The 144,179-nt window shown below is 43.2% G+C and overlaps 2 protein-coding genes and 1 pseudogene across 2 annotated transcripts; all 3 read left to right on the top strand.

Moving 5' to 3' along the window:
* The first annotated feature begins 36,590 nt into the window (after positions 1-36,590).
* Positions 36,591-138,179, top strand: LOC147456573 (putative protein phosphatase 2C 5). Its single transcript, XM_086515008.1, has 8 exons — positions 36,591-37,486; positions 90,251-90,422; positions 90,500-90,653; positions 90,759-90,822; positions 136,758-136,865; positions 136,954-137,079; positions 137,188-137,429; positions 137,513-138,179. Exons 1-8 carry the CDS (start codon positions 37,247-37,249, stop codon positions 137,727-137,729), a joined length of 1,323 nt encoding a protein of 440 aa, XP_086371134.1. The 5' UTR covers positions 36,591-37,246; the 3' UTR covers positions 137,730-138,179.
* Positions 51,722-52,469, top strand: LOC147456575 (uncharacterized; annotated as a pseudogene).
* Positions 111,768-112,540, top strand: LOC147456574 (uncharacterized). The gene is made up of 2 exons (XM_086515009.1): positions 111,768-111,812; positions 111,895-112,540. Exons 1-2 carry the CDS (start codon positions 111,768-111,770, stop codon positions 112,336-112,338), a joined length of 489 nt encoding a protein of 162 aa, XP_086371135.1. The 3' UTR covers positions 112,339-112,540.
* Positions 138,180-144,179: the final 6,000 nt, after the last annotated feature.

Genomic DNA, 144,179 nt, shown 5'->3' with positions numbered 1-144,179 from the left:
TAACAGAGAGTCCTCAATGTACCGTGCATGATCAGGCAGTTGTTCTCTGAACTTTATAAAACAATTCTTATACGTTGAATCTATAAGAATTTGTAGATGGTGTCGAAATGCCCTGCCCTGTGCCATGTCGAAATCAACCTCCCCGCCATATTTAACCATGTAGTAGCGTCCATGCGTGTCTGGCACTGGTGCGTCAGTATCCTCGTCCTCTGCGTAAGGAGCGGCACGCTCTGAAAGTGGGGACTCCGTTCCCCTGCCACTACCAAATTATGCAAAACCACAAGATCCGTCGTCGCTTCATCTCTCACGGTGCTCGCTGCCCTAAGACGAGCGTCGACGCGCGCTGCTAGAGGAAGTCCGTCGGTGATGTTCTGGCGAAGCTGGAGTGGAATGGAGTGGCATAGGACCCTGTCATTCCATGGGAGTAGGACCCTGCGATGCAAGGGGAGTAGGACCCTGCGATGGAATAGGAGTAGGATGATAGGAAGGGAGAGTAGAGGGAGGTGCCGTCGGTGCGAGGCTCTATAGGTAAGGAGTCCCTCCCTGACTCCCCCATGGTGTAGTCTACGGAGAAATGTTGTAGGTCGCAAGCTGCTGCGGAGTGTAGCGGCCAAACAAATCCTCCATCGAACGGAGATACTGCTCTCATAAAGAGATAGCCCGCTGTAAGTCAGGATCTACGACCGGTGGAGGAATCTGAGAAGGGTAGGTGTAGGATGGCCATGCCTACAAATAACCAAAAAAACCCCTATGACACTCATGGTTTATGGTTAACTACGTAGAAACATTATTTATTTCTTTGCTTGTTCTCACCGACTCAAGACTTGGGTCCACTGGAGGCGATGTCCACCCTGGGTGGGAGCCCACCTGAGATGTGAACCAACCAAAAGAAGAGCCAGCTGGCTGCTCCTCACCAGTTGGTTTGTCGTCTGACATCTACATTACAAAGAGCAATATAATATTAAGCTTTCCACCCCACTCACTCATCTATAAATACGTACACAAGTATATTAGCACACAAACACGTAGATACATACACATATTAGTAGACCTAAGTAGAGGCTAGTAGTGCCAAAGGTCAACTGCACCTCTTTAGATAGCATCGCAGTCTCAACCGTGGTAAAACCAAAGGTACATTGCAGTAATCCATGCATGAGTGGATCAATGACCGCAACGCCACAATTAAAAGAGGACTATACCCAAGAGGAAGTGTCTAACCTTCGGATGCTATGCTCCCGTACTTAGTGCCTACATACATGCATAAACAGATATATATGTACACACATATATATATTACGGTTGTAAATGTAGCCATCGTTTTGTGTTGGCTGCATCTAAATTCAACGTCTAAGTGATCAATTGATCGTAACATTACAATTCTAATGTAATGCAATAAGTAATTCTATTTCTCTCACTGAGTCTCTCTCTATCCATCCCAGAGTCATGTCTGCGCCTCCATGTAAAGCAAACACTCTCAGAGATGAGAAGCCAAACATGGACGACATCTTCTGCCGAGGCATGGAGGTCTCGGCTAAGGTCATGGTGGCTTTGGACTTGGGCACCACTTTTTCGGGCTTCGCGTACGTCGACAAAAGTGAACCCAGGGACATCCACCATGTCCTAAATTGGCCTCACAAACTAAGGCAGCTGCTTCATCCCGTTATTGCAAAAAATAGATCAGCATGTTTTACAAGTGGAACCCCTTGTCTTCTACCTACACCCTCCAAGCTTGGGGATGGGCTGCCCTTCGTGGGTTGCCCTTCGCTTTCTCTCTCTTTCTCTCCCTCTTTCCCTCTCTTTCATTCTCCCACTTTCCCTCTATCTCTCTCTTTCTCTCCCTCTTTCCCTCTCTCCCTCTCTCCCTCTCTTTCTCTATCTCTCTTTCTTTCTCTCTATCTCTATTCCTCTCTCTCTCTCCCTCTCTATCTACTCCTATCCCTATTTCCCTCTAGCTCTCTCTTTCTCTCCCTCTTTCCCTCTCTCACTCTATCTCTCCCTCTTTCCCTCTCTCTCTCTCTTTCTTTCTCTACCTCTCTTTCTCTCCCTCTTTCCGTCTATCTCTCTCTTTCTTTCTCTCCTTCTCTCCCTCTCTCTATTCCTCTCTTTCTCTCCCACTCTATCTACTCTCTCTCTTTCCCTATCCATATTTCCTTGTATCTCTCTCTTTCTCTCTCTCTCTCTCTCTCTCTCTCTCTCTCTCTCTATCCCTATCCCTATCTCTTTCCCTTTTTCTTTCTCTCTCTCTATCCCTATCCCTATTTCCCTCTTATATCTCTCTCTTTCTCTCCCTCTTTCCCTCTATCTACACTCTCTCTCTTTCTTTTCCTCTATCTACACTCTCTCTCTATCTCTCCCTCTTTCCCTCTATCTACACTCTCTCTCTACCTCTCCCTCTTTCCCTCTCTCTCTCTCTCTCTCTCTCTTTCTTTCTCTCTCTCTCTCTTTCTCTCCCTCTTTCCCTCTATCTCTCTCTCTCTCTCTCTCTCTCTCTCTCTCTCTCTCTCTCTCTTTCCCTCTTTCCCTTTTTCTTTCTTTCTCTCTATCCCTATCCCTATTTCCCTCTATCTCCCTCTATCTCTCTCTCTTTCTTTCTCCCTCTCTTTCTCTATCTCTCCCTATTTCTATCTCCCTATCTCTCTCCCTCTATCCCTATTTCTATCTCTCTCTCTCTTTCTCTCCCTATTTCTATCCCCTATCTCTCTCCCTCTTTCTATCTCTCTCTCTTTCTCTCCCTCTTTCTATCTCTCCCTCTTTCCCTATCTCTCTCTCTCTCTCTCTCTCTCTCTCTCTCTCTCTCTCTCTTTCCCTCTTTCCTATTTTGCTCTCTCTCTCTCTCTCTCCTCTCTCTCTCTCTCTCTCTCTCTCTCTCTCTATATATATATATATATATATATATATATATATATATATATATGTATATATATATATATATATATTTCTCTCTCTATATCTAACATTTATTTCCCTCTTTATCTATTTCTCTCTCTCTATCTAACATTTACCTCTCTTTATCTAACATTTCTCTCCCTCTCTCACTCCCTTTATCTATTTCTCTCTCTCCCTCCCTCCCTCTCTCTCTCTCTCTCTCTCTCTCTCTCTCCCCCTCCTTTTCTTCATTTATCTATTTCTCTCTCTCTCTATTTCATCTAACACTATCCAAACAATCATTTCCAAAACGTGCGTAACAAATCAATCACTTTCAAACGTACGTAGCAAAGCAACCATTTTCAAACGTGCTTAGCAAAGCAACCATTTCAAACAAACTGTGTGAAACAACCATTTTTTAATGAACGAGGTATATTATGATGGATTCGTTATTTTTTTTAATTTGTGTGTGTGTGTGTGTAGTAGTAGAAAACAAACGGGGAAGAGGGAGGATGTGCTTTTGTGTTTACCTCTTCCTTATAGCGCGGTTGAGCTTCCAAAGAAAATGGCGGAATACCCCCTTGCTGAAACTTGGACGAAACCCTCTTCGACGAAACTTGAGAAGCTTGGAGAAGGAGAGAGGTGGGGGGGGGGGGGGGGGGGGGGGGGGGGGGGGGGGGGGGGGGGGGGGGAGGCTTGTTGAAGGAGAGAGAGGGTAGGGAGATGGGGGGTGGGGGAGGGGAGGAGGGGGGAAGCTTGGGAGCGATGGCGGAGAGCAAGAACGCAGGGTATGCTACAAAAACGCGGCATACTCTGTCTTCTTTCCTTTTTTAGGCGCCAGTTATTACCGCGGCTATTACCGCCCATATTACCGTGGCCAGTCATTTCAAACGGATACATGGGAATCCGAGGTTGCGAGGGGGGTACAAACCACCCCCTCTACCCTTAGCTATACATTATTTCATTTTTTAGCCTTTTGAGTTTTTTAATGAAGATTTTTAGTTTTTTATAGATACTTTATTTTGTAGTACTTTTAAATGTTTATTAATTGAATTTTTTAAAATCTCTTTTAGTTTAAAAAAAAATTTAACACTCATTGTCATTTATTCCCTTTGACTTTAACTATATGTAATTTTTCTAATGAAATTAAGTGTTTTTTTAATTATTTATTTTTTAGGACACATAACTAAATAAACAACCTTTCGCGTGTGTAGGGCATCAACTGGGATGATCGCGGTCCTCAAGGAGGCCCAAAGCGAGATTGTTGGCTCAAGGAAAAACTACCTTGTCCTTGCGCTAAGTACAAAAGGGCAATTCCTCGCTTGAGGCGCATTGCTTTGGAGCACGTGGAGAACGAAGGGCTTTGGCATCCTCGAAAAAGCGCTCGGAGAGATGATAGCGCGACTCACCCGTCGCTTGAGGAGGTGCCCCATTGGTCTGTGTTCGGTGGTGGTGCGCCGGTGCGCAAGGCCGAACAGCAGAGGCAAGAGCGACTAGGCGATTTGGGTGCACCGCATGGTGATCCTCCCGTTGGCTCTACGTCGGCAGCTCCTACGACGTCTTCGTCGCACTTTGAGGTAGAGGATGAGTACATGTTTGACATGTGTGATGAGTTACTAGCTCATGAGCGCGACGTTTGCGAGGAGGATTGTCAACTCTGCACTAAACGGGCTGCCGAAACGGAGGATAGATTGATGACGAGTGCCCAAACACCTCTTTACGATGGTGCACGATACTTGGTCTCTGAGCATCGTTGGAAGTACTCAACTTGCAAGCAAAATTCGGTTGGAGTAATGCAAGTGTCGATGCACTACTTCTGTAAGTATGGAATGTGGCTTTTATATACTCTCTCCCTCTCTCTTTATGTTGTCGTCTTCTAGGAATTATACTAATACGAATGTTTGTTGTAGTTTGATGGGCAAAATGTTGCCAGAAGATCACCACATGCCTCCAGATCATCGACGAGCTAGATCGTATGTCACTACACTTGGAATGGAGTATGAGCGCATCCATACGTGTGTCAACGATTGCATGCTATACCGCAATGAGCATGCACATGCTACCTCATGTCCCATGTCCGAGGAGGCACGATACAAGACAGGAGTGAGCGGGGCACACCTACCCCGCAAGGTATTAAGACATTTTCCATTAATTCATCGCATCCAACACATGATTAACACTAGGTTGGTAATGGGACACTTTTATGTCCTGTTAAGTGACCATTTTCCTTGAACTATGTCAAGAGTTTCAAAATGGATTTTGAGGTGCTATCTGTCTAGAAAGTTGTCTCATGAGCTGAAAAAAACTCGACATTTTTTTGGAATATCAATTCCATCTTTAACCTTGTCCTTGCACAACATTTCACAACCTAAACTGTGTGAAAAAATGGGTCTTGTTTTTGGCTTTTTTCAAGTTTTTGCAACTATACCACTCTAGAATTCATGTTTGTGAGGTCTATAATGCTAGAGAACTATCTTTAGTAGTCCTCAACATGTCCTGATGCTTCTAGGGAGAAATAAATGTTAAAGTTGTAAGTTATGACTAAATTACAAAAATTGTCAAATCCTGTTTTTTAGCCAATTTTAGCCCTTCTATGATTTTTTTGGTGGCTTTCATGATATCCAAATGCAGTTTTGATTTTCTATGTCGCACATTGTAACATAAAGCTAATATTCCTTGAGTTTTCGGGCACCTAATACCCTATTTTGCATAGTAGATAACGATGGTTGATTTTTTCAATTATAGAAGAAAACGGAACATTCTAGTATATCAAGTATAGATTTTTCAATATTGTTAGTTTCTTGTGACAACTACATGCATTTTGTAGGTAGTAACCATATCTAGTCATAAGGATCAAGTTTGGCTAGATATCGAATAGTTTCTATGGGATTCTACAACTCATAATGTTGAACCCAGTTTTTTCATGTTTGCTCTATTTAGCACTTCATCTTTGTCCCCAAGATTCCCCTTGGTAAGAGATGTATTCTTTTGACATGCTCCATGGCTCCTTATGAACCTAAAGGACAATAGGGAACTAAGAAAACATGCATATATTATTTGTATTGAGCGTGGCTATAGAAACATTGATGATAGGTTTGCAGAATGGTAAAAATTCAACCTTTTTGTACCTATTTCTTTTGGCAAAACAAAAAATAGTGAGTGAGAAGCAATCATATGTTCTGATCACCAACCCATTGAAGTTAACTAGGGAATTTATATCAAGTCCTACAAAAATCCCTAATCTTATTTTTATGCAACAAAGCATAAGAAATGATTGTTTTGATGAAAATGTACTGGTCCATCCACTTTGGAGGCTTGGTGTGACCAAAAGATGATAAATTTTACAAGTTTCTTATTTTTTCCATGTGTATTAGGCCTTGAACTATAACCTCATGAAAGGATTTTACAAAATGAGTGGATCTACTATGGTTTTGGAGGTTTTTTTTAAAACCTTGAAAGGACACTTTTATGTCCTGTTAGGTTACCAACCTAGTGTTAAAAGCAGGTCTATCGTGGAGCTTCTCGCGTGGCATGCAAACCATCGCTCAAATGATGGAATGATGCATGTCCCTGCCGATTCACCTGCATGGAGGCACATCGAAACTCAATGGCCAGAGTTTGGGTTGGAGCCTTGACACTTTAGGCTTGGGTTAGCAAGTAATGGTGTCAACCCCTTCAGCACTAAGTCTACTTCATGGAGCACTTGGCCTGTGGTGATTGTCAACTACAATATTCCACCATGGGAGACAACCAAGAAGGGCAATATACTTCTTTCCTTGCTTGTGCCAGGGAAGTACAAAGTGTCAAATATTGACATTTACCTCGAGCCCCTCATCGAGGAGTTGGAGGAGTTATGGAGAGGCATTCCCATTGTCTATGTCTCACTTGCAAAGGGGGGGAGAGAGCTCAAGTGAAGGAAATCCTTATGTGGACTATGCACGACTATCCTGGGCTTGGAGAGATTTCTGGTAACCCCCTGTCCTCTATCTCTCTTTCCCTCATTCCCTCTCTCCCTTTAGCTCAGTTTAGTTCACTCATCTCTCTAACCATATGATATGTATGCACAGGGTTGTCCACATCAGGGCACAATGCATGTCCTACTTGCAGACCATCGTTGGTGACGGAGAGGCCAGATTCCTTGTGCAAGGTAATCTATCCAAACAACCATCGTTTCTTACCCCAAGGGCATAACAAGCACAAGGCTCCAACAAATGGGAAGGCTCCTCTAAAGCTCACGATGGCAGATTCGGCAACCATTTGGGAGGAACACCACAACAACAATCCGGCTCCGTGTCCTCCACCAAAAGGTATGTCAAGGTATTCCATCTTTTTAAGGCTTCCATATTGGAAGGACTTAAAGATACAACACCTCTTGGATCCCATGCACATATTCAAGAATGTAGCCCAAACACTATGGGACCACATTATTTGCAAGAAGGACTCTTTGGGTGCGAGGGAGTATTTGAGGCTTTTAAAACGTCTCCCTGCCTCTACCACTCCACGGCGTGCCCCAAATGGAAATATTGTGCTTCCTAAAGCACCATGGATGCTAGCAAAAGAAGAATTAGACAAGGTGAAGGGTACCATCACCTCTATTCGCACACCAACACGATACATGAGGTCGCTAAAGGGAGCTTTCACAAAAGCGAAGAAGGGTGGAAACGTTCAATTGTATGGGTTGAAGTCCCAAGATTGGCACAAGATGATTCAACTAATCTTCATACTCCCTATTCTATCTATAGTTTGTGTGTATGACTATCACTCACTTTCCCTTTCCCTGATTTACATTGTAGTTCATTCTGTCGGTGAGTATGTGTATATGTTGGGACAAGAAAGTCAAGGACGCTATTTTCAAATTAGGAGAGCTAGTAAGGTACACCACAAGACTCCACTCAACTACACCTTTTTTATGTACACAATAATTTCAACTAGCACTTAGTGTATCCTTGTGTGTTTTCTTGCAGATTGGTGAGCTCCAAGGAAATCGAAATATATGTTATCCCTACTACTCAAACACTTGCAACGGAAACTATGTGTGCCATTGAAGATGCATTTCCTCGATCGGTCCTTCTTAGTCAAATTACCTCTTGGTTCACGTGGTGGAGGACATAGCTATATGTGGAGTAGTGCACGCACGATGGATGTTCTTCTTAGAGAGGTTTTTAAAGACTCTCAAAGATTTTGTGCGGCTTTTCTTTGTATGTTTTGAACAGTGGTCAATGGTTAGACATGACCCCACACCGTACGAGCGCGAGTATGCGGACAGAAAGGGCTTAAATGTCCTTATGACATTTAGAGTTTTCACTCCGGCTTGGTTATATTTAACTTTACACTCTTACATTTGTTATATTTTAATAATAAGCTAAAAATTAGATTGTTTTGTCATTATATATTTATACTTACATAAAGTCTTATTGTTTTGTTTTTTTTACACAATTTTATAGATATGCCGGTGGGACGTGATGAGACGTCAGATTAGTCAACGTCAAAGTAGCCGTAGCTCGATAACACTAGTTTTATTTTTTCACATCATGTATTAGGAAATGACGTGTGTACATCAATTTTGTAACTATTGTTCAACAATGTATTTTTCCAATAATAAATGACAATTGTGTTGTAGCTAGTACATTTTGATCAAAGCTTAACAATCACGTGATTTTGCCTATGATGTGTATAATTTTGTCAGTTAATTACTTTGTCAATTCACTTTTGTCGATATACTTTTGTCAGTTTTGCATCTTAATTTTGGAAACTTTATGTTCAAAATGGTTGATGGGGTGGCAAGGTAATGTATGCCCTGCCACAAACAAAAAAAATTATCGGGAGTCGCTATTTTTGGACTTGCAACATCTCTATATGCGTCTCTATATAGCGACACAAATAGAGACGCAAATAACAATGCATATGGAGACGCAAATAGAGATGTTCTCTTTGCGACGTGCATAGCGATATTCTCTTTGCGACGTGCATAGCGACGCTTCTAGTGATGCCAAGGGTAAAAATATCCCCGTGTATTTTTGTCGCTAAGACCGTCACAAGTGTGAAGAACCTCTTGTAGTGAAATCCAAGACTATAAAACCCATGTGATTTTCCTTCAAAAACATCCATACCCATTTCGTTGTCTGTGGATGTGGTACCCCAAAATAAGATGCAAATTTTTGGCACAACCAAACTATAAAAGAGGTGAGAGACCCATTTGTTGTCTATCATAAAAGCCAAGGGAAGGCACCAAGATGCATATTTCTTTGACCAAACCAACTTCCCAAAGCATCACTAAACTACCTCTCAAACAAATTTGCAAACTTTTTAATATTCATATAGTAGATGGCCTCAACATTGTATCCTCCTCTTTGATATCATAGACACCCTCTCTTTTCAAAGAGATATCATGTAAAACTTATACTCTAAATCTCATCATAGGGAATCTCTTTGGACCAAGAAAAAGTTCACGTCCTATAGACAATTTGTAAGAAGAACGTGTTGACACATAGTGGACCACTCCTCAAAGAAACATCTAGAAATCTCCATGGATCACACACAAATAAATGGGTGGGGAAGATCTCTCTCTCTCTCTCTCTCTCTCTCTCTCTCTCTCACGCACACACACACATGCACACATCCACATCCACACAAACCCACATACATGCTCTCACACCCACAAAAACCCACACACGCACACACACCGACTCTCTCTCTCTCTCTCCCCCCCCCCCCCCCCCCCCCCCCCCCCCCCCCCCCACATACCTCACTCGCACACACACACACACACACAAAAATTGTCACCATGATGAAACCAGTACTCACCTCTTCTTGAAAAAAACTTGTTCCTAACCCGGCTTGGATTGCATGGGAGTTTCTTTGGCAAAAATTGCTTGTCAAAATTTGTTTAGAATATTAATCAAGCCGGGAACCTTGATATAGTTTGGTTTTTCTAACTTTAGCTTTAGAGGCATACCTAACCCTTCACTTGGATTTACACCTTAATTTCTTTGGTGGAACTTTTTGCCTTTGTCAGAGTATGTGGTTCACTTGGCCTTAGTAACACACTTGACCCTATCGGTGTATTGTTCTCACTTGACATTAAACTAAATTCTTGGATTTAAAGATTTGTCGGAAACCACCTCATGTTGAACCTCTTAAAGGGTTTTTACCTCCATCGCCTTGTTTGAAATGGATGCATTGTGGGAATTGTCCCTTTCTTGACATGGTGGTAGGAAGTTTTTTCGGGGGCGAGGATGGGCAATAACTGCCCACCCCATAGATATCTGGCTCTTTGATGACATTGGGCTTGGTTTTGCCATCTACATGTGGTGATCTCACCTATTAGTGCAACTTGTGTTGGTGTACATTCTCCTTTCGTGGTATGAGCTATCATCTCTCCTGGGTAAGCCTAGTCCCCCCGGACTCTAAAAACTTTGTAGGACTCTAGTAATCTAATTACTTTTTAAGTTTTTGACATGGATAACAATTTTTAGGCTCTTTGACACTTGTAAAACATATCAAAGGCTAACAAAATCTACTGTTTTGATTTTATGGATGTAGGTGAGCGTTCAATCATTGCTTAAAGATGTTTAGAGTAGCCACGATGAAGACCTAATTCATCTATAAACATACTTCATGTCTTGGTGTATAGGATAATTGGAACGAGTTTTAATTTAGACTATATATGTACAAAAATGCTTTGAATATAGATTTTTAATTAATAAAAATACTTTCATGTTGTCTAGAGCCAACTATGTTTTGAACTGGGTGTTCTTGTGTCTCTAAGAGGTCTATTTAAAAAAGCACACACACACACATACAAACAAATACACTCACGTGCAAGTAAACACACACACATAGGCACACATGCAAGAAAAACTTACACATACTCTCTCTCTCTCTCTCTCTCTCTCTCTCTCTCTCTCTCTCTCTCTCTCTCTATCTATCTATATATATATTGAGAGATACCCCTCCCCAGGGGTCTATGCACAAAATATACAATTTACACTTTTATACAATTTTCAATATACATCAGAGCTGCGGAAGCATTTGCATAGGGGAGGAGTTCTCAGCGCCCGACCAAGCATGGAGTTTAGGCCATGAGCCAGACTGCATCTAGAGGTACCTAGCGACTAGTGCTACCCCTGAATGGGTGTTATGAATGAAAGCGTACTCAAGAAAAAATATAACATTGTGGAGGGTGAAATATATGTGTACACCGCGTTACAGAGAGAGAGAGAGAGAGAGAGAGAGAGAGAGAGAGAGAGAGAGAGAGAGAGAGAGAGAGATTGTAGTGGAGGGTGAAACAGAGTGCATAGAGACATGAGAAGATGACAACAGAGAATCCTTAAATGCTCATCTAAATGGAACAAGCAAACATGTATTAACGCAATGAAAAAATCTAGGTATACCATAACATCAAAAAAAGTTTATGAAAAAACAACTAGCAGAGCACCGGACCCTATGTAGGGAACGACTGGTCCACCCATCCACTTCCGCTCTACTACGGACAGAGAGAATTTCACTTCGTCGGGAGCGAGCCAGAACACCTCCATCCTACCTAAGCCAGACATAGGTGAGGCCGCTTCGCCTCCCTCCATGAACCCGAGCTCTGAAAGGATCCTAAATACCAGCAGGTGGTAGGGTATCAACACCAACCATACCAGTTTAGACACCCCGTCTCTTCGATGCCCAGCACCGGGTGTTTAGGCAAAGCCAAGGCAAGATCCTTGACGCGTTAGCCGTGTAGGTCATTCAACCCCCGACGCACTAAACCGTGTAGATGAGCCTAACAAAAAGAAGAAGACCTAGGCAACACCCCCGATCCAGCAAAGCCTCAGGTCAGCGACTCTTTAGTCTAAGGCTAAGCGATGTAGGTGATCCTAGTTTTGTAACGACACTGCCATGAGAAACATAACACATGAGTCCAATCACAATAGCACTTCCCAGATGCACAAACAATCCTTTTCCAAACAGTTAGATTGTACAGGGTCTCTACCCTTACACACGTCAACCATAAACCATCTTGATCACTTCATGATCCAATCCAAAAACCATAAACCATAAACCATAATCCAATCACATCACACGGGTGAGCTCTCCACCCTACTTGGGTGAGGCACAACCAATCTTGCATAAGCACTTTAGAACATAGCATGGCTGCAAAAATTTCAGCAGCATAAACCAATGCAGAAAAAAAACCATAAGCCACACCTGCTTCCACCATAAAATATCAACCATAATCCATGAGGGAATTTCAGCCCTTAACCATAAATCATAATCACATTGAACCAACTCCCACACTTGGAGTTTGATATATCCCCTGCAAACAATCAATCGAAGTTTACACACATGTGACCCTTAAGATGTGATTCTTTCATGCATAAAAAGAGTCCGACCAGCGACTAATCATGATATAAAAATCCAATTTTGACAACATCCAACCATGCAAAGTTGATGCATCACATCTGCACTTCACCACTCTAGCACATAGAGCTAGTTTTGACCTAAAATCGTAAAAGGCAATCATAACCATGCATATGAGGCATTCACATCAATCCATGAGTTCCCATACATCATATGATAACATTCCAACACCATAAACATGATGCGAAACAACTCTGACCTTTAGGTCAACCATAGACCATAACTTCACACATGTGCAAAAACAACTTACTGACATTTTCGGGAGCATGCAAAACATGCAAATGAAATTATTTGACCGCAAACCAATGCATCAAGTTCAGCCCCATAATATAGACTATCACTCCATCACATCACTTTGACCGTATCGTACTCACACAACAAACGGTAACCCCAAAAGAAAGTCACTGTATTCATATATGTCTATGTGGTTCGGAATGTTTAACTATATACTCCCATGTAAGTTTACGGCCATCTAATAATTGAAATCAACTCACCAAAACAAACCATAAAACATATCAAAATAGCTCGGTTAACTCACAACCTCATATGGTATCCCCCTTTGATAGCACTCCTACGCGCGTAGGTAAAACTGATAATAGAGTGATTAATAACTCGCATTCCCGAAGTGATAACGGAGATCTAAATTCATTTATCATCAAGTTTCATCAAGATTTTCAATTGGTTAAGTGGGTTGCCCATCCAGTGAATCTATATAGTAGTTCTCCAAGGAGTTTGGAGTCAAAACTTTTGGTTGTGTAGAGGGCAGCAATCTGTTTTTTGACCATATCTCTTAGCTCGTGCGTGTTTTTTACATGACACATAAGAGAGAAAATGTTCTAAATGATGTGTTTTATCTATGCTATGAAGGGTTAGAGCTGATTCATGACGGTTTGTGATTTATGACCAAAACAATATTCCTACCGCTTCTAAGACGTGAAACGAAAAGCGCTTCTTTATGCACGTGCGTGACCATAACACATCATGTGCATAAATCAACATGTAAAACATGATGAAACAATCATGAGGCAACCTCGTATGTACTTAGTTAATCCATTCATGCATTCGTATGCGAAAAAACAATCACCGAGAGGGTGATTACGTAGAAAAACAACATAGAGAGAGAGATGATGACTATGGAGTTTATGGTTTCTCACCGTGCTTTAGAATCGGTTCGGGGTTGTCGAAAGGCTTCTTGCTTTTCCGCAAGAGAGCGGTGATGAGAGCTACGTAGAGATATCCGCCATGAAAACTTCCAAAGAACACGTACACCATGAAACGAGAAAGAAGATAATAAGCAAATAGAGAGAGAGTATCCTTCTTCTTCTTCTTCACGAGAGAGAAGAACTTATGGAGATGGTGATGAAGAGATTGCACCACTTCGTATAATAGATAAGTAATTTTGACGTCAAGGCAAGAGAGCTTCCGCGTCTGAGAGTGTATCTATCTTTCTCCAAGTGAAAGAAGAGAGGTCTTTATATAGGCTCTCAAGGCCAAAAGCACTAGTAAGAATAGAGTGAGCAAGGAGAGACAAGTTCGCGCACGTTCGCAGCTTTTAATTATAAAAATAAAAAGAATGTTTTCTTTTTTAGGACACGGATTTCGACGCGCGATTTAGAAACTCTAAAAAGAAGCTTGGCTTCCAAGAAAAGAGTTCTAAACTAAGCTCCTCCTCTCTTTTTTAAAAAGACTCTTTCTTTCCTAGAACCAAGCCTTTTCTTTTTGGTGGTCAACTCTCCCACTTACCATTCAATTTTTACATTAAATTTGACCATCCAAACAGTATCTAACCAACTAATAAAAACCATAGCCAGACTACGCCACACCTTAACATCCCGAAATAATTATGACTTTCCAATGCTGGCAATCAAAATTCGACGAAATAGATTTTGAAAGTTATTTTTTCTTATTTTTAGAAGAGACCCAAAAATTGGGGATCTTACACACACACACACACACACACACATATATATATATATAATTGCTTCTTTAATTATATTTAATGGACCTTCACTAAAAATAACGCTTCTCTTTCTTTCTCTATTTTTTCACAACATGTGTATCTGGTTTTGGACTACTGCATTAGATGAAGGGATTTTATGCTACTTAACCATATCACTCCATTCGACTTTTATGACGCGTTGTACACACAGTAACTATACTACCACTATCTTCGGTGGTGAACTACATTTGGACCTCTCCCACAGTCGCGTAGAGGCCTTGGCTATTTGTGGCTCGTATGTAGGGTGGGCTCCATCACGCTCTAGCTCTGTTCAGCGGGGCATGGAAGGATGACACCATGCGATACTCTCTACTAACATTACAAGAGTGGCTAACACTATTTAAGGTGAGCTCTGAGCTCACTTAGCTTTCATTTAGCATCCCCAGCAAGAAAGTTGTAGCTGAATCTTCTGAGGTATCTATCCTGAATCTTGTGAGGTTGCTATATATAAAGAAGCCTTGTTGTTCTGTTTTAACTTCACCAACTATGTTCTCATTTCAAAAATAGCTTGAGGCCACTAAGCAGACCTGTTTGTTGTTTTCAAGCTACTGGCTTTAGTTTAGCCCTGGTTAATATTCAAACTATTGTGTTCAAGGAAATCTTTATAATGATGAGTTTATTGAGACAACAAATTGACACGATTTTGTTAGGATGATGTCTTGTGTATTCTTGAGCCTTTGCTCACTAACTACTGGCTATCTTTCTGATTGTCGAGCAAGTGGCAGCATGAGCTTTGATTATAAGGTTAAGGATTTGGTAATAACCTCTAAGTTGCATTGACAAAACAAGTAAATATGCAATTCTCTTTGAATAGAGGGTGTGATACATGATATTGGGATCTATCACTATGGGATGGTAGCTTGGTCTCTAGGCCTTCTTCTCTAGCTTGGTCTCTAGGCCTTCTTCTTTGATTTTGGCAACACTAACTTTGGGAATGGGTGACTACAAATTAGATCTCACATTCACCAACATGATTTTAAAATAGCCCCGTTTGAATAAGGAAATGATTACATTTTCCACTGGTAATGTAGGAGCAATCTGATTCAAGTTCTATTTGAATTGTATGAATCAACATCTAGATTCTAGTAAAAGGGATCCTTCTGCTATACACCACCTCTTGTTGCAGATCGGGGCTTACACTGATCTTTGATATGAAATCATATATAGTTGAAAATATTTGGAATTTGTCTATATTGCTTTGGCCAATTTTTCCTACATGAGCTTCTCATTTTGATGATCCTTTGATGGTTGAGAGCCCCTAGAAACCATGTATTATTGGTTCTAATGCCACTGTTGCTAATGGCATGTCTGGACTAATGACTTCAGCTATTACATCTATTAGTGCTGATAAGGTTGCCCTTAACCTCCACAATACAAACTTTATATACATAACATGACATTGCAGTATAGTTTTTTTGGGTTTGACAGCTCTTGTTGCAGACTAACTTTGTTGCCAGACAAATAGTTGGCTTTGCGTACTAGAATGGGGTTCCTCCTCTTTTTCAAACTAAATACTACTGTACCTTGGAATCTTGCGAGACTAAAATAGTTTGCAGGATGTTGTGCTCCCTTGATTTTACTCACTTTGCTGGCTTGTATACAGGAGCTGCTAGTGTGAGGCTACAACCAATATGTTTACTCTCATGATCTGTTAACTCCTTTTGATATTTGAAGGCCTAGCTAATTTTGCATGTTCCTGGTACTGTACATTTGGTTTTTTGTTGGTATTGATCCACTATCTTCTTGTATAACACTGCCTATTACCTTGGATTTGTGACCTATCACCTTAGGTATGGTCTAGAAGATTGAAGTTGTCTACATCACTATGATATTGCTGATTAAGACGACCCATCCTTGGAGTCGTGGCTGCGTATATGGTAGAACACTTTTTACAGATTCTAACTCTCACTTATGATGGGTTTTCTATGGCTTTAATAGGGTTATGGATCTACTTCTTATAACATATCTCTATTGAAGGGCTATTGACCTCTTCACAAGAACTGGCTAACATTCTGACTCTCTTTTGGCTTATTTCTGGATGGCTAAGAGGATCCTTATGTTAATAACACACTGGCTAGTTGGTGGAGCATCCAATATCTTGCCTTTAATAGCTATTGGGAGCTGATGGTTTCTCATAAGCAAGGGTCAACACAATCACAGTTTTGATTTTACTCTTTATTTGATTTGTGGCCTAGCTCAGAGTGGGAGGCTCAGCCATGTGATCTGACTACAGAATCTTGATTCCCTCCTTGGGTCTATGCTTTGTTTGCAAATAACAATCAGTTTGAGATATGCTAGCCTTGTTGGATGTGAACTTCCTTGCTGTTATGTTACCATATACATGTGGTAGTGATGTGTGTGAACACACTAGGGCCGCCAGAGCATTTTTTCCCTCTTTAGGAGGTTTTTTCCCCCGTGCATTGTATATACACCCATCACTCTAGGGCTATCTATCTTTCCATTGCACACTAAGTAACACACTCTCTATTGTATGCCTTGAGCTTCCTTCGTCTTCTCCAAGCTGTGTGTGTTTCTTTGCAACCCTAATTCCAACAATTGGTATCAGAGCAGGTCATGTCCTCTCGGGCTTAGTCGCCAGCTGCTCCAACACACGCCTGCTCACTTTCTCCGATTTCAGTGAGCTTTGGCGAGCGTTCGCAGGTCGACAAAAATTTTGGGCAAGCTCGAAGAGCTTGATCTGCTCAGAATTTTGATTTGGGCTCATTTTAGCCTCCGTTTCCACTACAAGCAGTACTGCACAGGCTATTTCGTCATTTTGTGCAGAATTTTTGTCAATGTCGTTTTCTGCATAACAGGTGCCTTATAGTCTTCTACGGTTTGTGCTATATAGCACAGGTTGTTCCCGCTCCGTTTCTCCTATTTTCGGGCAGTTTTCACATCAGGTGCAACATTTACCATGGCTGACAACAACAACACAGATGTGTTCAAGATGTTTGCTGGTGAGGACAGGTTGGATGGGGACAACTACCCTATGTGGGCTTATATGATGCAACATGTTCTTGTGTCAAAGGGTGTCTGGAACATTGTGCAGGGCATTGATGTATGTCCTGGTTATGAGGATGTAGGCGATGTTGAGGATGTTGCAGGTCTTGCTGCAAGGATTGCAGCTGTTAGAGTTGTTTTGCCTACGGCAGAACAAGCTCGTTGGGATGTTAAGGATGCGCAGGCTCATGCATTGATTGCGTTGTCTCTGAAGCGCACCATTGTTCCTCACATCCGTTCAGCAAAATCTGCAAAACAAGCTTGGGATATTCTAGCAGGTCTTTATGCAAGCCGCAATGAGGCTAAAATTGCTTTGCTGCGTAAAGAGCTGGAGTCAAAGATTATGCATGAGGAAGATGATATGGACACTTTCCTTGCTAGTGTCAAGGATATCAATGAGCAATTTATTTCTGCAGGTGAACTCATTTCAAACAATTCCCTTGTGCAGACTGTTCTTGATGCCTTACCAGATTCTTACCAGACTTTTGCTAGTACTTGGAGACTTATGACCTAAGGAAATCCTAAAGTTGTCAAGTTTGATGCATTATGCACATTGTTGTTGCAAGAGTCACTTTCCAGAAAAAACGGGACTAGATAGCGTGCAGTTAAACAGTCTTTTATTGCTTCTCAAAGAAAGGGTGGTAAGGGCAATGCGGCCACTTCTTATGGTTCTGTTGTGAGTTGCAAAACTTCTGTTCCCAATGCTTCTGTTGGTAACACTTCGTCTGGAAATTCTGGTGATAAGGGCAAAAAGAAAATGCGTTGCCATCATTGTAAATCTAATGATCACTTGATCAAGTCGTGTCCTAAGTTGAAGGCCAAAGAGGCTAAGAAGAAAGAGGGTGGTTCCACTACAAATGCTGGTTCCACTACAAATGTAGCCATTGTTGAGTCTTCTGTAAAAGGAGACTGTAATGCTGATGTTGATGCAGAATGGGCTTTTAGCGCAGAGTGCACTTACAATCCTGCTGTCCATGATGCAAGCTTGTCAGTTGTTGCAGATTCACATGTGTGGTATTTCGACAATGGTGCTACAAAGCACATTACCTCACATCGTGAATTGTTCACCTCTCCCGAGTCTGTCCCTCATGGGAATTAAGTCACTTGTGCCAACAACGCCTCTTATCCAGTTCAGGGAGTTGGAAAGATTGTGCTCACTGCTGCTAATGGCAGTTCCTTCACACTTGTTGATGCGCTTTATGTACCTGGGATCAAGAAGAATCTCTTGTCTGTATCCGCACTTGTTAGACTTGGACTTGTAGTCAAATTTGTGGATGACAAATGTACAATTCATGATCTCAGTTTTGGTGATGAAATTGTTGCATCTGGCCTTTTGTGCCGTGGGCTGTATAAGCTCACTTTGTATGACAAGTGTGGACAAAATTTTGCAAATGTTGTTGCAGATTCAAAGCTATTTCAGATGCAAAATTTTGGCATGCACGTTTTGGTCATCTGAATTTTGCCAGTTTGCTGCGTTTGCAAAAATCTGATATGGTTGCTTCTTTGTCGCCTCTTGAAGCACCTGTCAAACATGTTTGTGAAGGATGTATTTTGGGTAAGATGCAGCGTTCTAAATTTCCAAAGGATGGTTCAGTTCGGGCCACATGCAGGTTGCAGCTTGTGCATAGTGATGTTTAAGGGCCCATGCAAACTCCGTCCTTGGGCAATTACCTGTACTTCGTGACTTTCATTGATGATTACTCCAGGCATGCATGGGTATTTCCGCTTAAAGCGAAGTCCGTAGTTTTTATGTGCTTCAAACAATTTCTGGCTATGGCTGAAAATGTCTCGAAATGTACTATGGGCACCCTCCGTTCCGATCGAGGGGGGGAGTATATGTCTCATGAATTTAATGCATTTCTGGCTAGTCGTGGGATAAAACACCAATGTACAGTGCCTTATACACCTCAGCAAAATGGTGTTGCTAAGAGGAAAAACAGGTCACTGACGGAAATGGCACGATGTATGGTCAAAAGTCAAGCTTTGCCGCATTCTTTTTGGCTTGAGGCCATTATGTGTGCCACTTATGTACTTAACAGGTGTCCTACGAAAGCTTTGCAGTCTATTACTCCATATGAAGCATGGCATGATAGAAAACCTTCTATTGAGCACATGCGTGTTTTTGGCTGTTTGGCATATGCTTTGGTGCCACAAGTGCAGCGCAGAAAATTGGATGATAAGGCTGTCACATGTATTTTTGTTGGTTATAGTGCTGAAAGAAAAGGTTACAGGTTGTAGCATCCGCAAACAAAACGTATTCTGGTTTCACGGGGTGTAGTGTTTGTGGAAGATTCTGTTCAGCCCTTGCTGTCATGTACTAGAGACAGTAATATAAGCTCACAGGACATTTATGACACTTTGTTGCCTCTTTTCAGTGGTGGAAATACGAATGTAAGTTCCAATGAGGCAAATGTACAGCCTATGGGGGTTTCTGAAAATGTTTTAGATCAACCTATTACTAATGCAGATGTACATGATGTACTTGATGAGGAAAGGGCTGAAAATGAGCAAGCTAGAGGTATGCCAAAATGGTTGGTGCACACTTTGCGTGACAGTAAATTGGATGCACCTTTGTCTAGTCGTACTCGTTCAGGCTCTCGCCATGCATCTTATGCATCAGATTGTTATGCTTTGGCTGTGTCTAGCTTACATGATGTTGAGGAGCCTCTGTCTTTTGATGAAGCACAGAATTCAGAAAATTGGATGGCTACCGTGCAATCAGAATATGATGCACTTATAGAAAATGACACATGGACTTTATGTGATTTGCCTCCTGGCAAAAAGGCCATTGGTACGAAGTGGGTTTACAAGTTGAAATGCAAGCCAGATGGTGAGATCGATCGCCAAGGCTCGACTTGTTGCAAAGGGGTATGCACAGCAAAAAGGCATAGATTATGAAGAGACTTTTGCTCCCACTTGTCGTATGACTACTGTGCGTTTTCTATGTGCATTGGCAACTCATTTTGGTTGGGATGTACATCAATCAGACATTGTTACTGCTTTCTTGAATGGTGACATATTTGAGGAAGTTTATGTAACGCAGCCTCGCGGTTTTGTCATAAAAGGACAAGAGGACAAAGTGTGTAGATGTAAGAAGGCTTTGTATGGGTTGAAGCAATCTCCTCGTGCTTGGTATGAGAAAGCTGACACTCATTTGGTCAAACAAGGCTTTCGTAACAGTCCAACAGAAAGCACATTGTATGTAAAGCGTGAGGGTGATGTACTTCTCATTGTGGTTCTTTATGTTGATGATTTGCTGATCACTGGACCAAATGAGAGACATATTGCTGAATTTAAGGCTGATTTGAATGCTACTTTCAAGATGAAAGATTTTGGGCTATTGCATCATTACTTGGGTATACAGTTTAAGCAGTGTGATGGTGGTATTGCCTTGTGTCAAAAAAGTTACATAGAGACATTGCTATGTAAGTTTGGACTTGAGGATTGCAAACCTATTGCCACTCCCATGGAAACAGGTTTGAAGTTAATTCTACATGATGCTAGCGATCCTGCTGATGTCACTCTTTACCAAACTGTTGTTGGCTGCCTCATTTATGTATGCAACACGAGGCCGGATATTCAGTTTGCAGTCTCACAGGTCAGCAGATTTATGCATAGCCTAGTGTCTAAGCATTGGCAGGCTGTCAAGAGGATTTTCCGCTACCTTAGTGGCACTTTACATCTTGGCTTGTTTTATCCCAAGGGGGGATCATTGCCGCCAGACTTACATGCTTTTTCGGACTTAGATTGGATTGGTTGCTTTGACACACGAGTGTCCACAAGTGGTTTTTGTTTCATGCTTGGCAGTTCATGTATATCATGGTTGAGCAAGAAGCAACCTACTGTGGTCACTTCGAGTTGTGAGGCTAAGTACAGGGCAGTCTTCACAGCTACGGTTGAGTGTGTATGGATCAGACGCCTTATGGCTTATTTGGGTGTTGGACAGGACATTGCCAACACTATCTACACTGACAGTCAGAGCGCATTGGCAGTTGCGAGGAGCCCAGTTTTTCATGCTCGCACAAAGCACATTGAGGTGCATTACCACTATGTCAGGGAGAGGCTCTCAGCAGGAGAGATCAACTTGGCTTATGTGCCAACACAGGACAACCTTGCAGATCTTTTCACAAAGGCATTGTCTTGTGAGAAGCTTGAAGCTTTCCGCAAAGCTTTGGGCTTACTCCCCTTTGTGGACTGATCCTGTCCTCAGGGCATGGCACTTCCCTTTACTCATGTGCCAGCTCTCGTTCACCGCATCACTCCAGGGGGGATTTGTTACCATATACATGTGGTAGTGATGTATGTGAACACACGAGGACCGCCGGGGCATTTTTTCCATCTTTAGGAGGTTTTTTTCTCCGTGCATTGTATATACGCCCATCACTCTAGGGCTATCTATCTTTCCATTGCACACTAAGTAACGCACTCTCTATTGTGTTCCTTGAGCTTCCTTCGTCTTCTCCAAGCTGTGTGTGTTTCTCTGCAACCCTAATTCCAACATGTTATACTCTCTGCAGATTAAATATTCACTCTTGTGGGGACATTCTAGCCTATCTTGTTGGTTTTTGTATTGGTGTTGCTAGTTTGATGCTTTAAAAATTATATGGTTGCTTGGGATTGCAACTTTTTTCGGCTACCTTAGTATCTGGTACACACTGCTGACCAATTGAGTGATTGATGGCTTTGATGGTTCTTTTAATCTCTACACTTTGTTTATTGCTAATGCTGATCAACATCTTGTTTGGGGAGCAGCACCTAATGGATTTTGGTTTAGGGTGCTGACAATGGTATGGTTGTTTGGGTAAACTTGTACCAAGATATTTACTATACTTGACTTAGAAAGGTATACACTGGTTACGGAGCCTATCTCGAATTTTTTTGCTAGGACAGGGAGGTTTGGATTGGGAATCTCCAATTGAGTACCCTATTGCTAGCCAGTGTTGGTTACGATATTCTATTCCAAGGCTTTATGCTAGGGAATGCATACTTTTGAAATTTCGTACACTACTTTGCTTATGATTGCTCTTATCTGGCAAACTTCTTCATGGGCTAGTCTCTGACCTGCAGATTGGATCTAGCAAGCTATATCTAAATGTATGTGTTGTACCTTTAACTAAAAGGAATGATTGTTGTGTACAGCAATTACCTTGACTCATGCTTATTGATCTACATGTTGTTTCTTTTTTATGAAGGAAGGTATATTGATATTCTGTGATGAAGCTACGGGCTGTAACATCTAGATGGTTTCCCCTACTTGTCAAGGGTTCCAAAATGAATTGTTTTTAACTGGTTAGGAGCGTGACAGATAAAGAATTGATGATAATTTTGATAACATAAGGATTTTATATCAATTTTTCTGTAGAGATATGCATTGCAAACCATTATTTTTTAGCAGCAATTGTCTTTATTTTCTTCTAGTGCTTAGGTGACATGGATGACAACTAGGGTCATCCCAGTTACCTATAATGTTGTTTGCAATTGTCTTTCTTTTCTTCTAGTGCTTAGGTGACATGGATGACAACTAGGGTCATCCCAGTTACCTATAATGTTGTTTGAAATTGTCTTTCTTTTCTTCTAGTGCTTAGGTGACATGGATGACAACTAGGGTCATCCCAGTTACCTATAATGCTGTTTTTTAAGCATCCACAATAACAAAGCTTGCTCTTGGTTGTTTTGTTATTGTGGATGCAGGTAAGGGTGCTCTCTCCTTGGTTGCTGATTGAAAAGAAGAAGTGCTATACATTTAACTGCCTCACTATACACGACGATCTTACTTAGTTTCGGCCTGTAACTTCGGATGTATTTTTTAGATATTTGTCTAATGAGAGAACATGATGCTTTTATTCTCTTTGACCCTGGTTCTACTCACAATTTTATATCTATAGAGTTGGCCACCAAGCTAGGCATACAAGCCTACGAGATGGGAGATGTCCTACCCGCAGACAGTGCCTTCAAGGGGCAAGAAGCTTCAGTCACTCCCTTAATCGGGAAATTGAGGCTTCATGTCCAAGGCTATGTGGACAAAGAGGACTTCTTTATCTCTCCTCTCAAGCATGAGGATGTAATCCTAGGGGCACCATGGTTTGATCGCCTGGCTGCCAATGTTAAATTTCCTGAAAGGAGAATCTCCTTTAAGTTCAGGGAAAAATACATGTATATAGATGCTAAGGAAATGGGTAACACTATCCGCATTGTACATACACCAGCTTTCAACAAGTCAATAAAGAGCTCTATTTCCGTGTACATGATTTTTGTTAAAGATTCTCAAAATGAACCTAATGCTTTAGCAAAAGAAAATAAAAGAAACCAAAAGGAATTAGAGTTATCCAATTTTCTCAAGGGGTTTCAAGATGTTTTTATTGACGACATCCCTTGTGAGCTACCTCCTAAACGAGGTAATGATGACCATGCAATTGAACTTCTTCCAGGAAGTTCACCGCCTAACAAACCTCCTTATAGAGTTTCTCAAGCTCAACAAGAGGAGATTATGCGGCAAGTGCATGAGTTAGTTGAGAAGGGTATGGTTAGGCCTAGCTCATCTCCATTTTGCTCACCTGTGCTATTAGTGCAAAAGAAAGACGGCACATATTGTATGTGTGTCGACAATGACGTACATGCCAAATCCATGGTGATAACCTGTGACAAGACCAAGCACAAATCGATCAACTAACAATAGCCAAAGCCTGGCTAACTCATACACCAAGTACTGTCAAAATACAACATAAGCTGGCATAAGCTGTCTAAGAGAAGTATCAACAAATATGGCTGTAATGGAAATGGCCTATGAACTTTGAAAATAACGGAATTAGGAAATTAGGTGAAGCACTTTTGAGAGATTACTTTGTGAGCATTGCGGGTGAACTTAATTGATGGTAGCAACATAAACGTGGTACTTAGTTAACTTGGCATGAACAATACTTTTGCAAGAGAGAGAGTTTAGATAACATGACAATAGTTGAGGACCGGATTCATATGGAACCGGTCCCCCCTCCAATAGGCATTTGTATTATAGTTTCTCCCATCAAGAGAGACTTGGTACAATACAATCTTTGTGTTCCTTGTGACCTAGGTGATGCAATGAAGATGGAAAGCTTCATGCATCACAAGCATAACATAAACTTTGTAGAAAGCATTAACTATCCCAAGCCTCAGTCCCAAGGCCTCAAACACCTTCGAAGGTGGAGAGAGCTAGCGGGGAATGAGAATAGGGAAGAGGAAGAAGAAACATTTCATAGGAGAAAGAAATAGCTCCTCACTTATCATCACTCTTCTTGCTAGCATACATAATAGCATAGTAATGAAGATGGAGAAGATGGCAAGCTTAAGCATTAAAGCATGGCTCTTGGCAAGATTTGCATTCCATAGCCAAGATTGTTGGTGTAGGCTCTCACTTCTCACAAGTTTGGAGAAGGAGGTGGAGTTCCTCAACTTTCACCAAGTGAGAATGGATCCACAAAATGAGTGTGTGTGTGTGGTGTATATCCCCCTAGCAACCCCCTTTTATCCCACATAAAATAATCAATTTAATATGAGAAAATCATTTGGGTTGGTTAGATATTAGATTTAATAACATGGCGATCAATGTAACGAAACAAAATGAGCAAAATCGTTCAAATGATGCCAAAAAACCCGCTCTAATCCAAGAGCACTATGTGGTAATCGATGAAACTATCATCAACAATCTCCCTCCTGAAGAGATTACCACATATATGTCAAATGACGTAATCCAGTGAGCAAACAATCTCACAATGCGATGCCAAAACACTATGGCAAAGCAACCACTGAGTGCCAAAAGCAATCAAAACACGATTGCAAACCATGCGCATAAACAAATAAACTCGCAAGAAAAAAATTGGTAGAGTTTGGCAGTATTTGGCTATCTAACCATAATAACCATACATGCCATAAACATGCTCAAAACCATGAGCAAATCATGCACAAAATCCACACTCAAGCATACATGAGCTACCCCAAAGTCTCAACTTTCTAAACTTGGAAAACAATCCTGTAATCCAAAACACAGTGTATCACCCGCACTCTACAAGCGAGGTATATACTAGCATAAACTTGGATACAAACCAACCAAAATATGACACAAACTGATGCTGAAAACAGCTGAAAATCAGCCCACATATGCCATTGCAAGGCGAAGAATATCATCCGCCGAAAGGCGCACATCATGTGCATCCACATGGCAATATAAACGAGCATCAAGCATGTGTACGAAATGAGCATCCGAATCAGCTGAAAATTCAGCTCTCAATCATGCTAAAAATTCTTGCAAATCTCTCTGCAAATCTGTGCACCACACTCCTAGAATCTACTTAATCGCACAAGTCAATGTACATAACCTGTGATGAATCCGACTCTCGAATCCTTAAAGTCCACAAGAATGCATACATCCACAAAGTGTTCTCAACGTATGCGCATAAATTTGAAATCTCAACCCATACTCTCTTCTCACTGAGAGCAAAGCATCGATGCGCAAAACAAGAGAATGACGAAGCTCAATTCGAGCTCACTGAATGTAGCAAATCACCACAATAGGCATACATAATTTCAACTTTTTGAATACCTTGCAGCTGGTCTATCCATATCTCCCAAACCGTTCAGAATTTTGCAGAAACTTCCTTCTGCAAAGTTGTAGACCACACGAAAATAGTTGGGAATTGTGGGAATGGACCTGAAATGTGTTGTTTAAATAGGCCGAAACAAATCTGTAAAAATCTGCAGCTGTGTATCCTCAACGCGCAGGCATTCTGAGTGACATATCTCGAAATTGAGAAAACTTTTTTCGACAAAGTTGAAGAGGAAAAAAAATTGGTCAACAACTGCGGGAATCGACTTGAATAAAGACGTTCTGATAGGTCAAAACAGATCTGCAAAAACGTGCTGCAATTTTTGCTGCTTCTCTGCCTGCTTCCTTGCCGAGCTCCAATGGTGCTCCCAATCCTTGAGCTCTGATACAAGTTAAAGTGGGCGAGCGAGAGCGTGCGTGAGTGTGTATAACAATGGAGAAGAGAGGAGACCTTGTGTTTGCAGGGGCTAAAACTCACTCTGAATATGTGAGCCCCCTTATTCTATTATGTACATAATGAATAAGTATAGTGGGCAGGCACCTGGCCGAACCGGCCACATGGGGCTTTACCCCAACACCAACTACTCTTGGGCATATCATTTTCTTGATGCAGAAAGTGGGACTGGCCGATCCATGCTCGCTTCTCTCAAAGTTCGTTGATGTGGATCACATGTGGGCTAAACAGGCCATAAATTATTATGATTAAACAAACAAATCCAAGTTGCTAAAACTCCCCATGGCTCTAATTTTACAATTTGTACTCAAAGTAGATAAGTAATAATATAACGTGTTTGATAATATTTGGTAATTGTCATTGTCATGCTTGTCACAAGTTTGTCTTCAGACCATTCGCATTTGTTTATATATGCATTGGGAGTGAAGTTCAATGTGATATACAGGAGAAAATTGATGCATTTCTAAATGAAAAGTTGCTTGAGTACCTATTAGCCTCAAACATATATGATAAAAACTATGATGAAGCGCTCAAGGATACCCAAACCCTCTTTGTAAAGTGAGTCATATTTTTTTCACAAGCAATTTCTTATATGGGTTGGAATGAAAAAGGGAAGATCTTCACTCTTTTGAAGATTGTAGAGATTGCTTGAGCCCGCGTGTCCAATGAGGAGTAATCACATGTTGCAATGTTCTATGCATCCTATGGATTGCATTCTCTAATAAATGAAATGATGAAACTACAAGAAGTGTCGATTGCTAGATATCCTTACTGAAGGCAAGAAGCCATCAAGGAGGCCAAAATCCCTGTCATAGACAAGTGGTTCTTTGTATGGCTCCCAAGGCATACCTATTGGTGGCAACTATAGGAGTTCACTTTTGATTTTGCTTCTAAGCTTGAGAGTTCTTCCCTTGCAAAAGTAGGTTGCGAAAAAGTCAAGGATGAGACTCATGTACACTTTGAAGGCCTATCATGCCTGCCATTTTGAGAAAGCCTTTAGCGAGTTGAAAAGCCAACTGCATGCTCCATGAAGTGCTCTCAAAGTGGAGTTAAGTTGCATAATCACTCTTATAAAGAAAAGCAAGCCAGTGGTGACAAACGACTCTCAAAGGGAGAAGCTCAACCATGGACTCTCAAGATCACTACCAAGGCATATTTTACCACCCTGTACCACTTCCTCAGTCTCTCCTCCAAGATCGTGTCCAAAACCTTTGGTACGCCAAAGAGGCAAATCTTGCCCTGAGAGACTATGGATCTGTTGATCTCTTAGGCATTGGAGTAAAAATAGAATAATGCAAAGCTTAACCAAGCTAAAAGGATAAATGTGCCTACTATTAACAATTTCACATGTGGAAAGCAATGCATCTACCCTCTCAACCTATATTTATTTAGGAACATGTAAAAATTTTGTGTGATAAATGAAGTAGATGCTCCCCAAGAATCAAGTTGAGGATCCACAAAACGAGACATCAACTCTCACGAACCTATGAAGTGGTGCAAGCCAACTTATCACAACACAAGGAAAAATGTGAGTCTTCTACTTTGCCCACCAAGGTACAAATCTATCTCAAAGACATATATGGGCTCTACCGTGCACTCACCTTATGAGACAACTTGACAGAGTGAATGGCTCAAACTTTAGCTCAACAACAAAGTTTTTCACTTAATCAATCTCAACACCCCAAGCAATGAAGGCCCCAATCCCATATAAATCTCATTTCTAGATTGAGTGAAACCCTCATCAACATGGCCTCTTGAATTTCAATACAAGTTCACCACCTTTTGCAAGCTTGATTCTTCAAGTATAGCCTTACCTCAAATACTCTATTAGTGTATATCCACTTCTTATATTATCATGTACATATAAGAACCCCATGCATGCAAATCCTTTGCCCATTTATTTTTTTCCCCCTTTGCTCATCCACATATCAAGACTTTGGTTTGGATTCTTCAATAAAAGATTTAGTTCTAAGTTGACACCAAGCCTCTTCGAGCGATGTGATGATCATCATGATCAAGATTTATCAACACATGAAGGAGTACGAGCGGAAGTGAGACGCGAGAGAGAGTGCGAGAAGAAGAGCACGACGATATGGTGAACTCGCTCTACTGTGATGTGTAGAGAATAGCGAGTTCTTATTAGGTTTTTACAAATGAACATGTGTACATACCTGGCGGCCTGCCCACTTACCTAGGCGACCACATTGGGCTTTATACCCCAACAACCTCCCACTTAAAGTCCAATGTGGTACTTTAAGTGTGAGAGAAGCTACTATACAAGCTAATATACAAGAGATGTAGAGAAGTGATGTACTACCCTACACCTAACTGCTTGTGAAAATGCGCAAAGCTCTCTGAGGGAAGTCCTTTTGTAAGTAGATCAGCAGGATTTTCTGTGGTGTGAACTTTGACAAGCTGAAGTTGCTTATCCTCGAGCATTTCCCTGATGAAATGATACTTCACATCCACATGCTTTGTCTTTGAGTGATAAACTGGATTGCGAGCCAATTGTATAGCACTTTGACTATCACAATATAACACAGGCATCTCTTCTTTGATTCCCAAATCTGTTACTAGTCGATTAAGCCAAATTGATTCTTTGCATGCCTCTGATGCTGCAACATATTCAGCCTCTGTAGTAGACTGAGTAACACAATCTTGTAATCTAGAACGCCATGATACTGCTCCACCAGCCAATGTAAAGACATACCCTGACGTAGACCTTCGGTTGTCTAAGTCACCTGCATAATCTGAGTCTGTAAAACCCTTTACACTTAGCTCCTGACTCCCATAGCATATACGCATACTCTTTGTAGCTTTCAGGTATCTCAATATTCCTTTCACTGCCTCCCAATGTTTCTTGCCTGGGTTTGACATGTATCGCAAATGCAATGTCTAGGCGGGTAGCAATCATTGCATACATCAAACTACCCACTGCAGACGCATATGGAATCTTATCCATTTCAGCCTGTTCTTCCTCAGAAACAGGACAATCTTGTTTGCTAAGTTTCACATATGGTGGCAATGGAACACTCAATGCCTTTCCCTTCTCCATATTGAAACGTTGCAAAACCTTGTCAATATACTCTGTTTGAGATAACCAAATCAACTTCTTTGATCTGTCTCTCTCAATGCGCATACCAAGTATATGACTTGCCTCACCCATGTCTTTCATGTCAAACGATTTTGCCATCTTTGACTTCAAAGCTAAAATTTCTTCCAAGTGCTTGCCTGCAATCAACATGTCATCCACATACAAAATAAGGATCAGCCAACTGCCATCCTTAGCCTTCTTTGTATATAGACAGTGATCGAACTCACTACGTTTGTAGCCTTGAGAAAGCATAAACTTGTGGAATTTATGGTACCATGCCCTCGGTGATTGTTTTAAGCCATAAAGACTCTTTAACAACTGGCATACCCAATCTTCCTTGCCTTTCTCAACAAACCCTTCTGGCTGCTGCATGTAAATTTCCACATCTAAATCACCATGCAAGAACGTTGTCTTGACATCCATTTGGTGCAACGCCAAATCTAATATGGCAACCAATGCAAGAAAGCATCTCAATGTAGTCATCTTGACCACCGGACAGAAGACTTCATCAAAGTCAATGCCTTGTTCTTGCTTAAAGCCCTTGGCAACAAGCCTTGCTTTGTACTTTGGCTGACTATCATGAGCGGTGATCTTATACCTGTAAACCCATTTACAAGGTAGAGCCTTTTTGCCCTGTGGTAATTTAACTAGCTTCCATGTCTTGTTTTTATGGAGAGCTGTCATCTCTGAGTGCATGGCCAATTGCCAATTCTCGGAGTCCTTCATTTGCACTGCTTCCTTGTCACATGAAGGCTCATTGCAATCAGTCAACATGACATAGTTCATAGATGGAACAAACCTATCAGGAGGTCGCGTGACACGTCCAGATCTACGCACAATAGGTGGCTCAGGCTCAGCCACAACCTGTGGTTCCACTCTATCCTGTCCTTGCTCCTCTTGAGCCCTGACATTTTGTCTTGCACGTGCAGGTCCATCTTCTTGGAAGACAACTCTTCTAATCTCCTCAACCCTCTCTGGTTTAGAATGATATTTGGATTCATGTCCTTGCTCCTCTTGAGCCCTGACATTTTGTCTTGCACGTGCAGGTCCATCTTCTTGGAAGACAACTCTTCTAATCTCCTCAACCCTCTCTGGTTTAGAATGATATTTGGATTCATTAAAGTGAACATCATTGCTGCGGACAACCTTTCTGGATTCGGGATCCCAAAGTCTGTACCCCATCTCACCAGAAGTACCATAGCCTAGAAAGATGCACTTTCTACTCTTTGGCTCAAGTTTGTTCCTAAATTCCTTTGGAACGTGAGTATATGCCTCACAGCCAAAGACTCTGAGATGCTTGTATGAGGGCATTTTGCCTGACCATACCATCTCTGGCACTGAATCCTTCTGCAAAACCTTGCTAGGAGATCTATTTACAAGATGAACAGCTGTTGATACAGCTTCAGCCCAAAACCCATTTGGCAGCTGTGCATTAGACAACATACTTCTGACCTTCTCTTGTATGGTCCTATTCATCCTCTCAGCAACACCATTTTGAGGAGGATTGTAAGGAGCAGTAAGTTCACGTTTTATACCTTTTGACTCACAAAAGTCCTGAAAGGCCTTTGAAACATACTCTCCACCATTGTCAGTGCGTAAGCATTTAAGCTTCTTGCCACTCTGATTCTCCACAAGTGTCACAAACGTTTTGAAAACACTAAACGCTTCATCCTTGTTCTTGAGAAAGTAAACCCATACTTTTCTCGAGTAATCATCTATAAATGTCATAAAGTAAGAAGCTCCCCCTAGAGATAGGTTAGGCATAGGTCCACACAAATCACTATGAACAAGTGCCAACTGTGTATCTCTTCTACTGCTTCTATGCTTATGTGGCTGCTGTGTTTGCTTACCATACAGACAATGTTCACAGAATTCAAAATCATTAAATGAAAAGCCATGCAAATAACCAGAACGAGACAAGATTTCCATTCCCTTCTTGGACATATGTCCTAACCGGCTATGCCACAAAGAAACGTTCGGCTGCTCGATTACATTGATTACATTTTTAGAGACATTTGATACATAAATCATGTAAAGTCTTCCAGACTTTACTCCATGTGCTACTGTCATAGAACCCTTGGATATCTTCCACATGTTCTGTCCAAAAGTGGTGACGTAGCCAGCATTATCAAGTAAACCTGTGCTGATCAAGCTCTTTGTAATTGCGGGAACATGTCTCACATTCTTTAGCGTGAAAGAAGAGCCATTCTGAAACTTCAATTGTACATCTCCAACACCTAAGATCTCACATGTCTGCCCATTGCCTAGCCGAACATGATCTTTAGTGGTCACATAAGAGGTAAACCACTCCTTGTTTGGAGACACGTGAAGTGATGCCCCTGAGTCTATAATCCAGTCACTCAGTGCATTTCCATCAGATGCTGTAAGAAGAGCTGAGTCCATTGTATTCTTCAAGAAGTAGATGTCTCCTGACACTAGACTGTCATCCTCTGCAACAGTGTTTGTCACATTTATTTCTTGAATCTTCATTGAGGACTTGTTCTTCTCACCATGGTCTTCAGCTTTCTCTTTGCCTTTTTCTGCTTTCCATTCTCTGCAGTCTCTTTTCATGTGACCCTTCTTGCCACAATGGTAGCATTCTATGTCACTCTTGCCTTTAGCACTGCGGGACTTGCTACGAGACTGATTCCTCTTTCCACCTTTGTACTTTTCTTTGGTCCTTCCCCTGACAACTAAGGCTGTTCCTTTGCCTTTGTCCATTGTCTTTCTATTGGTTTTTTCAGTAAGCAGACTTCCTTCTACACCTGCTATGTTCAAACCATCTGGAGGTGCAGAATTACTCAAAGCTGTGCGAAAAGTGTCCCAACTTTCCGGCAATGTGATCAACAGGAACATAACTCTAACAGGTTCATCAAATTTGACACCTTGAGTTGACAACTGACTGTAGATTGTGTTGAATTCATTCAGATGATTGGACATAGGTGTCCCTTCTTTCATCTTCAAGTCAACAAGCTTCTTAAGCCACTATACCTGTGAAGCTGCACTCTGCTTCTCATAAAGATCACTCAGCTTTAACCATGCTTGATAAGCCGACATCTCGTCTGCTACATTGAAGTAAACGCTTTTTGCCAAAGTTAGCATAATGGTAGAAAGTGCCAATTCATCCATTTCGCTCCATTCATCTTCGTCCATATGTTCTGGTTTTATCCCCTTGAGCTTTATAGGTTTTATCTGCTTCTTTTGTACCAACACGTGCCAAATCTGCTTCTTCCACAATGGGAAATTGGTTCCATCCAGCTTCTTGATATTGTAAAGAGCAGTGTCCTGTGATCCAGCCATAACTACGCTTCACAGTGGTTTACTTTCCTGGGAAAAATTCGGCAGAGTTTCCCCTGTAAATTGACCTCTGAACCAATATCAACCTGTCAAATGAACCAAGAAAGCTTCAGATTCTACATAAATTTCGGCAGAGTCTCCTTTGTAAAATGGCTCTGGTGTACTCAAAAAACAAACCAAAAAACAGCTCAAAAAACACTGTCTCTCTGACACTGTAAGCTGCGGGTAAACCTGTCCTACACCTGTACTGTCTCTGACTGTCCTGTCACTGTCCTGTAAGCATAGACTGCGACAATGCCTCAACTGCAGTAAAGCAAAGATGCAATCCCAACTGTCTAACTCACAGTCAATACATCCTAGCTGCCTATCTAAGGGTGCTCGAGGGATCGCTCCAAGACCTGTATCACCGAAAGGATCTCAACATTCGAGAATCCCCCAGCTCAATAAAACCTCACTCGACCCTCAACAAAAGGCTGCAGTAAATCTGACAGTACATAGACTTTCCACAAAGTCATACATCCACAAATTTCCCACTATATGCTGTAACCGCTGTGGCGGTTGTTTGCTGCGTGACTCACAGCCAACAAACCCTCAACAAACATACATCATCTCTGACAATACATCCCATGTGGAAGTACCTGCAATGTCAGGATGAAATCTGGAATATCAAGCAGCAAACACAAGCTACCTGATGAACTAGTGGATGTCGTCTACAGTCTGTGTGTAGATGCGCCCGTGTCGTATGTGACACGCCTCCAAGAACTGTGAGCCGTCCTTCGATGTGTAAACAACCACAAATCAACACTCTGGGAGTGTCGATATCCTCAGCACCTGCAGTCGTAGGCCGAAAACCCCAAATTTGCAGAGTCGGATCTGCACCCGCCGAGACCACGTAGTCGAAAATGGCCTGCGCAGACCTTTGTCGAAGCCGAACGGTGGCCTGTCGAATTTCACTCCAATCTGAGCTGGTGACTCTAGCCTCCTGCAGTGCTGCCCCGAGCCTCGATCTGAGCTCTGATACCAGTTGAAGGAGTACGAGCGAAAGTGCGACGCGAGAGAGAGTGCGAGAAGAAGAGCACGACGATATGGTGAACTCACTCTACTGTAATGTGTAGAGCATAGTGAGTTCTTATTAGGTTTTTACAAAAGAACATGTGTACATACCTGGCGGCCCGCCCACTTACCTGGGCGACCACATTGGGCTTTATACCCCAACAACACAAAGTGTGCTTCCCTAGAGCTCTCCAACAACAAATTCTAACAATTCTACAACAAGCACCACCTTGACCTACATGGCAATGGATAAAAAGGAAATAAAAATCCAGAACTAATTTTCCAAAAAATCTTACTATTGGTTTCCACCTATAACCATTCCATGACAACCATACCAAGCAACACGTCCGCACGCATAGTTGGTATGTAACAGAGAAGATTAGTGGTGAATGAAAACGAGAGAGACTCCATGATAAACTCCAAATTGCTTCTTTTAGCCCAATTAGCACTATACCACACTTCATTGTGGAGATATACAACAAAAATAATGTCACAAAGGGACTTTGTAGACCACTTTTGCAACTACTATTTTGACCATCAATCTAGTGTTGTAGCTTCCATCTTTGTATTGAAGTCTAAGCACTACACACTAGCCCTTCTTACATGGTGCACGTCCTTGAATATATGTCATGGCATAAAGATTTCATAAGTTGCATTGTGGTGTGAGCATTCTTGAGTTGCTTGCTATGCATTCCATGGCTACTTTATGTGTGTTGAACAATTAGAAGTGTGCATTTTGAAGCCACATAATTGCACGCTTTCTAGTTTGTCCCACGTGCGTGCACTCTTGTTAAGAGAGGGAGAGAAGAGGAAGCAAGAGATTAGCCCTTCCATAGCCTCTCTTTTTGAGCTTCCATTATTGGTGGGAATTCCACGTATTGACAATTTAGTTATTAGCAGTCTTGTGTATGTCACGATGTCATGCTAAAACAACCACACAACACTTGTAAGATTGCCCTTAGTGTTCAATGACACCTCAAGTGCATACTTGATTTTCTTGAGTCATTGAAAGGAGCCAAGAAAACCTAATCGCTTTACGTGGTTAAACCTTGGTTTGTGTGCAATGTTCCCTATGGAAATCGCAATACAATTGATATTACAATATCAGGCTAAAGAATTTGAGTAAACTTCAATTTGGGTTACAATATGGACTAGAAGAGCTTCACCTAATTGCTCATAGACAAAAGAAAGAACCTTAATCTTGATCTACAATATGAAGGTAGGTAGGCCCAGAGCGCTTCTATTGATATGGCTTACTTTGATTCCCCTCACATGGAAGCCTAATGCATCCAAAAGGCAAAAAGACACTAGAAGAAGAGGTAGCAATTAAGAGGTTGAAGCTATATCAAAATAGCAAATTGCAATTGTATAGTTAGTGTATGTGTGTGTGTGTAGTGGTGTACATTACTAAAAAAAACAGTGTGTGTAGTGGTGAGTGTGCACTTTGTGGATGCCAACAAGGGTCGCATGGATTGAAAATATTCAAGAAAGGCATATCTGGCCTGCAAGCTTCAATTTGGTTTTTCTCCACTCCTAGTATAACCTTAAAGCTTCCAATTAGTTTTGTTGTATACCAATTAATCATCGTGGGTATTCCTTGAAGCACTTCATCATTCTCATTATTCCATCGTTAGCCCAAAACATTTTAAGGTACTAAAGAGATACACTATTATAGAAGTTTTCGATTAAATTGGACAAGGAGAGACAAATAAACTTTGGGAAAATTTAGGATTGAAGTTTTTAACCACCAGTACTTGCATTTTCTCTAATTACTCAAACATAAACACTATAATTGTTTACTCTACAAATGCGTGAAGCCTATAGATAAGGAATCCTAAAGATATGGGTGCAATCTACACAACACCACATTACCGTATCTCCTAGTGCACCATGTATTTATTCTTTATTACTACTTATTCACAACTATTAAAGAAAATAATCAATAATGGCTGAAGTTGATTGGTCGTGTGTGGTGTGCGTTGCTCATAGATCATGCCCAACATGGATCCTTGCCCTTCTGTGGATATTCAATAGATGTTGCTGTGAAATTTGTCACCAACCTTGAGCAATTAACCTTGTGATTATAAGGTCACGGCCCCTTGAGCTAAGCTATTCCCATAAATTGTTGGAGTATTTTAAACATTTCATCACTAGCCTATAGCCTTATACCTTATGCTTGTAAGGTCGAAGCCCTTCTAGCTGGGGGCCAATCACATATACAATCGAAGTATTTAAAATATTACATTATGATATTGTGTGACACTCAAGGTGCCCAAGTTGTTTTTTCAAGGCTTGTGTGAAGTCCGTGTCTTGATAGGGGCACAAACTACCTCGAAAAGGCCAATCAAGCATGATGCATTATCTAAGAGGGCTCCCCCATAAAACCATATATATTGAATGGACCTCTATGTGTGTTGAGCATGCTGCAAAGACTGTATGCGCCGAGTGTACTGATGCTGTGTGCTCAAACAACCATTGCAAGCTAGTGCAAAAGGCTATACAAACATGTGGGGGGTGGTGGAAGCACCTCCCAACAAAAAACTTGTAGCATTGTGCCGGTTATGCTTCAAGCTATGCTAGCGATGCTTTAGGCTATGGGCACATGATCCTCACGCAATAGGCCGCTCAGGCCTGAGGTCCACCTTTAAAGGGCCTTTGTAGTATGGGAGGCCCAAGGTCCACCTTTAAAGGGCCTTTGTAGTATGGGAGGCCCAAGGTCCACCTTTAAAGGGCCTTTGTAGCATGGGGGAACCCTCCATAACTAAATTTGCAAATGTGGCTTTGAAATAGGTAGCCGCATCTGCGATCACATCGACGATCATGTAAACCTCAGAAAATAGCGTGAAAAGAAATTCCGGACTATTGATTGGTTCGCCGTTCGAGATTGTCTATTTAATAATAGGACAATAAAGAGAGGTCAAAATCAAAGCTGCTCTTTTTCCTGCAGATTCTGTCGATTTCGATCAAAACTTGCAGCACCGCCCCGAGGAGGGAGTGCTGGCCTCTTGCAGAGAAGAGCGAGCAACACCATCGCCAAGTGCAACTGTTTTGGAAGAGCTGAAGAGGGGAGCAGCAGTAGGGATTCGAGTCTCGCATGTGGGAGCTAGTGCATTTTGCCTGGCGAGAAGGCAGGAGGAATCGGCCATACAAGCACAGGTTTTCCTTACACCCCATTCATGAGGAGATATTTTACCGTGATCTTCCGAGGGTTGTTGCCACTACGGTTTACCTAGCTCCCCCGAGATAATGCAGAAAGGGGGATCTATTGAATGCAGATGCTTCCCCATCCACTGATTTGGATTCTCAGAAAGTGACAGCCCTTGTTCCACTTCATTGGATATAGGAACCCATCTACACTATTCGCCAGATGCTAAAGGTTTCTGCATTGTCGGAGAAACATTTTGAAGCAATTATTGCTGCTGAAGTTATCTCAATTTGGGCCTTTGGCAAATTCTGAAAATCAATGCTGCTGTGAGTTTTTCACATCTTGTAGTTATGGGATCTCGTTTTGGCTACAAGACCAAGCAGAGGACTTACGCAGCCCATGCACATGTTGATAACATGGTTCCTCTAGCTTCTCTCTTGAAACTAGAACTTGAAAATGATAAAATAGAGAGCCCGATTATTCGACATGGCGAGGCTTTTCAGACTAAGAAAGGAGAAGACTTTACTCTGACCAAAACTGATTGCCACCGAGTTGAAGGAGATTTATCATCGTCTTTTGCAGTCTTTGGGGTATGCCTCTTTACTTGTGTTTGCTCTATCTTTTTTCCCCCCGCTAGGGTGTGTGTGTGCGTGTGTGTGTAAGAAATACTTGACATGTCGTTGTGTGGAGTGGAGTCAGTTGTGTGGTTGTTCATGGGCGTTTAGAACTCTCTCTGGATACAGTATCCAAAGTATTATTCGTTTGTGAGCCAATAAACTTTGTATATTCTCTTACCTCGGGCATAATTGATTATTCCCACCGTGTTTCCAATTCCTCAACAATATTTTTGTTCTGTCTTTTATATACCACCTTGACGGTTTTTAAAAGTTGGTGATTATGTGCATAAATATATGGTCCTCTTTGTGGTGAACTGCAATTGGATAGATTGATGCGTAAAAGAGGGTCTGCTAAGAATGTGTAGCTTGTTGTAAACACTCACACTTGTACAGATCTTTGTAGATTTATATACTGGGCATTTATTTGAGTATGTTAGGGCAAACCTTTTCTCAGATTTTTGTCACTTTCTTAACGACATCAGTGAGTTATGTCCAGTTGTTCATGACAAATATGTCGATCTTTATGTTCAAAAGAATATCGATTCAATATTACTTTTCTTGTTTGAACGAATTTTTACTGTGAGTTTTATCTATTATTTAGTGGAGGATCAACAGAATGAATGTACCAGTCTATGATTCTCTCTGTACTTTTAACTGCTCTTTTGTCAGTATTCTGAAAACAGTTTAATTATGGCTGGATAAGTGTTTTCGAAGCATATTCATATGTCTTCTTTCTGCGCCTCCATCTCCTTTTTCATAGTGGAAGCTGATGAGAGTCCTTTCATCTCTCCTTACTTATGACGCCCAGACACTTTTTTCTCTCTGGAGATTTTCCTGTCCTGGCATTTCTATTTTCCCAGTTCTGGGCAATGAGCCATTCTACACAGTTTTCAGTTTTATGGCTTTGTGCCTGGTTATGATGCTATTGTAGAGTCTCTAGAGATACGCCTGTTTTGGGCATCTGCAGGGAATTCAGCGATGGAAATGCAGCCCTGTTTTTCTAGTTGCTAGCTATAAAAAAGAGAAGAAAAAAAGAAAGATAAAAAATTACCAGAGGCCATAGTCTGTCTATGAGACAAACTAATAGTTGCAACTTTCAATGTCCTCTAGATTTCAGGAAAATTAAAATAAAGGACAATATACGAATGTATATGTCACGTGACACATCCAACCCTATGTGTCCGTGGATAAGCTACAGCATGACCAGGGTTCAGTTAGTCAAGTCAGTCTAGATTTAGAAGTGTTCTGGCACTTTTGTGAGTCTGATCGTAGACCGTGCATGACCAGACACTTAGTGTAGATGCATATCCTCTAGTTGCACACAACATTCCCATCAGAATTCATCGAAATCCTTCAGGGGAATTTTCTAGTGTATTTGACCTATTTTTCCTATTTTTGACCAGAACCTCACTTTGAAAAGGAGGGGATGTCACGTGACACATCCAACCCTATATGTCCGTGGACAAGCTACAGCATGACCAGGGTTTAGTCAGTCAAGTCAGTCTAGATTTAGAAGTGTTCTGGCACTTTTGTGAGCCTGTTCGCAGACCGTTCATGACCAGACACTTAGTGTAGATGCATATCCTCTGCTTGCACACAGCATGATCATAAGCATTCCCATCAGAATCCTTCAGGGGAATTTTCCAGTGTATTTGATCTATTTTCCCTATTTTTGACATTTTTCACTTATTAATTTAAGTGACTTTTGTTGGAAAGTAGGTAGGGCAAATTGAGTAAGTTTGTATATCAGCAAACCTAGACTAGCACTAATTGGCAGAAGAGGAAGCAAGAGCACCATCGCTCAATAGGAAACTTCTCAGCAAGATCCCCTTGGTGGCATTTTTCCTCCAAGAAAGAACCTCACCTTCACCTAGCGTTTTTCATCAAGGCATCATCGCCAGGACAACCTCAGTCCTAGCGTTTTTAGCAAGGCATCATCGCCAGACAACCTCAGCCCCTAGCGTTTCCAGAACCCCAAATCGCCCTCCATTTGCATGGCGTTTTCAGCAGATAAAGCACCAACAGGTTTCAGCCGTTGATTACCTAAAGACCAACAGATTTCAGCCCGCAAAGACCAGCCCCCATCAGCGTTTTTGGTTCCAGACATTTTCAGCCATTAGCGTTTTTGGGACAACAACAGTTTTGCATAAGATTTCAGCCAGTAGCGTTTTTGGACAGCAGTACAAGAGCATCAGTTTTCAGCCCTTAGATCTGTCTCGTCATCCCCATCGTCGTCATCGACCTAGCCTAGACTTGCATCAGTCACATGCATCCACTTTGTACCAGTTTGTGCAATCAATAGTAGACCACTCTCGCCAACGAGAGTGGGGCCTTCGGAGGAGGGTTTTACAACGTTTCTGGTGTCGTATTCTCTTCTCTCTCTATCTCTCAGTCTCATACACTTGCACGCATAGTGTCCATTCACTTTGTTTGTGATCATTGTCACCTGTAACTTTCAATTAGTGTTTTTAAACACAAGTTGAATGGGTACTGTGTGGTGCTTGACTTCCCCATAACCTTTCAGCTTGCATTTTGAAACGCAAGTTGAAACGGTATGGTGTGGTGCGCTACATCAAAAATCACTTTCTTCACCTGCGTGCTGAGACTTTTCCTCTCACCAAGTCCTTTGAGCTTGCATTGCACTCTCTCATTAAGAACGGAAGGCTCTCCCTTCCATAAGAACAAAAGGAACCTTGAGCACAGTTTGGAGCACTCATTTGAGCAAAGTTCAAACATTCATTCCGCTGCACCTTACATTGGTATCAGAGCTTTGGCAGTGTTCTGTATAACTCAAGGAAAGAACCACAAGAATTTTTTTGCTTGTTGAGGTCGCACGAACCCAAGTTCACTTGGGCGTGTTGATTCCTAATCGTGTTTTTGAAGAGTGACAGGAATCCTAGGAAAGAAGGGCTTGTCCAGCCTCCCCTTGTGCCTCTTTTCACTCATTGAGAGCGGACCGTGCACTTAGCGGCCGGCCAATTGACGTGAGGTGGGAAAAAGCAACCTTGGTGTGAGCGCAAGGCCGCCAAGAGGTGCGCCCGCGGAAAAGAGCAGAACTCGGGTGAAGAGAAGATCCTTCTCTAACATAGATTGCAAGCAAAAGAAGACCCTCAAGAACCTCAAGACCTCAAGACCCTCAAGAACCCAAGACCCCAAGAACCCAAGTTCCTCGTGAACTTAAGTACCAAAGATCATAGTGCATGGTCATCATGTAACCGGCCTGTTAACTTCAAAAAGGGGTAGACTTTACTTCAAACCTTGATTTAGCTTTCACCCATTATTAGTCGTCTATTTTACCTGTGCTATAATGACACAAGAGAGGGGAATGGGATACAGATGCTAGAATGCATCTGTATGCGAGTCAGACACTAGATTGTCCCCTAAATAAGCGCCCCCTTTCGGTATTTCTTTATACTTTGAGAGGGTAAATTTACAAAGTAGAGTCGTGGGAATCCTTTGTCTATATCCAACTAGATACCACTTGATTTGGCCAAATTTCGGCAGCATAACAGCCCCAAAACTTGCGCGAAACCAATTCCCCTGCTGGAACTCACTTCCACTGGCATAAACCCTTTGATTCCAACTCAAAAAGAGCAATTACAGCTCGCTGGAATTTCTGGTTTTTCACTTGTTTTGAGCCCCAACACTTCTCAGAAGTGTTCTCTGACAATTGGGCACTGTTTCCAATGCATCTGGCATCCATACAGCTGTAAAACAGTAAATTTCAGACCGCTGTATTTTCTGGTTAGGACCTGTTTTTGACCTAATTTCAGCTGTCAACTGTCCTTGCACTGTTCCCAATGCCTTGGACTACGTGCCCCTTGATTCTGGCATGATTCCGAGCACAAAACAGTCCCAAAACAGCCCAAAATCAGCACTAAAACAGTGCTGATTTTTGTGTGTTTACTTGAGAGGTTATCACCCTCTCGTTTCCCTGCTTTGGAGTAGCAGTTAGCTACTCCCGTTCCTGTTCAGGGAGGCTCTTGCCTCAGCAATAGAGCATCAAACCACAAGACTGTACATGGTCAATCTGATGAGCCCACTAGAGGGGCATAACCATAAAGAATAGGGGAGAGAGAGAGCAGTGAGAGGTGTGCAGGTCATGACATCCTGCACCTCACTGTACATAGAGGGTAAGCGAGCACTCCATTGAAGCTCTCCCACCTGTGACAGCACTCAAAAACGAGCTCACAGCTAAAAATCACGTTTTTGCCTTCTCTTTAAGTAGTAAACCGGCCTCAGAGTGCCAAGTGTCACTCATTTGTGCATTTTCCCGCTTTAGATCCTCGGGTCTAAAAATATCTCACCTGCAGCCTCTGTTGACTTGGCCACAGAGTAACAAAATGATCCCCATGTCAAACTACACGTAATGACGCGAAGACATTTTGCCGTCCAAAAATAGGAGTCCCTAAAATTTAGGAGTTTCTGCCATTACATTCTTCTAGGTCATCTGACCCTCTTTGTACACTGCAGCCACACCCAGAACTGAAATGTAGCCTATGTAGCAAAGGATTCCGCTTTGGCTGGCCAATGACCCCACTGTGGCTAACCATAGTCCTTGTCCAACCTTAGTGCTCTTTGGACTCTCTCTGAACAGTTCCACACTGCCTATGCAACGCAGGGCAGTTAGATTTCCAGAGGGGTGTTTCCAAAAGGTAAAACAAACGAAATTCCCCAAAGAAAGAGAAAATAAACAAAAATGGAAATGCCACTGGCCGGTGACACATCACCCGAAGCGGAATGGATACTTTGCATACAGGTGATGAGCATGAGAGAGGCGACGAAGAATTTTTTCCACCAGGAGGTTTTTCCGACCCTCCCCCTTCTCCATCTACGCCACGAATTATACCAAATCCTATGGAGGCGATGGTCAAGTCGATGTTGGACATGATGGCACAACAACAAGAAGCGAATCGAGAAGTGACTCGAGTTGCACTGGCACAACAAGAAGCGAATTGCGTTGCGCTGGCACAACAAGAAGTGATTCGCATTGTCTTGAAACGCGAGCGCGAAGATCGAAATGAAAGAAATGCAATACAACAAGAAGCGACTCGCATTGCCTTGGAACGAGAGCGCAACGAACGAAAAGAAAGAAGAGCACAAAGAAAGGAGGAAGCCGAAGCAAGATGAGCGGCTTTGGAGGTCGATCGGGAGGTTCAAAGAGATCTCTGCACTCAAGGATTGGTTCGACAAGTTCTTGCCTCGAAGTCTGAATCAACCAAAGATGCTGGTAGTTCCTCACGTGGCGCAAGGCGAGATGCGGACTCCAACAACTCAGTCACAGAGAAGTTGACTTTCAGTAAGTACGATGGTAAGATGGATACTACGGTTATTCATTCTTGGTTGCATCAATTTAATGCTTATTTTGCGACAACTAAGAAGACAGGAAATAACAAGGTTTTGACGACAGCTATCTACCTTGCCGGTGATGCCATCAATTAGTACCATGCATGGCAAGAGGCACAGTTAGCCGCGCACCTAGAGGAAGCCGACGAATTCACGCCCCTTTGCTTCAATTGGGTTGATTTCCAAGATAAGCTCAAGACGCGGTTTATGCCACCTCAGTACCTCGCACGATGAAGGACGATTGGCGCGCTCTCAAGCAAAATGGTATGTCGGTTATGTTTTTCTCTAATCATGTTTTGTAGCTCGGCACTCAATTACGCAAATCGGATGCGGAGCGCAAGGAGGCATTCCTTTATGGATTGGACGAGTATATCAAGTATGATGATCCAATCGATCTCAACAAGGCGGTAGCGATTGCTCTCGCAGAGGAGATGAAGCACAACAAAGGAAAACCTAAGGAAAACAATACTTCTCAAGGAACCCCTCAGAATTCTCAGAACACGCAGAATGGTAAGAACTGTAAGAATGGTAACTCTTCTAGCCCTTCTTCCTCTAATTCCTCGGAAAAGAACTCTAACAATGAACCTAAGGGTAAGGCTAACACAATTGCTAAACCTAAGGTTACTCCATATGAAAAGGTAGCAAAAGGATTTTTAGGAGGATAGATCACGTCGGAGGAGCAAAGCACGTTGTTTTCATTGTTGTGCTTCACGTATGGTCAAGAGATTGTGGAGTATACAGATGCATACACTACCTTGGGATAGTCTTCACTGTGCCGAGGTTTTCTTTGGGGAGAGCAGCAAAGACTAGACTGACCAGAGCTTATGCGGCCTTGGGAGGCTTGGAGAGGATGTGTTCGCAGGTTCAGTTCCAGGAACCTCGGACAAAGTTATGGCTCTTTGATACTTTAGTAGCCTCAGCTATGATGTATGGGGTACAGGTATGGGGACCTTCTGTAGGCCAGGATGGTTGGAGACGTATGGAGAGGCCCTTGGTATCTATGATCTCCCGATTGATTAGAGCCAAGGCCTCCGTACCTCACGCGATCATTCGAGCAGAGCTAGCTGCCCCCCCCATGGAGATTGAGGCGCTTACCAGATCAGTGTCCTTTGTGCACAGCCTATGGGATACTACTAGAGACAGATATGCTAGATTGGCCCTTGAGTCTTCCAGACAGTTAGCTCTACAGGGGGACACTTCATGCTGGTATGCACAGATGACTTCATGGTTTCAGACGCATGGCTTCACCATGGACAGGTTGCCCCCTTTCCAGTATTCTCTTCAGGCACCCTCGCTGTCTCTTACACGGGTGGAGATCACTAGACTCATTCGTCAGGACCTGATCCAGCTCGACACCAGGAGGACATGGATAGAGCCGCCTCAGGAGTTGAGCACGAAGATGGCTTTCTATAGAGAGCATCTTCTCCACCTCACAGGAGATGGGTTTGTGATTCGACCCAGCTACATGGACACACATATGTCTCATGGTTTGCGTTGTGCCATTGGTCAGATACGCACATCCTCACATCAGCTCGAGATTGAGACCGGTAGATTCAGAGGGATACCAGCAGACAGCAGGATATGCCGATTATGCCAGAGAGAGCCAGAGACAGAGTTGCACTACATATGTCATTGCACAGTGTTCTATGAGATACGGGGGCGTTTCCACTGCTTATTCAGAGAGGGTTTTGGTCCTCTATCTAGGGTCATGAGTTATGAGGATCAGAGATGTCTTGGACTATATCTACTTGAGTTACACAGGTATAGAGACACTTTACTGGGGAGAGCTAGAGAGAGGCAGTCCCAGAGACACATTACAGATTTCTTTTCACTAGATATGGGACAGCCAGAGGAGCAGCCACCACTGCAGAGCTCGTCCCACACTCATTCGACCACTACTGGCACTCTCATCGACCGAGCATTGGAGCTACAGAGATACAGACGACCGCGACTGAGGAGAGGAGCTACACAGCATCGACGGAGACTACAACAGAAGATTCGAGCCATACTCTCTCGACATCCAGAGTGCAGATGAGGATGGATCCTCACCATTTCTTCCATCTTTGTTTCACACACTGTTACATCCAGTTTACCGGGTACCTATTGTATCAGCTGCTACACCCACGTAGTTTTAGATTGTAGTAGTAGTAGTAGTATTTTGTTCCACTTCTAGTTCTTTTGTACCCAGACATGGTATTAGATTCACTATTTTGTAACTGATTGGTCTCATAGGTCATTTTGGCCTTTTGAAGACGTTAATATAACATTTCATTTCATTGTCACATTAAGGGTCACATAAAAAGAACATGTCCTAAGCTTGACTCTAATGGATCTAAAGAATCCACAGAACCCACTTCTTCTGTCAATGCAATCAATGACAACACGAGTGTGCCCCAAGTTTCTCATGACCCTCCCATTGATGAGTCTCTCATTAAATGTTATGGTCGTATGACGGGGCAGCGTTTTGTCATATTGTTTGACCCAGGCAGTATGCATGATGTGATCAGTCCCTCTCTTGTTGAGAAAGCCCGCCTAGAGGTTAGTTTGAATCTCCTCTTCAGGTCTCTGGCTTCGCTCCCGGTATGGACTCTCTCATCACGGAAGAGTGCCTTGATGTGTTGTTTACAGTTCAACAAGCTGCTTTCCGTAGAAAACTTTTTGTCTCTCCTCTCTAAGGATGTGATATGATTTTGGGCATTCGATGGTTCCGTGAGCATAACCCTCTCATTGATTAGGCGGAAAATACGTTCACTTTCAATGCCAAAAGTGACTCTCCCATTGTTATTCGTAGAGAGCAAGTTGTTCATTCTCCATCTCTCATTGCTAATGTGCAGGTGAAGATTGAACGGATTCTGGAGAAGGAGACTCTCTCAGTCTCTTCTTCTCCAAAGCATGATGAGTTAGTTGATGCTTTTTCTAGCGAAGCTAACCTCGTTGCAGATTCGATCAATCACGAAGGATCGATCTTGGCTCTCGAGCCTAGGTCCAAAGCATCCCTTTAGGAAGAACCGATCTTGGCTCTCGAGCCTTGGTTCAAAGAACCCTCACAGGAAGTATTATGTGTTCGCATGATTCATACGCACGCATTGTTCGAGTGTTTCATTCGTGATTGGTTCCTGTATTTTCGTCAGTGTCTTTATGTGATCCCTTTTACTAGGCATGACATTTGTTCGTTGAGCACGTTTCACTCATGAATGAGCACGAATGTATGCGGATTGTTCATGAAAAGCTGAAAAGTATGCATTCAAGGACGTCACACTCCATGTCTCTTCCTTGGCATGACACATTTGTAGAAAGAGCACATGAAAGTATGAGCACCAAGCATGGCTATTTTTGTTGTGAATTGCCACAATTGATTGCTTTAGATCAGAAGAGCAAGATTCGATCTCATTGTTTGCGTGTGTGTGGTGAACGGTTTGGCACTCTGTTTCTTTGGTCATCTACATTGCATGCAGAGTCTTTTAGGAAGACGAGATTTTTTCTAGTCACTTTACATGGAATAGGTATGTTCATGGTTTTGTGTTGGAAATGGTTTCAGGAGATTTCAGCCATGGAGATTCTTGAAGAAGAAAGAAGCAGGACTCTAGACGAAGTTGAAGCATCGAAGGAGCCAGTGAAGACTTTGTCGCTCTCGGCGCGGCCCAAAGAAGCAAGCTTTGCAGACCTTTCCGAAGTTCACGTACCGCACGACCCACACATCAGAGTGGGCCGGCGAAGAGTCCCTTCCAGGATTCTGGATGGTATTGGCGATCTCCCTCGACGCCATACAGTTCGGTACCGGTACCTCACTTTGAAAAGGAGGGGATGTCACGTGACACATCCAACCCTATATGTCCGTGGACAAGCTACAGCATGACCAGGGTTTAGTCAGTCAAGTCAGTCTAGATTTAGAAGTGTTCTGGCACTTTTGTGAGTCTGTTCGCAGACCGTTCATGACCAGACACTTAGTGTAGATGCATATCCTCTAGTTGCACACAACATGATCATAAGCATTCCCATCAGAATCCTTCAGGGGAATTTTCCAATGTATTTGATCTATTTTCCCTATTTTTGACATTTTTCACTTATTAATTTAAGTAACTTTTGTTGGTTTTGTTGGAAATTAGGTAGGGAAAATTGAGTAAGTTTGTATATAAGCAAACCTAGACTAGCACTAATTGGCAGAAGAGGAAGCAGGAGCAACATCGCTCAATAGGCAACTTCTCAGCAAGATCCCCTTGGTGGCGTTTTTCCTCCAAGCAAGAACCTCACCTTCACCTAGCGTTTTTCATCAAGGCATCATCTCCAGGACAACCTCAGCCCTAGCGTTTTCAACAAGGCATCATCGCCAGACAACCTCAGCCCCTAGCGTTTCCAGAACCCCAAATCGCTCTCCATTTGCATGGCGTTTTCAGCAGATAAAGCACCAACAGGTTTCAGCCGTTGACCACCTAAAGACCAACAAATTTCAGCCCGCAAAGATCAGTCCCCATCAGCGTTTTTGGTTCCAGACATTTTCAGCCATTAGCGTTTTTGGGACAGCAGTAGTTTTGCATTAGATTTCAGCCAGTAGTGTTTTTGGACAGCAGTACAAGAGCATCAGTTTTCAGCCCTTAGATCGGTCTCGTCATGTGTCACAAAGTGATGACGTGGCTACCGACAATAGAAACCCTAATTTCTGCCAGAAGTCCTAAAAATCCTGCAAACCCTAATTTTTGTCAAAAACCCTAATTTTATAAAAACCCTAATTTTTGGAAACCCTAACCCTAATTGCTGGCTGAAACCCGAACTGGCTGGAAACCCTAATTTCTGGCACCAGTGCCACGTGGCAGCAGGTACAGATTTTCGGGATTTGTCGAAGCAAAAAGCAGCTGCAAGGGCGACACAATTCTTGCTTTATTTTTGCTACGCAAGGATTTGGAGAGAGAAAAAGAGTTGACTTGCTTTTATTTTAATTGCTCTCTTGAGAGAGAGGGAGATTGCTTTTTGAACTGAAAGCTTTTTGGGGCTCTGCTTTTGGGCATCCCTTGTAATCTTTTTATATGCGGTGAGGGCCTCACTTCTCAGAGCATTTGGACGCAGAGTCTGAGAGTGAAATACTAACCGCTCTTTGTAGTTTGACATTGATTTAATACATAAAGAAATACCGAAAGGGGCGCGAGTCTTTGGGGCCAATATTTCTAGGCACGGAACTCCGCCGGGCCAGCGCAAATCTATTGTGATTTGTGAATTGTTTTGAAGTGGTTATTTGGTGCTGTCCCGATTGATTCTTGACTTGGAGTGTCCAAGTCTGTTATAGAGCACGGCCGATTTCTCCTCTACGGGAAATCCGATCGCCAATTTTTTTTTCCGTGGCACCTATGGCTTCACGCAAGGATCAGTCGACTCCCTCTGCATCTGGAGATGCGGGCAGGGATCACAACGAAGATTCAGACAGAGAGTATGGCCCGCCTCGGCCTACTCAGGCGGAGCAAAGAGAGATGAAGCGTCGTCAATCGATTGGCAATGCAACGAAGATGATGCTCAGTTTTGCAAAGGATCTGAAATTGGCAAAATGTATGAGCGAGACTTCTTTTCAGGAAGTGCATGCGCAGTGGCAGCAAACCACTACACCACCCCTGAAACCCGCTCTCAAGAAACCTTCTGATCACAAACAATATTCAGAGAAGGAATTACAGTGGTTGATGCACGGATTGCTTTGACGCGCAAAAGAAAGCCAAAAAGCACGGTAAAAAGTAGAAGAAAAGTATTGACTTCCCGGGATATTTGGGTCGTTAGTCGACTTTTGACAAGGCAAAGAAACAGAAGAAGCGTGTTCGATTTGAAGGAGTACCCAGTTCTTCTTCTTCTTCTTCTTCTGACAGTTCTTCTAGCTCTTCAGATTCGAGTGAAGAAGACAGAAAAGGTAAAAAGCGAAGCAAGAAACAAAGCTTCGGAAAGGGCAAGAAGGCAAAGAAGGCTAAATCTCGCCCAGAGACTGACAGTTCTATTGAGGACTCGTCTACAGACAGCTCAGATTCTGATGACGGAAACTTTTATGCGAACAAGAAGAATTTTTACAAAGCCAACCAGTATGATTTTCTCGAAGATAAAAGCAAGAAAGTCCGAGAGTTTAAGGAAGGTGGCCACTCCATCAAGTTTGATACTTTTTCAGGATACTTAGATGCTTCGAAGGCTTTGTCTTTTATACAACAATTTGACATCGCTTTCGCGGGAGGACGTTATTCAGAGCACTCCCAAGATTCGGAGAGCTACCTCTTACCTTAAGGGGAATGCTCGTACTTGGTGGTCCACACTTCTTTTAAACAAGACTGCGCCAGTTGAATGGCTGAAATTTTAGAAGCTTTTTATTTCTTCTTGGTTGACGCAAGAATATGAACGAGATATACGAGCTGCTTGGCAAGGTTGTACCAACACGTACGTGTTGATCCGTGCTGTACGGTACGTCCGTACTGATCCGTACAGTACGCTTACGGATTGTACAGTACGGTGCTTTTTAAAAAAAAAGCCCTTTTAGGCTATCTGGGATGCGTTTTGCGTGTCATTTTCGTTGCACACTGCCGCTACAGAGCGTTACAGAGAATAGCAAAACACTGTGTAGAAAAAGGTTCCCCCCCCGCCCCCCCCCCCCCCCCCCCCCCCCCCCCCAACTCTCTCTCTCTCTCTCTCTCTCTCTCTCTCTCTCTCTCTCTCTCGTCTCCTCTACGAGAGAATACACCAGTCTCGACTCTTACCTGTGACCCATTATTTGCATGTTTTCAGCAGGCTGTTTTCATCATGCCGAAACCTACGAACCCTTTGTGGGCAGAGCACACCAATGCAATTGAAGTTGTGAATACTCCTGGGCAGGCTGGATCAGGTTGTCGCAAGTGGTCATGCAAGTATTGTGGTTTCACGCTGTCGAGTACAATCACTCGAGTTGTGATGCATCTAACTGGCATCGATTGCACAAATAATTGTGGCAAGTGCAAGAAGGTACCTCCAGGTGTGCGGGAAGCATTGATTGCTGAGAAATTCCCTGTATTTGCAACAACAGACAAAGGAAAAGTGGCACAACAAACAGAAGACCGTTTGCAAGACGCTCTTCTTGGACAGCTTGGTGACTCTTCTACACAGGTGGAGGAGAGCTCAGGGTCTCAGCAAATTGGAAACGGGAAGAGGGCTCGTACCATGCAGGAAGAGGAGAATGAGGAGGTTGGTGATGTGCATGTGCGTAGGCAGAGCACCTTGCCTTCACGTGTGCATTCTGTGTCTTGGGTAAAAGAGCGTCAGAAAGTGGTTGAGATGGAGATTGCTCATACTCTCATTGAGTGCAACATTAGTTTCAATGTCTTGAAGACTGAACAATGGAAGAGGATGGTGGGGTCCATTGCCCAGGTAGGTGCTGGTGCCACAGATACATGGTATGGCCTCGATTACAAAAAGATGCGCACCACAGCACTGGAGGAGCAGAAGGCCTTGATAGATAAGGCGCTGGTGCCTGTTAAGGCTGGAGGACAACAATTTGGATGCACCATCATCTTTGATGGATGGAGTGATGTACGCAGGCGACACATCATTAACATACTTTTGTCTTCTTGTCTTGGTACATATTTCTTGCGTGCTGTGGATGCTGGAAAGGCAGGAGATAAGATCACATATGAATTCATTTTTGAGCATATTTCAAGGGCCATCAATGACGTTGGTAAAGAGAATGTGGTTCAAGTTGTCACAGATAATGCAGCCAACTGCAAAGCTATGGGAGAAATGGTAACGCCACAGTTTCCTCACATTTTTTGGACTCCATGTGCAGCCCATTGTTTAGATTTGTTGATGGAGGACATAGGCAAACTGCCTTGGGTGTAGCCAACAATTTCAGAGGCTACCAGATTGACCACATTCTTCCGAAAGAAGCATCAGGCCTTAGCCATCTTTCGTAGCCATAGTACCCTTGATATGGTGCGGCCCTCCAAGACCAGGTTTGCATATATGTATTTGGTGTTGCAGAGACTCTCCAAGGTGAGGGATCCACTGTCGCAGATAGTTGTGGACCCAAAGTGGAGAAACATGGCTCGTGCAAACAGTGAGAACACCAAAGCCATTCAGAGGCGTGTGTTGGATGAGTCTTTTTGGACAGAGGTCCATACCTTGATAGTGGCTTTGCAGCCAATGTATATCTTGCTACGAGTCACGGACATGGAGGGCTCGACATTAGGCCTTGTCTACCATCTCTTCATGCAGATGAAGAGCCACATCATGGCACGCCAAGCCTTGACTCAGGAGCGGTGAGTGTCAGATTTTTTCATGACATTCTTTTTATATCTAGACCATGAATCCATTGCTAGTTTGAGTGTGATCATTGCTGATTTTTTTGCAGCGAGATGATATCCTATTCTTTATAGATAGTAGGTGGAAGTTTATGAGCCGTCCTATTCATGGGATGGCTGCTTTACTCCATCCTTTTTACAAGACCCCAGAGTTGTTTCATGAGAGTGATCTCTTCACACTAAAGGACGAGTACATTAATGATTCGTTTGAGGAGCACGAGCAGCTGGCAATAGATGCAGAGATGTGCAAGTAATGGGATGGCTGCTTTACTCCATCCTTTTTACAAGACCCCAGAGTTGTTTCATGAGAGTGATCTCTTCACACTAAAGGACGAGTACATTAATGATTCGTTTGAGGAGCACGAGCAGCTGGCAATAGATGCAGAGATGTGCAAGTACATGAACAACTTGGGGCCATCGTTTTCACGTCAGGTAGCATTGCGTCTAGAGGCCACCAATTGTCCTCTTACTTGGTGGCAGAGTTATGGTCGCCAAGGTCTTCCATGCTTGACTACTATGGCTCTACGTTTGCTCTCGCAGGTATCTTTTAAATCTCACTTTATTTCTCTATCTTGGGTCTTGCACAATGCGTTTAAATAATAAATCTTGACAACGACACTGGCAATTGCTTTAATGCAGGATTGCTCAGCGGGTGCTTGTGAGCGCAACTGGAGCGCTTACTCTTTGATCCATACCAAGATCCGGAATCGCCTTAGCACTTCTCAGTTGGAGAAGCTAGTGTATTGCAGGGCCAACATGAGGCTTGTGCGCTCTTACCACGCTTTGGGGACACCCAAGCAAGTAGTATGACGATGTAGTATGACATCCTATGTATATGTTTCTTATTTACACTATTGTTAATAAAATGTACATTGTACAACAGGTTGATCCCTCACGTATCACGCTGGTAGTTGATCCTACTGTGGAGGAGGCGGACCAACATATCAGAGATGAGCAGGAGATAGTACGCATGCTTCATAGAGAGCTAGAGGATGTCGATCGGCGTGTGACAAGATCTCGTGCACGTGCTTACAACATTCCATTACGCCTCCAGGATACAGGTGAGGAAAGTGCACGACGGAAGAGCATTCGCAAAGGCAAGCTACCCATACGTACTCCTCGGCAGCGTGCGAATGAGGCAGTCCGTCTCATTCACACTCCAGAGGGAGAGGAGGATAGTGATCCAGACCCAATTGGTGCAGACGAGGCCACATATGCTATGGTGATAAGAGCCAGAGTTTGATGACGAGGGCAATGTCGTGGCAGATGGCGACATGCTCTTTTCAACATCATCTTCTTCTTCTTCTGACGATGAGTTTCACTAGGCACTAGTGCCTGGTTACTAGTTTAGAGTCTAGACATTTTCACATATTTCAGCAGGATGTTGTTTTTTATGTACGCTCTAGCAGGAGCCATTTTGGCTTGACATTTGTCATTATTTTGGTTCCATCCTTATTAGCAGTTTGTGCCATGTGGGCTACTTGAGTCTTGAAGCAATGCTTGTACAGTTCTGAGTTTATTGTCAGCAACTTACCTTTTGTTCAATTGCTTGAAGCTTCATGCTTGAAGGTTTGTCATTGTTCTGAGTTCTCTTGTCAGCACTGAGTAGGTAGAAATGTTTTTACGTTGTTCAATGTATATTGTTTCTTGAAGGTTGGTACTTGTTTCGAAGTTAAGTGAATCTCTAGTGGATAATGTGTATAGTAATGTGTCCCCAAGTACTTTGCAGGGTATAGATTGGTTAATCCTCTAATGAGGAAAATATAATTTTCTTAAATTTTCTCTCATTTATTGTTTTTTTACAAAGGTACGTATTTTTACGTACTTAAAAAATTTATCCATACGGCACGACGTACATTACGTATAGTCACGACCCGTACAGTACGTATGGTACAACCTTGTTGCTTAGAACCATCTTCGGATAACCAAGAAAGATACAATCAATGCTTATTGTGAAAGATTCTGGAGCTCTTTTCTACCCACCTCTTCATTCAAGAAGATCTCGTTCAGAGAACAGATTGAGCGGTTCACCTTGGGTCTACCTACAGAGATCCGAGATCACTGCTTGGAGCAGAAGTCAGCTTCTATTCAGGAGTTGATGAGTCATGCGAAGCGGGGCTTTGCCATTCACTCTGGCACTCTGACCTACCCCACAGATGAGAACATGACACAACGAGCCGAACAGACTTCTGCGAATGAAAGTAGAAAGAAAAAGAGCAACCCAGAGAGAAAGGATGCACGACCCAAGCTTACTCCTCAGGAGCGAGCTCGATTCATCAAGGAGGGGAAGTGCTTTGGATGCGGGGAACAGGGACACATCTCCGCGAAGTGCCCTAATAAGGCACAGAAAGAACAGAATGATAAGGACGACGACAGGCCTGAGAGTTCGAGAGCAACTGAGGAACGTGGACGAAAAGGCAAGATGAAAACAGGACTAGTTCCAAATTGTGTGGGTTACGATTCCGACCCCATGGACGAGAGTACAGAACTTTGCCGAGCTTGGGGCAAAGTGAAAGATCAAGAGGCCTTGATCTTCTTTGATGGAGGAGCCAAGACCAACTTCATTTCACCGGAATTGGCGGCGCAGCTCGAGATTACTACCGATCGGATGGGACCTCTTGCAGAGGTAGTTCTAGCGGCACCCGGCAGGGACGTAGCCATTGCACCTGTCATTGGCAAACTTCGGTTGCATTGTCATGGGTATTTGGGACACGAGGACTTCTTCATAATGCCTTTGGAGGGTTGTGATGTTCTCGTAGGGATTCCCTAGTACCACGAGCACAACGCCGTCGTCGATTATCGGGCGAGAAAAGCGACTTTGACTACAGAAAAGGGCAGAACAATTGTACTTGATATTAAACTGAAGGGCGAGTCTGTCCCTATTGTATCGGCTTCGGCCATTTCAAAATTAATGAAATCCAGTCTGTTTCTTTACTCGATCTTTATGAAAGAATTGAGCGATAAGGATAGGAAAAATATGTCTAAACTTGATAAAGAACGCCAAGATTTTCTCCACTCTCACGCCGATTGCTTCTCAGAGGGCCTACCAGGAGAGTTACCCCCTACTCGTCCTGAAGATCATACCATTGATCTGATACCTGGAAGCACACCACCGAACCGGCCACCTTACCGTGTGAGCCGAGCACAGAATGAAGAGATTATGAACCAAGTGAAAGACCTCTTGGAAAAGGGTCTTGTCCAGCCTAGTACTTCACCGTATTGCTCTCCAGTGCTGTTGGTTTTGAAGAAAGACAGATCTTGGAGGATGTGCTTCGATTATAGAGCTCTCAACAAAATCACCATCAAGAATAGATTTTCGATTCCTAGGATCGATGATATACTCGACAGGTTACATGGATCCTCGTGCTTTAGCGGGATTGACTTGAAGAGTGGATATCATCAGATCCAAATCCCGCTGGGAGACGTCTACAAGACAGCCTTTTGGACTACTTTTGGGTTATTTGAGTTTTTGGTGATGCATTTTGGCTTAACCAATGCTCCTGCGACATTTAACCGGATGATGGATAGGATTTTTTGAGAGTACAGGCTATCTGTTGGCACTTTCTTTGACGACATCATTGTTTTCTCCAAGAATGAGGCAGAACACAGAGATCATCTGCTGCAGGTCTTTCAGGCATTACGAGATCACAAGTTAGTGATTAATGCAAAGAAAAGTGAATTTTTCCTACCAGAGATACACTTTTTGGGACACATTGTCTCAGCAACTGGAGTGCAAATAGACCCGGCCAAGATAGAGACTATCCGTGATTGGCTCGATTTGAATAATGTCCATGAAGTTAGAAGCTTCTTGGGACTGTGTTCGTACTACAGGCGGTTCATACGAAAGTTTGCAGAGGTTGCTTCCCCTTTGCATGTCTTGACACAGAAAGGAGTCCCTTTCTCGTGGGATCCATAGAGGTGACTGCCTTTCGGACATTGAAAGAGAAATTGACTACGGGACCAGTTTTGACTTTGCCGGACTTGCAGAAGTCATTTGAAGTATATTGTGATGCTTCTGGTCGTAGTCTGGGTGCGGTCTTGATGCAAGAAGGCCATGTCATTGCTTACGAGAGCCGATTGTTCTCTAGGCCGGAGATGACATCACAAATTTATGACAAAGAGCTTTTGGCGGTTATCTATGCTCTTACTCAGTGGCGGCATTACCTACTCGGAGCGGATTTTACTGTCTTCATAGACCATCAGAGTTTGCGCTACTTCTTGTTACAGAAGCAGCTTTCGGAAAAGCAGATGCGGTGGGCAAACATCTTGTCACAGTTTCACTTCCAGATCGTCCATGTGCAAGGATAGAAGAACGTGGTGGCAGATGCTTTGTCTCGGAAGCCGTTGGTTCTGGCTATTTCCGCGATACATCATAGGAGCTTCGAGGATATGGTCGATCAGTATGCCACAGACACAGATTTTGCAGATATTTTCACACAGATACGGGATGGGGAGACAGTAGCTGGATACTCCCTTTGGGAAGGCTACTTGATGAGAAAGACTATGTTGTGCGTTACACAGCCGTTGAGGGAAAAGGTTATGACTCAATGCCACTGTCCACCTTTTACGTGTCACCGCGGCATTGCTACCACCATGAAGGGGGTTTCTGCTCTCGGGCAGCCACGTCATCACTTTGTGACAGTTTAGGCCCCTCGGCCACTTCTGTAAGTTGGCTCCATTCTTTAGGCTTTGACACGTCAGTAGTTTGTTACAACCATCAAGAACAGATTTCCGATTCCTAGGATCGATGATATACTCGACAAATTACAGGGATCCTCGTGCTTTAGCAGGCTTGACCTGAAGAGTGGATATCATCAGATCAGGATCGCGCCGGGAGACGTCTACAAGACAGCTTTTCGGACGACTTTTGGGTTATTTGAGTTTTTGGTGATGCATTTTGGCTTAACCAATGCTCTTGCGACATTTAACCGGATGGTGGATAGGATTTTTCGAGAGTATAGGCTATTTGTTGGCACTTTCTTTGACGACATCATTGTTTTCTCCAAGAATGAGGCAGAACATAGAGATCATCTGCTTCACGTCTTTCAGGCATCTTTCAGGCATTACGAGATCACAAGTTAGTGATTAATGCAAAGAAAAAGTGAATTTTTCCTACTAGAGATACACTTTTTGGGACAGATTGTCTGAGCAGAAGGAGTGCAAATGGATCCGGCCAAGATAGAAACTATCCGTGATTGGCCTGATTTGAAGAATGTCCATGAAGTTAGAAGCTTCTTGGGACTGTGTTCGTACTACAGGCGGTTCATTCGAAAGTTTCCAGAGCTTGCTTCCCCTTTGCATATCTTGACACAGAAAGGAGTCCCTTTCTCGTGGGGATCCACAGAGGTGACTGCCGTTCAGACATTGAAAAAGAAATTGACTACGAGACCAGTTTTGACTTTGCTGGACTTGTAGAAGTCATTTGAAGTATATTGTGATGCTTGTGGTCGTAGTCTGGGTGCGGTCTTAATGCAAGAAGGCCATGTCATTGCTTACGAGAGCCGATTGTTCTCAGGCTGGAGATGACAGCACAGATTTATGAGAAAGAGCTTTTGGCGGTTATCCATGCTCTTACTCAGTGGCGGCATTACCTACTCGGAGCGGATTTTACTGTCTTTACAGACCATCAGAGTTTGCGCTACTTCTTGTCAGAGAAGCAGCTTTCGGAAAAGCAGATGCGGAGGGCGAACATCTTGTCACAGTTTCACTTCCAGATTGTCCATGTGCAGGGACAGAAGAATGTGGTGGCAGATGCTTTGTCTCGGAAGCCGTTGGTTCTGGCTATATCCGCGATACATCATAGGAGCTTCGAGGATATGCCACAAATACAAATTTTGCAGACGTTTTCACACGGATACGGGATGGGGAGACAGTAGCGGGATATTCCATTTGGGATGGCTACTTGATGAGAAAAACCATGTTGTGCGTTACATAGCCGTTGAGGGAAAAGGTTATGACTGAATGCCACTGTCCACCTTTTACGGGTCACCGCGGCATTGCTACCACCATGAAAGGGGTAGAGAGATATTTCTTTTGGCCGAGACTCAAAAAGGATGTGGAAGAGTTTGTGCGCAATTGCTTAGTATGCCAGAAGGTCAAGTTTGACAGGCAAAAGGCACAGGGATTGTTACAGCCTTTACCCATATCCACCCGCCCCTGGGAAAGTATTGCGATGGATTTCATTTTTGATCTCCGGAGAATACAGAGTGGTCACGATGGTGTGTGGATTGTTATTAACAGATTTAGCAAACAGGCTCATTTCATTCCAGTGAAGAAAACAATCAAGCCGGATCACTTAGTGAGGCTGTTTGTGGCCCAGATCTTCAGATTACATGGCATGCCTCAGACGATTGTCTCCGACAGAGGACCCATATTCACGAGTTTGTTTTGGAAGGCAATTTGGGAGAACATTGGCACGCGGTTGCAGTTCTCGTCATCGTTCCATCCGCAAGCTGATGGGCAATCTGAGATTGCAAATTCAGTGGTTCTAGATTTATTGAAGTCTTATATCTCAGATCAGAAGACTCAATGGGAAAAGTACTTACCTTTGGTGGAATTTGCCTACAATAACACGATACACTCTTCGATGAGGAAGGCGCTATTTGAGATTGTTGAAGGTGCTGCAAAGGTTCCACCCTTCCTAAGCATGAAAAATAAGATCTTTGAAGCGGATGAATATACGCCAGATTTGGATACGGCTTTTGCCAAGGTTCGTGAGACTTTGCAGAAGTCTCAAGAACGATAGAAAAAAGCAGCGGATCGCCATCGTCGCGACTTGAAATTGAAGGAGGATGATTGGGTGCTCTTACGTTTCGAGAAGGCACGCCTACGAAAGAAAAAGGGAAAGGAGAGGCTTTTTCCAAAGCTTAGTATGCGATACTACGGACCTTTCCAGGTCACTGAAAAGATAAATGATGTCTCCTTCCGATTGAAACTGCCAGATACTTGGAGGATTCATAATGCATTCCATGTGACTCTCTTGAAACCTTTTAAGGGTGATGTGTCTGATGATGGGGAGCCTGATGAGCAACCCGAAGTGGAAGGAAACGAGGAGATCCTTGTTCCTGAACAGATTTTGGCACATAAAGATACGAAGACTAAAGGTAAAGTCCGAAGGCGGTTCTTGGTTAAGTTCAAGAACTGTCCTGCATTGGATGTGAAGTGGATGGAGGAGGAGGACCTAGCAGATACTCCTCAGATTGTGAAACTTTACCTCGATGCTTTTGGTTTAGCATAGTCTATTCCAAACGGAACCTAGAATTCAGCTTGGCCGCAGATCTGGTGCAGTGGGATGCACAAGAGGGGAGTCGCTCCGCTCCTTCGTCAACAAATGCCTTGATTTCGACACTAGAGTCACTGATGTCTCTTTGAGCTTCAGGGATACTGAAAGCTGACAGTATTCTGCTGCATGACTTTAATGAAATGGAATTCCTGATTATGATACTGATTTGTTCTTGACTTCTCTTAAGTGCAGGAACTGATAGACGAAATGACTGCAGCATTTTGGTCTGATTAATCTCGAATAGACATGGTTGCATTAGGGGTTAGTCAATCGGACATCGATGAGGTCCCGATTGGACCTAGATGTGATTGCTAGCTACATTGTCGATAAATCATGCTCTAAGATCCGAATGAATGTTTGAATGTCATGTGATGTCCTGTATTGTCTGGTGATGTCCTGTGATGTCGTGTGATGTGACTGTCGATTTAGTACATGTGCTAGATGTGTGTTCCTAGTACGTAGGTACTAACAATCAGTGTCTCCTAAGACGGTTTATGGCTTTTGCCGGTTTTGCAGGCGTAGTCGCGGTCGATTACAATGCTTTCAAGAGGGGGGTATGTCACAAAGTGATGACGTGGCTACCGACAGCAAAAACCCTAAAAATCTTGCAAACCCTAATTTTTGCCAAAAACCAAAAACCCTAGTTTTACATAAACCCTGATTTCTGGAAACCCTAACCCTAACTGCTGGCTGAAACCCTTACTGGCCAGAAACCCTAATCGTGGCAGCAGGTACGGATTTCCGGGATTTGCGGAAGCAAAAAGCAGCTGCAAGGGCAACGCAATTCTTGCTTTATTTTTGCTACGCATGGAATTGGAGAGAGAAAAAGAGTTGACTTGCTTTTATTTTAATTGCTCTCTTGAGAGAGAGGGAGATTGCTTTTTGAACTAAAAGCTTTTTGGGGCTCTACTTTTGGGCATCCCTTGTAATCTTTTTATATGCGGTGAGGGCCTCACTTCTCAGAGCATTTGGACGCAGAATCTGAGAGTGAAACCCTAACCGCTCTTTGTAGTTTGACATTGATTTAATACATAAAGAAATACCGAAAGGGGCGCGAGTCTTTGGGGCCAATATCTCTAGGCACGGAACTCCGCTGGGCCAGTGCAAATCTATTGAGATCTGTGAATTGTTTTGAAGTTTTTATTTGGTGTTGTCGCGATTGATTCTTGACTTGGAGTGTCCAAGTCTGTTGCATCATCCCCGTCGTCGTCATCGACCTAGCCTAGACTTGCATCAGTCACATGCATCCACTTTGTACTAGTTTGTGCAATCAATAGTAGACCACTCTCGCCAACGAGAGGGGTGCCTTTGGAGGAGGGTTTTACAATGTTTCTGGTGTCGTAGTCTCTTCTCTCTCTATCTCTCAGTCTCATACACTTGCACGCATAGTGTCCATTCACTTTGTTTGTGATCATTGCACTCTCTCATTAAGAACGGAAGGCTCTCCCTTCCATAAGAACAAAAGGAACACTGAGCACAGTTCGGAGCACTCAGAGCAAAGTTCAAACATTCATTCTGCTGCACCTTACAATATATCACATGTCTGGATCTCTATTTCTTTCCATTAGGCTCAGAAGGCATTACTATGCCATATATGATTCAAGTTTAGAATCATGCAATGCAAATTTATCTAATTACTCCCAGCCTCCGTCCAATATCATAATGCGGGTGTAGGATGGTGTACAATAATGATGATGGAGTAAGGAGTATTCTCTTACGAGCAATGCATCTTGGAATTTGACGTGGCAGTAAATTCCACGCATGCTTTTGGGCAGTTTTCTGCATGGATAACATTTAGTGGATGCTTTTGGGGTAGTTTTATTATATCAGATGCTTTTATGGTGAAGTTGTTTAAAACAAATGCTTTTGACTGCCTTAGAGACCTAAGGGAATATAGGTGGATGGTTTGTGTGCAAGTAGTAACTTATTTTATGGTGAGTGGTCTCACCCAACAATAATGCAATTGTACTATCTGATGCGATCAAAGAAACGCGGCAATGTTTTTTTTGGTGCCTATTTGGGGCAACATTCTCTAAAGGGGAACTCCGCATCTTTTGTGTCGTCTCTAGTTGTTTAGTTATTTTCCAGTCATTCTGAGTTTGTGCCAATGATTCTCCTGTTGGCACTTGGTGCTCGCCAGTTACAGCAGTATCAAACGTCATATTTTTGCTTTTTCGTAAAGTAAACGTGTCCTACTTCTGCTTCATATTTATAGCTCAACAAATATGGAGTCTGAAGAATATGCCAATTTTGTATTCGACAAATTGCAGAATTTACTATGAATGAACCACACGACAATTTGTAACAGACTTGGACACTCCAAGTCAAGAATCAATCACGACAGCACCAAATAACCACTTCAAAACAGTTTACAGCTCACAATAGATTTGCACTGGCCCGGCGGAGTTCCGTGCCTAGAGATATTGGCCCCAAAGACTGGCGCCCCTTTCGGTATTTCTTTTTGTATTAATCAGTGTTCAAAGTACAAGAGTGGATCGGGTCTCACTCTCAGACTCTGCGTCTAGATGCTCTGCAGAGTGGGAGCCCAATCCACATATTTATTTTACAAGGGATGCCAAAAGCAGAGCCCCAAAAGCTTCAAATCAAAAGCCTAAGATATAAAAGCAAAGTTTCTTTCTCTCACAAGCTCCCTTGAGCTTTAGAAAATAAAGCAAAAGTATTCTCTCTGTAACAGACTTGGACACTCCAAGTCAAGAATCAATCACGACAGCACCAAATAACCACTTCAAAACAATTCACAGATCACAATAGATTTGCACTGGCCCGGCGGAGTTCCGTGCCTAGAGATATTGGCCCCAAAGACTGGCGCGCCTTTCGGTATTTCTTTATGTATTAATCAATGATCACAGTACAACAGAGCGGTTAGGGTTTCACTCTCAGACTCTGCGTCCAGATGCTCTGCAGAGTGAGAACCCTCTCCGCTTATTTAAAGTTTACAAGGGATGCCAAAAGCAAAGCCCCAAAAGCTTCAGTTCCAAAAGCAAACACTCTTTTTCTCTCACAAACTCACTTGAGTTTTTACAAATAAAGCAAGTGAATCTCTCTCTCTCTCTCTCTCTGATATCCAATTTGCGTCGCCAAAAGCTACTTTTTCAGCGCCGTAAATTTCGCCGCAAAACGCGGAAATCCGTACTGCTGCCATGTGGCATTTATGCTGCCCTATTTAGGGTTTCAACCAGCAATTAGGGTTAGAGTTAACAAAATTAGGGTTTTTGGCAAAAATTAGGGTTTGCGGGTTTTAGGGTTTCTGCTCTCGGTAGCCATGTCATCACTTTGTGACATACCCCCCTCTTGAAAGCATTGTAATCGCCCTCGATTACGCCTGCAAAATAGACAGAGGCCATAAACCGTCTTAGCAGACACTGACTGTTAGTACCTACGTAATAGGAACACACATCTAGCACATGTACCAATCGACACTCACATCACACGACGTCACAGGACATCACTAGACATCACAGGACATCACATGACATTCAACATTCATTCGGATCTTAGACCATGATTTATCGGCAATGTAGCTAGCAATCGCATCTAGATCCAATCGAGACCTCATCGATGTCCGATTGACTAACCCCTATTGCAACCATGCCTATTCGAGATCAATCAGACTAAAATGTTGCAGTCATTTCGTCTATCAGTTCTTGCACTTAAAAGAAGTCAAGAACAAATCAATATCATAATCAGGAATTCCATTTCATAAAGTCATACAGCAGAATCCTGTCAGCTTTCAGTATCCCTGAAGCTCAGAGAGACATCAGTGATTCTTATATCTAAATCAAGGTATCTATTGACAAAGGAGCGGAGTGACTCCCCTCTTGTGCATCCCACTACACCAGATCTCCTGCGAAGCTGAGTTCTTGGTTCCATTTGGAGTAGACTATGCTAAACCAAAAGCATCTAGGTAAAGTTTCACAATCTGAGGAGTATCTGCTAGGTCCTCCTCCTCCATCCACTTCGCATCCAATGCAGGATAGTTCTTGAACTTAACCAAGAACCGCCTTCGGACTTTACCTTTATTATTTGTATCTTTATGTGCCAAAATCTGTTCAGGAACAAGGATCTTCTCGTTTTCTTCCACTTTGGGTTGCTCATCAGGCTCCCCATCATCAGGCACATCACCTTTAAAAGGTTTCAAGAGACTCACATGAAATGCATTGTGAATCCTCCAAGTATCTGGCAGTTTCAGTCGAAAGGAGACATCATTTATCTTTTCAGTGATCTGGAAAGGTCCGTAGTATCACATACTAAGCTTTGGAAAAAGCCTCTTCTTTCCCTTTTTCTTTCTCAGGCGTGCCTTCTCAAAACGTAACAGCACCCAATCATCCTCCTTCAATTTCAAGTCGCGAGGATGGGGATCCGCTGCCTTTTTCTGTCGTTCCTGAGACTTCTGCAAAGTCTTGCGAACCTTGGCAAAAGCCGTATCTAAGTCTCGCGTATATTCATTTGCTTCAAAAATCTTATCTTTCGTGCTTAGGAAGGGTGGAACCTTCGCAGCACCTTTAACAATCTCAAATGGCGCCTTCCCTGTCGAAGAGTGTCTCGTGTTATTGTAGGAAAATTTCACCAAAGGTAGGTACTTTTCCCATTGAGTCTTCTGATTCGAGATACAAGACTTCAATAAATCTAAAACCACTGAATTGGCAATCTCAGCTTGCCCGTCAGTGTGCAGGTGGAACGATGACGAGAACTGCAACTGCGTGCCAATGTTCTCCCAAATTGCCTTCCAAAACAAACTCATAAATCTGGGGTCTCTGTCGGAGGCAATCGTCTCAGGCATGCCATGTAATCTGAAAATCATTGTGACCATTCTGTGTTCTCGGGAGATCAAAAATGAAATCCATTGCAATACTTTCCCAAGGGCGGGTGGGTATGGGTAAAGGCTGTAACAATCCTTGTGCTTTATGCGTGTCAAACTTGACCTTCTGGCATACTAGGCAACTGCGCTCAAACTCTTCCACATCCTTTTTGAGTCTCGGCCAAAAGAAATATCTCTCTACCCCTTTCATGGTGGTAGCAATGCCGCGGTGACCCGTAAAAGGTGGATAGTGGCATTCAATCATAACCTTTTCCCTCAACGGCTGTGTAACGCACAACATGGTTTTTCTCATTAAGTAGCCATCCCGAATGGAATATCCCGCTACTGTTTCCCCATCCCGTATCCATGTGAAAACGTTTGCAAAATCTGTATTTGTGGCATACTGGTCGACCATATCCTCGAAGCTCCTATGATGTATCGCGGAAATAGCCAAAACCAACGGCTTCCGAGACAAAGCATCTGCCACCACATTCTTCTGTCCCTTGCACATGGACAATCTGGAAGTGAAACTGTGACAAGATGTTCGCCCACCGCATCTGCTTTTCCGAAAGCTGCTTCTGTGACAAGAAGTAGCGCAAACTCTGATGGTCTGTAAAGACAGTAAAATCCGCTCCGAGTAGGTAATGCCGCCACTGAGTAAGAGCATGGATAACCGCCAAAAGCTCTTTCTCATAAATCTGTGCTGTCATCTCCAGCCTGAGAACAATCGGCTCTCGTAAGCAATGACATGGCCTTCTTGCATTAAGACGGCACCCAGACTACGACCACAAGCATCACAATATACTTCAAATGACTTCTGCAAGTCCGGCAAAGTCAAAACTGGTCCCGTGGTCAATTTCTTTTTCAATGTCTGAAAGGCAGTCACCTTTGTGGATCCCCACGAGAAAGGGACTCCTTTCTGTGTCAAGATTCTCGAAACTTTCGAATGAACCGCCTTTAGTACGAACACAGTCCCAAGAAGCTTCTAACTTCATGGACATTCTTCAAATCAGGCCAATCACGGATAGTTTCTATCTTGGCCGGATCCATTTGCACTCCTCCTGCTCAGACAATGTGTCCCAAAAAGTGTATCTCTGGTAGGAAAAATTCACTTTTTCTTTGCATTAATCACTAACTTGTGATCTCGTAATGCCTGAAAGACGTGAAGCAGATGATCTCTATGTTCTGTCTCATTCTTGGAGAAAACAATGATGTCGTCAAAGAAAGTGGCAACAAATAGCCTATACTCTCGAAAAATCCTGTCCACCATCCGGTTAAATGTCGCAGGAGCATTGGTTAAGCCAAAATGCATCACCAAAAACTCAAATAACCCAAAAGTCGTCCGAAAAGCTGTCTTGTAGACGTCTCCTGGCGCGATCCTGATCTGATGATATCCACTCTTCAGGTCAATCTTGCTAAAGCACGAGGATCCCTGTAATTTGTCGAGTATATCATCGATCCTAGGAATCGGAAATCTGTTCTTGATGGTTGTAACAAACTACTGACGTGTCAAAGCCTAAAGAATGGAGCCAACTTACAGATGTGGCCGAGGGGCCTAAACTGTCACAAAGTGATGACGTGGCTGCTTGAGAGCAGAAACCCTAACCCTAATTTCTACCAGAAACCCTAACTGTTGAAACCCTAACTTTGGAAACCCTAACCCTAAAACCTGCAAACCCTAATTCTGGACACTCTAACCCTAAAAGTGCAAAACCCTAACCCTAACCCTAAGAGTAGCAGAGAGATTTCCAAAAATTGCGTTGGCTGATGACGTGGCAGGTTGTACGGATTTCTTGTGATTTACACTGGCAGCTTTTTGGCTTTGCTTTTGGACCAGAAGCTTTTGAGTTTTGAAGGCATTTCATTGTAATTGCTTTTTATGCCAAGGGCCTTTAAATATGAGGTTAGGGCTTATTCTTTGGGATGCTTCCTGGAGAAGGTGCAGAGTCTGGAGTACCGACTTGTATTGTGTTGATGCAATGTAGAAAGGGGCGCCGGTTTGGGGCCAATACTCTCTGGGGTGGAAAACCGCCACTCCGTGTCGCGTGTCGTCTCTCTCTATTTCAATTCAGTTGTTATTTGAAGTGCTTAAAGTTGTTTAGTCTGTTCTTTTCTATTTGCACGTGGTGCTTGTCTTGTGACAGTGGTATCAGAGCATCAGGCGTGTGCTTTTCTGAAAGCATTCTGGTCTTACAAAAGAGCAGACAGAGCTATTTGAATTTTATTCTAGGCATCTTCCCCCTCCAACCCGGACTTATTAGCCACTCCTACCCTTACTTCATCGCGCATCGGGCGCGCTCCCGTCTTCATCGCTGATATCTTACAGGGCATGAGGCAATTAAGATCACTTGCAAGAGAAGGATCCATATTTTTTTCAAGTCACTGTTTTTCTCAGAAGCAGTGCCATGTAGATGTCGATGTCTGCAACTACCAAGCAGCATACTCCAAGTACTTGGCAAGCTGTCAAGAAAAAATTTGCTCGAATGTTATATGGTTTCTGACATCTTCCTTCGGAGTGCAACTTCTGGCAGAGTGGGGTATCCTGAAATGCTTGCCATGGAAACCCTAGCAGATTATAACTTGAAATTTCTCGACATCTCTCAGTAGATTTCTCTTCACGAGCAGATGACCTTGGAGGTTCGGTGTGATTGCTATCTCTTGGGACTACCATCGCCGCCAAAGAAACACTGTCTGTCCAAGAGTTGATGGACCATGCTGTGCTCCGCTACGACCTCATGGAAGGAACCTAACCCTAATTTTTGGTGCAGGTTTCAAGATGAAAAGTCAATCGACTTTTCGAGCTCGACTGATGTCGAGATTGCTTTTTAAGTTTTAGTTCTGTTTGATCTTGTTTGGTGATCCATGTTTGGAATTTGTTTGAAATGGATGGTATCTGTTTTGGACCTGTTTTGGTGCCGATTTGAATTTTTTGACTCTGGTTTGATACCGATTTCAATGATTGGTGATTTTACTCCTAGGTGGAGAAGTGAGAAATACTGTTTTGGTATTGTTTGAACCTCGGAACGACGCAGGCCGATGCCTGGGGAGCATTTGGTTGTATGCTTGAACCTCCAAGCGACGCAGACTGCGGTCTGGGAAGTGTTTGGTTGTACAGTCCTTTGAGCTCATGGCCCAGACCTTTTTAGGTTATTTGCGGGGGGAGTGACGAGGTAGTCGTTGAGTAGCTTCATACCGCAGACCGTTTGTCTCGGGGGAGTGCTCAGCGGCGCTGTTTGTTGTGTCTTGTAACATGCATATGTAAGCATTTTGTGTTGCATTGTGATGTGCCAATTACTGAATATTCCTAATTGGATGAGATTGCCTAGGTATGTAATTTTAATGCATCAAGACACCCGTGGAAGATAAGTACGGTCTGGGTGTGATGGCTAATTTTACTATGCCGGAGTATCAAGACTTCCGATTTGGACGAAAGGAGAAGCTAACTCCTTGATCAAAAGAGCAGAAAGGAGAAGCTAACTCCTTGATCAAAACAGCCGAAAGGAGAAGCTAACTCCTTGATCAAAAGAGCAAACTGATTATCCCTTGGAATGTCCCTCGGAATGGCCCTCGGAAATTTTTTGAGCTAATTTGATTTGTTTTGCAGATATGTTGTAATCGCGGACGATTACTCTCTTTCAAGAAGGGGAGATGTAACAAACTGTTGACGTGTCAAAGCCTAAAGAATGAAGCCAACTTATAGATGTGGCCGAGGGGCCTAAACTGTCACAAAGCGATGACGTGGCTGCTCGAGAGCAGAAACCCTAACCCTAATTTTTGCCAAAAACCCTAATAGCTGAAACCCTAATTTTGGAAACCCTAACCCTAAAACTTGCAAATCCTAAAACTGCAGAAACCCTAACCCTAAAACTAAGGGCAGTAGGGAGATTTCGAAAAATTGCGCTGGTTGATGACGTGGCAGGCTGTACGGATTTCCGTGATTTACTCTGGCAGCTTTTTGGCTTTGCTTTTGGACCAGAAGCTTTTGAGTTTTGAAGGCTTTTCACTGTAATTGCTTTTTGGGCCAAGGGCCTTTAAATATGAGGTTAGGGCTCATTCTCTGGGATGCTTCCTGGAGAAGGTGCAAAGTCTGGAGTACCGGCTTGTACTGTGTTGATGCAATATAATGAAATACCGAAAGGGGCGCCAAGGTTTGGGACCAATACACTCTGGGGTGGAATTCCGCCACTCCGTGTCGCGTGTCGTCTCTTTCTATTTCAATTCAGTTGTTATTTGAAGTGCTTAAAGTTGTTTAGTCTGTTCTTTTCTATTGGCACGTGGTGCCCGTCTTGTGACAATGGTGATTTTGTTGAGAGCTCTATAATCGATGCACATTCTCCAAGATTTGTCTTTCTTCAAAACCAACAACAAGAGCATTAGCTAAAGTACAAGGTTGGACAAGACCCTTTTCAAGAGGTCTTTCACTTGGTTCATAATCTCTTCATTCTGTGCTCGGCTCACACGGTAAGGTGGCCAGTTCGGTGGTGTGCTTCCAGGTATCAGATCAATGGTATGATCTTCAGGACGAGCAGGTGGTAACTCGCCTGGTAGGCCCTCTGAGAAGCAATCGGCGTGAGAGTGGAGAAAATCTTGGCGTTCTTTTGTTCAGGTCAAAACATATTGAACCTTTATCCATCATTCAGTTCTCTCCCAAAAGAATGAGCAAAGAAACTGAAGTTCATCAAGTACAATCTCTGAGCCGCTTTGTTTGTCAAGTACTTTATTTGTCAAAGTCGCTTTCTCGGCTGGGTAGTCAACCACGGCGTAGTTCTTGTGGTACCAAGGGATTCGGAGTAGAACGTCACTCGTGTGCCCTGAACACCCCTGTCATTGCAAACGAAGTTTGCCAATGCTCGGTGTAATGGCAACATCCCGTCCTGGGTGCCAGTCGAACTACCTCCGCCTGTGGCGTCAGCCTGTCGGGCGTAATTCCAAATCGAGCCGCCAATTGCAAGTAAACAGAAGTTGGCCTTGGCTCCTTCAAAAGAGCTTCCTGATCCTTCACTTTGCCCCAAAAACGGCAAAGTTTGTACTTTTATTCATTTGATTCGGTTCAGGTCCCACGCCATGTGGTACCAATTCTGCTTTTTTTTAAAATAAATTTAATTTATCTTCCTTTTTTGCCAGTCTCTCGGCTACTTTAGAACTCTCCGGCCTGTCGTCGTCCTTATCATTCTGTTCTTTCTGTGCCTTTTTAGGGCACTTGCCTCCGGAGATATATCCATGTTCCCCGCATCCAAAGCACTTCCCATCCCCGATGAAGCGAGCTCTCTCCTCAGGAGTAAGCTTGGGTCGTGCATCCTTCTTTTCTGGGTTGCTCTTTCTCTTTCTACTTTCATTCGCTGAAGTCTGTTCGGCTCGTTGTGTCATGACCTCATCGGTGAGGTAGGAGACTGCCAGAGTGAATGGCAAAGCCTCGCGTTGCATGACTCGTCAACTCCTGAATAGAAGCTGACTTCTGTTCCAAGCAGTGATCTCGGATCTCTGTAGGTAGACCCAAGGTAAACCGCTCAATCTGTTCTCTGAACGAGATCTTCTTGAATGAAGAGGTGGGTAGAAAAGAGCTCCAGAATCTCTCACAGTAAGCATCCATTGTATCTCTCTTGGTCATCCGAAGATGGTTCCAAGCAGCTCGTATATCGCGTTCATACTCTTGTGTCAGCCAAGAAGAAATAAAAAGCTTCTTAAATTTCAGCCATTTAACTGGCGTAGTCTTGTTTAAAAGAAGCGTGGACCACCAAGTTCAAGCATTCCCCTTAAAGTAAGAGGCAGCTCTCCGAATCTTGGTGTGCTCTGAGTAGCGTCCTCCTGCGAAAGCGATGTCAAACTGTTGTGTAAAAGACAAAGCCTTCGAAGCATCTTGGTATCCTGAAAAAGTGTCAAATTTGATCGACTGTCCACCTTCCTTAAACTCTCGGACTTTCTTGCTTTTATCTTCGAGAAAGTCATAGTGGTTGGCTTTGTAAAAATTCTTCTTGTTCGCATAAACTTTTCCGTCATCGGAGTCTGAACTGTTTGTAGACGAGTCCTCACTAGAACTGTCAGTCACTGGGCGAGATTCAGGCTTCTTTGCCTTTTTCTTGCCCTTTCCGAAGCGTTGTTTCTTGCTTCGCTTTTTGCCTTTTCTGTCTTCTTCGCTCGAATCTGAAGAGCTAGAAGAACTGTCAGAAGAAGAAGAAGAAGAACTGGGTACTCCTTCAAAGTGAACATGCTTCTCTATTTCTTTGCTTTCAAATGTCGACCGATGACCCAAATAACCCGGAAAGTCAGTGCCTTTTTTCTGCTTTTTGCCGTGCTTTTTGGCTTTCTTTTGCGCGTCAAAAAGCTGAGCAATCCGTCCATCAACCACCTCTTCTAATTCCTTCTTTGAATATTGCTTGTGATTTGAAGTTTTCTTGAGAGCAGGTTTCGGGGGTGGTGTAGCGGTTTTCTGCCACTGCGCATGCACTTCCTTAAAAGAAGTCTCGCTCATATATTTTGCCAATTTCAGATCCTTCGCAAAACTGAGCATCACCTTTGTTGCATCGTGGATCAATTGACGACGCTTCATCTCTCTTTCCTCTGCTTGAGTAGGCCGAGGCGAGCCATACTCTCTGCCGGAATCTTCGTTGCGATCCTGCCCGCATCTCTAGATGCAGAGGGAGTCGACCGATCCTTGCGTGAAGCCATAGGTGCCATGGGAAAAAAATTAGGGATCGGATTTCCTGTAGAAGAGAAATCGGCCGTGCTCTGATACCATTGTAACACACTTGGACACTCCAAGTCAAGAATCAATCATGACAACACCAAATAACCACTTCAAAACAATTCACAGATCACAATAGATTTGCATTGGCCCGCCGTGCCTAGAGATATTGGCCCCAAAGACTGGCGTCCCTTTCGGTATTTCTTTATGTATTAATCAACGATTAAAGTACAAGAGAGCGGTTAGGGTTTCACTCTCAGACTCTGCGTCCAGATGCTCTGCAGAGTGAGAACCCTCTCCGCTTATTTAAAGTTTACAAGGGATGCCAAAAGCAGAGCCCTAAAAGCTTTAGTTCCAAAAGCAAACTCTCTTTTTCTCTCACAAACTCATTTGAGTTTTTTACAAATAAAGCAAGTGAATTTCTCTCTCTCTCTCTCTCTCTCTCTCTCTCTCTCTCTCTCTCTCTCTCTCTCTCTCTCTCTCTCTCTCTCATATGTCCAATTTGCGTCGCAGAAAGCTGATTTTGTATCACCGTAAATTCCGCCGCAAAACCCGGAAATCCGTACTGTTGCCACGTGGCATTTATGCCGCCCTATTTAGGGTTTCAGCCACATTTAGGAGCAGTTAGGGTTTCCACAATTAGGGTTTTTGGCAGAAATTAGGGTTTGCAGGTTTTACGGTTTCTGGCAGAAATTAGGGTTTTTGCTCTCGGTAGCCACATCATCACTTTGTCTTTGTCTATCTCCAATTTTGTAGAGCAAAAGCAGATTCATCGTAAGTTGCGCCGCTTTTTCCGGGCCTTGCCGTACGGTGCCACGTCAGCATCTCTGCACATTTTACGGGATTTCCTCGCTGCCCTTTTTAGGGTTATGGTTAGGTTTAGGGTAAGGGTTTCTGCGGTTTTAGGGTTTTTGGCAGATTTTAGGGTTTGCAGGTTTGAGGGTTAGGGTTTCCAGATTTAGGGTTTTCAACAGCATCAGGGTTAGGGTTTCCTCTCGTCAGCGACGTCATCACTTTGTGACATACCCTGTCACAAACGGGAGCGCATAACAATATAAAATATACTCGGATAAATAAATAGAGAGAGAGAGTGAGAAGATCGACACAGTACTGGGGACCAGAAGATGGGCTGGTCCCCCTTAAAGAGAATCCTTTATTAGGGAGAATATTTTTACGAGCACAAGAACCGGAGAAACCCCTCCGTTCTAATTCTCTGACTCGATGATCGTTCCTTCCCGTAAGGGAAATCCGAGAGACAAGCTCTGAATCCATTTTCCGTTTGTACTCGGAGTTGAGACTCCGCAGACAATTTCCGAATTCCGTTTCCGGAATTCCCAAGCGTAGGCCGAAGCCTTCTCGCTTCTCCTTCACGATGAAGTACGTGCAAACACACACGCAAACATGCGACAACAATTCGTATGAGGAATCCACAATAGATACCTATCGCTCTTGCGCGGGAAAAGCGACTTCCGTGCTTCGTAGTCTCGCGATCTCTTACGTTATCTGGCGGCAGAGTCTTCTCTTGCTGACGTTGGTAACTCCCTATCAGTGAGGGCATGTGGTGCTTTTATAGCTGCTTGGCCACGTCACGAATAGCTGCTCGCGTAGAGATCGTGGCCGTTTTTTTTTTGGTTCTACCCGAAATAAGGAGAGAGAATTCACTGGTTGGTTTTGTTGCTTTATCTGCTAAGTGGCTGCCCACTTATTAAGTGGGCAGCCGGCATATTTTAAAATTGGTATGAACCTGCCAAAAAACTCAATAAAACCTTATAAGTTTAAAACTATGGTTTTCACAACACCCAGGCGTCCCTGGATGCAACCACATGCAGAAATGCAATGCAAACATAGATTCCTCGCGGGAAAGCGTTTGCTCTTCCGGAAAAACTCGTTAAAATTTTCCGCTTTTTAAGAAAAGCTTCTCAGAACCCATCTTTATTCTTGTGCTTGCGTCTTTACGCGTATTCCTCTTTTCCAGTTCGGATTTCCTCTCGACTATGGATATCCCCTTTCCGATGCACCCGTCACCCACCTTGTGACGCATCAGGAATACCCATCACCTAGTCCTTTCCTACCGAACTTACGGTACAATCCCCTTCACGATGCTCTGTCACCCATCCTATGACGCATAAGAGATGCCCATTCTCGGATGGTCGGATACTTCTTACTGATGCTCCCTTGTCACCCATCCATTGTGACGCATTAGAAGTACCCGTTCCTGGTGGCCTTACAGATATTCCCTTTCACAGTGCTCCTATCATTAGTTTGAATGACGCACTAGGGATACTCTGTACTCGGATGTCTCCAGTGAGAAAAACCCTCTCACTTAAAATTCCAATAATTCATTCAAAATTATTTTCTTGGTGTTCCAAGCGAGAAAACCCTCGCACTTATAAGTCCAATAATTCATTCAGAATTATATTTCTGTAAGCTAAAGCCAATTGAGCAACATCCCTCTTACTAATAAACAGTTGACCTCAATTGTAGAGATCCAACTGAACTGTTGGGGAGAAACCCGAAAGATTCCAAATCTTGCTCAATGGTGAGTTGAGCTAGTCCTTTCTCAAAAGAGAACTTAAAGTAAATTCTTTCCTCTAGTACCTCGAGGATATCCTTCACCTTTCATTGAAGTTACAAGCCATGCTCGTCATTCGCGTCTTTCCAACAGATCGGAAGTTTCCTCATCTGAGAACATGTTAACTCAAGTCCACCTTCTCAATCCCGAGAAGAATAATCCTCCTAGAAATCAATCTAGGTATCTGTCCTAGCGCATAATCCTGCGCTATTAGTCCAGAGGGTATTAAACCTCGTGTCCTCCCACATAGGGAATGCCCAAATCATAAGAGTATTAATCTCGATGTCTTCCTTCACAAACAAAGTGTGCGATCACCTTAAAGATGGTGCTTGTTTCGGGCCGTCGCTCAACGTAGGCGGACTGTTCCAATCCGAAGATTCCTTTTGCACGGCGGCACTTCCTTCCAATCTTTTCCTCCTGCGAGTTATTACCACCAGCAGTGTTTTCCAGACGCCCATTAGAGTCTCTTCCTTACATAATCATAAAAAATGATTCACCTTGCGAGCATCAATGACGCCTTGCAAAATCTCAGGCAGATAGGATTCTAGCCATAGCATTTTCTGAACGTACGTTCAAGCCCGGTTCACAATAGAGCGAACCCTCTTTGATTCTCAGGAATGTTCTTCCATATGTAATTCTTACCATTTTGAAACGGTTGGCGAACTATATTCTTACGAACATAATAGTTCGAATTTATTCCAGCAGCGTGTAAATGCTACTTGACCTGCTCATGGAGAAACATACACCGCAACCAAAAGTTGCTACTGTAATGGTAAAAGCACATAGCGTACTGAACGATCAACGATCATCAAAAAACCTCTTCTCCGTAGAGACTCAAAGTCCTTCTACCGAACACATTCTCAAATAGAGATTCTCATGTCGGAATATCCTTGCGCGCAAAAAGGCGCTCAAGAGAGTATAACAAACTCCCGTCCAATTCCTTAGCATAGGTCTGCATCTTCGTGTGTTATCCATGTACCCAAAGGTGTACATAAGTTTCAGTGAGCCTAGGAAATTACCTTCCCTTCGTAAGATCCTTAGAGCGAAGACGCTCAATTTGACGATCCCTTGGCTCAATCTCAGAGCAAAACCCGCTCATCAAATAAACTAGGATTTCAATCCTTGGAGTCCTCGAGCAGAGGCCGTAGCCGTCGCTTGTGCCTTCCCTCATAAAGAGAGTGTTCATTCACTTGTGCGAAAAGCACAACCATGTCTTCCCTTACCGGGTAGGGAGTGTTGGTTCGTAAGGTACTTAAGCTTGATAAAAGCTTTTCTTTGCTTGAAAGCTCAGAATGGTTCCTTCATAATTTCCTACCCGCAGTAGCAGGCAACTGTTCGAGAATTACCGGATACCAGATCAATCATGGACCTTCCGGATGGTTAAGCAAAGCAATTCATCGTATAAAACAATGTTCTGACTCAACCCTACTCTCATAAACACTTGAGAGTGATTGTCCTGGTTAGACACATGCATATCCCGTGCATAAAAGCAATACGCAGTTTTCAAATCCCTCAAAGATTTAACTTTGATCAAAGACCTGCCCTCTCACTTAAAGTTCGAGGGTCTTTTGTTCAAAATCTCAGGAGTTATAGATTGAATTCCCTTACTCCAAACTTTCTCCGGATAGCAATATCCTTCGAGGAGAGGTAACAAAAATTCGTTGTTTCTGTGTTCAATGGTTCTTGTCCCACTGCGGGGATTGTATTCTATGTACAATAAGGTGTACACTTTCAGCTTTTATTGTTGACTCCACCATCTGCTGCAAAGTATCTTGCAGATGCGTTTACAAAATTCGAGCAAAAGTCCTTCGTTAAATTTGTTCATCTTTCCTTCCTCAGAGAGGATCAAGAATGGAGCTACCTTGGCAAGAGTGAACCACTACTTGCTTTGACTCGCTCGTATTTCTATTGGGCAAACCGATCCCAATCTTCTTGGATGCCTTCCTCAAAGCGTAGAGGAAAAAAATTTGTCGGAAAATTCAGCCTTGGATTGAATCCAAGTCTTGTTGTAAGTTCCTTGCAGAGCTTTGGTATACCACCAAGCACTTGCAATCCCCTTGAGGTGTTTGGTCACATGCCTCACCTTCGACGCTTTTCCAGAAATTGCCGTTTGCAAAGACAACTTCAAACTGTCGAATGAAAGCAGTAGCTTTCGCGGCATCTTCCTTTCCATCAAAAGTATCAAACTTGACTGGAAGTGTTCCTAGGTCTAGACACCTTCTTCATATCCTTCCCGAAATAATGGAATTTCTTGGTGTATTGATGTTAATGGATATGTCCTAGGTTCTGAAGGATCTTGAGCATTCCGCTCCTTGGATCCTAGAGGTTCTTGAGCATCATGCTCTTGTCGCCTTCTCAGAGAATCCCAAGTCTTCTGTCGACTTCTTGCAGAGATAAATTTTTTTCCAACTCTACGAGCTTTTCTTGCAAGACTTAGGTTTCCGCCTGCTTATTTCTCTCTTGGCTTGTCATGGCTTCTTCGCGTATCTTCCCAGAGTTTCCTCCTTTACAGAGAAAGAGAGGAGACCATGCTCTGATACCACTATCAAAAACGAGAGCGCATAACAATATAAAATATACTTGGATAAATAGAATTTATCACTTAATACTGAAGCCAAAGGATATAGAGAGAAATCAATAGAGAGAGAGAGAGAGAGAAGATCGACACAGTACTAGGGACCAGAAGATGGGCTGGTCCCCCCCCTTAAATAGAATCCTTTATTAGGGAGAATCTTTTTACAAGCACAAGAACCGGAGAAAACCCCTCCGTTCTAATTCTTTGACTCGATGGTCGTTCCTTCCCGTAAGGGAAATCTGAGAGACAAGCTCTCAATCCTTTTTCCGTCTGTACTCGGAGTTGAGACACCCAATCATCCTCCTTCAATTTCAAGTTGCGACGATGGTGATCCGCTGCCTTTTTCTGTCGTTCTTGAGATTTCTGCAAAGTCTCGCGAACTTTGGCAAAAGCCGTATCTAAGTCTCGCATATATTCATCCGCTTCAAAAATCTTATCTTTCGTGCTTAGGAAGGGTGGAACCTTCGCAGCACCTTCAACAATCTCAAATGACGCCTTCCCCGTCGAAGAGTGTATCGTGTTATTGTAGGCAAATTCCGCCAAAGGTAGGTACTTTTCCCATTGAGTCTTCTGATCCAAGATATAAGACTTCAATAAATCTAAAACCACTGAATTGGCAATCTGAGATTGCTCGTTAGTCTGCGGGTGAAACGATGACGAGAACTACAACCGCGTGACAATGTTCTCCCAAATTGCCTTCCAAAACAAACTCGTAAATCTGGGGTCAATCGGACATCGATGAGGTCTCGATTGGATCTAGATGAGATTGCTAGCTACATTGTCGATAAATCCTGGTCTAACATCCGAATGAATGTTGAATGTCATGTGAGGTGCTGTGATGTCATGTGATGCGACTGTTGATTGGTACATGTGCTAGATGTGTGTTCCTAGTATGTAGGTACTAATAGTCAGTGTCTGCTAAGACGGTTTATGGCCTCTGTCTGTTTTGCAGGCGTAATCGAGGGCGATTACAATGCTTTCAAGAGGGGGCTATGTCACAAAGTGATGACGTGGCTCCCCGAGAGGAAACCCTACCCCTGATGCTGCTGAAAACCCTAAATCTAGAAACCCTAACCCTAAAACCTGCAAAACCTAAAATCTGCCCAAAACCCTAAAAACTGCAGAAACCCTAACCCTAAAAAGGGCAGCAGGGAAATCCAGGAAAATGCGCAGAGATGTTGACGTGGCACCGTAGGCAAGCCCCGGAAAAAGCGGTGCAACTTACGGCAGAATCTACTCTACGCAATTGGAGATAGAGAGAGAGAGAATACTTTTGCTTTATTTTCTAAAGCTCAAGAGAGCTTGTAAGAGAAAGAAACTTTGCTTTTATATTTTAGGCTTTTGATTTGAAGCTCTTGGGGCTCTGCTTTTGGCATCCCTTGTAAAATAAATATGTGGATTGGGCTCCCACTTTGCAGAGCATCTGGACGTAGAGTCTGCGAGTGAAACCCGATCCACTCTTGTACTTTGAACACTGATTAATACAAAAAGAAATACCGAAAGGGACGCCAGTCTTTGGGGCCAATATCTCTAGGCACGGAACTCTGCTAGGCCAGTGCAAATCTATTGTGAACTGTGAACTATTTTAAGTGGTTATTTGGTGCTGTCGTGATTGATTCTTGACTTGGAGTATCCAAGTCTGTTACAATCTCTATCTTGGCCAGATCCATTTGGTCTTCCGCTACTGAGACAATGTATCCCAAAAAGAGTATCTCTCGTAGGGAAAATTCACTTTTCTTTGCATTAATCACTAACTTGTGATCTCTTAATGCCTGAAAGACCTGAAGCAGATGATCTCTATGTTCTGCCTCATTCTTGGAGAAGACAATGATATCGTCAAAGAAAGTGCCAACAAATAGCCTGTACTCTTGAAAAATCCTGTCCATCATGAGGTTAAATATCGCAGGAGCATTGGTTAAGCCAAAAGGCATCACCAAAAACTCAAATAACCCAAAAGTCGTCCGAAAAGCTGACTTGTAGATGTCTCCTAGCACGATTCTGATCTGATGATATCCACCCTTCAAATCAATCTTGCTAAAGCACGAGGATCCTTGTAATCTGTCGAGTATATCATCGATCGTAGGAATCGGAAATCTGTGCTTGATGGTGATTTTGTTGAGAGCTCTATAATCGATGCACATTCTCCAAGATCCGTCTTTCTTCAAACCAACAACACTGGAGAGCAATACGGTGAAGTACTAGGCTGGATAAGACCCTAACTGGAGATGGTTCCAAGCAGTTCGTATATCACGTTCATAGTCTCGAGTCAGCCAATAAGAAATAAAAAGCCTCTTGAATTTCAGGCATTTAAGTGGCGTAGTCTTGCTTAATAGAAGCGTGGACCACCAAGTTTGAGCATTCCCATTAAAATAAGAGGCAGCTCTCCGAATCTTGGAGTGCTCTGAGTAGCGTCCTCCCGCGAAAGCGATGTCAAACTGATGTATAAAAGACAAAGCCTTCGAAGCATCTTTATATCCTGAAAAAGTGTCAAATATGATCGACTGTCCACCTTCCTTAAACTCTCGGACTTTCTTGCATTTATCTTCTAGAAGGTCATACAGGTTGGCTTTATAAAAATTCTTCTTGTTCGCATAAAAGTTGCCGTCGTTAGAGTCTGAACTGTCTGTAGACGAGTCCTCTGTAGAACTGTCACTCACTGGGTGAGATTTAGACTTCTTTGCCTTTTTCTTACCCTTTCCGAAGCGTTGTTTCTTGCTTCGCTTTTTGCCTTTTCTGTGTTCTTCGCTCGAATCCGAAGAGCTAGAAGAACTGTCAAAAGGAGAAGAAGAAGAAGTGGGTACTCTTTCCAAGTGAACACGCTTCTTCTATTTCTTTGCCTTATCAAATGTCGACTGACAACCCAAATAACTCGGGAAGTCAGTGCCTTTCTTCTGCTTTTTGCCGTGCTTTTCGGCTTTGTTCTGTGCGTCAAAAAGCTGAGCATTCCGTGCATCGACCACCTCTTCTTATTCCTTCTCTGTATATTGCTTGTGAGCAAGAGGTTTCAGCGGGTTTTCGGGTTGGTTCTGAGGTTTTCTGCCATTGCGTGTGCACCTCCTTCAAAGAGGTTTTGCTCATATATTTTGTGATTTTTGGGTCCTTGGCAAAATTAAACATCATCTTTGTTGCGTAGCTGATCAATCGTTGACGCTGCATCTCTCGACGCTCCGCTTGAGTAGGCCGAGGCAGGCCATACTCTCTGTTGGAATCTTCGTTGTGATCCCTACCCGCATCTCCGGATACAGAGGGAGTCGACTGATCCTTGCGTGAAGCCATAGGTGCCGCGGAAAAAAAATCGGTATCGGATTTCCCATAGAAGAGAAATCGGCCGTGCTCAGATACCACTGTAATAGACTTGGACACTCCAAGTCAAGAATCAATCGCGACAGCACCAAATAACCACTTCAAAACAGTTCACAGTTCACAATAGATTTGCATTGGCCCGGCGGAGTTCCGTGCCTAGAGATATTGCCCCCAAAGACTTGCGCCCGTATCGGTATTTCTTTTTGTATTAATCAGTGTTCAAAGTACAAGAGTGAATCGGGTCTCACTCTCAGACTCTGCGTCCAGATGCTCTGTAGAGTGGGAGCCCAATCCACATATTTATTTTACAAGGGATGCCAAAAGCAGAGCCCCAAAAGCTTCAAATCAAAAGCCTAAAGTATAAAAGCAAAGTTTCTTTTTCTCACAAGCTCCCTTGAGCTTTAGAAAATAAAGCAACAGTATTCTCTCTCTCTCTCTCTCTCTCTCTCTCTCTCTATCTCCAATTGCGTAGAGCAAAAGCAGATTCTGCCGTAAGTTGCGCCGCTTTTCCGGGCCTTGCCGTACGGTGCCACATCAGCATCTCTGCGCGTTTTACGGGATTTCCATGCTGTCCTTTTTAGGGTTAGGGTTAGGGTTTTTGGCAGATTTTAGGGTTTGCAAGTTCTAGGGTTAGGGTTTACAGATTTAGGGTTTTCAGCAGCATCAGGGTTAGGGTTTCCTCTCGGGCAGCCACGTCATCACTTTGTGACATTGCAAGTCCGGCAAAGTCAAAACTGGTCCCGTAGTCAATTTCTCTTTCAATGTCTGAAAGGCAGTCACTTCTGTGGGTTCCCACGAGAAAGGGACTCCTTTCCGTGTCAAGATATGCAAAGGGGAAGCAACCTCTGCAAACTTTTGAATGAACCGCCTGTAGTACGAACACAATCCCAAGAAGCTTCTAACTTCATGGACATTCTTCAAATAGGGCCAATCACGGATAGCCTCTATCTTGGCCGGATCCATTTGCACTCCTGCTGTAACAAACTGCGGACGTGTCAAAGCCTAAAGAATGGAGCCAACTTAAAGATGTGGCCGAGGGGCCTAAACCCTAAGAAGAACAAGTAACAGAAGAAGTGTCACAAAGTGATGATGTGGTTGCCCGAGAGCAGGAACCCTAACCCTAATTTTTGCCAAAAACCCTAACTGTTGAAACCCTAATCTTGGAAAGCCTAACCCTAATTTTTGCCAGAAATTCTAACTGTTGAAACCCTAATCCTCGAAACCCTAACCCTAACCCTAAAACCTGCAAACCCTAGTTTTGGAAACCCTAACCCTAAAATTGCAGAAACCCTAACCCTAACCCTAAGGGCAACAAGAAGATTTCTGAAAATTGCGCTGGCTGATGACGTTGCAGGCTGTACGGATTTTCGTAAATTACGCTGGCAGCTTTTGGCATTGCTTTTTGGACCCTAAGCTTTTGAGTTCTATAGGCTTTTTATTGTAACCGTTTTTCAAGCCAAGGGCCTTTAAATATGAGGCTAGGGCTCATTCTCTGTCATGCTTTCTGGAGAAGGTGCAGAGTCGCGAGTACCGGCTCGTACCGTGTTGATGCAATATAAAGAAATACCGAAAGGGGCGCCAAGGTTTGGGGCGAATACTCTCTGGGGTGGAATTCCTCCACTCCGTGTCACGTGTCGTCTCTCTCTCTCTCTCTCTCTCTCTCAATTTAGTTGTTAAGAAGCTAAGTCTTTGATAAAAAGAGCAAATTGATTGTCCCTCGGAAAGTTATTTGAGCTAACTTGAGTTGTTTTGCAGATATGCTGTAATCACGGACGATTACTCTCTTTCAAGAAGGGGAGATGTAACAAACTACTGACGTGTCAAAGCCTAAAGAATGGAGCTAACTTACATATGTGGCCGAGGGGCCTAAACCCTAAGAAGAACAAGTAACAGAAGAAGTGTCACAAAGTGATGACGTGGTTGCCTGAGAGCAAAAACCCTAACCCTAATTTCTACCAAAAACCCTAATTGTTGAAACCCTAATTTTGAAAACCCTAACCCTAAAACCTACAAACCCTAATTCTAGAAACCCTAACCCTAAAACCTGCAAACCCTAATTCTAGAAACCCTAGCCCTAAAACTACAGAAACCCTAACCCTAACCCTAAGGGCAGCAAGAAGATTTTCAAAAATTTCGTTGGTTGATGACGTGGCAGGCTGTACGAATATCCGTAAAATACACTGGCAGCTTTTGGCTTGCTTTTCGGACCAGATGCTTTTGAGTTTTAAAGGCTTTTTACTGTAACTGCTGTTCAGGCCAAGGGCCTTTAAATATGAGGCTAGGGCTCATTCTCTGTCATGCTTCCTAGAGAAGGTGCAGAGTCTCGAGTATCGGCTTGTATTGTGTTGATGCAATATAAAGAAATACCGAAAGGGGCGCCAAGGTTTGGGGCCAATACTCTCTGGGGTGGAATTCCGCCACTCCGTGTCGCGTGTCGTCTCTCTCTGTCTCTCAATTCAGTTGTTATTGAAGTGCTAAAAGTTTGTTTCAGTCTGTTCTTGTCTATTGTCACATGGTGCCCATCTTGTGACAGTTGTTGCTGAGACAATGTGTCCCAAAAAGTGTATCTTTGGTTGGAAAAATTTTCTTTTCTTTGCATTAATCACTAACTTGTGATCTCGTAATGCGTGAAAGACCTGAAGCAGATGATCTTTGTGTTCTGCCTCATTCTTGGAGAAAACAATTATATCGTCAAAGAAAGTGCCAACAAATAGCCTGTACTCTCGAAAAATCTTGTCCATCATCCGATTAAATGTTGCAGGAGCATTGGCGAAGCCAAAAGGTATCACCAAAAACTCAAATAACCCAAAAGTCATCTGAAAGGTTGTCTTGTAGACGTCTTCCGGTGCGATTCTGATCTGATGATATCCACCCTTCAAATCAATCTTGCTAAAGCACGAGGATCCTTGTAATCTGTCATCGATCGTAGGAATCGGAAATCTGTGCTTGATGGTGATTTTGTTGAGAGCTCTATAATCGATGCACATTCTCCAAGATCCGTCTTTCTTCAAAACCAACAACATTGGAGAGCAATACCGTGAAGGACTAGGCTAGATAAGAACCTTTTCCAAGAGGTCTTTCACTTGGTTCATAATCTCTTCATTCTGTGCTCGGCTCACACGGTAAGGTAGCCGTTTTGGTGTTGTGCTTCCAGGTATCAAATCAATGGTATGATCTACAGGACAAGCAGGTGGTAAGTCGCCTGGTAAGCCCTCTGAGAAGCAATCGGCGTGAGAGTGGAGAAAATCTTGGCGTTCTTTATCAAGTTTAGACAAATTTGTACTATCCTTATCGCTCAATTCTTTCATAAAGATCGAGTAAACAAACAGACTGGATTTCATTAATTTAGAAATGGCCGAAGCTGATACAATAGGGACAGACTCGCGCTTCAGTTTAATATCAAGTACAATAGTTTTGCCCTTCTCTGTAGTCAATGTCGCTTTCCTCGCCCGATAATCGACCACGGCATTGTTCTTGTGGTACCAGGGAATCCCTAAGAGAACATCACAACCTTCCAAAGGCATTATGAAAAAGTCCTCATGCCCCAAATATCCCTGACAATGCAACCGAAGTTTGCCAATGACATGTGTAATGGCTGCGTCCCTGCCGGGTGCCGCTAGAATAGCCTCCGCAAGTGGTCCCATGCGATCGGGAGTGATCTCGAGCCGCGCCGCCAATTCTGGTAAAATGAAGTTAGCCTTGGCTCCTCCATCAAAGAAGATCAGGGCCTCTTGGTCTTTCACTTTGCCCCAAGCTCGGCAAAGTTCTGTACTCTCGTCCATGGTGTTGGGATCGGTACCCACACAATCTGGAACCAGTCCTGTTTTCATCTTGCCTTTTCTTCCACGTTCCTCAGGTGCTCTCGAACTCTCAGGCCTTTCGTCGTCCTTGTCATTCTGTCCTTTCTTTGCCTTTTTAGGGCACTTCGCGGAGATATGTCCATGTTCTACGCATCCAAAGCACTTCCCCTCCCTAATGAAGCGAGCTCTCTCCTGAGAAGTAAGCTTGGGTCGTGCATCCTTCCTTTCTGGGTTGCTCTTTCTCTTTCTACTTTCATTCGCTGAAGTCTGTTCGGGTCGTTGTGTCATGACCTCATCGGTGGGGTAGGTCAGACTGCCTTCGAAGCATCTCTACATGTAAAAAATGTGTCAAATTTGATTGATTGTCCACCTTCCTTAAACTCTCAGACTTTCTTGTTCGCATAAAATTTTCCGTCATCGGAGTCTGAACTGTCTAAAGACGAGTCCTCAGTAGAACTGTCAGTCACTGGGTGAGATTCAGACTTCTTTGCCTTTTTCTTGCCCTTTCCGAAGCGTTGTTTCTTGCTTCGCTTTTTCCCTTTTCTGTCTTCTTCGCTCGATTTCGAAGAGCTAGAAGAACTGCCAGAAGAAGAAGAAGAAGAAGAATTGGGTACTCCTTCAAATCGAACACGCTTCTTTTGTTTCTTTGCTTCTTCAAATGTCGACTGACGACCCAAAAAGCCCGGGAAGTCAGTGCCTTTCTTCTGCTTTTTGCTGTGCTTTCTAGCTTTGTTTTGCGCGTCAAAAAGCTGAGCAATTCGTGCATCAACCACCTCTTCTAATTACCTTTCTGTATATTTCTTGGGAGGAGGAGGTTTCTTGAGAGCGGGTTTTCGGGGTGGTTCTGCGGTTTTCTGCCACTGCGTGTGCACCTCCTTCAAAGAGGTCTTGCTGTGATACTACTGTAACAGACTTGGACACTCCAAGTCAAGAATCAATCACGACAGCACCAAATAACCACTTCAAAACAGTTCACAGTTCACAATATTATTGCACTGGCCCGGTGGAGTTTCGTGCCTAGAGATATTGGCCCCAAAGACTAGCGCCCCTTTCGGTATTCCTTTTGTATTAATCAACATTCAAAGTACAAGAGTGTATCGGGTCTCACTCTCAGACCGGTGTCCAGATGGTCTGCAGAGTGGGAGCCCAATCCACATATTTATTTTACAAGGGATGCCAAAAGTAGAGCCCCAAAAGCTTCAAATCAAAAGCCTAAAATATAAAAGCAAAGTTTCTTTCTCTCGCAAGCTCTCTTGAGCTTTAGAAAATAAAGCAAAAGTATTCTCTCTCTCTCTCTCTCTCTCTCTCTCTCCAATTGCGTAGAGCAAAAGCAGATTCTGCCGTAAGTTGCGCCGCTTTTTCCGAGCCTTGCCGTACGGTGCCACGTCAGCATCTCTGCGCATTTTACGGGATTTCCATGCTGCCCTTTTTAGGGTTAGGGTTAAGGTTTCTGCAGTTTTTAGGTTTTTTGGCAGATTTTAGGGTTTGCAGGTTTTAGGTTTAGGGTTTCCAGATTTAGGGTTTTCAGCAGCATCAGGGTTAGGGTTTCCTCTCGGGCAGCCATGTCATCACTTCGTGACACAATTTACCGCACGTGTAACTTGCAACGGTTTTTAATTTATGTGACCCTCAAGTCACTCAAATAATGTCACGGACTTGGACACCCCAAGTCGAGAATCTGACACGAGACACGAGAGAATCACTTAAAATACTCCACAACTTCAAAATTTGAGTCGACACGGCCCGGCATAGTTCCGTGTCCAGAGGTATCGGCCCCAAAATCTAGCTCCCCTTTCGGTATTTATTTTTATATTAATGCTTGAGCAAAGTACAACACTCGAGGGACCTCTGCTCTGAGACTCTGCGTCCAGAGGCTCTGCAGAGTGAGGCCCCAAGGGTCTATTTATTCTTACAAGGGATGCCCCAATGCAATTCAATTCAAAAGCAGTCAATCCCAAAAGCATCTGGTCTAAAATTTGCCCCCAAACGCAATCAGTGCAAATTGCGGAAATCCATACAGCCCGCCACGTCAGCATGTCAGTGCTTTTTACCGAAAATTGTTACGGCAGCCATGTAGTATGTTAGCGCAGATCGCGAGAATTCGTATAGTCTTTCCACGTCAGCACGTGGGCAATATTGCCATGTCATCATTTTGTGACATACCCCCCTCTTGAGAGAATTGTAATCACCCTCGATACGCCTACAAAATCAGACATAAGCCATAAACCAGTTCAGTAGACATTGACTGTAAGTACCGATGCACTAGACGACACAAATCAGCACTTGTACAAAGACGATAGTACATCACATTCACATCACATTCGGATCATATCACATAAATCTATTCTGATCTAGGACCATGGTTCCTGGTACGTATTTAGCAATCGCATCTCGATCTGCCCGGACCTCACTAATGTTCGATTAACTAATCCTTATTGCGATCATGTCCATAGATTTCTCTAAACCAAAATGCTGCAGTCATTTTGTCAATCATTCCATCTTTCAATCCTGCACGCAAACACAATCATGTGTGAGTAATCATTTTCGGGGATTCCAATCCATCAATCAAACATTGAGTTCATACTGAACAGAGTGGTTCAATCATTCAATTCTAGTCATCTTTTCATTGTGTGGCCATCTCATCCCTCGGGAACTCTTGGTGCGCTCATAACAGTTCCATTCAATCATTCATCATGATTCAAAATTCATGATTTTTATCGTTATCAGGTTCATTCTGGAGCTGTCATTGCTCCGAATTCGTTATCATCTCATTCTCGATTTCACATGTTATCTGTTCACAAATAGTAGGATCTTCCATAAAACATTAGTTTCATACGTAAATCAAAGTCATCTTCAAAAAGTCCTACTTCAAAATCATTCATTCATAAATTCACAAAGCAAAATAATGCCAGTTCATCCGTAAGTTTCTAACTAGTATCTGTTCTGGAACGAGTATCTCCTCACCGAGTTCTATTTTCAATCTGTCAGTCATTCTCATTCTTGTGCCTTATTGAGCACCGTGCAAATATATGTCCTTGTTCCCCACATTCTAAACACACTTCATGTTTTGAAATGTCTTTCTGTTCTTCTGTGAGTCGAGGTCGCGTATCTTTCTGTCGTTTGCTTCTGTTATGACTTGTTGAAGGTTCCCAATGCATAGCATGTCCCATCAATTGCTGTATGGACTCAGATCTGTGAAACAAGCAGTAGTCTCTTTGGGCAGTCCACCGTAGAATTGCTCCATTTGCTGCTTGAAACTGATCTTCTTAAAGGATGAAACAGGTAGAAAAACATCCCAAAATCTCTCACAACAAGTATCCAAAGTTTCTGCCTTGACCATCCGAAGATGATTCCAGTCAATAATCACGTCTCATTTGTATTATTGAGTGAGCCCCGAAGAAATAAAGAGTCTCTTGAACTTCAACCACTTTGTTGGTGCTTCTTTTCTTAACAGAAGAGGACCACCATGTCCGTGCATTGCCTTTCAAAAATGATACTGCCCGTCTAATCTTGGAGTGCTCTGTAGTGGCCTCCAGAAAACGCTATGTCAAACTGTGAAATAAAGGCTAAAGCCTTAGGAGCATCTCGAAACCCCGAAAAGGTTTCGAATTTTACTACCTGTCCACCCTCTTTGAATTCCTTGGTCTTTTTGCCCTTGTCCTCAAGAAAATCATATTGGTTGGCTCTGTAAAGGTGCTTCCTCTTTGAATAAAACATATGGTCATCGGAGTCCGAACTCTTAGAAGAGGATGAATCCTCATCAAAGCTGTCAGAAAAGTGTCGGGATTTGCTTTTCTCGGCCTTCTTGATCTTTCTCAATCTCTGGATCTTTCGTCGTTTCTTTCCCTTTTTGTCCTCATCACTTGAGTCAGAAGAGGATGAGTTGTCCGAGCTGTCAAAAGAAGTTGAGAACGAACTGGACAATTCTTCGAAGCGTACATGCTTCTTCTATTTTCTTGCATTTGCAAAAGAGGATTTTCGGCCCAAAGAACCAGGGTAGTCAGTTCCCTTGTTGCGTTTCTTCAGTTGCTTCTTCGTTGCCCCCAAAAATTGGTTGACTCGTCTTTCGACAACATCCTCAAGTTCATCTTCAGTAAACATCCGTGGGACAAGAGGTTTCTTGAGGGCTGACTTTATTGGGGAATTAATCGCTTTCTGCCAATGGGAATGCACCTCATCGATCGGGTGCTGGGTCAAAAATTTGGCATACTAAGGATCCTTTGCAAAGTGAAGCATTTGCTTTGCACAATCATCAACCTGTTGTGGACGTTGCATCTCCATCAATTGATACTCCGTATGTCACGTGACACATCCAACCCTATGTGTCCATTGACAAGCTACAACATGACCATGGTTCAATTCAGTCTAGTCAATGTAGAATAGGAAGTGATATGGCACTTTTGTGAGTCTGTTCGCAGATCGTGCACGACGAGACACATAGAGTAGATGCATATCCTCCGGTTCCACACAGCATGATCATCAGCATTCCCGTCAGAATCCATCAAGGGAATTTTCCAGTGCATTAAAACCTAATTTCCCTATTTTTGACATTTTTCACTTTTTTATTAAGTGACTTTTGTTGGGAACTAGGTAGGGCAATTTTGCTAATGAAATATATAAGCAAACTATTGTGAGTCTGGTCGCAGATCGTGCATGACGAGACACATAGAGTAGATGCATATCCTCCGGTTCCACACAGCACGATCATCAGCATTCCCGTCAGAATCCATCAGAATCCATCAAGGGAATTTTCCAGTGCATTAAAACCTAATTTCCCTATTTTTGACATTTTTCACTTTTTTATTAAGTGACTTTTGTTGGGAACTAGGTAGGGCAATTTTGCTAATGAAATATATAAGCAAACTAGAGCTAGCACTTTCTGGCAGAAGAGGCAGCAGGAGCATTGCTCAATAGGCACCTTTTGAAGCAAGACCAACCGCAAGAAGCCCTGGCGTTTTCTTCCTATAGCAAAGCCAGCGTTTTCAGCAAAGGACTCCAGCGATTTCAGCCCCTGCCTTGGCATTTTCAGCAACAACTCCTCAATGCTTATCAGGCCTGCACTTAGTAGCAATACAGCCAGTAGCAAAGCGTTTTTCAGCAATGATTTAGCAGCCACAATTCAGGTTTTTGCTATCAGCCATCAACGTTTTCACAAGTACATATCAGACCAGCGTTTACACGCATCAGAAGCAGCGAAGTCAGCCAATGACTAACGTTTTGGTATAGCAGCAGTTAGCGTTTTCAGCAGCAGCATACCAGCGTTTTGGTATAGCAGCAAATCACGATTGCAGCAGTAGAATTCAGCAGATAGGAATCACCAGCAGATAGCCCTTTCAGCCGTCGTCGTCGCCATCCTCGTCGTCGCCGTCGTCTTCAAGTTGAGATCCACCTTGCATCATAGTCTGACGACTTGCATCAGAGTCTTGTACCAGATTGTGCAATCAATAGCAGACTACTCTCGCCATCGAGAGTGGGCCCTTGGAGGAGGGTTTTACACATCCCTGGTGTCGTATTCTCTTCTCTCTCTATCTCTCAGTCTCAGCACCTTCTCGCACAGTGTCTATTCACTTTGTTTGTGATCACTTGCACTCTCTCATTAAGAGCACGGAAGGCTCTCCCTTCCCTAAGAAAAGGAACCTTGAGCACAGTTCGAAGCACTCATCTTGAGCAAAGTTCAACATTCACTTCCGTTGCACCTTACATTGGTATCAGAGCTTTGGTAGTGTTCTGTACCACTCAAGGAAAGAACCACAAGAACCATAAGATTTTTTTTTTTGTTGCTTGTTGTGGTCGCACGTAACCCAATTCTCTTGGGCGTGTCGATTCCTAATCGTGTTTTTGAAGAGTGATAGAAACCGAAGAAAGAAGGGCTTGTCTAGCCTCCCCTTGTGCCTCTTTTCACTTATTGAGAGCGGACCGTGCACTTAGCGGCCGGCCAATCGACGTGAGGTGGGAGAAAGCAACCTTGGTGTGAGCGCAAGGCCGCTAAGAGGTGCGCCCGCGGAAAAGAGCAGACCCGGGTGAAGAGAAGATCCTTCTCTAACACATATTGCAAGCGAAATAAGAACCTCAAGAACCTCAAGACCCTCAAGAACCTCAAGAACCCAAGACCCACAAGAACCCAAGTTCCTCGTGAACTTAAGAACCAAGATCACAGTGTATGGTCATCACCCGAAGCGGAATGGATACTTTGCATGGAGGTGGTGACCATGGGAGTGGCGAAGAAGAGTTTTCTCCACCAGGAGGTTTTCCCGACCCTCTCGCGCTTTTTTGTAGCTGTAACTATAGGTTAATGGTCATATGGTTTTACAGGCTGTCACGGACAATGCATCCAACTACAAGGCCATGGGAGAGATCGTTTAGGTGGAATTCGCTCGCATAGTTTGGACTCCATGTGCTGCACATTGTCTCAACTTGCTCATGGAGAATATTGGCAAGTTGTCTTGGGTACAGCCTGTTGTTTTTGATGCAACGAAGAGGACTGCTTTCTTCTGCAAGAAACATCAAGCATTTGCCATATTCAGGAGTCACAATACAATAGACATGGTGTGTCCCTCGAAGACTAGGTTTGCATACATGTACCTAGTACTTCTGAGGCTTTACAGGTTGAGGGATGCATTGTTGCACACAATTGTGGACCCTAAGCGGCGGTTGATGCACCATGCGCAGACCGAGCCTAGGAGGCACATATAGAGGAAAGTGCTCGATGAGCTTTTGGGTAGAGGTGCACTCCTTGGCAGTGGCTTTCCGGCTTGTCTACGTCCTCTTGCATGTGACAGACATGGAGGGGTCCACTCTTGGCTTTGTGTATCATCTATTCATGCTGATGAGGCGTCACATAGCAGCGTGTACCTCTGTGACAACGGAGCGATAAGTCAATGCGTTTGGTACTATATTTTGGTCTTGTTCTTCACACATGAGCGCTCAAGCTTGGAGCTCCCTCTCCTACTATCTATGCAATCTGCTTAAGTTGTTTCATGTGGTTATGCAAAGCTCAAAAAAAGGTTAAAGAAGATTTATTATTTAATTTCATTATGGCCGTTCCCTGCACCAACCCGGTTCCTTAACTTTTGCCTCTCCCCAACTCTTTTCTCTGTCCCTGTTCCATGTTTCTACGAATTAGGACCCATCTTCATTAATGTGCTTGTTGTAGCTCTCAATTTTTACTGAGTTGGGTATTTTGTTCTGCCCATTAGAGATTCCTTTCACAATTCTCTAGTCACGCATCTTGTGCTGCCTGAAGAACACTCATATTGCGGTATTTTAGATGTCTAGCTAGACGTGCAGATTACACACCTTGCGATGCCCTTCTAATCACTCATCTTGTGGATGGTCGAAGATATTCCCCTCTTGGGTGCTTTAGTCATGCATCTAATGACACACCAAGAATATTTGCTTAAAGATAAACTGATGTTTTTGATGATCCAGTCATTCTACTGATGGGGGATTGAGAATATTTGTTGTAAATCTACTGCATCATAAATCTGTCTGATAAATCTATTGTGCAGAAACTGAGAATTAATTTACTTTTGCAATGTATCTGTACAAAAGAAAAAAGCCAAAATAGCATAGAACAATCACTTTTGCAATGTAGCTGTACAAAAAAAACCCATAATAGCATAGAACAATCACACTGACTTGCTTAAGAACTGTACTTAAATCACATCTATATATTGACAAATAGGCTGAAGTCTGGTTGACATGTCATATCTATCTTCGTCAAGGGTTGTTTTTGTTAGCAAATTTGCAACAGCTTGTCATTTTTTATGTCTTGTTTGCCATCTTGTGATCATGGGGATGAAGAGGATGAAGTAGAGGGGCAGCGTGCTCGTGTTTCAGAGATCTATATTCATGAATGCAATAAAAATATTTTCATATTGGGCAGCCAACTCGACAATAATTTTAAATGATTTTTACACAATTAGATGGAGAATCAAGGCGTTCCATAGGACTATGAAAAAGTCTTGTGTGTGATCTGTGACAAAGATAATCGATGTATTTTTGCGCTCAAATTTTTTGATCTTTTATATTAGCATGGTGATCCTTCTGTGCCTGTTTCGTTTTTTTAATCAGATTCTGGATGGTCACAATGGGGCTTCTGCAGCTATTTTTGCTAAAGAGAATCTGTTGAAGGATGTTATAAGTGCACTTCCATCTACCCTTAGCAGAGATGACTGGCTTGCAGCATTACCACGAGCGTTGGTTGCAGGGTTTGTCAAGACTGATAAAGATTTCCAGGAAAAAGGTTTGTTCATGTACATGGTTTTGGAAAAGGAGTTATAATCTGTGTACCTCATTGACATTTTGCAAATCTGGTCTCAGAACAAACATCAGGAACCACAGTCACATTTGTGGTGGTTGATAGATGGACTGTTACCGTAGCTTCAGTAGGAGATTCGCGTTGCATTCTTGATCCTCAAGGAGGGGAGATCTCTACCTTGACCGTGGATCATAGGCTAGAGGACAATGAAGAAGAGTAAAATTTTCTGCTAATGCATTGTTGCTATTAAAGCCCTTTTGTACTTCTTGTACATTTGTACTTAGCTTTTCTTTTCTGATTTTGGGTTCATTTTATTTTCAGACGAGATCGGGTGATGAAGAGCGGAGGTGAAGTTGGCAGGCTAAGCATTGCTGGGGGAGCTGAGGTAAGCAAGGGTTAAGTTGGAGAGAGCAGGGCAGGGAGGGCTCGAGGGAGTGTGGAAGGAGGGGTTTTTAACAGAGTTATGTAGGCATGCTTTTTTTTTCATGCTCTCTCTCTCTCTCTCTCTCTCTCTCTCTCTCTCTCTCTCTTTCTCTCTCTCACACACACACACACACACACATACACTTACTTTTTTATTATTATAGTAAATCTGTTTTGATTAATTTACCAGTGGGAAACCTCAAAGCGAGGAAAACCCACCAAAAACGTCAGATACAAAGGGAGGAACACAGAAGTGTTCTGTGATGTGAAAGCGCTAAAAGAAAACATAGAAGAGTTGCAAGATTTCCAGGGATATGTCCCCAATATCAAAGCGATTGCCTCAGTGAAATCTTGAACGAGGGAAAAGGATCCGCCTCATGCCGGTGAAACATGCAAAAATTCATTGGCGCCACAAAGACCATAGCGACCAAAATCTGACCCACGTGAAGAAGATGACAAATCATTGAAGGGATGTTGGAAGAATGCCAAAAACGAGAATCACTTGTGGAAAACTGCTGAGGGAAATTGAAGGTGCATACAAGCAGAAACACGGTGAAGGAAAGCCCTGGTGCAGCGACAATCCCAAAGCAGATATTTGACAGTCTCTTCACCAGCGGAGCAACTGACACAACAAGAGGGGCTGATGTGACGTACCACAAGGAGAGTTCCAACCGGAAGAACTCCCAGCAAACAGCGCCAAAGAAACAGACGCTCCTTAAGAGGCAAGTATGACTTCTAGATTGCAGTAAGAGCCTTTCTCCACAATTGATCAGATTTGTGTAAAGAACAAAGCGCATTACAGTGATGAGCCAGCCAAGGGTCCTGCATAAGAGAAGCAAAGATATGGCGGGCGGAAATTGCATTAAAAGGAGTGCCCCATAAATTCCAACCCTGCATACGCATCCATTGGCCAACGGCGGAATGGGGAGGAAAACAACCAGTATATACTAAAGCAGGCTCGAGATCTGAGGATAATGCAAGCCCAACCCAAAGCGTGCTATGCCTCGGCCAAAGAGGAGTAAGCTTGGCGAGGCGACCGATCAACCATAGTAAGAGAACACCCTACTCAGGTGAATGCTTTCCAAACGCAATGAATTTCCATCTGCTTGTTGCCTGCCATGCCAAGAGAGATGATCCGTAACAACTTTCCAAGCGGAGAGCAAACCAGAGGTGATCAAGCAACCTGGAATATGACCGGCCATCTTGCCAAATACAATCTCCCAAAGGGAAGTCTGCCAATTACCAAATGCCGGAGTGGCAACATGCCGACATAGATCAACAATTATAACTGTCCATGGCTGAGATTGCTGTGCAAGAGTAAGCAATAACATGGCCTTCCTCACCAATGCGTGGTGGCGAAGGTCCAAAATATTCAGCCCCCCAAGATGCTTCGGAGTACAAAGTTTCTCCATTGCTAACAAACGGAGGCCTTTCTTATGAGAACTAGTGCTCCACAAGTGAGATACAATATCAGACATAAGCAATGAGAGGCGGGAGGGAGGCCAGTGCAACAACGGCACGTAAAACTGAACATATGCCATCATAATGCTTTGCAATACGAAGTCGAACATGTAGCGGCCATGTAGATAGTTTCCAATAGTGCAATTTGACATTTAATTGTTGCATGACCCAATCGATTTGTTGGGTATTAGTTACCTGCCAACCAATAGGATATCCTAAGTGCCTGACCACCACATGCGCTAGTCCAGAGAAGATGATGCCAGTCGCAAACACCAAGAGAAGATGAGTTTGGAATCTCGCTAGTCGAGAGAAGATGGTGCCAATCGCAAACACCAAGAGGCAAGAGTTTGGATTTTCTAAAGTTAACCTTAAGGCCTGCTGTCAAGCCAAATGTATCCAAAGCCTGCATAATCTCTCGCACATCATCCTGGCTATTGTGGGGCATAAACAACGAATCATCAAGATAGGCCTGCCTTGTGAAGTCTTTTCCATTGGGTAATTTCAGTCCGTGAAGACGACCAAGTGAAGTCAAGGGATTTAAATACAATAACAAGGGGTGAGTGACAATGGCATACAACAAGGCGTTGAGCAGGCAACCCTGTCGGACAGAGCATCCAAGAGGCCAAGGTTTTGTTAGCTCTCGCTCCCCATCAAGAAGGCCTGAAGACGTACTGTGTGCATACAAGAAGTAGACAACATTGACCAACTTTGGACCAAATCCAAGGGCCCGTATTGTAGCAGCAATGAAATTCCATTGTACTGTATCGAAAGCCTTTTCAATGTCTACCTGCATTATGAGAACATCCTGCTGGGTATACTTGGCATATTCCATTCCAATCAATAAATTAGCGAGAGTATCCAAAATTTGACGACGAGGAATGGAACCAAACTGCACGGAATGGATACCTGCCATAAGAGGTTCCTTGGTACGGTTCACAATCATTTGGCCAAGATAGATTTTATATATAACCGACATAAGAGTAATGGGCCGCCAATGCGAGAACTGCTCACAAAGCGCTTGCTTAGGCAAAAACTTCAACAAACCCTCTTTCCAAGACATCGGCAAATTTTGTTTTACCCATGCAACATTCATCATGTAGAGTAAAGGTTCTTTCAGAGGCTCCCAAAAGGAGATAAAAAATTCCATAGTGAGCCCATCCCAACCAGGCGAACCGCGAACGCCATCTTCCGAGAGCAAGCAATATTGAGTGCAATTCATTTTCTGTAAAATCCGCCTCTATGTTTAAAGCATTTTGAGGCAAGACAATTGAATGCACTGTAGATAACAAAAGTTGGCATGCATGAAGAACTTCAACGGATGCCGCAGGGGGAGCGGCAAAAACATTCCTAGAATGGGACACTTGGGCATCCGCAAGCTCACGTTTTGAGGCTGTCCAGGCTCCTGATCGGAGCATAACCCGCTTAATAGTTTGAGAAGCCCTTCAATGATGCAGGTGCTTTAAAAACTGTTTGGAGGCACATCCCTTGTCCACAAACGCTCGATGGCGAGCACGAGTCTGCCATTTGTCCAAATTTCTTTTATCATTATGCTGCAGACACACCTGGGCCTGACAAAGATCTGTCGATTCATTTTCAGCCTGGAGCCTCGACTGCAGGCTGAATGGTGTTTGTTCTACTTTGCTTATTGCTGGCATTGGTAACTGCTAAATGTGTGCATTACTTGGGGTATAGTGTGTTTTTACTGAAAATCTACTGAGAACTGCTCTAATACTAATACTTGTATTGATGGCCTTGCCATGACCTAATTATGTGCTGACCTTCTACGTGCTTACTATATTTGGATGGCTTTGGAAAGATTATTGTTCTCTGGCTATGGTTTGATTGGGATGATCTGAGCTAGAAAATCGGGTATTACCTTACTTTCGGTTGTCATCTTGCTGATGATGGTCATCGTGCTAACAATTGATTGCCATAACTAGAGGGGCTATATCTAGATCCTAGTTGCTTGAAACATACATCAGGCCTACTATGCTACTGATCTTGGTTTGTGCTTGGCCTTGGTATGATTTATTGAGACCTACTAGCATGGTTCACCCTCAGGTGGTTACTGGTGTTTATTGAATTTGTGCAGAAGTTCTAGCTCTCAAATCTGGCTGAGTATAGGATTACAGATGTTCTTAGTAGAATGCATATTTAGAGTGCAATAGCACTTAGAATTAGCTTTTTTTTTTTTTTTCCAAAAGAGAAAATCTTTCTATTAAAATCACCTCAAGGGCACAGACCCCAAGGTAGAATTACATCAGAATAATACAGAGAGAACACCATAAATGGTATCACCAAAAAATAAAAACCTAGGGCAATCTAAGATACAAGATAATTCATAGTCACAAGGGACGCATTCCGGGACGGGGAACGGGAGAATGGGGACGGGGCTCAAATGGATTTTTAGTGTAAAAAAGAGCGCGGGACGGCAAGTGGGGACGGGAAGCTCGAAAAAGGGCGTCCCCTGTTACTATGACAAGATTGCCTCAAATCAAGGCTAGATATGGGGGTTAAGTCTTGAAGACCTCCTAGGCGTCTTCAAAGACTCAGCAGACTTCTTAGCACTTTCTACCAAAGAAGGAAAATGCCGCTCATAAGCTGAATTTATGCCTTCGGAACTGCTGCTGATATCCAAATAGCCACCTTGAGGATCAACTGGCGGATCGTGAAGAGCCGTCTAGCTTTCTCTGCTTCACTTCTTCTCCTTACCAAGTGATCTTCCAATCCCCCATTCGCATGAAGTGCCTCTTGTTTTGAAGCTTGCTGCCTTTGATCAGGAGAAATCCTACGTCGAGTACAATCTGCACCAACATGGCCTTTTCTGCCACAAACAAAGCAGTGACCAGGAAGACCAATGAAGAAAACCCTCTGTAAAATTTCTCCCCCATGAATGGTCGGGAAGAGCACCATCCTTATGGAGATTGTGCGATCCTCATCATTAGGAATCGTAGCATCTCCAACCACAAAACCCATACATCTCCCAATTTCATTAACATGCGGAGAAAATTCTGGAAGAAGTCCTGGGAATCTAGCTGTAACTGCAGTTCCACCTACAAGTCCATTTAGATCCATTATTGTGTCCATTGGCAAGAAAGCCTATGGCAAAATGAAAGTCCACAGGGCCCTGAGCTAAGATCTCCATGGCTTGACTTTCAGACTCGAACTGCACCCTGAAGAAGCCTCTCCCGAGAGGGGAGACATTCACAATCTTAAAATTGACGTGAAGAAGTGAAGCTTGAAAATAGTCCTTCAATAGCCTTGCTTAACATAGACTTCCCACCACTTTACAGGCCAAAGAACAGGACTCCAAGATTACGGTAGATTCGTGAATGGCGCGCAAGGTGTCAGAAGAAAGATGAATACCTATTGCAGAAGCGAAAGGGGGGGGTTGGAGGGCCTCATAAGGGTCTCCTAAAAAGGTTCCTCGAAGAGGAACGTCTGCCCTTGCAGCATCCATTTCCTTCCCGACATAGCTCTCCATATCAATGCTTTTGTAGCTGTGGGGGGGGGGGGGGGGGGTGGGGGGTGGAGGAGGGGATAGGTGACTAGGAGGGGAGGGCAAGGGTAAGGAGGCGAGCAACTAGGGATGGACGAGGTAGGGATGGGAGGCGAGCTGGGAGGGGGGGAGGGGGGGAGGGGGGGGGTTATGGCGAGGGCAGCAGGCAAGGTAAGCGAGGGTCTGAAGCTATGGTGAGGGCACTAGGCAAGGTAGGCGATTAGGTAGGGAGGGCCACGGGAAGGGGGGGGGGAGCTGGAAGGATGAGGTGAGGGAGCAGGTGGGGATGGCGATGGAAGCTACAGGATATCAGCGCGCAGCCTCTTTTTCGCAATCACTTCATCTCAACTCTAGAATTAGCTTTTTGCTTAATATATTATAGTATAATATTGATATTGTTTTTAACTGCCCGATTTAATATATGGATTGCATGTAATAGTTAAACTTTTAAGGTAGATCTCATTTGTATTGAGTATGGTCTAAAAATAGGAAATGCTACCGATTCCTTTCGGCCTTTGGAAGTTTTTATACTGGGAGTTTTTTTTGAGAATTTGATTGGATAGAACATATTTGGGAAAGTGTGCTGGTGTCTATTACCATTGGCTATTGGTAGTTGTTTGGTACTGTTATATTTCAAGCTATGAACTCCCACAATTATTTAAGTGTCTGATTATGAAAATGGCCTACATGACTAGTTGATTTTAATGAAATCCAGTATGGCTATAATGTGGGTTAGCCAAGAAGGTCACTTGTGGTTAGGACTTTGGCTTGTATTGTTCACTCAAATAAATAGGTACTGTGGATTTGGTTTTTGAACTATGGCCTAATGCTTGGGTCATTTTGGAACTCATATACTAGTCTAATACAAGCTGCCGATCGAATGAGGAGTTGGCTAGATAATGAACTGGCTGGTGGATCGTGTGACTGGCTCATGTTTTAAGAAACTTCACACTTCAAAAAAGTTTTGGGACAACACTTTGATCAGAAACGACGATGACCTTCTGATCACAACAATCAAAAAAACTTGTTAACCATTCATTTTTGAAAGGATAATTACATCCTATCTTAAGTACTTCAATTTTTTATTAAAAAATTTAAGGGATCTTGTGACAATTGGATCAAAAGGGGTAATGGCCTTCTGATCACATAAAAAACATATAAAAAAATATATACTGCTTCATGTTTTGGGGTTTGTAATTCAAAAAGTTTTACCTTATTTAGAATAACATCACAAAATTTGTAAAAAGAATGAAGTATTAGAGAGATCTTTTGACACTTGGATCAGAAGGGCTGGTGGCCTTTTGATCATAACACTTTAAAATTAAGGGGATTTTTTGACATTTGGATCAAAAGGGGTGGTGGCCTCTTGATCACAATAAAAACATGTGGAAATACACTTCTTTTGGTTTATCTACTTACTTTTGGAAGGGATACAGTCTCCTAAATACTTTGCACCATTTGATGCTTAAAAAAGGATAGAAGCTTTAAGTTAAAAAGTTTTTTAAGTAGGACATGGATAACGATTGATAGGTTCGTTGACACCTGTAATACGTATTCAAGGTTAACGAATCTGTTGTCTTGTTTATATGGATGCAGGTGAGAATTCTATCTTTACTTAGGATCTTTTTGATTTAGCTGTTGTCTGGCATTGGAGAACCTGGCTTCCTTGACTTTAAAACCATATTTTTTTGACTATTTCATGTATAAATGCATTGGAATGATACTTCATTCTCACTTTATGTACAAAAATGAAGCCAAGATTGAGTCATTTTTGTGCTAATCTCTGTCCTTTGTTTAAAGCCAGTTGTCTTTTCAACTTTTATGCTCCCTTGCGTAAGTTTGATATAGCAACACAGATGTCCTAAACACAAGGTTTTTCTAAAAAGCATGTGGAAGGAGGGGCTTTTAACACAATTATGTAGGCGTGTATTTCTCTCTCTCTCTCTCTCTCTCTCTCTCTCTCTCTCTCTCTCTCTCTCTCTCTCTCTCTCACACACACACACACACACACACACACACACACTGTCACAAAAATACGGAAGCGAAAACTGTTGTTTGACACATCATTGGGGACCAGAAGATCGGCTGGTCCCCCCCCTATAAAGAGAATATCTTTATTACTAAGGGAGAATTCTTTACAGGCATAGGAACGGGGCGAAAGCCCGTCCTCTATTCTTTCTTGTCCTTCTTCTTCTTCTGATTGAGAGAGTAGAAGAACTGCTCTCCTGACTACTGAGAGGATCTTTCCTCTTCTGTGAGATTTTGGAAAGCTCTCGTAGATGAGAGTCTATCTTCCACAAAACTCATCGGAAGCTCTCAAAAACGAGTCTTATCTTCCGCTAACTATGTCTCTTCGGACATAATCATTCCTGCAATCAACCCACGACGGAAACATGCAAAACACGCGCACACACGCTTGTTGTAATTTTTTGCACATAACCAGAAATTGTTACCTGAGCGCGTTCCAATGCCAAAACGGAGGTCCTTTTCGCGACGGAAACGCTCCAAACTTTGTGTATGTGTAGAGTAGGTAGAGAGGAATAAGATCCTACTAAAGCTTTGCTGAAATTCACCCTAATACAAGTGATTAGGGGTTGAAAACAGAGAATTTGCAGCAGCTAGTAGAGAGAGAAAGAGAGTTTTCTACTACTTTATGTGATGAAACTTCTCCCACAGTTGTCGACGACCATGAGAGGCCTTGTTCTAGGTGATGGGTGCACAGAGGCTCCACATACACCACAAGGTGCTGCTCTCAAGCTTCAATGGAGAGCTTCACTGCGTAGAGGACGTTCAACTTAGGGGGGGTAGTGCACTGCCAACCTGGCAAGAGGGGGAGGGGTTGCTCTCTTATAGCCTCACAGAAGAGGGGGCGCTAGCATGAAGAGAGAGAGAGAGAGAGAGAGAGAGAGAGAGAGAGAGAGAGAGAGAGAGAGAGAGAGAGATTGCATGGGTAAGTGTGCCAAGTGGCACACTTACTTAATAATTTAAAAACCATTCAACTTTTGACTTTAAAAGTCCTATGTTAATCAATGAAATGTGCAATTAAGTGCACAACAGCACACATAGATGCAACCAATTAAATTGTTAGCTGCTCCCCAGCACAATGCCGTACCGACACTGCTCTGGCATTACCTGTTCGCACTTGTCCGGCCATTTGGTCTAGCGCAAATAATTTAAGAATACTTTAACTAACTTATCCTAGGGCCGTAAAATAATTACGCCTTAGGGTTATTATTCTAAGGACCCCATCTCATTCTTGTGCCTGCACTAGCGCGCGTAATTTTCTAAGCTTGAAATATGAGGCTACTATCTACCTCTTCATTGAAGACCCGATTTCCCAATCGCTAGGGCTTCAGGGTATTTTTTGCTAGGGTCTCCCTGAGGTGTTCTGGCCCAAACTTGGGCGCACCTGAGGCCCCAGAAACTGCTAGATCTATTCTGATGTGCACACAACTAATTAGATAATTCTTTTCTCGTAAATAAATTAATTATTTACAAAGTCTGACATAGTTACACACACACACACACACACACACACACACACACACACACACAACTGGTTCTGCACAATAGCATGACATGAAGAGAGGCCATGGGTTGGAGTCAGCAATTGTGCTAGTACATAGAGTCATAGAACAAGTCCGAGTTAGAGACAAGGAGCTTCACAGACTATTGTGGTGAGTTGTAACCAAAGGATTGTGGTTTTCTTCAAGGGGCGGGTTATAGGGGCAAAGGGCTCCCACCTTGTTCCAAGGGTTTCCCGGGGTTAGAGTCTCTAGTGTCATGTCTTTTTCCTACTAAATGTGGGTATGTGTCATTTTCAGTGATTTTTACACTTTACACATTTATTAGGAGGTTTCAAGTAAGAGTGATGACTTGCCAGGCCACTTTGGCCCGCGCTATCTGGGTGTCGCGTTTGACCAAAGGAAGTTCCTGATTAGCCTCTCTACTTGGCTAATGCAAGAACTCGAAAAGATCCAACAAGATGTGATGCACCACATAGTAGCCAACAACACTTGGTTGGCCACTATGTTGCTAATTGGACTATTTTCTTAATTTTTTTAATGATTAATCTCTTTTTCTAGGATATTTTATTGTGTACACTAAGAACTGTTAAAAGATTGTAGCTACAGGAAGTGCCATCAAGAACGGACAACTCTGATGTGTCATTTGATGGGTGATGGTAAACATTGCGAAGGAGTTTCCGTAAGTTCGGTGGAAAGAGCCGGGTTACGAGTGCCCCTGATGCGTCACATGATGGGTGACGGGTGCATCAGAAAGGGGGCATTCCGTAGGCTAAGGAGGAAATCCGAACTGAGTAAGAAAATACGCGTAAGAACGCAAGCACAAGAATAAAGATGGCTTCAATGAAGCTTTTTACGAAAAGCAGGAACATTCGCGGGAGGGCAGATGTTTTCCTGCGAGGAGTCTGTGTTTGCATTGCATCTGTGCCGTGTCCTGCACCCGGGGACGCCTGGAATGTGTTCGTGTAGCATTGTTTTCACTAACTGAGTGAGTTTTTAAAGTTTGAACAGGTTCACACTTTATTTTATAAAGTGGTCGGTCACTTTTAAGTGACCAGCCCTTTTATTGATAAAATAAAGCAAGGCTCTTATTAAAAAAAAAGCCAGCGCTAAAAGCTACGCAGGGGGCTGAAATCTGCGATCTCTCTCTCTCTCCTCTCTCTAGGGCGCCAGGTTCTGCTTTTTCGGCCCCTATTCCCGCCGGGTGCAAGGGCCTATAAAAGGGTAGCAAGCGTTCCAGTTTTCACATACCGAGAGCAGCAGAAAGTGCTAGCGCTAGGATTCTGGAGCGGAGGTTGGCGACGGAAACGACAAGTGTTCGTGTGACGACTGAGTACGGAGGTCGCTTTTCCGAGCAAGGAGCGACAGGTATAAGGTGTTGATACACATTGAGAATTGTTGCTTTGTGTGGTTTGTTTTGCAGGAATCCCCCGTCTTACGGGAAGGCCCTTAACGGGAAGTACGGCTTCACGCCTAAGTCCCTTACGGGAAAGTACGGCTTCGCGCCTAAGTCCCTTACGGGAAGGAACGGCCTTGTGCCCAAGCCCTTTACGGGAAAGCACGACCTTCGGGTCTAAGATTACAGAACGGAGGGGTTTCCTCGGGTTCTCGTTCTTGTATAAGAATTTTCCCTGAATAAAAGAATACTCTTAACGGGGGGGGGGGACCAGCCCATCTTGTGGTCCCCAATACTGTGTCGATCTTCTTTCTTCTCTCACATTTGCAAAGTATTTTATTTTTCAGATTTCTGAGTGCTCGTGTACGCTCCCGTTTTGTGACACACTACAACTCTGCCTGCCAAAGAAAGTCGTGCGGAGCTCCAATGTAACGGCTTCCTCTTGATGGATAGGAGGAGGGCAGCAATTTGCTGCTCAGGAGACAAGTCCAAACCAACCTAACAGCCCAAGTATCGAACTTTATTCCCTGGGGGAATCCATCTGAAACCCTCACCCGGCAGCCAGTCAGGCGTAGGAGCACTACCAACCGAGAAAGCCACTGTCTTTCTCCAGTTGATCCGTGCGCCTGATGCACAACAAAAGGTCTCAAGAGCCTGCTCACACCTGTGAAGGTTGGCCTCCTGGCCCTCCAAGTACAAAGCTGAGTCGTCTGCAAGCTCAGCATCCAGTAGCTCGTCGCCCCGAATAGGGAGCGCTAAGCCACGTAGACCAACCTGCTGTGAAGCCGAAAATTTGCTCATCGCCTCACCATAGAACAGAAAGAGGAAGGGGGCAAGAGGGCAGCCCTGTATGATTGAACGTGTGAGCATGAAGCGATCTCCTCTACCATCCCAGTCGACTCTATCGTAGGCCTTCTCAAAATCGAGAAGAAGTATCGCCAAATCCTCACCACGGAGGCGAGCGAGGGAAGAAGCCTCCCAAAAAGTAAAGATGTTGTCAAGGATACTACGCTCCTTGACAAAACCTGTCTGAGTCCCATGTATAATTCTCTCTAGATGTGGCTGAATCCTCAAACTCAGAGACTTGGCAAGAATTTTGTAGGGTGAGTTGAGGATGGTGATGGGTTGCCACTTTCGAATCTCATCCAAGGAGCCACCCTCCTTGGGAATGAGGTAGATCAGACCCTCACTTATGTTGTTAGGCATCTCTCCTGTGTGCAGGATGTATTTAAAAGCGATGCAAAGATCTAAGCCAAGCAAGTCCTAGTACTTTAAAAAAAAGCTGTGAGTCAAACCATTCTCACCTGGACAGCTACCACGGGGAAGTGCGCTGAGGGCCACGTGGAGCTCCGCTAGCTGAAGAGGCAGCTCAAGCTTCTGGTGCATCTCCTCAGTCACAAGACAAGGCATCTGTGCCCAAACCTGCTCTCTGCATGCATCCTGACGCTTTGACTAAGGCTTTGCTGGTCATGGTAAAAGTCAGTAGAGACTGCTCGCATGTCCTCTGGCTTTGAAGCAACTGACCCGTCAAGCCTCCTCAACTGGCTGACTCTTGAAGCGCGAACGAGAGGCTACCAGGAGATGCGCGAGGTGAAAAGAGTGCAGGTTTGGGCCGGGTAGAGCTAGGCGTGAGTGTAGGAAGAAGGTAGCACTGCAGATCGAAAACGCAGAGAGAGAGAGAGAGAGAGAGAGAGAGAGAGAGAGAGAGAGAGAGAGAGAGAGAGAGAGAGAGAGAGAGAGAGAGCGATTTGGAGAAACCCACTTATGGGGTTTATGGCTTTCCCACTTTTATTATAAGCGACTTTTAAAAAATGTGTCCAGGTTCACATTACAAAGTATAGAAATGTATATAAAAGGGGGTTATTTAGGCCATTAACCCAACAACCTCCCACTTAAAGGCATAAATGACGCCTTTAAGCCAACCAACTCCCACCAGTTGTATGCAATGCTCATGTTGAGCCTTAGCAAGACTCTTGGTGAGAACGTGTGCAAGGTTATCGTGTGTATTGATCTTAGAGGTGACTAGACCATCCTCCAATACCTGACTTATGAAGTGGTACCACACATCTATGTGTTTGGTACGCGCATGAAACATGGCATTTTTGGCTAAATAGACAGCACTCTAGCTATCAGAACCCAACACTGGAGTATGAGCAGGCACGCCAAGTTTTTTTGCAAGTTTGCCCAACCAAATGACTTCCTTTGAAGCCTTTGTGGCTGAAATGTATTCAGCCTCAGTAGTACTCAGTGCCACAATTTTCTGTAACCTAGGACACCAAGAGATTGCACCACTAGCAGTACCAAATACATATCCACTGGTGGATTTCCATATCACCTGCCATGTCTGCATCACAATATCCGTGTAACTCTAAGTCACTTTTGCCATAACAAATACACTTTGATTCTGTACCTTGCAAATATCTCAGAATGCATTTGACAGCTTTCCAATGCGCTTTGCCAGGATTTGACATGTATCGACTAACAACTCCCACTGCATAAGCAATGTTGGGACGAGTGGCAACCATAGAACCACAAGCTGATGCATAAGGGATTCCCTTCATTGCTTTCAATGCCACCTCATCCTTTGGGCAATCTGCTTTGCTAAGCTTGGTGTACGAAGGTAAAGTACTCCAAGAGGCTTAGCATCAGCCATATTAAATCTGTCAAGTACTTTTGCAACGTACTTTTTTTGAGATAAAAACAACAATTTCAGCATTCTATTTCTTTTAAATTTTAATACGCATGCCCAAAATATGCTCTGCATCACCCAAATCCTTCATAGCAAATGCTGAATTTAGCTTACGCTTCAAAGCATCAAGACTAGTCTTATGTCTCCCGGCAAGCAACATGTCATCAACATAGAGAACAAGTATGATGGGACTACCATCTTCATCCCTTTTCATATACAAACAATGATCTACATGGCTGCGTTTAAAGCCTTGAGACAGCATAAAAGTGTCAAACTTCTTTTACCAATGTCGTGAGGATTGTCTCAAACCATATAGAGAGCCCTTTTCAGTTTGCATACTAGTTCCTCGCGTGTAGAAACTACAAAACCCTCGGGTTGTTTCATGTATATGTCCTCCTCAATGTCACCATGCAAAAACGTTGTTTTTACATCCGTTTGATTCAATTTCAAATCAAGCACCGCAACAAGAGCAAAAGGACACGTAACGTTGTAAGCTTTATAACAGGGGAAAAGATTTCTTGAAAATCAATTCCTTCTTTCCATCCATATCCTTTTGCAACCAATCTTGCTTTGTACTTGGGTTTTTCATCCACGATCTTAAACTTGTACACCCATTTGTTAGGAAGAGCCTTTCTCCCTTTAGGCAATGACACAAGATCTCAAGTATCATTTGCATGCAAGGATTTCATTTCCTCTTGCATTGCAAGCTTCCACTTATTGCTTGACTCACATGACTTAGCCTCTTTATAACTAAGAGATTCACCCTCATCTAACAACTTTACATGATGCAGAGAGAAATTAAATCTCTGCGGTTGCCTTCTCAAACGAGTTGACTTGCGTATCCAATGATCTACATTCTCAGGCAACGATTCTACATCATGAGGCATCTCATTTTCAGCTCTATCACGTTGCTGAAAAATAATTTTCAGCCAATTCAGCTGCTGATTATCAATTTCAGCTTGCGTTAATGCATCATGAGGCTCTTTTTCAACATCAATGGGTGGCAGAAAGGCTGAAATCTGACTGTTTTCTTGTCAGAATCAAATTTTGTAGCATTCTTAAGCAAAATTTTACCTCATTGAACACTATATCTCGACTGCGAATTACCTTTTTAAATTGTGGTAACCACACTCTATAGCCCATTTCACCTTCTTCCCCATAACCTAGGAAGACGCCCTTAATGGACTTCATATCAAGGTTTGTTCTCAAGTCATTGCGTACATGAACAAAAGCTTCGCAGCGAACTGCTCTCAAATGATCATAAGAGGCAGGTTTGGCAGACCAAACCTCCTCTGGAATGTCATTTTTCAGCGTACTATTAGGAGAGTGATTGCAAATATGAACTGCAGTTTTTAATGCCTTTCCCCAAAACTCTTGGGAAAGATTAGCGGTGGACAACATGCAACGCACTCTCTCACATAAAGTACGGTTGTACCTCTTAGCCACACCATTAGAAAACGGATTGTAAGGAGCTGTCAACTCCCTTTTGATCCCATTATCATCACAAAAACGTTGAAATTCAGCAGAAATACATATTCCCCTCCGTTATCGGACCTTAGACATTTAAGCTTAGCACTCTTTTGAGTATTGACAAAAGCATGAAACTTCTTAAAAGCATTAAAAGTTTCACTGTTACTTTTCAACAAATGCACCCATCCTTTCCTAGTACAGTCATCAATAAATGTAACAAATACAATGCACTACCAAAAGACTTAACATGCATAGTGCATACATCGAAGTTAATAAGATCAAGAGCATTAGCTTTGCGAGAGACACCAGAGTAATAAGAAGATTTCTTTTGCTTTCCATAAAGACAATCGTTACAACAGTTTTTGCCTTTTACATCAACCCTCTTCAAAGAGGAAAGCACATCAATACCCTTTTTGGCTCATATGGCCAAGTCTCTTATGCCACAATTCCGTATATGAAGCAACTTTAGTATCAGTAAGAAATTTGCCAGGCAAAGCTTTGCATCGAAGATAGTACAAAGTACCTCTTTTAGACCATTTTGTAACAAGCATAGAGCCCTTAGCAACTTCCATGAACCCCCCAGCAAAAATGTTAGTAAAACCATGTGCATCTAACTAGCCAACAGATAGCAAACTTTTCTTAATACCTGGTACAAACTTGACATCATTCAATAAAAGCTCTTGACCATTGTTAAAAGCCAAACGCATGGTACCCACTCCCTCAATATTGCAAGCAAAATTATCACCAAGGTACACCTTGCCATAATTGCTTGTAGCATATGTAACCGAATACTCCAAAGATGGAGTCACATGGAAAGAAGCACCAAAATCTACTATCCAAGACTGGGATAGGTCATCATTAGCACTTAGCAATGCATCAATGACATCTTTCTTTGAGATAAGCATGTCTTCTGCATTAACTATTACCAAATCTGAGAGGCATGAAGCCACAACCAGAGGATACATTTGTATTTTCAGCATCCTTGAAGGAATCACCTGCTGATTTTCCCCCTTTCTTCTCATCTTCCTTCTTCTTCTCTTGCGCTTCCTTCTTCCTATCCTGCTCGTTCTTGAAATACCTGCAATCGGGTTTCTTGTGACCCTTTCTGCCACATTGATAGCAAGTGACATCCATATCCTTTGTCTTGCTCTTACTTCTATTTTGAGTCCTTTTTGCCTGTATCACTATTTTGATTTCTGCCTACAATGATCCTCTCGCATTGTAGGCAGAACTGCCACCTTCCCCACTAGACTTGCGTCTAATCTCTTCATTCAGAATAGACCCTCTCACACCGTCATATGTGAGGTTGGGACTGCTACTCAAGGAGACAACCATGTCTCCCAGTATCTGGCAATGTCAGAAGCAAGAAAATAGCTTTCAGCTTATCATCAAATGGCTGAAGCAGAGTGTCCTGCAACTGACTCAACACACCTGTAAAAGCACTCAAATGCTCCGAAGCTGACTTCGAGTCATCAAGCTGCATATTCACCAACTTTCGCATCAAATGCACCTGGTTCACAGATGTGGTGTTCTCATAATTGGATATTAGCTTTTGCCATATAGCATAAGCAGTGTCCAAACGCTTGATGTCCGTCAAAATGTCATCATTGATAGCCATTTTGATGTAGGCCATGACAAACCTTGCGGCTTATTCTCTTCCAATGCATCTTTACAATCCTTTAAGAAAAGGATACCTTGCATGCATTCTTGCCAAAGGTCGAAGCCTTGACCATCAAACCGCTTGATTTCCATCAAACTTTTAGTGTCATATGCAGAAGAGGGAGCAGCCAACTTAACTCAACCACAAGTGTGTATACAAGATAGATGCAATAGGCTGAAAATTTCAGCAAATAGGAGCAACCACAAGACTTTGCATACAAAAGACCACAGTTTCTTTACATGAAACAGTCCTAATTTGAATTTTCAGCTGAATATGCGATTTAAATTACCTTACTCAGCTTTTCACTCAAATCCTCGCACAAAACATCAATACGTGTGATCCCATAAATTTGGTACACCTGCGTATTGCTGTTTTAACCTGTAAATCACCTGTTTTGACCTAAAAACTGTCTATTTTGGACTGTTTTTGCAGTTTCGGTGACCTTCTTGACCTCGGAAGCAAGGAGCTTCGCGATGGAAGTGAAAATCGTCGCGGGAAAGCAATGTAGCTTGCTGTCCAGCAGCCTGCGCAGGTCCTGTTTCGAACTCTAGTGCTCTGATACCAGTTGAAAGCGCTAAGGAGGATGCACGAGGTGAAAGAGTGCAGGTTTGGGCTTGGTAGAGCGAGGTGTGCGTGCAGGAAGGAGGTAGCGCTGCAGATCGAAAAGAGAGAGAGAGAGAGAGAGAGAGAGAGAGAGAGAGAGAGAGAGAGAGAGAGAGAGAGAGAGAGAGAGAGAGAGAGAGAGAGAGAGAGAGAGAGAGAGAGAGATTTGGGGAAACCCACTTATGGGATTTATGGCTTTCCCACTTTTATTATAAGTGACTTTCAAAAAATGTGTCCAGGTTCACATTGAACCTGGACAAAGTATAAAAATGTACAGAAAAGGGGGTTATTTAGGCCTTTAACCCAACAACCCTGGCATGTGTATGTCGGGGTCCCACTGTCTCAAAGAAAGCCCCAGTCACTCTGTCACCCCACGTGGGTCCACTGAGTTGCATGTCGATGAAAAGCAAACTCATGGCGCCTCTCCTCTGTGCTGGCAAGCTCCTGGCGAGCCTGTTGCAACCGCTCCTCCAACCAAGGACTGTCTGGATGCTGCTCCTGTATCCTTTGCAAGGAAGCAACGCCCCATCGGAGACGCTGCTGCTCCTCTCGCTGCAGGCAGGCGGCGGGCCATGGACTCCTGAAGAAATAGCCGACTAAGTTGAGCAAGCCCAGAGGACACTCTGTGAATAGGAGAGTCCTGTATTTCTAAGCCCTCTGTCCAAAGAGCCACCACTCGCTCTTTGAGCACAGAGTCCACCAAAACCCTCTCATGGATACGTAGCATCGTGCTCCCCCTCCTCTGTCTATGTGTCATTGTGAGGATCACTAGTGCATGGTCTGAAAAAGAAGTCCCAGCCAGAATGCGAACTATTCCACCCAAGTCACAGACGTGGTCACTAGTGTAGAAGCGATCTATTTGAGATACTCTGCGGTCTGAATGAGAGAAGGCCAGGCTGTCTGGGGGCCTCACAAAGCTAGAATGCTGCCACACATCTGAAACCCGCAGAGTCATACATAGTCCTCAAGCTGCCAACTCAACTCCATTCACAGTAGTATGGCTACCTCGAGGGGTCCTCCAACATGTTGAAGTCACCCCCATTGCACCATTGCTCTGCTTGCGGCAGAGACTCAACAATATGAAACCAAAACTCTGCACGTGCACTCGCGACATTGGGCGCATAGATGTTTAGGAAGCCCATGAGGCAACCCTGAACCTGCATAGTAATCCACTGAGCCCTGCCTGGTAGAATACTCCCTCTGCCCACAATGGCCTGCTGCAAAGAATCCGCAATAGTCATACATACCCCTCCCTAGATGCCTCCAGGTCCAAATGCAACCAACCAAAACGTCTCTTCGCGACCTCGCAAAATCTGACAACACTGTCTAATGCGGCTCTCACAAAGATGATGCTCCTGTAGTATAAACCACCAATCTGTGTCACTGTAGTGCCTCAAAATCGTGCAAGAGAATACGATGGTTTGCTTCATTCTTGGAGAATACGATGATGTCTTCAAAGGGTGCCCACAAGTAGCCAGTACTCCCTAAAAATCTGGTCCATCATCCTGTTGAATGTGGCAGGAGCACTTGTGAGACCAAAAGGCATCAACAAATACTCATACATTTCGAAGGATGCCGCGATTGCGGTCTTGTATGCATCTCTAAGAGCGATCTTGAACTGATGACAACCACTTTGCAGGTCGATTTTGTTGAAACACATAGAACCGTGTAGTTTGTCAAGTATATCATCGATCGAGGGCATTAGAAACTTGTTCTTGATTGTGATTTTATTGAGAGCTTTGTAGGCAATGCACATTCTCCATGATCCATCTTTCTTTAACACTAGAAACATTGGTGAACAATAAGGTGATGTACTTTGCTGAATTAGACCCTTTTCAAGCTGCTTCACTTGGTTCATGGTTTTCTTATCATGGGCTCTGCTTATTTTGTAAGTTGGCCGGTCCGGTGGCGAACTACCAGGGATCGGATCAATCATGTGATCTTCAGTTTTCTTAGGAGGGAGGTCTCCACGCAAACCCTCAGAGAAACAGTGGGCTTGAGCTTGCAAAAAATTCTTGTCATTTATTTTTTAAGTCTTACAACTTTGACTTCTTACTCCCATCGAGTTCATTCACATAGATCGAGTAAAGAAAAAGATTCAATTCATTAATTTGGAAACAGTCGAAGCCAATACAAGTGGGATGGCGGACTCACTCTTTAATTTTGCATCAATAGTGATTTCTTTGCCTTTCTCATTCTTCAATGTGGTCTTTCGTGCCTAGTAATCAACCACAATGCGGTTCTTGTGATACGAAGGGATTTCCAAAAGGAGGTCACATCCCTCTAGAGGCATGATGTAGAAGTCCTCATGCCCTAGATACCCGTGGCAATGCAATTGAAGTTTGCCTATGACAAGTGTAATAGTGACATCTCGCCCTAGTGCTACAAAAACTGCCTCCGTCGGTGGCCCCATTCCTTCAGGTGTTATTCCAAGTTGAGCCGCCAATTCCGATGAGATGAAGTTGGCCTTGGCTCCTCCATCAAAGAAGATAAGGGCTGATGAGCGAGAAGCGGTGTGTGCAAGTGATAGAGCACGCAGGGCTTGTGCTTCAGAGAGGGGCGATTGTAGAGTAGGGGGCGCTACAGATCGAAGAAGGAGAGAGAGAGGGCTACTCGATAATTGAGGGGAATAAGTGAGTGAGCCAAAATTGGGCTCACATTCCCTTTATTAAAAGTATAGGACCAATTTTAAAGTTAGTGGCCAAGTTCAATGTGAACTTGGCCAAAGGTTAATAACCTTTAAAACTATACACAAAAAGGGGCCATTTGGGCCTTTAACCCAACAACCTCCCACTTAAAGGCATAAATGGCGCCTTTAAGCTACGCGACTCCCACCATCTGTATGCATAGATGATGTTGTGCTTTGAGTAAGCACTTAGTGAGAGCATCTGTTGGATTTTGTGATGTATGGACCTTAATCAATGTAATAAGGCCATCCTCAAGCACTTCTCGAATGAAGTGATACCGCACATCAATATGCTTTGTGCATGCATGAAACATGGCATTCTTTGCCAGACATATGGCACTCTGGCTATCACAACCAAGCATAGGTGCCTTGGTAGGCAAACCAAACTCACTGCATAGGCGTGACAACCAAATGGCTTCTTTGGAAGCCTCAGTGGCTGAAATATATTCAGCCTCTGTCGTAGACAATGCAACAATCTTTTGCAATCTAGAACACCATGAAACAGCACCTCCCGCAAGAGTAAACACATAGCCACTTGTGGATTTCCATGTATCCACATCAATAGCCATGTCAGAGTCACAAAATCCCTTCAACTCCAATGGTCCTTTACCGTAGTAGAGGCATTTGTTTTTAGTCCCTTTCAAGTACCTCATAATGGACTTCACTGCATCCCAATGCAACCTGCCTGGATTAGCCATAAACCAGCTCACAACTCCCACTGCATGGGCTATGTTAGGCCTAGTAGCAACCATAGCATACATAAGTGAACCCCAAGGTAAAGCATAAGGCACACTTTGCATGTCATTGGCTTCTTCCTTTGATTTGGGACAACCATCCTTGGAGAGTTTGACATATGGCTGTAATGGCACATCGAGAGGCTTTGCTTCAGCCATGTTAAATCTATCCAGCACCTTTTTAATGTACTTTTCTTGCGCCAAATCAAGGTTGTACCAACACGTACGTGTGGTACGTCCGTACTGATCCATACAGTACGCGTATGGATCGTACAGTAGGGTGATTTTTTGAATTTTTAAAAAAAAAGCCCTTTTAGGCTATCTGGATATCGTTTTGCGTGACTTTTTCGCTGTCGAGCGTTACAGAGAAAGAGTTTTGCAGACTGGTCGCTGTGCAGAACCAAGTACCTACCCCCCCCCCCCCCCCAACTCTCTCTCTCTCTCTCTCTCTCTCTCTCTCTCTCTCTCTGCGAGAGAATACACTAGTCAAAGCATCCACTAAATCCTCGATTCCTCTGAGCTCTCTGAGTCTCCACTCTCACCTGTGACCTTATTATTTGCATGTTTTTAGCAGGCTATTTTCATCATGCTGAAACCTACGAACCCTTTGTGGAAAGAGCACACCAATGTAATTGAAGTTGTGAATACTCTTGGGCACGTTGGATCAGGTTGTCGCAAGTGGTCATGCAAGTACTGTGGTTTCACGCTGTCGAGTACAATCACTCGAGTTGTGATGCATTTAACTGGCATCAATTGCACAAATAATTGTGGCAAGTGCAAGATGGTACCTCCAGGTGTGCGGGAAGCATTGGTTGTTGAGAAATTCCCTGCATTTGCAACAACAGACAAAGGAAAAGTGGCACAACAAACACAAGACCGTTTGCAAGATGCTCTTGTTGGACAGCTTGGTGACTTTTCTACACAGGTGGAGGAGAGCTCAGGGTCTCAGCAAATTGGAAACAGGAAGAGGGCTCGTATCATGTAGGAAGAGGAGAATGAGGAGGTTGGTGATGTGCATGTGCGTAGGCAGACCACCTTGCCTTCACGTGTGCATTCTGTGTCTTCGATAAAAGAGCGCCAGAAAGTGGCTGAGATGGAGATTGCTCGCACTCTTTGATCCATACCAAGATCCGGAATCGCCTTAGCACTTCTCAGTTGGAGAAGCTAGTGTATTGCAGGGCCAACATGAGGCTTGTGTGCTCTTACCACGCTTTGGGGACACCCAAGCAAGTAGTATGACGATGTAGTATGACATCCTATGTATATGTTTCTTATTTACACTATTGTTAATAAAATGTACATTGTACAACAGGTTGATCCCTCACGTATCACGTTGGTAGTTGATCCTACTGTGGAGGAGGCGGACCAACATATCAAAGATGAGCAGGAGGAGATAGTACGCATGCTTCATAGAGAGCTAGAGGATGTCGATCGGCGTGTGACAAGATCTCGTGCACGTGCTTACAACATTCCATTACGCCTCCAGGATACAGGTGAGGAAAGTGCACGACGGAAGAGCATTCGCAAAGGCAAGCTACCCATACGTACTCCTCGGCAGCGTGCGAATGAGGCAGTCCGTCTCATTCACACTCCAGAGGGAGAGGAGGATAGTGATCCAGACCCAGTTGGTGCAGACGAGGCCACATATGCTATGGTGATAGAGCCAGAGTTTGATGACGAGGGCAATGTCGTGGCAGATGGCGACATGCTCTTTTCAACATCATCTTCTTCTTCTTCTGACGATGAGTTTCACTAGGCACTAATGATTGGTTACTAGTCTAGAGCATAGTTACCCGGAACGCGGAACGGGAACGGCAACGGGATCCCCGCGGAACGGGGGAACGGCTAGGGGTCCGGAACGGGAACGTCGCGGAACGGGAGGTATAAAAAACACCCAAATAGTGCAATTTTTAGCTCCTTGTGTTTAAATACAAGGAGTATTAGAGTGCTTTGACTCTAATACTCACAAAAAACTCGTCTTGAAGACCATTCAACCTTGCTATGACTAGATGATGAATGAGAGAGAGAGAGAGAGAGAGAGAGAGAGAGAGAGAGAGAGAGAGAGAGAGAGAGAGAGATGGAGAGGGAGAGATTTGAGAGAGTGGGAGGGAGAGGAAGAGAGCTTGAAGGCTTGAAGCCTTGAGCCTTGAGAGAGTGAGTGTTGAGAGGGAGAGATCTTGAGAGTGAGAGGGAGAGAGCTTGAGCCTTGAGGATTAGCTTGTGAAGAGAAAGGGGGAGGGGGTTGCATTTTATGAGTCCTTGAGGCCTTGCACACTTTCAAAAGAAGCCCAAACATTTACTTCAATTTTTTCAATTTTTGCCAAATTTGTTTGTAGCCGTTGGCCGTTCCAGGGGCATTCCGGAACGGTCCGGGGGCGTTTCGGAACGTTCCGGAACGGCCGTTCCGGTTTGCATTGGCCACCCAGAACGTCAGACATTCCAGGACGTTCCGGAACGTTCGGGAAGGGAACTGCCCCCCGGAACGCCAGAACGGGGGCTAGGGGGCGTTCCCTGGTAACTATGGTCTAGAGTCTAGACATTTTCACATATTTCAGCAGGATGTTGTTTTTTATGTACGCTCTATCAGGAGCCATTTTGGCTTGACATTTGTCATTATTTTGGTTCCATCCTTATTAGCAGTTTGTGCCATGTGGACTACTTGAGTCTTGAAGCAATGTTTGTACAGTTCTGAGTTTATTGTCAGCAACTTACCTTTTGTTCAATTGCTTCATGCTTGAAGGTTTGTCATTGTTCTGAGTTCTCTTGTCAGCAGGTAGAAATGTTTTTACGTTGTTCAATGTATATTGTTTCTTGAAGGTTGGTACTTGTTTTGAAGTTAAGTGAATCTCTAGTGGATAATGTGTGTAGTAATGTGTCCCCAAGTACTTTGCATGATATAGATTGGTTAACCCTCTAACGAGGAAAATAAAATTTTCTTAAATTTCCTCTCATTTATTGTTTTTTTACAAAGGTACGTATTTTTATGTACCTAAAAAATTTATCCATACGGCACGACGTACAGTACGTACAATCACGACCCGTACAGTACGTATGGTACAACCTTGCGACAAATACAATATGCGCTGGTCTCTTTGCCTTCTAACACGCACTCCAAGTATATGTTCAACTGCCCCAAGGTCTTTTATTGAAAATGCAGATTTCAACTGTCCTTTAAGAGCATCAACAGTGCTTCTTTTCGTTGCAGCTATCAACATATCATCCACATACAGCACAAGAATGATAGGGCTGCCATCCTCATCACATTTGGTATACAAACAATGGTCTGCATGGCTTCTTTTGTAACCATGTTTGAGCATGAAGCGGTCAAACTTCTTGTACCATTGTCTACATGATTGTTTCAACCCATACAAGCTTCTATTGAGCATACATACCAAATGTTCCTTGCCAGGAATAACAAAACCCTCGGGTTGCTTCATGTAATCAAGAATGTGTCCTCCTTTGTAGAAGAAGAATTTTCTAATCTCTGATACCATTGTAATAGACTTGGACAACCCTAGCCAAGGATCTATAGCAACTCACATAAGATAATTGCAAACAACTCAACTGAACTTGAACAAGGAGAGCGAGAGAGCGAAGGAAAGTTGACATGAAGCAACGGACTTCTGCTTCCAGATGCACTGGCCCTAACGATTGATGCCCCTTCCGGTATTTCTTTATTATTGCTTCACAAAGGTACAATGTCCGAGGGTTCTCTATCACAAATTGCTGACATGTCAAGCCACTGAAGAACGGAGCCAACTTGCAGATCCCGGTCGAGGGGTCTAAACCCTAAGTGAAGCAGCAAAAGCAACAAATGTACGGAATCCCGCAATGCACGCTGACTGATGATGTCCCATCTTGTACAAAATTCCGGGTTTTGCGCTGACATGCTGACATGGCAGAACTGTATGGATTTCCGTGTTTCACGATGACAGTGATGACGTGGCAGTCTGTACGGATTTCCGTGATTTACTGTGGCTGATTTCCAACGCCAGCTTTTTGGACCAGTGGCTTTTGAGTTTAAAGGTTTTCATGTAATTGCTTTTTATGGCCAAGGTCCTTTAAATATGAGGCTAGGGCTCATTCTCTGGCACTCTTCTGGGAGAAGGTGCAGAGCGTGGAGTACCGGCTTGTACTGTGCTGATGCAATAAAAATAAATACCAAAAGGGCACCAAGGTTTGGGGTCCATACTCTCTGGGGTGGAATTCTGCCACTCCGTGTCGCGTCTCATCTCTCTCTTTCAGTTCAGTTGTTATTGAAGTGCTAAAAGTCTGTTGAGTATGTTCTTTTCTATTGTCACGTGGTGTGCGTCTTGTGACAGTGGTATCAGAGCATCAGACGTGTGCTTTTTTAAAAGCAGATAGAGCAAGATGGCACTTCCAAAGTTTATTGGAAATTTTATTTGAAAGAAGCTTCGCGTCTTGACCCCGGACTTATTAGCCACTCCCGCCCTTACTTCATCGCGCATCGGGCGCGCTCCCGTCTTCACCGCTCATGTCTTACAAGGCATAAGCCAAAAAGATCACTTGCAAGAGAAGGATCCAAGATTTGTTTCAAGCTGCGGTTTTTCTCAGAGGCAGTGACATGCGGCGGTTAAAGTTTTTAGCTACCAAGATGTACACTCCAAGGACTTGGCAAGCTTTCAAGAAAATTTTTGCCCGAAGCTATATGGTTTCTGACATCTTCCTTCGGAGTGCAACTTTTGGCTGAGTTGGGTATCTTGAAATGCTTGTCATGGAAATCCTAGTAGATTATAACTTGCATTTCTCGACATCTCTCAGTAGGTCTCCTTTCCAGCTGATAACCTTGGAGGTCCGGTGTGATTGCTATTTCTTGGGACTACCATCACCGCCACAGGAACATTGCTTGTCGAGGCTTGTTTCGACCATAGTCACAAGGGACGCGTTTGGGGACGGGGAACGGAGCTCAAATGGAGTTTTAGTGTAAGAAAGAGGGTGGGACGGCAAGTGGGGACGGAAAAGTGGGGATGGGAAGCCCAAAAATGGGTGTTCCCTGTGACTATGGTTTCGACTATTCAAGAGTTTGTAGATCATGCTGCGGTTGGCTACAACCTTTTGGCTACAACCTTATGGGAAGGAACCTAACCCTAATTTTTGGTGCAGGTTTCAGGATAAAAAGTCAGTCGACTTTTCGAGCTCGATTGATGTCGAGATTGCTTTTAAGTTCGAATTTTTTCTGAGAATCTATTCGAGAACTTGTTTGGTGATCCTATTTGAAATTTTTTTGAAATGAATCGTATCTGTTTTGAAGCTGTCTTGGTGCCGATTTGAATTGTTTGACTTTGGTTTTAATACTGGGTTTCATTGATTGGTGATTGTACTTCCGGGTGGAGAAGTGAGAAGTACTGTTTTGGTAGTGTTTGAACCTGGAAACTATGCATGCCAATGTCTGGGGAGCGTTTCGTTGTATGTTTGAAAACCTCGGAACGATGCTGGCCAATGTCTGGGGAGCGTTCCGTTATGCTAGAAAACTTCCAAACGACGCAGGCCGATGTCTGGGGAGCGTTTAGTTGTATGCTTGAACCTCCAAGCGACGCAGACTGTGGTCTAGGAAGCGTTTGGTTGTACAGTCCTTTGAGCTCATAGCTCGGACCTTTTTAGGTTATTTGCGAGGGGAGTGACAAGGTAGTGGTTGAGTAGCTTCATACCGTAAACCGTTTGTCTCGGGGGAGTGCTCAGTGGCACTGGTCGTTGTGTTTTGTAACATGCATATGTGAGCATTTGTGTTCCATTGTGATGTGTCAACTACTGAATATTCCTAATTGGATGAGATTGCTTGGGTATGTAATTTTTAGTGCATGAAGACACCCGTAAAGATGTGCAGTCTGGGTGTGATGGCTAATTTTACTACTCCGGAATATCAAGAGTTCCGATCTGGACGAAAGGAGAACCCAACTCCTTGATCAAAAGAGCAGAAAGGAGAAGCCAACTCCGTAACAAAAAGAGCAAACTGATTGTCCCTCGGAAATTTTTGAGCGAACTTGAGTTGTTTTGCAGATATGCTGTAAATACGGATGATTAAAGGGGGGATGTCACAAATTGGTGACGTGTCAAGCCACCGAAGAATGGAGCCGACTTGTAGATCCCGGCTGAGGGGTCTAAACCCTAAGTGAAGAAGCAGAAGCAATAGATATATGGAATCCCGCAATTCACGTTGACTGATGACGTGGCATCTTGTACGGAATTCCGGGTTTTGCGTTGACATGCTGACGTAACAAAACTGTACGGATTTCAGCGTTGCACGCTGACAGTGATGACGTGGCAGCCTGTACGGCTTTCCGTGATGTACGATGGCTGATTTCTAGCGCTAGCTTTTTGGACCAATTGCTTTTGAGTTTAAAGATTTTCATGTAATTGCTTTTTATGACCAAGGGCCTTTAAATATGAGACTAGGGCTCATTCTCTGTCACTCTTCTAAGAGAAGGTGCAGGGCGTGGAGTACCGACTTGTACTGTGTTGATGCAATATAAAGAAATACCAAAAGGGGCGCCAAGGTCTGGGGCCAATACTCTCTGGGGTGGAATTCCGCCACTCCGTGTCGTGTGTCGCCTCTCTCTTTCAGTTCAGTTGTTATTGTAAGTGCTAAAAGTCTGTTCAATCTGTTCTTTTCTATTGGCACGTGGTGCCCGTCTTGTGACATCCTCTCTCTGTAGCGCTCTCAAGCTAATCTACCAAAGAGAGAGACCCTAGCACACTTACAAAGGTTTTACAGATGCTTAAAAGCAACTCACATGAAAAGCCGTGGTTCTCGAAAGCGGTAGGGCCAAAATCTAGTTTCCAGAGGTTGGAGTGCAAAATGTAGGCGTCCATATAGTGCCACGTTAGCAGTTCAGTAGAACGTAAGCCATCAGTGCCACATCATCATCCTTACTCAATTTTGGAGTCTTGCTTTATTTATTGAGTTTAGGCCCCACATAGGGTAAGGTGTCACGAGGACGTGGCAGTTATTAACCATGTCACAGAGATGTGGCAACTGCTAACCTTGGTTGTTGGTTTCTTTCCAATGGGGTTTATTTTATTTGTTTTGAGACCCTCTTTTTGAAGTAGCAAACGGTCGGACATTGTATGGCCAATGTGAACGGTAGATTCACCCGCAGACGGGAAGTGGTCGGCATTGGAATTTGTATGGTAAGAGGATGTCTAGGCTCAGAGCAAGATCATATAGGTCCCCCCGTCGCACTTAGCAAGTTGGTGGATACTAGGAAGTGAACTCAATTAAGGCGTAAAGTCAAGGTGGGACTACCAACAAAAAGTATCCGACAGTTGGGCCACATTGCACTTTTGGATGCGGCTCCAATGAGGATAGATGGTCAGAAGACCAGTGGGAGCCCAACGGAAGCATCTCCTAAAATTTAGGGAACCGCTATTTTGGGCCGTGAAATGTGTTCGCGTCATTACCTCCGGTATGACTAGGGGAACACTTTATAACTCTGTCGCGAAGTCAACTGACGCGTCGGTTGGGATATTTTTAAGCGGCGAACCCGAAACGGGAAAATGCTTGAAAATGCGCCAAGTGTCACATTTTCGTGAACTTTCCTCTTGCAGAAAAATGGGCGCTGATTTTTATGCTGGGAGAGGCTTCATTTGCAACCCGTCACAGGTTAAGAGCTATGGAGTGCTTCCTTTCCCTCTCATGTACAGTGTGGTGCTAGGAGTGATGCCCTGCACACTACACACTGCTCTCTCTCTCCCCTACGTGCAGTTATGTGATGCCCCACAAGAGGGCTCCTCATTTGACTGATGTACAGTTGTGTGGGTTCATGCTTTTGTGCTGAGGCAAGAGCCTCCTTGAGCAGGAACAGGGGTAGCTAGCTGCTGCTCCAAAGCAGGCACTGGTGAGGGTCATAACCTCACCATACAGGTGCAAAATCAGCGCTGTGTATGCGCTGTATATTTACTGTTTTTCAGCCATACGGACGCCGGGATCATTGGGAATCGTGCCCCATTGGCAGAGGACAGTTAGGGGACTGTTTGGGGCTGAAAATAGGGCAAAAACCAGTAAATACAGCGTGCTGAATTTACTGTTTTTGGACAGGAATCAGAGGGTATACGACAGTGCAAGCGAGTTCCAGCAGGGGAATTGGTTTCGCGCAAGTTTTGGGGCTGTTATGTTGCCGAAATTTGGCCAAATCAAATGGTTTCTAGGTGGATACACGTGAAGGATTCCCAGGACCTTACCTTGTAATTTACCCTCCTAAAGAATAAAGAAATACCGTAAGGGGTGCCAATTTTGGGGCCTACAGGTTGTCGGCGTCTGCTCAGAGCATTCTAGCTTCCGAGCCGTGTGTGTGTTTAAGTGTTAACTCCCGTCGCAGGTTCTCTTTGCAAAGTGCTCTGTGTGTGTGTCTAAAGTAAAGAATTTCGGGTGAAAGCCAACGCCTACCGCTCTACGGGCCGGTTTCAGTAAGGTTATTAACCTTAACCCCTTCGGGGCCTCTCGTCCAAAATGTGTAAGTTAGAGGCCATGCCATGTCACAAGTTTGTGACAATAGATGCAAATTAAATCTTGCACTCATTAGCTTTTTAGTATTTAAAGGATCCCCATTATGTGAAACACTTTGGGATCAACCTTTGACGAAAGTTTACGAGAGATAGCAGATTGTTGCTAAGCCTAATCTCAGGTCGGCAATGAAAATTAAAGCTCATTCAAAAGCAGAAAAGAAGTCTACTTTTTTCAAGTAGTTGTTCAAGAAAGTAGTAGAGCATCAACAAGTTGATGAAGCACCAGAAGCATTCACACAAAGCCTGGAAGTCGAAGTCCTTTCTTGGTTATCTTGGTTGACAACCCACGTTCGCAAAACTTGCGGAGTATGGGTCCAAATGGAAACACTGTCGATGTGTTCTCTTTGAGGATGATTCCAATCCTAGTTTTGATTCTAGTTCTAATGAAGAAGACAAGTAAAGATTGAGGAAAAGAAAGTATTAGAAAATTAGATCTCAGAATCATTCACGACGATCAAGCAGTTTAGAGAAGTATGATTCCGTGAATTTTGATAGTTCAAAGGATAGTTCTAACGATAGAGTTTTTACTTTTGGATCGACTTTGGAAAAAAGAAGAACCTATTGATCCGAATGACAAAGTATGACAATTTGGAACCTTGAAAGGGGCTAAGGGCAAGAAGGAATTTGATAATGGTGGCCGAAACATCAAGTTTGATGCTTTTTTGGACCACAGATTTACCCTTAAAGCCTTCTCTTTTATACAACAGTTTGATGTTGCTTTTTCGAGAGGTAACTTTTCAAAATCTTCCAAGTCGCAAAGCAATATTCCATCTAAAAGGGAACGCATAAATGTTAGGGAAAAGTGTTTACTTCACGGCACTCCGTAACGGGGTCAAGTTCAAAAGGTTGTTTTCATCTATATGGTTGACACCCCAATGCAAAGCAGACGTCTAGATGGCATGGAACCACTTGCGGATGAAGGAGGAAGATGCTTTGCTCACCTAAGTCAAGAGGTTTTGGGATACTTTTCTACTTGTCACTTCTATCAGGAATGTGTCCCTTAAGGAATACATTGAAAGAAACTGTTGCGGTCTACATGACACTACTATTTGCTCTTATAAACTTTACAAGGGATGCCCAAAAGCAGAGCCCCAAAAGCAATCATTTCAATAGAGTGAACCTCAAAAGCATCTGCTTTCAAAAGCTCCTCCAAAAGCGGCCAGCGGCCAATAGCGCAAAGTCCATACAACTTGCCACATCAGCACCAACAGCTTAATTTACGGAAATCCGTACAGTGTGCCACGTCGGCAATTCCATATACATTGCCACGTTAGCATGCTATCGCAATTTTCGGAAATCATTTCCAAAGGCCAACCTTTTGGTTTTAGGCCCCACGGTCGGTTTTCTAAAGTTCGTTTAGGTTCAATTTCTCTTGTCTACTCGCGCATTCTGTTCCAGTTGGTCATGCCACGTCATCACTTTGTGACATGTTACCTCCTAAACGACCACCATCAAGTTGATACCTGGTAGTACACCTACCACCTTAGAGAGTGAGCAAAACCTGACGAGAGGAAATCATGAGCCAAGTGAAAGACCTTATGTAAAAGGTTTGATCCAGCATAATTCTCTATCTTATTCTCTGGTTTTACTTGTGTAGATGAAAGATGGAACTTGGGGGATTCGTATCAACTACATGGCTCTTAATAAGACTACCATCAAGAACAAGTTTCCAATACCCAAGGTCGATAATATACTTGTTGACAGATTACAGGGTTCTCGTTGTTTTAGTTCTTAAAAGTTGCTCTCATAAGATCTTGATCGCTCCTAGAGATGCGATTTAGCTAAAGTGGCAACTAAAAGTGATTGGTCTACATTGAGGAATGTACATGATGTGAGAAGCTCTTTCGGATTATGTCTAATTATAGGCGGTTCATTAGATAGTTTGCAGACCATTGCATAACGGGATACCATTTAGTTGGGGACCTTCATAGATTGTGGCATTTGAGAGCGTCTCATAGAAGTTAACCATTGGGCTAGTCTTGAAGCTACCAGACTCGGGGAAATCTTTTGAGGTTTATTGCAATGCTTGTGGAAGTAGCTTAGGTGCGGTCTTACTGCAAGAGGCCATGTGACAGTGTCTGAGAGTCGAATGTTGTCAAAGCTAGAGAGGGTGGCGTAGATTTTATGAAAAAGAGCTCTTAGCAGTCCTTGATGTTTTTACTCAATGGAGGCATTATTTGCATGGTGCATACTTTGCAGTGTACAGGGATTATCAAGGTTTGAGATGTTGCTTGTCTCAAGACAACTATCGGAAAAGCACATGAGATGAGCAAACATTTTGTTGTAGTTTGATTTTCAGATAACCTATTTGAAGGGACAGAAGAATGTGGTGGCACATGCTCATCTCGCAAGCTATAGATATTTGTTGTTATATCAGTACTCTTCGAGGGGATAGAGTGGGGCAATAGTTTTAGGGTACTCTCTCAAGGAAGGGTTTTTTATGCGAAAGACCATAATGTGTGTGGCTATGGACACGTGGTTTGAGGCAAAAGGTGTTGACAGAGTGTCATGATTCTCCTTTTATTGGGCATAGGGGTATAGATGCGACACTTATGGTATCGAGACTTACTTTCTATTGGCCACAGATGCGATGCTTAAGGTGTTAAGTATGTTAGAAAGTGGAGTATGACAGGCACAAAGTGACAGGACTCCTATTGCCTTTACCAATTCCAGATTGGCCATGGAAGAGTACAATGATTGACTTCATCTTTGATCTTCCCAAGACTCAGAGTGGACATATGGAAACATCTGATGTTACAAGCTTGGACACTCCAAGCCAGAAATCACTAGCAACAAGAACAAAAACTGCAAATTACACTACTGAACTTGGAGAGAGAGAGAGAGAGAGAGAGAGAGAGAGAGAGAGAGAGAGAGAGAGAGAGAGAGAGAGAGAGAGAGAGAGAGAGAGAGAGAGAGAGAGTCGACACGGGACAACGGAGTTCCATTCCGAGATGCACTAGCCACGAAAACTAGCGTCCCTTTCGATCTTTCTTTGTTGAGCCGATCACAAAGGTACCACTCCCGAGGGTCCAACTCTCCGAGACTCTGCGTCCAGATGCTCTCTTAGAGTGGCCCGCAGAGACTCTTGAGGGTTCCCAAAAGCACTTGCATCCCAAAAGCATGGCGCAAAAACTACCAGCAATCAACCAACACAAAATCCAAAAGAATTTGTACATTAGTGCCACGTGGCAGTTCAACGCAATTTATGGAAATCCCAGCTAGTGTCACAAATTGCTGACGTGTCAAGTCAGTAAAGAGCAGAGTCAACCTTCAGATCATGGCCGAGGGGCCTAAACCCTAAGAAGAACAAGTAACAAAAGAAGAAGTCCTACCAACTTATGGGGACCCTGTGCGATGGGGCCCCAGTGACATAAAGGAATTAAAATAAAGCAGAACCCATCCCCACACACGCGCAGTTGATGACGTGGCAGCAATACAGACGCTCTATAAATTACGTTGACATGCAGGCCGTACGGATTTCCGCGTTTTGTGTTGACATGTTGACGTGGCAGGCTGTACGGATTTTCGTAAATTACGCTTGCAGCTTTTGGGCATTGCTTTTGGACCAGATGCTTTTGAATTTGAAGGCTTTTCATGTAAAACTGCGTTTGGGGCCTAGGGCCTTTAAATATGAGGCCATGGGCTGATTCTCTGGCATGCTTCTTGGAGAAGGTGCAGAGTCTGGAGTACCGGCTTGTACTGTGTTGATGCAATATGAAGAAATACTCAAACTCTGCCATGGTCTACACCAAGTCTATTGTCAGTGGTTCGGGCTTGAAGGGGGGATTGTTGGGTTTTCAAGCCTAGGTCGGTGTTGTCATTAGCCCGTGGGAAACACCCTTATTGGTAGATAGGTAACTACTCCAGTGCAGTTTGAGTTTGCATGGAAAGTCTTTTACTCTATATATGTAATGGTTTTTCATTAATCAAATACAAGTGTTATTTTTGAGGTGTCGACTCATGCTCTCTCTCTCTCTCTCTCTCTCTCTCTCTCTCTCTCTCTCTCTCGTTCATCTTCTCTCCCGTTTTGCTTTTCTGCATGCTCTCAGCAGGCCGCCATGGCCCTTCGACTCCATCCTCATAGCCTCGACACCTAACACTCCTTTTTCCTCCTCTTCTTCTTTTCCAAGTTGTCATGCTTGGTAGCTCATACAAGGTGATTCTTCTTGGAAAAAAAGGTATCAAAAGTGTGGGTGTAAGGTGCAGCGGAATGAATGTTGTATTTTCTCAAGATTAGTGATCTTTATTGCTCAATTAGTTCTTAGGGAAAGAGAGAGCTTTCCGTCTTATGGAGAGTGCTATGATCACGAACAAAGTGAGTGGATATTGTGCGTGCAAGTGAATGAGATTGAGAGGAGAGAGAAGAGATACGACACCCGAGAGTTGTAAAACCCTCCTCCGAGGGCCCCACTCTCGTCGGCGAGAGTGGTCTACTCTGATTGCACAAAGGTGTACAATACGTATGCAATGGGACTATGCCGACGACGACGACGGTGATGATGACGGCGACTTAGGCTGAAATCTGTGATCTTCTATTGGCTGAATTTCGTGGTTGTCTTGGTGGCTGAAAATGACTGTTTTCTTGCTGCTTTCATGGGTGAAAATGACTGGTTTATTCGGGGTCATGCCTGTGATGAAAACGCTGCAGATCTGCACTTGTCAGGCTGCGTTTTAGGTCAATGTTGTATGCTGAAAAACGTTGGGACAGCATGTGTTTTTCCTTGCTAAAAATGGCAGCAATAGGCAGCAGATACTAGCGTTAGTAGTTGCTGAATTTGCTGAAGAAAACGCTGAACTTGCAGATGCTAGCGATCCCAAAAATGCTACAGGCTGATGATGGTTGTCGCGGGGAAAACGCTAGGAACTGTCGTGTGAGGGCGATGGCTGATGTAGACCGAATACGCCAAGGTCTGGAAGAGCTAGGCGATGGTAATCTGCTGGGGGTGCTGAGGGGGGAGGGGTACTGCTAAGAAGTTGCCTGTTGAGCGGGAAGCTCCTGCTGCCTCTTTTGCCAGAAAGTGCTAACTTGGGTTTGCTTATATATTAACTTAGCAAAATTGCCCTACCTACTTTTGTTGGAAAGTTACTCAAAAATAATAAGTGAAAATAACCAAAAATAGGAAAATAGGCTAAATGCAATGGAAAATTCCCCTAACTGATGCTAATGGATTCTGATGGGAATTTCGATGATCATGCTGTGTGCAACCGGAGGATATGCATCTATGCTAAGTGACTTGGCATGCACGGTCTACGAATAGACTCACAAAAGTGCCAGATCACTGCTAATCTAGACTTGAGTGAACTGACTGAACCCTGCTGTGGTGTAGCTTGTCCATGGACACATAGGGTTGGGATGTGTCACGTGACATCCCCTCCTTTTCAAAGTGAGGTACTGGTACCGAACTGTATGGCGTCGAGGGAGATCGCCAACAGCATCCGGAACCCTGGAAGGGACTCTTCGTCGGCCCACTCTGATGTGTGGGTCATGCGGTACTTGAACTTCATAAAGGTCTGCAATGCTTGCTTCTTTGGGCCGCGCCGAAAGCGACACAAAGTCGTTTGAATCTCCTTTCTTGTGTCAACTTCGTCTAGAGATCTGCTTCTTTCGTCTTCAAGAATCTCCATGGCTGAAAATCCCTGAAACCATCTCCAACACAAAACCATGAAGATACCCATTCCATGTAAAGTGAAGGAAATAAATCTTGTCTTCTCTAAAGACTGTATGCAATGTAGATGAACATAGAGACGGAGTGACAACCCGTTCATCAAACACATGCAAACAATGCGGTCGAATCTTTTCTGTTTGATCGAAATCAATCAACTGTGGCAAATCACAATGAAAATGCCCATGCTTGGTGCTCATACTATCATGTGATCTTGCGGAAACTGTGACATGCCAAGGAAGAGACATGGAATGTGACTTCCTTACATACAAACCTTTCAGCTTTTCATGCACAATCCGTATACATTCGTGCTCATCCATGAGAGAAACGTGCTCAACATACAATATGTCATGCCTAGGAAAAGGGATCACATAACGATGTTGACTAAAATACAGGAAACCTTCACGAATGGAACACTCGAACAATGCGTGCGTATCAATCATGCGAATACATAATACTTCCTCTGATGGTTCTTTGGACCAAGGCTCGAGAGCCAAGATCGCTTCTTCGGGATCTATCGAATCTTCTTGTGGGGGATCTGTGGACCTCGACTCGAAAGCCAAGATCGATTCTTGGTGATTGATCGAATGTACGAGGTTAGCTTTGCTAGAAAAAGCATCAACTAATACATCATCCTTGTGATCAATCACATCCTCTTCATGCAATTCATCATGCTTGTCTTTATCATCCAAATCATCATGCAAATGCTGTGTGTCATGCTGTGGAGAAAAAGAGATTGAGAGAATTTCCTTATCCCGAATCCTTTCAACCTTGTCCTGCATATTAGCAATGAGAGATGGAGAATGAACAGTGTCCTCTCCATGAATGACAATGGGAGAATCACTTTTGGCATTGAGAGTGAAAGTGTCAGTCTCCCAATCAACGAGAGGGTTCACTTCACGAAACCATTTCATGCCTAAAATCTATCACATCCTGAGAGAGGAGAGACAACAAATCTTCGAGTGAAGGCAGCTTTTTGAATTGCAAACAACACATCAAGGCATTCCTCTGTGATGCGAGCGTCCATACCGGGACGAAAACCAGAGACTTCGATAGGAGATCTCGGACTAACTTCGAGGCGGGCTCTCTCAACAAGAGAGGAACTGATCGCATTATGCATACTACCTGGGTCAAACAATATGACAAAACGGTGCCCCGATGTACGACCATAACATTTAATGAAAGAATCATCAATGGGAGGCCTGAGAAACTTTGGGCACACCCGTTTTATCATTCATTGCATTGACAGATGTAGTGGGTGCTGTGGGTTCTTTAGATTCATTCGATTCAAGCTTAGGACATGTTCTTTTTATGTGACCCTTAATGTGACAATGAAAACAACGACCTTCCTTAGAATAAGTACTTTGTTCTTCCGACGTGATGTATCCTCCTACAATTCCTTGTGCTACTTTTTCATCTGGAGTAAGCTTAGGTTTAGCAGTTGTGTTAGCCTTACCCTTAGATTCATTGGAAGAATTCTTTGATGAGAGACTGTTGGAAGATTGGTTAGAAGAGTTATCATTCTTACCATTCTTACCGTTCTTACCGTTCTGAGGGTTCTGAGAAGTCTGCGAGGTACTTATGGAAGTCTTGTTCTCCTTAGGCTTTCCCTTGTTGTGCTTCATCTCCTGTGCGAGAGCAATCGCTACCGCCTTGTTGAGATCGATTGGATCGAATACCTCGACATCGTACTTGATATACTCGTCCAATCCAAAGAGAAAAGCCTCTTTGCGCTCACCATCCGACATGCGTAATTGGGTACCTAGCTACAAAACACGATTGGAAAAAGACATAACCGGCATACCATTTTGCTTGAGAGCGCGCCAATCGTCCTTCAATCGTGCAAGGTACTGAGGTGGCATAAACCGCGCCTTGAGCTTGTCTTGGAAATCAGCCCAACTAAAAGAGAGGGGCGTGAAATCGTCGGCTGTCTCTAGGTGCGCGGCTAGCTGTGCCTCTTGCCATGCGTGGTACCAATTGATGGCATCACTGGCAAGGTACATAGCCGCCGTCAAAACTTTGCTATTTCTTGTCTTCTTAGTTGTCGCAAAATAAGCATTAAATTGATGCAACCAAGAATGAATAACTGTAGTATCCATCTTACCGTCATACTTACTGAAAGTCAACTTTTCTGTGACTAGATGATTGGAATCCGCATCGTGGCTTGCGCCACTTGACGAACTCCCACGATCTTTGGGTGGTTCTGTCTTCGAGGCTAGCAATTGGGAAATAAATTATTGACTGCGAATCTCTCTTTGAGCTTCACGCTCGGCGTCCTTTTCTGCTTTTCGTTCATCGCGTCCTTTTCTGCTTTTCGTTCATTTCGTTCATACACCAAATCAATCTCATTTGCCAAAACTTTTTCTCTAACGAAGTGATAATGTACCTCAATGTGTTTAGTGCGAGCATGGTAGACTGGATTCTTTGCCAACATGATGCTGCTAATATTGTCACAATATATAATGACACTGTCAAGATAGTCAAAACCAAAGTCTACCATAAGTACTCTCAACCATGACTCTTCACATGCTGCCAAAGCTGCTCCACGATATTCAGCTTCTGTACTTGATAATGCTACTGTTGATTGCTTCTTGCTACTCCAACTTATCCTACCATTGCCAATGGAAAATGCATAACCACTTGTAGATCTTCTATCCATAAAATCTCCTGCCCAATCTGCATCTGTGTAACCATAAAGACAAAGCTTCCTATTCTTTTCATAAAACATTCCATAACTGACAGTGGCTTTCACATATCTCATAATCCGTCTCACTGCATCAAGATGACTTTTACATGGCTTTTGCATGAATTGACTCACAACACCCACTGCATAACTCAAATCTGGCCTTGTTATTGTCAAGTAAATAAGGCTTCCAACCATCTTGCGGTACATAGTGACATCCTCAATGTAATGTCCATCATCAAACAACTTCACATTTTGATCAAGAGGTGTATTAACCGGTTTGCACGCTGCCATTCCATACTTCTCAAGCATATCCAACGCGTATTGTCTTTGTATCATCCAAATTCCTGATAAAGTGTCGACAATTTCAATTCCCAAGAAATATCTCAAATCACCAAGGTCCTTCATGTTGAATTCTCTCAACAAACTCTTCTTGACAAGCAAAATTTGCTCATGATGACTTCCAGTGAGAATCAAGTCATCAACATAGATAACAATAACGACAATCTCTCCATCAACATGCTTCAAAAACAATGAGTGATCAGCAATAGACTGTTCAAATCCAATCTTCTTCAAGAATCTGGTTATCTTTTCACACCAAGCTCTAGATGCTTGCTTCAAACCATACAATGCTTTCTTCAACTTACACACATAATATGGAAACTCTGGATGTTGATAACCCTCTGGCTGTATCATATAAACTTCTTCTTCCAAGTCACCATTCAAGAATGCCTTATCCACATCCATTTGCCGTAACTTCCAACCAAACATACTTGCCATTGCTATCACAAATCTGACTGTTGTCATCTTTGCAACTGGACTAAATGTCTCATCATAATCAAGACCTTTTGTTTGTGCATAACCTTTAGCAACAAGCCTCGCTTTGTATCTTTCCACACTACCATCTGACTTGCACTTGACTTTGTATACCCATTTTGAACCAATTGCTTTCTTTCCACTTTGCAAGCGAACCAAATCCCAAGTGTCATTCCTCACAAGAGCATCCATCTCATCATCCATAGCTGACTCCCATTCTGATTTTCCAATTGCCTCTTGAAAACATGTAGGCTCTTTATGTTGCACACGTGAAACCATGTATGCATAATGTGTACGCATGTAACCGTTGTATGTCAATCTATCAATTGGATAACGCACCCTCTCTGATCTTCTCAACTGTGGTGCACTCTTCTCTTCAACTCTTGCATATGGGGGTACATATTTCTCAATATGCTTACCGCCAGGTGTCCTCAAATGTGGTAAACCATGCTCTTCATCGAGGCTTTCATCTCGAGAACTCTCTTCAACCACTCTCTTCTTGCCTTTCTCGTCTTGCTTCTTATCTCGCAAACGACCACTCCATGGGTTGACACTTCCTGTACTCTCCTCTGCCATATGTGGTCTTGAAATAGTTCTTGTTGATGGTCCTGGCTTATCAACAACATGATGCACATTCTCTTTCTCTTCATACTCATCTTCTATCATCACTGGCTTTGGTTTATACCATGGTTCATGCTCACAAAATCTGACATCTCTACTGACATAAACTTGTCTTGTCGTAGGATTATAGCACTTGTAACCTTTCTTTTCAATTGGATAGCCCAAGAATATACACTTCACTGCCTTTGGCTCCATCTTCTTTCTTGCTTCATTTGGCACATGAACATAGCAAACACATCCAAAAACTTTCATGTAGGAAACTGTTGGCTTGATTCCATAAAGTCTCTCATAAGGTGAAATTTCATGAATGGCAGTTGTTGGTGTTCGATTCATAATGTGTACTGCTGTATGAACTGCTTCAGCCCAATATGTTAATGGCATATTCATCTCATTCATCATGGCTCTTGCAATCTCTGCTATGACTCTATTTTTTCTCTCAGCAACTCCATTTTGTTGTGGTGTGTATCTGCAAGTAATCTGTCTTCTTATGCCTTGTACATGTAAGTAATCATCAAAACTGTGTGACATGTACTCTCCCCCTCCATCTGTACGTAGGCATTTAATTTGACAACCATTCTCTTTCTCAACCATAACTTTGAACTCCAAGAATACCTCAAATGCCTCTGACTTTGCCTTTAGAAAGTAAACCCATGTCATTCTGCTGTAATCATCCGTAAATGTGATAAAATATCGACAACCATTTGGTGTAGCATGATCACAAGGTCCCCAAATATCTGAATGAACAATTTTCAAAGGACTTTGGCTAATTCTCCCCCTCTTTGGAAATGGTAAACGAGATTGCTTTCCAAATTGACAAGCTTCACAAACATGATCAAAATTCAATTTGCCAAACTTTGGTAATTCTCGTACAATTTGATTTGATTGCATATGCTTTAGTCTTCTAAAATTGACATGTCCAATCCTTTTATGCCATAACTCTGCCCAATTATCTTGAGTGGCTGATTTGTTTGCATACATACCACTGTGTAAACATGGATCTCCAGCTTTCAATGAGAACAAGCGACCTTTCTTTCTTCCACGTGTCAATATCTTGCCTGGTCTGCCTTTGTGAAACTCCTCTATGAAGCAGCCATAACGATTAAAACGGACTTGCAACCCTTGATCTGTCATTTGTCCAACTGTTGCTAAATTCTTTGTGATTGAAGGCACATATAGAACATCTCCCAATGTGTTGTATGTCCCGTCTTTTTCTAGCAATGGAAGTGAATCAACATGTGTAATCCGATGCATAGTATCATCACCTGTAGCGACATACTGATCCTCTTCTAATTTCTCTTTTCTGTCAAACCATTCACCATGATATGTCATATGATTTGTGGCACCACTATCTAAATACCAATCATGTGTATGATGTGGCTCCACCATGCTTCCAACAACATGCTCCATAGGAAATAAATGTCCACTCGATCTATTGTCATATATATTTTGATCATGAGGATTGTATCCAACAAAGTTTTCTCCATGTCTGCCATAACCTCGGCCTCTTCCACCACGATCACGATTTTGATTTAGCCTTGTGTAACATTCTCTTTCAAAGTGATCATAAATGCCACATCTGTTACAATATCCATCTCTTTGAGGATGTACAAATCGTCCACCTCCACGTCCACGAGGTCGGGCTCTCCCCCTGCCTTTTTGGCTGTAATCATTGTAACTTTGACTTTGTTGGCTTTGCCATTGACCTCTTCCAGCATTGTTTCCACGACCATAGTTTCCTCTTCCACCTCTATTGTTTCCACGACCGCTAGAGTAAAAAACCTGATCTCTGGAATTGTTATTTGATGTAGAAGGACCTGACTTACCTAACTTCACCTCTTCTTACAAACAAAGGTTTACTAACTCTTCAAAATCAGGCATGTGTCCTCGAACAGATATAGATGTATCCAATGACTTGTATTCCGGTTCCAAACCATTCAACAAGTCATCCGGTTCCAAACCATTCAATGTCACTGAAACTAAGTCATCATCTGGAACTTCAACATTAATGCTCGCAAGATCTTCCTGTATTTGCTTTATCTCTGTCACATAATCTGATATGGATCTATTGCCTCGCCATACACAATGTAACCTTTGCTTCAAGTGAACTTTTCGTGGTTCTGTATTGGAGCTGTTCATTCTTGCTAGTATCTCCCATGCTTCCTTTGGAGATTGAGCCTTTGTCACATGTGGTATAAAGAAGTCACTAATGCATAGTGAAATCCAATGCATCACTTTCCTGGAATTCTCGATCCACTTCTTGTAAGCTTCTACTCCTGCTTGCCATGTTTTATGTGCTTCAACATTATCTCTATTTGGTTCCAAACCAACCTCGGGATACTCTTGTTCACCTGTAATATAATCCCATAAACCTTTGTCCATGATAAAGTTCTCCATCCTATAAGACCATATGCTGTAGTTCTCTCTGGTCAGCTTCTCTCCAACAATCTATGTGACTTGAGTTGAACTTTCTGCCATCTTCACTCTCTCAATTTCTTCCAAAGGATTTTGATAAAATTTCGGCAGAGTTTCGTTTGTATTTGGACAATATCTCAAGTGACAATCTCAACCAAAGTGCTCATAAAGATTGACAGAAAATCTCTCACTGCCAAGGGAAAATCCACTGACTCACTTTGCCACAGGCTGACTCAGTACTATGCATAAATACTCTAAAACAATGTCCACATGGACCTGTATGTAAATGCAATCCATTCGCTGTCCTGTACCACATATCCATACATCCACCTTCTTCCCATAGTCGTAAACGACATATGAGGTCTTTCGCGGGGCCAGTCGGGGGTTCGCTCCAGTATCTAATCCACCTTGCCAAGGTACCAAAGCTCCCAAGGCAAGGCTTCAAAAAACCTCACTCGACCCTCACAAAGGCTGCAGTTTTCCAAAATACATTAACTGCATATCCATACATAACCACAAAGTACTAAATCTGACAATATAACCGCCTCAACTTCTTCCCACAACCTTTCTTACATAGGCGGCTGTCCATAACGGACCCACAACAACCAAACATAATCTTCGATAACACAATATCATGATGCAAAAGCTCTATGTCGCTCTCCAAAACCTGCGTAAATGCTGAATTCTTCACCTGTAACCTGTAAATCTACTGCCGAGTGCAAAACTTGACATCTCCTATGCTTGTGTGAGCTGGCTGTTTGTGGCAGAAAATTACAGATTTTGGCAAATCTGAGTATGCCAATGCGTCCGGAATGCCCAAAAACATAAAGATAGACTCCTGGATCACTGTATTCCGAGTTCGGGTGAGGGAGTTATGATAAAAAAACCTCTTCTTTTTGCTGTTTGCTAGAGCTGCGGAAACCTGTGTATTGACTGTAGCTCCTTATACCGAGCTCTGATACCACTTTGTAGAGTGTGCAGGTGATGGAGAAGGTAGGAAAGAAGACTACGCACACACACCAACACACATCGAGACACACACACACAATTGTTACCCTACAACAGCCATTCAACAAGCTGCTCTTCTCTACTTCTCTTTTAACTATTATCCAAAGTATATTTACAACATAGTATAGTCAGTGTCCGGCCGCCCATAGCACAATGGACATATTCTTTAACATCATATTCTTTAACACTGAGCAAGGCGATTGTCTTCTTGTTTTGCGGCAAGTCTTGCGTTTCTTTCATCGCGCTCACGTTCTTGAGCAAGGAGACTTGCTTCTTGTCTATCCATCATGGCCATCATCTGCTTGACCATTGCCTCCATAGCACTTGGTGGCGTAGATGGCGAAGGGGGAGGGTTGAAGAAATCATCTCTGGGTGGGGACGAGTCTTCGTCACCTCTCTCATGCTCATCACCTGTATGCGAAGTATCCATTCCGCTTCGGGTGACGACCATAGCACTATGATCTTGGGGTCTTAAGCTCGCGAGGAACTTGGGTTCTTGAGGGTCTTGAGGTTCTTGAGGTCCTTGATTCGTGAGAATCTTGGGTTCTTGAGGTTCTTGAGTCTTGAGGGTCTTGGGTTCTTGGGGTTCTTGAGGTTTTCTTTCGCTTGCAAATCGCGTTGAGAAGGATCTTCTCTTCATCCGAGTTCTAATCCTTTCTGCGGACGCACCCCTTGGCGGCCTTGCGCTCACACCAAGGTTGCTTTTTCCTACCTCACGTCGATTGGCCGGCCACTAAGCGCACGGTCCGCTCTCAATGAGTGAAAAGAGACACAAGGGGAGGTTGGACAAGCCCTTCTTTCTTGGGATTCTTGTCACTCTTCAACAAAACACGATTAGGAATCGCCACGCCCAAGTCAACTTGGGTTCGTGCGATTGCAACAAGCAAAAAAAATTCTTGTGGTTCTTTCCTTGAGTAATGCAGAACTCTTCCAAAGCTCTGATACCAATGTAAGGTGCAACGGAATGAATGTTGTATTTTCTCAAGATTAGTGATCTTTATTGCTCAAGGTTCCTTTTAGTTCTTAGGGAAAGAGAGAGCTTTTCGTCTTATGGAGAGTGCTATGATCACGAACAAAGTGAGTGGATATTGTGCGTGCAAGTGAATGAGACTGAGAGAAGGAGAGAGAAGAGATACGACACCCGAGAGGTTGTAAAACCCTCCTCCGAAAGCCCCACTCTCGTCGGCGAAAGTGGTCTACTTTGATTGCACAAAGGTGTACAATACGTATGCAATGGACTGATGCAATGGGACTATGCCGATGACGACGACGGCGACTTAGGCTGAAATCTGTGATCTTCTATTGGCTGAATTTCGTGGTTGTCTTGGTGGCTGAAAATGACTGTTTTCTTGCTGCTTTCATGGGTGAAAATGACTGGTTTATTCGGGGTCATGCCTGTGATGAAAACGCTGCAGATCTGCACTTGTCAGGCTGCGTTTTAGGTCAATGTTGTATGCTGAAAAACGTTGGGACAGCATGTGTTTTTCCTTGCTAAAAATGGCAGCAATAGGCAGAAGATACTAGCGTTAGTAGTTGCTGAATTTGCTGAAGAAAACGCTGAACTTGCAGATGCTAGCGATCCCAAAAATGCTACAGGCTGATGATGGTTGTCGCGGGGAAAACGCTAGGAACTGTCGTGTGAGGGCGATGGCTGATGTAGACCGAATACGCCAGGGTCTGGAAGAGCTAGGCGATGGTAATCTGCTGGGGGTGCTGAGGGGGGAGGGGTACTGCTAAGAAGTTGCCTGTTGAGCGGGAAGCTCCTGCTGCCTCTTTTGCCAGAAAGTGCTAACTTGGGTTTGCTTATATATTAACTTAGCAAAATTGCCCTACCTACTTTTGTTGGAAAGTTACTTAAAAATAATAAGTTAAAATAACCAAAAATAGGAAAATAGGCTAAATGCACTGGAAAATTCCCCTAACTGATGCTAATGGATTTTGATGGGAATTCCGATGATCATGGTGTGTGCAACCGGAGGATATGCATCTATGCTAAGTGACTGGGCATGCACGGTCTACGAATAGACTCACAAAAGTACCAGATCACTGCTAATCTAGACTTGACTGAACTGACTGAACCCTGTTGTGGTGTAGCTTGTCCACGGACACATACGGTTGAGATGTGTCACGTGATAGTGGGCATCATTGTCTGAACTCTCAGTGGTGGAAGAAGTTTCCTCGTCCGAACGACAAGATTGCCTTTTGTGCTTTGTAGGTTTGCTTTTCTTTGATTTTCTTTTCTTGTGCTTTCTTCGCTTTGACTGTGTCTTCTCATCCTTGTTGGAATTGGAACTAGAACCGGAAGAAGACGAAGAAGAATTGGGATTGTCCTCAAAGTGAACACACTTCTTTGATCCCCTTGCCTCCTCAAAAGTAGATTTACGACCCAAATAGCCGACATAATCCTTTGGCTTGTTGCCCTTCCGAGGGTCTTTTTAGCTTTCATCAATTTGCTAACTTTCATGTCAAGAGCTTTATTAAACTCTTCTTGTAAATAAAGCTTCTTCTTTTCTACGCTTGGCTTGGCCTTGGTCTTCATTGTTGACTTGATCGGAGTGTTGACGGCCTTCTGCTATCTCTCGTAAACAGCAGGAATCGGATGACCCTTCAGATGCTTCACCTAATTCGGGCCTTGGAGTATCTCACAAAGCGTCTTGCACAAGTGTCCACCTGAAGCTGTCGCTTATGCTTAGATCTGTCAAGATCCTCTGTTGAAGGCCAGCCATGGTCCCCTCCCGACTCATCAGAAGAAGGCTTGCGTTCGTTAGGATCTTTGTTGGTTCTCTATGCTGGGCTGTGAGTGCTGTTTATCATCCCATAAAACTGTAATAGTCTGGATGTGTTTCTTCTCTGCCAGGTTCGCTGCTGGAACCCATGTGTGGTGCAAAAAAACCTCTATAGGAAAAGAATCGTCTGAGCTCTGATACCACTCTTAACAAGCTTGGACACCCAAGTGAGAAATCAATAGCAACGCACACAAAAAATGTGACAAATTGAACTGAATAGGAGCGAGAAGAGTCGACACGAAGCGACGGAGTTCCCGCTTCCAGATGCATTGGCCCCGAAGTCTGGTACGTGTTTAGTCAGTACAATTGTTGAGGTGAGCTTTGCAATTTGCAATCATGCATGATGTCACGGGGACAAGCACCATGTGCCAACGGAAAAGAACAGACTGAACAACTTTAAGCACTTCAAATAACAACTGAACCGAAAGAGATAGAGAGTGCACGACACACGAGACGGGGAGTGGCGGAATTCCACCCTGAGAGAGCACTGACCCCAAACCTTGGCGCCCCTTTTGATATTTCTTTATATTATTTCAACTCAGTACAAGCCGGTACTCCACGCTCTGCACCTTCACCCGGAAGCGTGCCAGAGAATGAGCCCTTGGCTCATATTTTAAGGCCCATGGCTATGAAAAGTAGTTATATGAAAAGCTTTCAAACTCAAAACCATCTGGTCCCAAAGCTTGCGTGAAAAGCTGCCAGCACAAATTATGGAAACCCGTACAGGTGCCACGTCAGCGCAGTCAGCGTAAAATGCAGAATTCCGTATTGTCTGCCGCATCAGCAGTCCAGCGCAAAATCCGGGTCTTTTGTAAAGGCCTGCCGCATCATCAGCTACGCAAGAGAGTTGAAGAGTGTGTGTGTGTGGTCTTGCTTTATTTAATTCTTTAGGTCCCCTGGGCCCCATGGGACGGGGTCCTATAAGTTGGTAAATCTTCTTCTTCTGCTGCTGCTGCTTGTGCTACTTTTTCACTTAGGGTTTAGGCCCCTTGGCTGGGATTTGCATGTTGGCTCCATTCTTAAGCGGCTTGACACGTGTGACACATGATCTGCCAGACTCACCCTCTGAGCTTTGTTTTATAGTTACAAGGGGGCCCTAAACTGGGCGCCCTCTAAAGAAAGGAGCTTCTAAAATCAGCCCATGTTAAAAGCTGCCCCAAACTCCCCTGCTGACTGCCGTACAGATGCCTCTGGCAGCTCCGTAAATTGTGGTGCAAAGCAAGGAAATCTGTTGATGACGTAAAACACACAGAAGTGCACACAAACCACATGTTAGCTTTTCATCTCACCCCAATCTAATAATTGCTATCGAACTCTCTATGTTTCATATGGACAAGGTGCCCAAAGAACGCACATCCATCACATTCTCGTTTGATATTAACTTTCAAACTCCTCCAAATGCCTAAGATGCTCTGAGATGCAAGGCCGCAGTCATTCATCTCTCAAACTCTTACAAACTGAAATTCCTTAGAGATATTACTCTACATAACCTTCAATAAAGAGTTTCTTTTCTGTTTCTGCTACACACTTGTGGCTCGTCATGCCATTTATTTAGATATATTTTCTGTATGTTTTGCATAAGTGGAAGCTATGCACACTGTCAGTCTGCAATTAGGGGTCTTGTAAGGAAGTGTAATTTTCTGATATGGCTATTACTTCGCAGATTGGTCCATTACGGTGTTGGCCAGGAGGCCTTTGCTTGTCACGGTCTATTGGCGATGTGGACGTGGGGGAGTTCATTGTACCAATTCCTCATGTGAAGCAGATCAAGGTTGCTTGCTGATTGTCTTGACTTACGACTGCGCTATGCATGCTTTATAGAAACAATGTATCAAGGATTTTTTCCCCCTTTTTCTCAGCTGTCAAAAGCAGGGGGCAGGCTGATAATTGCGTCTGATGGTGTTTGGGATGCTTTAAGCAATGAAAAGGCTGCCAGTTGTTGCAGGGGCTTACCTGCAGAACTTGCCGCACGGCAAGTTGTAAAGGTTCGATCGATTCTCTACTTTGTTACTGGATTCATTCTCTACATTGTTATTGCACTCAAGAGGTAGTGTTTTAAAACTCTCAGCCCTTTTTTTTACCATCACTTGCAGGAATCTCTAAGGGTTCGAGGCTTACGTGATGACACGACGTGTCTGGTGGTTGATCTAATGCCTCCAGAAAATTATATTCCATTCCCTTCTCCACCGCTGCCTGTTAAGAAAAAAGGTAAGTTGAAGTCATGGCTTTTTGGATGGAGATCTAAGGAGTCAACCGCCGTTGTACCAAACAAACCAGGAGAATCAGGCATCGTTGAAGAGCTTTTTGAAGAAGGTTCAGCAAGACTGGCTGAAAGGTGTTGTTTCTTGTGAACCGTTTTGAATGCTTGCCCAGTTTTGTGAGAAGATACTTTTTCTCTAATACTCATCTTGCACGCAGGCTTGGATCCGATCTCTCGTCGGGCGTATTTAATTGCGCTGTCTGTCAGGTTCATATCACTCTTACTGATGGGATTTCAGTCCATGCGGGATCAATCTTTTCTATGACCAACCGAATGTTGGAAGGACCGTTTCTTTGTTCTTCGTGCAAGCTGAAAAAAGATGCAATGGAGGGTAACCAGACAGCAAGAGGCATCAATGTGGCACAATGTGTGTGACCTTAGTGCACTCCTGAAGGGTTTATCCGTGGGTTCTATCATCTTAAAAGTCATTTTGTTTCAAGCTTCTTGCGTCAGAGCACGCATTCAACAAGAGAGTGACAAACATTTTGGACCGTTGGTGGCATACAGGTTCTTGGCAATTTTGAAGATGGCCTATAATTAGTCCCTGTCAATGTTCAAGGTTAATGGCCTAACTGGTCATCCACTTCCAGGGTCAGTTTTTTGTTTGGAGGAATTTCTATTATTTTATGACCAAATTTCATGAGACCCGCGCATGCGCATTTGCTGCGCTGAGGGATATTATTCTTTGATATAGATGCAAGAAAGATTATGCCTCGAGAAGAAGAGGGAATGCCTTGGGGTAGACTTTTGAAGTGTTGAGCAATGCTATGCTGTACTTGTACAAGAGTTTTTGTATGTGATAAACTATTTTGAGCCTTGTCCCAAGCTTGCAGGGTCTATAGTGCTTCAAGTTTTTGTACATCTTTAAGGGGTTGAAATTTTAAGGAATTATGTTTGAGTTTTTGTACATCTTTAAGGGGTTGAAACTTTATGGAATCATGGTTGAGTTTTCTGGCACTCTGTAGGTCATGATTACAATGGGTGATGATGATTGTGAACCTTTGATGCTTTTGCGCTGAAGACGATGCACAATGATTGCATTGCAAGCTCAACCATTCCTACCGTTGACCTACTCAAATAGAACTTAAATGCTCATAATTTTCTACTTGTGCAATACCCAAATGCATAATAGACCTGCACCTGATGCAACAAGTAATGATGTAGCTATTCCTTGTATGCACCAAGGAGGCACTCTGATCCTTTGGGGAAATGGGTGCTCCAAGCCTTCTCACATGTCATGAACTTGAGGAAATCATTAGTATTAATCAAACAGATGGGGGCTTTGTGCAAGAAAATTTGTAAAGTTGGGTTTTCAAGAGTTTGCTTCGCTTTCGAGGACAGCTTCCAGCCTTCCATGCCGATAAGTATAATGAGCCATCTCAAATCTTGCAAGATATCATGAAATTCAATGCTCAATGTATGCCTTTTTGGCTTTGTTTGATCTCTCTGTTTGAAAGGAAGCATTGCATTTATGTAGCCCTTTTGTCTATAACCTTATACATGTGTCAATTACCTAGTCATATTGGCCTACATAAGACGGTGCCTAAAATATGTCCCTCTTCAAAGAAATAGAAGGAAAAATGTTTGCCATCATTATCTTTGCCATGTGACATGGATCAACAAGCTTTATCCAACACTCCACATTTGCTCCCAATAGTCGGCTCTTGTTACAACTACAAAATAGTCTTGAGCTGCTAAAAGCATACATTGGACTCCAGTACTGCCATACTTTTCCTTAACTAGCTCTATCTTGTCGCCATGGTTGTGGGCTTGCACGTGGATGAGCCCTTGCTCTCACTTAAGTCTACATTTGACTTCTGCAAAGCACTCATACTCTACTAAACAAATCAATGCACAAGCAAGCATTCTTGCGTTGCCTCTTAAGCAGTAAAGCTGGCCAGGCATCTCCACAATCTCAAGTGTAAGTTTGCTTTCGTCTTGTGGCGTTAAGGTGTATATAAGTGATGCTGTCTATTAGAGATGGCATTTGTATTTCAACCAAAAGTTGTTCAAGGACTTCCTTTGTATCAAAGTTGACGCATCAAGCAAAACAAAGTGGTCAGTCCATTACATCAGCGAGGCTTGAATCCATGTTTTGACAGTCTCAGCTTTTATAAGAGCCATCTCATCTAGGTCAAGGTTCCATATAGGACATATTACCATTGGTGGTATCATATGCATGGAGCTTCTTGGTGAAAACGGTCACAGTATCGCATTTGTTTTGTTTTTCTTTTGCCTATTGCCTATTGTGAATACCACAGAGGGTGACACAACTTTTGGATTAAGAAAGAGCTTGGTTTCTGATTTACTTTTACATTACACATAATTACCATGTAAAAGAAGTTTCCTGCACGTGTCTTGGTGTGTTGAAAGCTTGGGAATGTGAGAATGCTGGACTCTAGCCAGTTTTATCAAGGAGTTTCATATATATATATTACCGCTCGTTGTAATGAGACATGATTCTTGTAAAAGGGAGCATCACTAAAAATAGTTGAAAATACATGTACATGCTTTATTGATGTAGAAGGCTAGCGGCTTTATTTTGCTCAATGGATTGAGAGAGAGAAGGCATGATAAGTACAAAAATAGCTCAATCTTAGGATCATCTTTGTACAATGTTTATATGAATGAAGTTTCATTCCACTATACAGATATCAGAAGTACTTCCCTTGTCAAAAGTGTCTATGTAATCATGTAAGGACAACTGCTTAAAGACAAAAAAAACCTCCAAAGATAAGATAGAGTCCTTACACATCCATCCAAACAAGACAACAGATATGTTAGCCTTGAATGTGTTTTACAAGTATCATATGGACTATACCATTTGTTATCCATGTCCATCTTTAACAAATTTCAAGCCTTGGTCCAAAGTATTATCACCCAAAGTGTAAGGTATTTTAGAAGGTCATGCTAGCTCCATTGATGAAGCTTCATATCCAATTTGTTGTAAAGTAAAAGCCATATGAATGATATGTCTTTTAAGAATGCATTAAGCTCTTTAGTATTTACAGATAAATTTTAACCCTAATTAGGGTTCTATGTCCTTCTCCTTCCTCAAGTGTTACTTACCTTCACTGTCCAATGAGTAAGCCTAGAGATCTTTTATAAGTCCGATGTCAAGCTAGATCAAGTGTGAAAGATAGTTTAGTATGCCACAAGCCAATCGGGTAACCCCCAATCCAAAAATTGCGCCACAGTAAGCAGTAGCAGCCTTTCTTTATAGACTTAGCCAACCCATATGATGTATTATACATGTTTTAAATAGCAAGGAACGTTACACCTCATAAGTGTCATATTTTGCCACGGTCCACCACATTGGTTTTAATTTCGTCAGGCTGTACGGCTGATTATGTCCCCCAATTTTTTTTTAGATTTTTGCTTAAGTGCCATAATCAATAGTAAAAAAACAGTGAATGTCGGGTATGAAAAAACTTTTTTTTTTGTTGTACCTGCAGTTAAGTAATGACCAGTTTTGAAAAAAAAAACCAGTAATTGTATCATAGTAATGTTCCCAACAGAAACCACCTTTACCATGTAATGTCAGTCAAAGCCGACCACTGTATTGGTCCTAAGGAACAGAGCCCACCAAACAAAGGTTCAATCACTTATATCATGCTCTGCTAAGTATAGTTATTCTGACTATTTAAGTTCATTGAATATTGGGTATGAAGGAAACCATATCCAGTTAGATAATGACCAGCTTTGTACTGCCAGTCCAAAGCTGACCACTGTAGTGATTCTTACCATATTGTAGAACGAGGAATAGATCCCACCAAACAGAGGTCCAATCACTTATATCATGCCATACTAAGTAAAGTCATCCCGACTTTTTGAGTACATTTGAATATTGAAAAAAAAAAAGTAAATAGCGGGTATGAAAAACCCCTTTCTTCCCAAAAAAAAAAAAACCCTCCCGTTAAATAATGACTAGTTTTGAAGAAACCCGTAATAGTAGCATAGTAATGCTTTAAAAGAAACCATCTTTATCACATAATGCCAGTTAAAAGCAGACCACTATAGTGGTTCTTACCATGCTGTAGAACGAGGAACAGAGCCCACCCAACAGAGATCCAATCACTTAGATCATGCCATGCTAAGTATAGTCATCCCCATTATTTAAGTACACCATTTGCTAAGTACAAGCATTTTTATGAAACAGTGCTTTACCATTTAATCAAAAAATGAGAGTAACGAGATTATTGATGTGAATCTTAGTGATCAACCTGCATTGGCTATGTTGTAAGCTCCATGCTTGGTGCTACAGAGATGAAAAAACACACAGTCCTTACTCTTGACGCAAGTAAAACACATGCAAAGCTAAGTAAGGGCCAGAATACGCCCTCACCTTTTTAAATAGAACAAGGACGGCCACCTTCACTCATGGCTCATCGTCTGCAGCGTGTCCTGAGTAGATCGAGCCCCCCCTGGGGAAGTGTGGAAGAATAGCCGCCCACAATGTACAGTAGGTTAAACCCAAGCGCCTCACGACACTAAAAGATTGTAGTTTTTATCACGCTTTGTAACCATCACACCATACTAAGGGTCCTATCCCATGTACCAAAAGTAATAGGTCTTTAAAATAAAACCTGGAGTATCGACCAGCAAAATATTCCATAGTCTGATGCTTAAAAAAGCCTACAAGCAAGTGGTTAAATGTGTGTGTGTGTTCCAGAAAGTGTGAACTACAAAATTATTACCAACAGGTGGTGAAATGTGTGTGTGTGTGTGTGTGTGTTCATTTATTTATTTATAGAGAGAGAGAGAGAGGAGCTCATGACTTTCTTTTCTCATAAACTTGATGCTAAAAATGTGAATGATTTCGATAACGACATCCACATCTTTACATGTGACTCAATGAGCTTGTCTTTGTTTTGATTCTCCCAACATGCATTTTCTAACTCAATTCCTTAGAATTCAATTCATGAACTATAAATTTCATTGTAAAGTTTTGCCATTGTTGTCAATTTATAATGCTACAAACAAGAATTCTTTGAGGGATTTGCTTTATCTATCCTTACGCTCCTGAACTTGGGAGGTACATGTAGATCTCATCAACAAAGATGGTATTTTTATCTTAGTCAACAATTATTTAAGGACTTCCCATTGTGCCAAGACTCAATGCATTGAGAAAAACAAAACAACTAGCCTTGTTTGACAAAGCATATGCATGTATCTCCAACTACTTTCTTAGTGATCGTTATGACTCGTTTACAATAGGTAGTAACATATGCATGAAACTCCTCATGAAAGTGGCTAGATTCCGGCATTTTATATTAAGTGTGCTTGTGCAAATTTGGTCTTGAATTGTTTTGATTATTTAGGAAAACCTAGATGAGTTGCCTTGCCATCAAATGTATATAAACACACATTCAATCTTCATTGATGGGGATGGACACTGCCATGGACATTTTGATACAAAGGAAGTCCTTGATTGTTTTGATTCTTTAGTTGAGGCCATCAAAAGTATATACACACATTCAATCTTCATTGACGAGGATGGACACTGCCATGGAAAGTTTGATACAAAGGAAGTCCTTGATTGTTTTGATTCTTTAATTGAGGCCATCAAAAGTATATACACACATTCAGGCTTCAATGATGGTAATGGACAAACATGCCATTCAAAGTTTGGCACAACGGAAGTCCTTGTACAAATCTTGATCAAAATTTATATAAAGAGTGCATCAAAATTTTCAATGTTTTAATTGCCTCTAGAAGCAACTCAACCATGTCACACCCGATATTTTAATTGCCTCTAGAAACAACTCAACCATGTCACACCCAACATGCATGTCCTATGCTTAAAACCCTAAAAATTCTCTTTATGAGCTATGGGTTTTGTTATAAAATTTACACCACTATTGTGCAATTTAGCTGTCTTTTGAATGTAAAAAGTTGTGACGAGACACGGGAATACAACAACTGAATAACAAAAATTTGCAAGTACACAGAGTAGACGCAGGAAATCAGAGATGTATATTGAAATCAATTCCCGGGTACAAGAAGAGCGTAGTTTGTATCAACCTCCCGACCACCCCCGAGCTATCTCACTCTCAATCTCACTCTCAATCTGTGCACAGTTCTCAATCGCACTCTCACTCTCACTCTCAATCTCAATCACAAGGCGCCTTCACTGTAGAATAGCCTCCTTCTCCACAGGCTGTCTTCTTCACGCGAGGAAAAGTGGCTATTTTCGTTCTTCTGTCAGTCTTTAGCAAAAGCGGCCCAAAATAGGTTTCGAAAAGAGACGTCCTGCATTCAAACACATAAAAACCACAAAACGCAACCCACACTCGCGAGTTAGCAATTTTAGAAACAATTTCTTGCCATTTTCAGCGACCCATAACTCCCAAACGATTCAGAATTTAACCGGGTTTGTCTCACATGAATTTGTTCGTCTCATCAAGCTCTTCAAAAGTCGTGAGATGCGAAAAATCCATATCCTGCTCAGTTTGCACGAAAAATTACGTGCAAGTCAGCACTTTTCACAAAAACAGTCTAAAACAGCATTTTCTCACTTTTTCTCTAATCTACGGGCTGAAACTGGCATCAAAACGCAGTAACCAGCAAAAACACAAAGAAGCAATATTTTTCCTCGTGTCAAGAGCTACAAGTGCTACATACAAAACTTTTCCAAATTTGTACCCTCAAAACTGGCTCCCGAGGGCTGTCCCGGGTCAAAATTTGAAACTTCACGAGAACAATTAAAATGACATCCTATACTATGGAAAAACGCTGGAATGAACAAATGTACTCTAAACAAAAATATTCATCAAAACTTTGCAGAATAAGTCCTATTACAAAAGTTCAATTATGTCTTATTAT

The sequence above is a fragment of the Adiantum capillus-veneris genome, chromosome 6 (genome assembly GCF_014529385.1).
Source record: "Adiantum capillus-veneris isolate H3 chromosome 6, ASM1452938v2, whole genome shotgun sequence".
NCBI lineage: Eukaryota > Viridiplantae > Streptophyta > Polypodiopsida > Polypodiales > Pteridaceae > Adiantum > Adiantum capillus-veneris.
The sequence above is the reverse complement of the archived record's forward strand: the minus strand, read 5'-3'. Positions and strand labels throughout refer to the sequence as shown.

What these genes read in the sequence shown, in the direction of transcription:
- LOC147456573 (XM_086515008.1), top strand. Translation starts at nt 37,247, where the DNA reads ATGGGATCTCGTTTTGGCTACAAGACCAAGCAGAGGACTTACGCAGCC. An exon ending in TAAAGATTTCCAGGAAAAAG is followed by an intron (nt 90,423 to 90,499) that starts GTTTGTTCATGT and finishes ATCTGGTCTCAG; the next exon opens with AACAAACATCAGGAACCACA. An exon ending in CCGCACGGCAAGTTGTAAAG is followed by an intron (nt 137,080 to 137,187) that starts GTTCGATCGATT and finishes CATCACTTGCAG; the next exon opens with GAATCTCTAAGGGTTCGAGG.
- LOC147456574 (XM_086515009.1), top strand. Translation starts at nt 111,768, where the DNA reads ATGAGGCTTGTGTGCTCTTACCACGCTTTGGGGACACCCAAGCAA. An exon ending in CTTTGGGGACACCCAAGCAA is followed by an intron (nt 111,813 to 111,894) that starts GTAGTATGACGA and finishes ATTGTACAACAG; the next exon opens with GTTGATCCCTCACGTATCAC.